The sequence below is a fragment of the Theropithecus gelada genome, chromosome 3 (genome assembly GCF_003255815.1).
Source record: "Theropithecus gelada isolate Dixy chromosome 3, Tgel_1.0, whole genome shotgun sequence".
Lineage (NCBI taxonomy): Eukaryota > Metazoa > Chordata > Mammalia > Primates > Cercopithecidae > Theropithecus > Theropithecus gelada.
Window position 1 is genome coordinate 21559432 of NC_037670.1, and position 133251 is coordinate 21692682.

The 133251-nt window shown below is 46.6% G+C and overlaps 2 protein-coding genes across 4 annotated transcripts; both read right to left on the reverse strand.

The window, feature by feature from the left end:
* Nucleotides 1–8388: 8388 nt before the first annotated feature.
* On the reverse strand, nucleotides 8389–52381 carry MX2 (MX dynamin like GTPase 2). 2 transcript variants are annotated; one of them, XM_025379145.1, is made up of 15 exons: nucleotides 52236–52292; nucleotides 42310–42374; nucleotides 38161–38480; nucleotides 37334–37526; nucleotides 35352–35486; nucleotides 34212–34366; nucleotides 27803–27941; nucleotides 22811–23009; nucleotides 20952–21030; nucleotides 18333–18455; nucleotides 18040–18181; nucleotides 15107–15265; nucleotides 13929–14005; nucleotides 10332–10586; nucleotides 8670–9339 (listed from the first exon to the last, which is right to left on the reverse strand). In XM_025379145.1, exons 3-15 carry the CDS (start codon nucleotides 38407–38409, stop codon nucleotides 9097–9099), a joined length of 2148 nt encoding a protein of 715 aa, XP_025234930.1. In that variant the 5' UTR covers nucleotides 38410–38480; nucleotides 42310–42374; nucleotides 52236–52292; the 3' UTR covers nucleotides 8670–9096. The 2 variants fall into 2 exon arrangements, with proteins under 2 accessions (XP_025234929.1, XP_025234930.1); XM_025379144.1 differs by lacking the exon at nucleotides 42310–42374 and having other exon boundaries at nucleotides 8389–9339; nucleotides 52236–52381.
* Nucleotides 52382–56608: 4227 nt separating this feature from the next.
* On the reverse strand, nucleotides 56609–116512 carry FAM3B (family with sequence similarity 3 member B). Of its 2 annotated transcripts, XM_025379757.1 has the most exons (9): nucleotides 116362–116512; nucleotides 112825–112831; nucleotides 110385–110528; nucleotides 80094–80217; nucleotides 74119–74177; nucleotides 71038–71088; nucleotides 69374–69461; nucleotides 67720–67852; nucleotides 56609–57184 (listed from the first exon to the last, which is right to left on the reverse strand). In XM_025379757.1, the coding sequence occupies exons 1-9, from the start codon at nucleotides 116371–116373 to the stop codon at nucleotides 57095–57097; spliced, it is 708 nt and encodes a 235-aa protein (XP_025235542.1). In that variant the 5' UTR covers nucleotides 116374–116512; the 3' UTR covers nucleotides 56609–57094. The 2 variants fall into 2 exon arrangements, with proteins under 2 accessions (XP_025235542.1, XP_025235544.1); XM_025379759.1 differs by lacking the exon at nucleotides 110385–110528.
* Between the last annotated feature and the right edge of the window lie 16739 nt (nucleotides 116513–133251).

Consider the following 133251-nt stretch of genomic DNA (forward strand, 5'->3'; position numbering starts at 1 on the left):
TACATGTGCAGAACGTGCAAGTTTGCTACATAGGTATACATGTGCCAATCCAGTCTAGTTTTAAAACTAACTCTTGCAGGACTGACATTCACCTTTTCTTAAAGCGTTTTTCCCCCAAACCCCACTAGCATTTAAATTTGTTATGAATAAAAGAGAGAACATCTTGCACTTTAGACCAAATGCACTGCTACCTACCAAAGCCCCTGAGCTGGGTGAGCAGGTGGGCGGCAGGGGCGCCAGGGAGGCAGTGGGAGGCGTGTCCACCGCGACGCTGGGATTCCTGGGCGGCAACTGCGGTCCAAGGCTGAAAGATGACGGAGCCATTTTAGGAGCCCTTTGGGACTGACACCGGGGGTGGAGGTAGACGCGTGGTTAGCATCACTCCACTCTACTTCCCAATAACAAACGTGATTTAAAATTTGACCAAATAACTTGGGCCATCCCAATTGCCCAGCTCGGCAGTCACCCGCTGTTAGTGTTGATAGGGTGGGGGCGCAGGTCTCAGCTGTGCCCGGCTCCTTCTGCCACCCCCGGGACTGTCCTGCCTCCCTTCGTCCACCGCACCCACTCCACGATCCCGGCCAACTACGCTGGACCCCGAGGGTGCGTCCGCCCCACGCGCCGGGGAGGCCCCAGGCATCGCATCCACTGGGGCGGTTGCGGCGGGGGAGCACCGGGCAGCGGTCTTCCAGCGCATGCCCCATCTCGGCCAAGCTCGGAACCCCCTTTATTCAACAGGATAGGCGAGGACTCCTTGAACCTTCCCTTCCCAGCGACCTCCGCACTCTGACTTGGGTTTGCTTTGGCGGGTTCGCAGGAAATAGAGGTCGATCGATGGAAAGCGGTGGTCGGCGTTCGGGTGGGCTCGTGGCCCACGCAGCCGTGGATCTGAAATTTTCCCGGCGCCCTTTCCCGCTTACTAGAGTCCCTCGGAAACCTCCCCCGAGCCCCGTCCCCCACCCCTTCCCAACCTCTCCTGCAAGAAGGCCGCGGGTTAGTGGGGGTGTGTCTGATGATTCATCAGGAGCCGGGGCAGCCTGGTGGGAATCAGAATCAGGCGTGCTCCGAGCCCGCCCATCAGCGCCCTTGCTATTATTATGTTAGTTACTAGCAGCCGAGAAGATGTCCCCGCCGTGCCCGTGCTCCGGAGTGCTGGTCTCCGCCACGAAAGCCGCTCTCCCAATGCCCGTTTCCGTGCTCCTAGCGCGGTTACTGGGCGCTGCCCCCAGAAGCGACACTCACCGGTCCCTGCGCAGTGCAGGAGTGCGGCCTCCCTCTCCGGCTCCGCGGCGTTTACCCCGCGCCCCGCCCCGCCCCGCCCCGCGCCGCGAAGAAATGAAACTCACAGACCCTGTGCTGAGGGCTGCTCCGGGCGCAGAAACGAAACCTAACTCCTGGCCCCGCACTGGCAGCACGTGGCCTCCCGGGAACTCGCGGGAGAGGCAGGTTCTCGGGCCCGAACCCAGGCCTGCTGAATCAGGAGCTCGTTTCATCAGGCCCGTGTGAGGATCCAGGTGCTCCAGAGGCTCGCTAATGGCCGGGAGTCATCCAAGCCTGCACATATCCTTGAACCTAGGCATGCCCTCACCCCCCCGCTCCCCCTCGTCGGTTTTGAAAACAGATGCATTGGTAATTGGGGGTCTTCAGTTCCTGCCCAGGGCTCACTGGGATGATCCCAGCACCAGCAGGGATTCCCAGGCATTGTGTGCTAATGGTTGCAGCGCCCCTATTGTCCTGAACTCCGTCCAGCACTCCCACCCCCACTCACCCCCATCAGGCACACCCATATCATCTTCCTCCTTTCCCATTTCTAGGCCTCCCTGGAGTTTGGCTCATCTGGTCTCTCCAGGGTGGAAACGGGTGTGTGGAAGGAAAATAAAATAAAATAGTAATAATAAAATTTAAAATAATAAACATAGGTAATAGTTAACATTTAGTATAAGCTATTTAGAAGTAAGACATAGGCTAAAATTTTAAGCAGCCTCTCCCAGCACTGCTAACAAGTTGCAGATGCAAGCTTATCTCGAAAGCTTATCACCTGCCTTGGGACTCCAGCCTTATCCAGCTTGGAGGATGACTAGTCAAGATAACTAAATCGCCAATTTCCTCAGAATTGTCACGGGTTAAGTAATTTACTGTCTTTGTCTGAAACCTGTATCCTACCTTGTTTTTCCTGTCTCAAACGACAAATAAGCAAGCTGCTTTCTTTGTTGGGGTCGGCAGTCATTTGGGGCATGAGCCTGCTGTCAGCCCGGGTGCCCGAATTAAAAGTTCTCTTTTGGTCTCCAAAGGTCTCTTTCTCTTCCTTGGATAGAATTTTACTGCAACAAGTGGAAGGGGTTGGGGAGGGCTGAGTCAAGCAGACCCATGGGTGGCCCTCCCTTTGGGAGCTCCCATTCCCGGCTAACTGGCTGTTGAGTGGGAGATGGCATTTCCCTTTGGGAGCAGTTGGCACCCCACTTCCATTCTTCTTTGCTCAGCTCAGAGTCCCTTACAAGCCCCGCTAAAGACTTCCATGATGAGGAAGGGTCACCCCCAACCAACCCCAAGGCCCAGAACCTGCCCCAGCTTTAGGTCCTGGGGTCAGGGGCAACCTGGATGGAATCAAATTCAATACTGCTGCACCTACAAGAGTGGGAGGAGCCCCCCAGCCCGCTCCCTGTGCTGAAGTCTATTTTGCTTTGCAGGATCCACTCCTAGGGCTGGGCAACCCCATCCAAGCGGTTCTTCATCCAAGGGGTTCATCCAAGGGAAACACAAGTTCTCCCAGGAATCAGCAATGACCTCACCTCAACACACACACACACACACTCATCCTCTCTGGCCTGTTACTGCCTAGTCAAGAACCCAGGCAACAGCACATCCTGGGGGGCTGTGAGCAGGCTGGGCTGATGCTTTCTGAAGCAGGAACAGTGCCTTGGGAATGCAGGGTAGGTGTGAGCAGAGCTGGCACTCATGTGAACAAACACTTAGTGATGCTGCTGCTACTTCCAACAGCGGGAAGCTTCCCTAAGGGCCCTTGTTCACAAACAAACTCAGAAAGAGCTGCAGGCAACTGAAAATCAGATAGAGGCACAGCCTCAGCCAGGGCAGGGCGTGGAAGGGCAGTGAGGCACCCTGCCCAGGAAACAGCACACATAGCTCACTCCCAGTTGGTGCAATGCCTCCTTAAGTTTTAACGCCCTAGGCACTTCCCTTGTCCACCCCAGTCCCTCCCTGGCCTTAGATTTTGGTGCTTCATTGCCTCTAATATGCATATGATATGGCAGGGCCCTGGGGAGCACAGGTGATTGTTTTGGGGTGTAATTCAGCAGTCATACAATAATAGCTCGTGTCTACTGAGCAGGTACTATGTGTTAGGTGTCAGAGAGAGACAGGACTAGCTGGATTTCCTAGGCCAACTAAGAATCCCTAAGCCTAGCTGGGAAAGTGACCATGTCCACCTTTAAACACGGGGCTTGCAACTTAGCCCACACCCGACCAATCAGGTAGTAAAGAGAGCTCACTAAAATGCGAATTAGGCAAAAACAGGAGGTAAAGAAAGAGCCAGTCATCTATTGCCTGAGAGCACAGGGGCAGGGACAGTGATCGGGATATAAACCCAGGCATTTGAGCCGGCAATAGCAACCCCCTTTGGGTCTCCTCCCATTTTACGGGAGCTCTGTTTTCACTCTATTAATTAAATCTTGCAACTGCAGTCTTTTAGTCGTGTTTGTTACAGCTCGAGCTGAGCTGAGCTTGCTGTCCACCACTGCTGTCTGCCGCCATTGCAGACCTGCCGCTGACTTCCACCCCTCCGGATCCAGCAGGGTGTCCCCTGTGCTCCTGATCCAGAGAGGCGCCCATTGCTGCTCCCAGTCGGGCTAAAGGCTCGCCATTATTCCTGCATGGCTAAGTGCCCAGGCTGGTCCTAATTGAGAACACTCACCACATGCCCCAAGATTCCATTCCTTGGAATCTGTGAGGCCAAGAACCCCAGGTCAGAGAACAAGAGGCTTGCCGCCATCTTGGAAGCGGCCCGCCATTATCTTGGGAGCTCTAAAAACAAGGACCACCTGGTAATATCAGCTAGAGGGACTCGTGTGCAATCACTCACCTTAACAGCCACCCTCCCAGAGGAGTAGGATTATCATACCATGTTCTCCATGAGAAGACTGAGGCCTAAGGAGCTGGGTTCCATACTGGTAGAGCTATGGTTCCAATCCAGGTGATTATTCTCCAGACCTGCGCTCTTCAGCACCTCCTCGCTATGCTGAAATCAAGAGGCAGCTTCCCTACTTAGGAAGCTCACAACCTCCCACCTAAATTGCAGGGGGTGTGCGCTCTACTAAACACACAGCAGTTACTCTTTTTTTTTTTTTTTTTTCTACCAGATAAGTTTCACACTCTTAAACTTGCAGAATGGCCCTCTGTTCTTCCAGGCAACTTCTGATCCAGTCTCAGTCCTCCCTTGCCATCCCTGAACTCAGCACCCAGGTCACACTCAGAGGCTTTGTTGATGCCCGTCCCTCTGCCAGGCTGCCCTCTGTCCACAGGCTCAAAGGGAAATTTATCTCCCCTGCCTGAAGTAAAGGAGTAAGAGAATGGCTACTCCACAAAGCAACCCTGAAGGCTGCTAGTTGACCATTTTTATGGTTATTCTTGATGATATGCTAAGGAAGGGGTGGATTATTCATGCCTCCCCTTTTTAGACCATATAGGGGAACTTCCTGACGTTGTCATGGCATTGGTAAACTGTCAGGACGCTGGTGGGAGTGTAAAAATGAGGACCACCACCGGTCACTCTTGTGGCCATCTTGGTTGTGGTTTTTGACCAGCTTCTTTATTGCAACCTGTTTTATGAGCAAGGTCTTTATGACCTTTATGACCTTGTGCTGACCTCCTATCTCACCCTGTGACTTAGAATGCCTTACCCGTCTGGGAATGCAGCCCCGTAGGTATCAGCCTCGTTTTACTAGCTCCTATTTAAGATGGAGTTGCTCTGGATGCGCCTCTGACAACAGAGATCTGTTTGGGAAAAAGAATGGCAGGGTTGATGGCTCAGTTCCCAGGCTTGATGTTTCCCTTGGCATAAGGAGTTTGGGGGTCCTGAGATGTTATTTTCTTTGGCACACCTGTCCTCCTCCAGGCCCAGGTGGACTTACATGCCTGACACCACAGGCTCCTGGGCAGGCAGGGCCCAGTGGAGCCTGGCCTTGTGGCACTGGCCTGGCCTCTGCTACGAGGCTGAGGACCGGGTCAACCGGCAGCCCCAGGCCCAAGCTGGGTGCCACTGCACTTGGGATCCGGGCACAGCGTGGTTCGGTGCTCCTGGAATGAATGAATGGGGAATCGGAACGCCGGCCCTGGTCCTGCAAAAGCGGGCCTCAGGGTTCTCCACTGGGCTGGCTTCTCCCTGCGCTCTCTGCCCCCATCGCGAATTTCCTAGACAATTCAGTTTCGGTTTCATTTCTGCTCCCTGGTTTCCAGAAACGAAAAGTCAAACTGCATGACTTCAGGCTTCAGAATCCAGGAGGCGGGGAAGAAGGGGGCGGTGCCACGAGGAGGGGGTGGTGATGCTCACAAACACCACTGGCAGCTCCCCCAGCTTGGATCCTGTTCTGCTGGGCTGGGGAGGGGGGCGGTCGCGGAACGGTGGAGCATCCCATAACCGGCCAACCTGCCCATCCTCCTGGCTGCATTGCCTGCAAGTCTGTCCGCCTGCCAGCGCCTCCGCCCCCGCCTCCGCCCCCACCCCTGCCCGCTTTGTCCTGCCTGGACGCGAGTACAGGGACTGGTTTTCTTTGCCTCGTTTCGTTTCCTCTTCTGTGCGTGTGGTATAGACCCGTGCTTCTCAAAGGGTGGTTCCTGGAACAGCAGCATTGACTTCACCTGGGAAATTATTAGAAATGAAGGGTCCGGGGCCATCCCAAGACCCCTGCATTAGCACTCGTATTTTAAGGGCCTTCCTCAGGTGATCCCTTGGCAACTGGGCATGAGAGCGATGGCGTCTGGCGTGGTTGCTCTTGGCCCTCAAGGTCAAGGCGGGACTTTTCCTTCATGTCTGCCTGGGGCCCACCAGAGAGCCCTGCCGGGAGGAACAGAGGCTGAAATCCTTTTATACTGGTGAGCTTTAGAGAGTCGAGCTGGGGGCTGCAGGACCTGGGTTCAGGCACTGTGTACAGGTGGCCCAGCTACTGAAGGAAAGCAAAATATTTTACCCCAAAATCTTTGTTTTAATTTTTTTTTTTTTTTTTTTTTTAGATGGAGTCTCATTCTGTCATCTAGGCTGGAGTGCGGTGGGGGTGATCTCAGCTCACTGCAACCTTTACGTCCTGGGTTCAAACGATTCTCCTGCCTCAGCCTCCTGAGTAGCTGGGACTACAGGCGCCCACCACCATGCCCAGCTAATTTTTTTTTGTATTTTTAGTAGAGAAGGGGTTTCATGGTGTTAGCCAGGATGGTCTCGATCTCCTGACCTCGTGATCCGCCTGCCTCAGCCTCCCAAAGTGCTGGGATTACAGGCGTGAGCCACTGCACCCGGCCACTTCTACTACTTTTATATTTCACTCAGCTCTCTAAATTTATTTCACCTCTAGGTACTGTTAAATCCTTCCCCCATGATCTGGGATTTTTGGGTTCCCCAGTGAGGATGTGTGTTTGGAGGTGCTTTCCCCTCTTACATCTCGGGCGCTCACAGTTTTTCGGCTGTCTCACAGTGTTTGCAGTGACAAGCCACTTCTTTCAAAGGGTCTGTGAATTATTTTGGTTTTCCTCTGTGTTCCTGAGGTAGTTCTTGGAGAAAAAGCTCACAATGTGTCTCCACATGCTGTTCTGTCCATCCAAGTGGGAAATGTACATGAGTCCTGCCTCTTAACCACCATTTTCCCTCTGAAAAAAAAAAAAAAAAAAAAAAGCCAGCTTCTTCCTTTTAGGTTGACATTCTTAATTTTGGAAATCAGTGCTAATGAAACCCAAGTGTTCCTTTGGAAATGTAGTTTGAAGAGTGAGGCTCCCTTGGACCTCCCAGCCTTGTCTGGCTTCTGTGTGACTGTGATGCATGGGTGAGACAAGCAGAGGAACAACACAGACTTCCCACAGAATCCAGAGAAAGAATACCTCTGCTGTTTTAAGCCACTAAGTTTTGGGGTGATTGTTACACAGCAATAGATAACTGGAACATATCCCCGAATTCCACATTTGGAAGATTGCAAGTAATCGATCAGTGTCAGTCTTTCCACGATCATTTGGTTTGCTTCAGGCCAGATCTGCTGCCTTTTGAATTAGAGATACCGTTTTCCAAGTTTTTGGTCATTGCTCGAGTTTTGTGTTCAGAATGCACATGTCTATTTTCTTACTTGCTGTAAAGGACCAAATTATGCGTCCCCCGCCCGCCCCCCACCCCCTACCACCCGCCACACAAATTCATGTGTTGAGGTCTTAACTCTCAATGTGACTGCATTTGGAAGTAGGGTCTTTAAAGAGGTGATCGAGCTTAAATGAAGCCCTGAGGGTGGGGACCTGATTTAAGAGGACTGGTGTCCTTGTAAGATAAAAGAAAGACGCCAAGCATAGACCTGGTGAGAAGGTGGGCAGTCTGTAAGCCAAGGAGAGAAACCTCAGGAGAAACCAAACCTAGCAACACTTTGATCTCAGACTTCCAGCCTCTGGAGGTGGGAGAAAATAAATTTCTGTAGCTTAAGCCACCCAGCATGTGATATTTGTTATGGCAGCTATAGCAGACTAATACACTAGCATTTGAACACAAATCAAAGAGACCTCTGCAAGAGACCTCTTGGGGATGCTGGTCAAGCTGTGATTTTTGACTTGAACTTTCTTTTCCAATATCTGTTACAGCAAATGAAGAAAGAAATTCATGTAATCTTTCTTGTCTGTGCCCCTGAACAAAGCTGAATGTTTTTGAGGCCCTCTTTTCATCTCAAACTTGGGTTTTAAAACAAATCAGTAATGATATTTATTCTATTGTCTTTTTATTAAGGAATCTATATGTTCATAGTTTGGAACATACAGGAAAACATGAAGAAGAAAATAAAATTACCCGTAATGATGATCACTGGTGTGAAGTTCTCTCTGTGTGTGTGTGTGTGTGTGTGTGTGTTCAGAGACAGTCTTGCTCTCACTCTGTCACCCAGGTTGTAGTGAAGGGTGCAGTCATGGCTCACTGCAGCCTCAAAGTCCTGGGCTCAAGGGATCCTCCTGCTTCAGCCACCTGAGTAGCTGGGACTACAGGTGTGCACCACCATGTCTGGCTACTTACAAACCAATTTTTTTTAGAGACAGGGTCTCACTATGTTGCCCAGTCTGGTCTTGAACTCCTGGGCTCAAGCAATCCTCTTGCTTCAGTCTCCAGAGTCACTGGGATTAGAGGTATGAGTCACTGAACCTGCCTACATTTTTAAAAAGTCTCTTTGCTTTATTAAATTCCTCTTCAAGACTTCACAGAGCAATGGTAGCTCATCATAATCAGGGAAACAAGAAGAAAAGAGAACCACTCAGGCTTCTTTCTGGGAGGCAGTGGAGAATCCGGGAAACACAATGACAGTGAACCATGGGAAGCAGGGGGCATGGCCAGTGGATCTGAAAGGGACCAGCTAATGGTCACTAAATGTCCAAGGCCTGGGCTTCAGCGATAGCCTCAGGTATCTCTGTCACTCCAGGGCACTCATTCGTTCAGTGAGATGTCATTTATTAAGCAGTTATAATGTTGCAGGTGCTGTGCAAAAGACTGGACATACAAAAGAAGAATTTGACCTGGACCTTCCCACTCTGGGGTCTATAATCTTGTAGGGGGAAGGGAACACAAATGCAAATTAGTAAAGAATGAGAGCAGTAGCTTAGGACACTGCAACTGTGTGCTACAGGGCCCAAGGACTGGAGACCCACCCCTTCATGAAGGTCAGGGAAGAGCTGGGTGGTGGAGAGAGCTGAGCCTGTGTGGAGCCCTGATGTATGCTCTGATGCTGAGGGAGCACAGTAGAGATGGACACAGATAGTAACAGAAGAGTGTGGCCCCGAAAGCAGAAGCAGCATCCTGCACCGTCTCCCCTTAGAATGAATGAGTATTTACAAGAAAACAACCACAGGCATCGCCGTCCTTCAATGGATCTCTTTGCTGGAGAATTGACAGAGCGCGTGCCGCGCCTGAGTGAGCCGATAAATTCTCTCCTTAAGCATTCTTCTCTTGGTGGCGGTCTCACTCTGCTCTTGAAGCAGCCAGGAATAGCGATTTTTTTCCTGTAGTATCTGCATCATGGCTTTCTGCAAGGAGTCACCATTCTCTCGGAGCATAAAATACTGAATTATAAATGGGATCTGGTTGGCGAGACGTTTGCTGGTTTCCTGGAAGAGGGAGAAAGAAGGGTTTGCTGGAGTGGTCTCAGCCCAAGGCCTCTGGTTGCAGAGAGAAGGCATGGAGTTCTCGGATGGGCATATGGTTGCCTTGTGAAGCCCTGGTGGGCCCGCCCACCTCCACTCCAGTGGTCAGCATCAAGCCCCATGAAGGTTCTATCTGCACTGACCCCTCTTTACTTCCAGGCATCCCCTCTAGCACTAAGAATCCCCCTGCTAGGCTAGCAAGCCCATACCACCTCTGGGCATCCCCACAGCTCCTCCCTGCTGGAGAGAACCCCCAGCCCAGGACTCCCCTGGCTCCCTTCTGGGTGTGCATCAGGGCCATTTCGAATCCTCCCCTCATTCCATCTTCATAGATGCAGCCAGTGTGTCTGGCAGCCAGGTGCCCATGGCTGGGAAACCACTCTATTCTGATTGAGAAAGGGCTTCGGGAGGTGGGTGTCTTTGCAGTTTAAAAGCTATTTTTCCTTCCTGGGCACAGTGATACTTGCATACTGGATAGAAAGTCAGAGGCCAAAAAGTTCATTGGGTCACAAAATCCAGGGAAAGGAAATTTCATTCCTATCTTGTGGGGCTGGCAAGTGTGGCACGTTAGTGCCTTCTGGACACCAAAGAAAGCTGATTCGTAGCCATTATCATTGATGTTTGTTGTATTTTGCTGTATTCTGATCATAGTAATTTTGTAATTCATGGACTGCATATGAAATATAAAGAATTTTGGGGTTGAATTAATTTTGAGTACATGCTTTGCTCACTTTAAAAACTGATTGTGGGGAAATTAATTAAAAATGCCTTCGCAGGGCTCGTGTAAAATTATAAATGAGAAAATATACAAGTAGTTTATCATAGTACAAAAGGGCTTAATACATTGTAGTGGTCCCTCCCTCCTTCCCTCAGCAAAGCCTCTCTAGGTTAGCATAGTCCCTGCTCAACTCTACAAATGCCAGAGAGTACAGATCCTGCCCCCCCGGGGAACTCACGGAGAAGTAGGCGTTCAGGTGGACGCCTATTTCATTAAAGGAGGAAACTGAAGACTCATTAATGGGAAAATGAGAGTTCAACTTCATATTCTGTGAAGGCTTCCCCAGAGGGTTAAAAATCTCTTCTCGGACTTTCTTCACAACAACACTGTAAATCTGATCTTGACAAAAAACAATCTGCTCCATTCTGAACTGAAGTTGGATCATGTTTTCTGCCTTTTCTGTGTGTCTCACTTTTATGTCTTCAATCTTGCTCTGGTTAGATAAGAAAGACAAGCACATTACTTCTTTTTCTTCTTTCCTGTTGGCTTAAACAAATTTGGAAGTACTATGATGCTGAACTCAGAATTAAAACGAATCTGAGGTCAAAGATGTCCTGAGACTTGAAATGGTGATTTTTAGAAAGTCCCACTTCCCCCTTTCTGTCCTTATGAACCTGGTTTCTTCACTCCCCGCTTGCAACATACCTTCTGTCCTGCCCTTTCTTCCTCTCTGGCCATCCCCAGTCCCTCCCACACCACCAGCTTTCTGCTCCTTCATCAGGAACAGGCTTAGTCCATGCTGTTGGGATGGTGTCAGTCATTCCCGGAGTTCTACTTCTGCTGGAATGGTTCCAGTACTGACACTGGGATAACAGTGTGATATACCTGTTTCCCAGGAATCCCAGGGCTCCTACGTCACCCATGCAGTCAAGGAAGAAAGGTTGACTGGGCACGGTGGCTCATGCCTGTAATCCCAGCACTTTGGGAGGCTGAGGAGGGTGGATCACTTGAGATCAGGAGTTCAAGACCAGCCTGGCCAACATCATGAAACCTCATCTCTACTAAAAATACAAAATTAGCTGGGTGTAGTGGCGAACACATGTAATCCCAGCTACTTGGGAGACTGAGGCAGGAGAATCACTTGAATCTGGGAGGCAGAGGTTGCAGTGAGCTATCACACCATTGCACTCCAGCCTGGACAACAAGAGTGAAACTCTATCTCAAAAAGGCTGGGTGTGGTGGCTCACACCTGTAATCCCAGCACTGGGAGACTGAGGCAGGTGGATCACCTGAGGTCAGGAGTTTGAGACCAGCTTGGCCAACATGACAAAACCCCATCTCTACTAAAAATACAAAAATTAGCTGAGTGTGGTGGCAGGCGCTTGTAATCCCAGCTACTTGGGAGGCTGAGGCAGGAGAATCGCTTGAACCCAGAAGGCAGACGTTGCAGTGAGCTGAGATGGCACCACTGCACTCCAGCCTGAGTGACAGAGTGAGACTTCATCTCAAAAGAAAAAAAAAAAAAAAGGAAAGAGGTGATATAGCAGAGAACGGGGATCACAGAGTCACTGCCACGGACTGAACATTTGTGTCCCCCACCCCCCAATTTACATGTTGAAAACAAAGCAGAAAGGTAATGGTATTGGGAGGTGGGAGGCAATTAATCATGAGGGTAGAGCCTCATGAATGTGACTGAGGCCCTTATAAAGGAACCCCAGAGAGCGCTCTTTCCACCGTGTGAGGGTACACAAGAAGGTGGTGGCCGTCCGCAACCTGAAAGAGAGCCCTCACTGCCACCTGACCATGCCCACACACTGATCTCAGGCTCCCAGCCTCCAGAACCATGAGAAACACATTTTTATTGTTAATAAGACACATCCAGTTTGTGGGACTTTGTGATAGAAGCTTGAACTAAGACTGTTATGTCCTGGCTTTGAGTTTCTTTTTCTTTTTTTTGTTTTTGAGATAGTGTCTCGCCCTGTTGCCCAGGCTACAGTGCAGTGGCACAATCTCGACTCACTGCAACCTCCGCCTCCCAGGTTCAAGTGATTTTCGGCTAATTTTTGTATTTTTAGTAGACACAGGGTTTCACTGGGTTGGCCAGGCTGGTCTCGAACTCCTGACCTCAAGTGATCTGCCCGCCTCGGCCTCCCAAAGTGCTAGGATTACAGGCGTGAGCCACCACGCCCGGCCTAGGCTTTTGAGTTTCAAACAGACTTTTTAAAACTGAAAGCAGAAGCAGTGGCTTGAGAGTAAGAGGGTGAGTTTCAGAGGTGAAGTTTCATGGGTGCTGGTTCTTTCTCTCTCTCTTTCTTTTCTATTTTTTTAAGTATATGTGACAACTGTGAAAGAAAAATAGAATCTTGGGACCACAAACTTACTATACCAAAGGGAAAGTTAACTGTCTTTCTTTTGTTCCCAAACAGAAGCTGTGATTTCACATGCACACTTTATCCAATGTAAAATGTAGATTTACTGAGCGAGAGATGAATGCATGATTGACTTGCCCTCCACGCTTTTCTTTTCACATATAACATGTAGATTCATTGAGTGCTGGTCAGAGTCTTACAAGAGTGTGACCTCTGCCTCACTGCCTACCCTCCTTCATTCTTCCCAGCTTGCTCTTTCCTTTTCAAATACTGAAGTTCCTCTAAACCCTCGTTAGGAAAAGCACAGGTCACAGATCGCACTGGGACTTGTGTTTCTTTTTCCCAGGTACATCCTCGACCTGCGCAAAATAAACCTCGGATCGAGGCAGATCTGCCTCAGTCACTTTTTGGTCTACACAACGATGGATGGTAGACCCTCTGGGAGTAGAAGCGGCCTGTGCTGCACTCCTCAAGATTTGTGACACAGGAGGCAACGCACCCCCCAGGCTCTGATGTGGCTCTGGGGAGTGTGCAGGCCATGGCCTTGGAGAGCCCCGTAGTCCCTGGTATGGAGCTGGGAGCTGTTGCAAGGCTGTGTCTATCCAAGGGCAGCACAAAAGAGGTGAAGAGCCTTGGTGGATGCCAGAGTTCCCATGGCCCAGAGCAGTGAGGCCTGCAGCAGAGTGCTTCATGTGTCCCGGCGGGGGTTAGCAGGAGCTCAGGGACCAAGGGGACCAAGGTCTGGGAAGGACAATGGACATCTTGGTGACTGGGGACCAGGCAGGTCACCCACCCCATGAGCAGGCACCTGGGACGCAGACACAGCCCCTGAGAAAGTGGGCGAGAGTCAGAACTGAGATTTAATTTTTACCAACAGGCCAAAAGGGTGAAAGAAGAAATTAATTTACATGATGGAAAAATGACAGAAATTGTCCTTCTTGCTTGCCTGCACTAAGGAATGAGATTTCAATCCACGAGCCCAGGCCTGGGCAGAAGAGGAATTTTATTTAGAGCCCATGTGGCACATGCCCTCTCTTGCCTTTGCTGAAGGTAACTCAGGGAAAAGTTGCTAAGTAGAAACCCACAGAGCAACATCTTTGAGTCAAACATACAAACTTGGGAGTAGGACTAGTGAACAACGCTGTGCTTTATGCTTGAAAAAGTTTCAGCCTACCAGCTCGTCCTCAGTGGAGCCCCATGTCCTGCGCGAGGTCATGCAAAACAGATGGCAGGGCACAGGCCTCCTTTCATTTCTCCTGGGGAGTGAAGCCTCCTCCTGAGCAGAAGCCAAGCAGGCAGGTACTCCTGGAGTCACCAGCCCCGCCAGCCCCACCAGCCTGCCATTGCATCCCTGGCCTCATGGTTCCAAACGACAGGGTTCCAAATGACAGGGAACATATCCAGCTTCTCTCAAGGTTAAACAGCCAGTGGTCCAGGTGACTAGCAAGTGAACTCTGGGCGCTTACCTGAACAGTATGGTTAAGGTTGAAGAATTCACCAAAATGTTTTTTGGCCATGTTAACGAAAGCTTGCCGGATAATTTCTGACCAAAAAAAAAAAAAAGAAAACATCAGTAAAACACAAGCAGAAATAAAATGGTTAAAGACACAGGGAGGATGACTGATGATACCCTGACCCATTCCAGGAGACTGAGTTTCCTAGGCCTGCAGACCAAGATAGGAGAGAGTGAGATGTCATTCCAGGGACATGCAGTCCAGCCCTCGTGCAGCCTGGGCAGGTCCCATCCGTTTCCTGTGCCTGTGTGCATGTTAACCTCTGACTATTCCTCACATCATCAGGGGTCCGCAACCTCCGGGCTGGACCAATTCCAGTCCACGTCCGGTAGATGTGCAGTGAGCTAGTGAGCATTGCTGCCTGAGCCCCACCTCCTTTCACGTCTGCGGTGGCACCAGATTCTCACAGGTGCACAAACCCTGTTGAGAACTGCGCATGCGAGGGATCTAGGTTGCGTGTTCCTTATGAGAAACTCATGCCTGACGATCTGTCACTGTCTCCCATCACTCCCCCAGTGGGACTGTCTAGTTGCAGGAAGACAAGCTAAGGGCTCCCACCATGATGAGGATTCTACATTATGATGAGCTGTGTAATTATATATTACAATGTAATAATCATAGAAATAAAGTGCACAATAAATGCAATGCAGTTGAATCATCCCAGAGCCATCCCTCTCGCCCCTCACCGGCCTGTGGAAAAATTGTCTTCCATGAAAGCAGGTGCCGTAAAGACTGGGGACCGCTGCCTTACACAGCTGTGTTGGGGGCTGCGTATGTGCACCCTCTGCCTGTCCCCTAAAGACAAGAGAAACCATCTTCCCCACGTCCTCCGTATGTTTGAAGGACAGCGATGGAAAGTGCCTACCGCACTCAGCATGCTTCCCCATCTCCTAGAAACCTCAGTACGAGTTCTCAGGCAGAAGGGCAGAATCTGCAGCTCTGACCGGCTCCCAGGCCTTGCCAGTGCTGCTGGCTCACAGACCACACCAAGTAGCAATCTAGCACACCAGTGAGCCGGTCTGCAGGCAGGCTGTGTTTGGTAACTCCATTCCAATCTCTTCCTCCGAGGCATTGGGGTCTATGGAAGGTACGAGAGTGATGGTTTGGGAGTCCTGCATGAAAGTCCTCACCCACGGCTTTCTGGAGCATGCTAAGGGCGGGCTCCACCAGGTGCTGGATGTACTGGTGCACGATGGTCTCAAATGTCTTGTAGTTGACAAATCCCAGAAGTTCCTTGCCTCGATACTGCTTTTCATATTTTTCAACTTCTTCATGGATAATATTTTTAACTGCAACATCAAACAGACCTCCATGGTGAATTCTAATAATTCTGCAGACGTTGTAAAGCTAGCAACAGTTTTTTAAAGTCTTGCTCCCCACTGCACGCAGAGGCAGTGTTGCAAAGTGGAGTTTTGTTCACAATGAGAAAAATATTCATGGTCTAATAACAGGAGTTTAAGAAATACTGACTTTTGGGAAACAAAAATCTTATTCTATGAAAATGTGTTTCAATTGAAAGTCATCACCCCAAGAGAGAAGTTACTATTTCTAACTGGTAGGAACAACAAAACAAAACAAAAACAAAACAAAACAAAAAAAACCTGATTAGAGGCCAAGTGTGGTGGCTCATGCCTGTAATATCATCACTTTGGGAGGTCGAGGTGGGAGGATCACTTGAGGCCAGGAGTTCGAGACCAGCCTGGGCAACATAACAAGATCCTGTCTCTACAAAAATAAAAACAGATTAGCCAGGCATGGCGGTGTGTGCCTCTAGTCCCAGCTATCTGTGAGTGATTGCACCACTGCACTCCAGCCTGGGTGACAGCAAGAGCCTGTCTCTGAAAAATAAAAACAAAACTAAACATGAAAATCTGATCAGTTAAATGAATATGGAAAATTAATCTTGTACCCCTCACCTCCTAAGCATACAGCTACAGATTACAGTTGGAGGGATCTTACCACGGAGGTAAATAGTGCTGTTTTCTCCAAGTGCCAGAACAAAAACACAACAGCATACACACAATGAGATGGTTTGGCTCTGTGTCCCCACCCAAATCTCATCTCAAATTGTGTTTGGCTTTGTGTCCCCACCCAAATCTCATCCCAAATTATAATCCCCATGTGTCAAGAGAGCAAGTGAAGACACTTTGGGGAGCAGTGACCCCAGGTCCTGCCCTGGTGGATGAGGATGCTGCAACCCCTGGGCAGGGGGAGCTCCCTGGGACTTGGAGGTGGTTTGTGGGTTAGCATGCCAAGGCAAGACAGGTCACGCCAGGAAATCGATAAGGTCTCCTGGTGGGAGGTGATTGGATCATGGGAGTGGTTTTTCTCATGCTGCCCTCATGATCATGAGTTCTCACAGGATCTGATAGTTTAAAAGTGTTCGGGGGCTGAGAGTGGTGGCTCATGCCTGTAATCCCAGCCCTTTGGGAGGCAGAGGAGGGCAGATCACCTGAGGTCAGGAGTTCGAGACCAGCCTGGTCAACGTGGTGAAACCCCATCTCTACTAAAAGTATAAAAATCAACTGGGCATGGTGGCACGCAACTGTAATCACAGCTACTTGGAAGGCTGAGGCAGGAGAATTACTTGAACCTGGGAGGCTGAGGTTGCAGTAAGCTGAGATCACACCACTACACTGCAGCCTGGGCAACAAGAGTGAAACTCCGTCTCAAAATAAATAAATAAATAAAGTGTTTGGCAGCTCTCCCCTTGCTCTCTCTCCTGCCACCTTGTAAAGAAGGTGCTTGCTTCTCCTTTGCTTTCTGCTATAATTGTAAGTTTTCTGAGGCCTCCCCAGCCATGTGGAACTGTGAGTCCATTAAACCTCCTTTCTTTATAAATTATCCAGTCTCAGGTAGTTTTTTATAGCAGTGTGAAAATGAACACACACACACACACACACACACACACACACGCCCTACTGGCACCTGGGCTGGAGCACATGGGAATCGAAACTTTGCCAGGTGAAGCCAGCAGGCTCTTGTCAAACCAGGGATCTCCCTGGTCTTGAATTAGGGGCAAAGAGAAGGAGGATTGGGATGAGTGGAATTGTTTGGGTGACCTGAGCACATTTTAGCACTTAAAATACTGCTACTTCATCTAGTCTTTACTTATTGTTGAAACTAGATCATCATACCCTAGACCTTCCAGAGGGGGAGATGGTAAACGATTTCATGTGGACTCCCCCCTCCCGTGGTCCCCTGGCACCCATGCTGAGCTCTGTCTTAATACCACCAAAATAAATAAGTATCCCAGGTCACTTTTTCTACCAGGCTGAGGTTTAGCTGCTACTAACGAAGGCTTTGTGTCTGGTGTGTCCACAACAGGCACTACGGCCAGCCAGCAGCTGTGCACTCAACTCAGTGGCTGGAGAGCCTTCATGTGGGGCTGGCCCCCAGAGTCATCTGGACCTCTGCTTTGGGCACAGGCTTCCCTCCAGGCACTCAGAATAGCGGCCCTGAGGTACCCTGGGCTGCTCTGCGAATTCCTCAGGTGGGCATGGAATGCCATTTAGCCTCAAAACCAAGAAGCAAGGCCAGGCACAGAGGCTGACATCTATAATCCCAGCACTTTGGGAAGCTGAGGCAGGTGGATTGCTCGAGCCCACGAGTTCAAGAGCAGCCTGAGCAATGGTGGTGAAAACCTGTCTCTACAAAAAAGTACAAAAATTAGCTGGGTATGGTGGTTCACACCTGTGGTCCCAACTACTCAGGAGGCTGAGGTGGGAGGATCACTTGAACCCGGGAGGTTGAGGCTGCAGTGAGCCATGATTGCGCCACTACACTGCAGCCTAGGCAACAGAGGGAGACCCTGTCTCAACAAAACAAAACAAAACCAAGACGCAAGAGGACGTCAGAGGCAGTGGAATTGCCCTGTGTTGAGTTGCTGAGGTCAATGCCCCATATTTCTGGGTCTTGGTCCTTGAGGGACAGTTGCTGATTACCAAGCATTTCAGAGTCTTGGATGGGTGTGTTCTGCTCTGGGCACACTTATGTGCTGGACATAGCCTCCAGTCTAGGTAAATACCACCCTGTTTTGCGGGCAGCCCTGCCCAGAACTTACCTTTTTGGGTATTAGTTGCAAGTATGCCTATCCAGTTTTTAAAATCCTCTCTGATTTTGTTGTATAAACGGGTCTCGTTCTCCCTTACAACTTCTTCTCCTTCTATTAACTTTTCGATGTCCTGATTAAACATCTTGATTTTCTGAAAATGATATAAAGTCAACAGTCTGTGCTGAAATCATATGAAAGAACTGGGACCGGTGTTGTAAGGAGATGTCCATCCACATGCCTCATCTCATGGGTGAGGAGGGGGAAGGACACAGTGTCACGTGGAGGCCCGCGGAAATCCTCACCTCAATCAGAAAGAACATCTTGTCGGCATCCTGGCTGGGGATGTCAGCACCGCAACGCCGCAGCTCCTCGGTCGCCTTCTGGTGGCTCTCCCTTATTTGTTCTTCTAACAACGGGAGCGATTTCTAAAGAAAACAATTGCAAACAATCAAACTATGGCTTAAGAGATTGGCCAACATATTTCTTTGGTATATGGGTAGGAACCCTTTAAAGCATGCAGGAAGATCTGGAATTTTTGTTATTTTGTGAATCTCAGTGAGATGGAAACCAGTCAAGGAGCCCAAAGAGAGTTTTGCATGCAACAGGCACGTCCCACAGCTTGGACGGCTTGGCTCGGAATTTTGCATTCTGCTGTGCAATTGGAGTGGTGAGGAATCGGGTGGTGGACAGTTTTTACTTTTGTTTTGTGGTGGTTGTTTGATTTGGCTTGGTGCCTTGTAATTCCAGAATAAGAACACTTGAATATAATGTGCAATGTCTTAGTAAAATGGGATTTTTGGTGACAATGTGAGTGTTATAAACTGATAAACACTGTGTCTTGGGGTTGGCGACACACTCCACACCTCATTTAATCCCCACACTGTCGTCTGCTGCCAGTTTTTTGTCAGAGAAGAAACTAAGGCTCAGAGAATCCAATTACTTGCTATCTTCACAGACCTAGTGAGCAGGTGGCCAATCGCACCCTGCCTACCAACTCCCCAACCCTGCTCATAAACACTGCAGGTGAAGACACCGTGGGGAGCAGTGACCCCAGGTCCTGCCCTGGTGGACGAGGATGCTACAGCCCCTGGGCAGGGGGAGCTCCCTGGGACTTGGAGGTGGTTTGTGGGTTAGCATGCCAAGGCAAAACAGGTTATGCCAGGAAATTGATAAGGTCTCCTAGGCTCTTTTTTGGGAGACAGTTTGTATCTGTAGGCAAAGTGTATTACCTTCTGATATTTCAAATTGTCATTGTTATAATTCAGTCGATTTAACATTTAAAAATTAATTTAAAATATTATACATTTTAAATTAAAATATTTGTGTTGAAAAAAGTTATAAAAATACAACATTTTTATTTTTGCAAAAACCAGATGTTTTTCTCAATTAGACAGGGATATAGCTTTCAGAAACCTCTTCTGCAAACTTAGTGAATTCCACTGGAATCAGTGATTCTCAAAGTTTGTTCCCAGGAAGACCTGGGAACGTAGAAATGCAAATCCACAGGTCTTACATCTAAGTCAGAAACTCTGGGTCTGGGACCCAGGAATCTAAATTTTTTTTTTTTTTTTTTTTTTTGAGACGGAGCCTCACTTTGTCGCCTAGGCTGGAGTGCAGTGGCGTGATCTCAGATCACTGCAACCTCCACCTTCTGGGCTCAAGCCATTCTCCTGCCTCAGCCTCCCAAGTAGCTGGGACTACAGGTGCACAACACCACACTGGCTAATTTTTGTATTTTTAGTAGAGACCGGGTTTCACCATGTTGGCCAGGCTGGCCTCGAACTCCTGACTTCAGGTGACCCACCCGCCTCAGCCTCCCAAAGTGCTGGGATTACATATGTAAGCCACCATGCCCGGTGTGCCCAGCAGAATCTAAATTGTAACAAACTTTCCAGGTAATTCTTGTGTACCTTAAAGTTGGAGAACCACTGGCTCCTTCTAACCAAATTTTCTTTGAGTATGTGCTTCCTGGCTCAAGTAAGTCATTGCTTTTGTTTAATACACAATTTAGCATGGGCCAAGTCCTAGGATCTGGAATAATCTTTGCTCAAAGGGTAAACTTAAATCTTCCCATGTTGCTTGGCCTCATTTGTGAAGGTTTAGGCAAGCATTAAAAATATTCAATTTCTCAATAACCACCAAACTGAAGTTTTTCTATAATTGATGATGTCATGAGGCCCTTGTCTGTAGTTGTCTGCTTTTGAGAATCCATAAAAATGGATTTATTTCTTACAAACCAATTATTTCTTAGAAGTTTGAGGCTAGAAGAATTTTTTTTTTTTTTTTAAAGACAGAATTTCGCTCTTGTTGCCCAGGCTGGAGTGCAATGGCACGATCTCGGCTCACTGCAACCTCCACCTTCCGGGTTCAAGTGATTCTCCTGCCTCAGCCACCTGAGTAGCTGGGATTACAGGCATGTGCCGCCATGCCCAGCTAATTTTGTATTTTTAGTAGAGATGGAGTTTCTCCATGTTGGTCAGGCTGGTCTTGAACTCCTGACCTCAGGTGATCCACCGGCCTCAGCCTCCCAAAGTGCTGGGATTACAGGCATGAGCCACCATGTCTGGCAATAAAAATTTTTTTTTACCAGGAAGTATTAACAACATATTGAAAAAAGACAACTTGCTCGCTCAGTGGTCAGTCCTTTTTATATTGCTAAACTGGTATTACAATTTGTTTCCTTCTCTTCCCCCTCCCCACCTCTGTTGACCAATTCAACCCTTTGTTTTAACACTATGTACTTGTTGCTTCCCAGTTTGGAAGTTCTTCCTGTGAGCCTATGACGGTGAGTGAGACAGTTTTCAGAGGGTACTTGTTTGCTTGTTTGGACAGAACAGTGGGGCATCTTAGCCAATTCCAGAGCAAGAGAGTGACTTGGGCATGCTGTATTCATCACTTGTCACCCAACCCACGTGGCTCACTTGGATGTGCATGATGAGTTCAGCGGTAAGTCTTTCTGCCAGTCGGGGAACCGTGGCTGACCCCTCCTCCAGGAGAACTCTGAAACGAGACAGACACTCAGGCATTCAGGAAGACTTGTGTACCATCTTGCTAGTACTGGGCTTTGTATGTGGTAGGTGAGCCCAGCTCCCTGGGGCAACACTTGCCATCAGAAAAGCCAGGTGGTGCATGAGCAAGACACTTGCCACCAGCCTGTACCCAAGCAAGTGTGGGCCAGGAAGCTTCCTTCCCTTCTCCCTTTCTATCATCCCCACAGACTCATGAGGTAGGTCATCTTAGCTACAGGAAAACAAACCCAGCCTCATGGAGATTAACTGAGTTGCCCAGATTAGTATTTTATTTCTCATCACAAAAGTACGGTGCTTACTAAGTGCCGGGCACCAGTCTAAGGGCTTTATAAATATTAACACATTTAGTCATTTAACAACCCACTTTAGAGCAAAAAAGACTGAGACACAGAAAGGTTAAGCAGCTTGCTGCATTTGCTTGCTGCAGCCACACAGCAGGCAGCGTGGCTGCAGCGTGTTTGCCAATAGCAGGAATTTAGGATGAAGCACACAGGATTATTCCCTAGCACTGCCAGTGCCTCTCACTGCAAGGGCCGGCTCTCAATGCAAGGATTTCAGATTTCCCAAAGACCTTGAGAAGCGGTTCACAAAGGGAGGTCCCTGAACTGGCAACATTAGCCTCAACCAGGAGGAACCTGTTAGAAGCAAAAGTCTTGGGCCCCTCCCCAGACCTCAGGGCAGGGCAGAGCTAGCGCTATTTTAAGGAACTCTCCAGAGAGTCTGCTGCTCACTCAGCATGGAGAACCATGGGCCTGATTATTTTGAAATCTCCCAGCTCGAGGAGGAGAGTTTACTTCTCCTCATGTCCTCTAGTGCTATTGAAAACAGCATGTTTAATCCACTCAGAGCAGGAGCAGAGAGGAAGAAAGAAGGAACCGGGTGGTATTTACTGAGTGCTGGCTGCTGGCGCTCAAGACCTTTGTGTATGTCGTGTTATTTAATCCTAACCACATCTTGGAGAAGATGGAAAAGACAAAATTCAGAGAAGGTGGCCCATATTGTAAGATCACATAGTTAGCAAGCAGCAGACCTGCTCCGCCCAAATTCACTGTGTTCCCATTAGCTCTCCTTCAAGCAGGAGTGACCTGTGTGCTACTGCATCATTCAGGAATAACAAGTTCCAGAATGAAGGGGAAAAGAGCTCCATTCAACGGGGAAAATCCCAGTGTCCTACAAACTACAGAGTCTCTATAGGATAATTTCTATTTAATAAAACCAGTTATTATTAAATTTCTATGTAATAAAAACAAGTGATGTGCTGGCGAATGACTGTGGGCACTGGAGGCTCTAAAAACGTGGAGAGTTCCATAGAGCAGGTTTTCCTGTGTGCTGCTTACAGTGGTAAACACGGGTTTCTGGAAGTTAGGAGCTCTGTGTTCAGTCCTGCTCCCATTCACTGTTTGACCTCATTATTCTTATCTATGAACATGGGGGAAACTTCACCTGCCTTATGTATCTCTTAATAAAAGGACTCAAATCAGAAAGCAAGTGAAAACATTTTGGAAAACCAAAGTGTTCTATGCTTTACTTCATGACACATTCCAGTTTTTAATCAGCACCATCATTAGAATCTAAAAAAAACAATGATGTGTCTAAATAAGCCAAGAAATTTAACACCAAAATAAGGTGAGGCTAGGTTATACTACCTTGTGTAATTTGTGCACATACTTTGGTCATCATCCGGGCCAACTCTGGCAGATGGGCTGGCTTTTCATGGAGTCTAATTCCAGGGCTTTCCTGAAGAGTCTCACCTGAAACATGGATGTGTTTGAAAGAATGTAATCTCTTTCTTGGTTGCCTCTGCCAAACTCAGTCTGTTCATGATCTCCTGCTGGCCCCGGCACTTCACGATCATGTAGCCCTTCTTGAGGGGGTATGTGAGGTTCCGTACCACATTAATGATGCTTTTCTCGGTGCCCCTGTCCATTAGATCTGGTTTGGTCAGGATCCCTGTGAGATGGTTAAAGAAGGGAAATGGAAAGGTCATTGATCCCCTCAAATAGATTTGACTCCTACTGGGCTATGGGCTCCTTTTTTGGCCAGCAAGGTCTTCTGCAGTCTTGATCCTCCAGTGCCTCATTCCCTCCTCATTCCCTCATCGCCCCTCTTCTTTGCATTTCTTTTGGTTCAGTATCTCACCCTCTCACTCAGTTCATTCGTCCTGGATAGTTGACTTAACAAATAGTTCTTGGATGCCTACTGGGTGCCCAGCACTAAGGCAGCATGCGTGGTTAGAATGAACTGGCTCCATGTACCATGTTTCCAAGAACGCCTCATTCCCTACTGACGGGAGTCCCTCTCTAGTGTCTCCTGAACCGACTCACTCGGCTCCCTCTTGTGGGTACCTCCTCTAATCTCCTCCTCCCCACTTTCCTCTCCCCCTCCTCTGTCCCCACTCCTTCCTGCTTGCACTGGATTGAAAACTTTGAATTCCAAGTGCTTTTTTTTTTTGTTTATGTTGCTTGAGTGTCAAATAGCCACTGCATTTCTTGTTTGTGTGTGTTGAAAAGGCCTTCCTTTCTTCCTTCCTTCCTGTCTTTCTTTCTTTCCTTCTTTCTTTCTTTCTTTCTGACAGAGTCTTGCTCTGTCACCCAGGCTGGAGTGCAGTGGCTCGCTTCAACCTCCACCTCCCCAGTTCAAGCGATTCCCCTGCCTCAGCCTCCTGAGTAGCTGGGACCACAGGCGTGTGCCACCACGCCCAGCTAATTTTTGTATTTTTAGTAGAGATGAGGTTTCACCATGTTGGCCAGGCTGGTCTCAAACTCCTGACCTCATGATCCACCGACTTCAGCCCCCCAAAATGCTGGGATTACAGCCATGAGCCACCGTGCCCAGCCTTATTTTCTGCTATTTTATCCTTCGTTTTAATTTGTGGATAAGTCTGGCTATCTGGTCTACTATTCCTGAATCTCTCTCTCCAGATAAATTAATCTAGTAATATACAAGAAATAAAGAAGAGTGGATATTGATAAGGGCCACACAGAGAGTTAACATAAAGTGATGTGCTGGCAAATGACTGTGGGCAGAGATACGTGGTGTAGTCTCCGGTTGGGTGGACAGGGAGGGCCTCTCTCAGAAGGCAACATTTGGACTGAGATCTGAATGAAGGAAGGAGTCAGCCTAGTGAGGATGGAGAAGGAGCACTCCAGACCCTGGGTGAGAGGGAGCAGGGATGGCAGAGCCATATTGAAGCGTCATGAGCAAGGCAGAGAGCGTGGGAACTGAGATCAGAGAGGCAGGCAGGACCAGGTCACCTGGGGCTCTGCTTTCTAAATAAAGGAGTCCGGGGTTTATATGCATGTGAAACGGCAGCAGGAGAGAATGTAAACAGGGAAGGGCATGACTTGATTGACATGTTTGAAAGCCAGTGGAGAGGGCACTGCCATGGGCAAGGTGATTGCTAGAACAGCAGGAGAATGTTTGAGCAGTACAGGCAGGAGACCATGGTGGCTTGGTCTAGGCAGTGACAGTGGGGATGGAGAGGAGTGGATGGATTTGGCACCCGTTTTGGAGGCAGAGTCACCAGGACTTCAGATACATTGGACTTGGAGGCAAGGGGAGGGAGGACTCAAATGGGACTCTTTGATTTGGCTTTAGAACTGGGTGGGCGGATGGGTTCTGTGAATGAGGTGGGGAAGCCTTGGGGAGGAGGAGAATCAGGATGGAGTATGAAACCAAGAGTTCTGTTTTGGTCATGTTTAACTGGAGACATCGACCAGACAGCCAAATGGAGTTGTCCAGTTAAGCAAGGTCAAGGTCACAGATACAGATTTGGGAGTCACTGGCATGTAGATGGGATTACAAACCACAGCCAGATGACGATGTGTTGATAGAAGGAGAGCCCAGAACCAAGTTTTCCATATTTAGAGGCCTGAGAATTGAAGAGACATGAAAACAAGGAGTCTGAGAATGTGACTTCCAGCTGGCCAGCGATGGAAGCGACCTGAGAGAGAGAATGGTGAAGGAAGGAGGGAGGTTCAGGAAGGAGGGAGTGGGCAACTGGGGTGACTGCTGCTGAGAAAGGAAAGGCGAGGACAGAGATGTGACCATGTGCTCCTCAGTGCAGAGGGTGTGGGTGACCTCGACAGGAGCAGTCTCTGTCTCAAGAGGGGGCAGGAGCTCAGCTGAAGCCGAGGGAGTAGACAGCGTCCATTTAGCAATGGATGGGTGGGGAACCAGCTTAGTGAGGGCCTGAAAATATTGACCCACTGTTCTTTTTGAAACTTATTCTCTAAGCCACTGTTATATTATCATCAAACTTGCTCTATTCTCATCCTTTGGGAGTATTGTGTAGATAATCATTCAATTTTCTTTTTTTTCTTTTTCTTTTTTTTTTTTTTTTGAGACAGAGTCTCGCTCTTTCACCAGGCTGGAGTGCAGTGGCATGATCTTGGCTCACTGCAACCTCCGTTTCTCAGGTTCAAGTGATTCTCGTGCCTCAGCCTCCCGAGTAGCTAGGATTACAGGCATGTGCTACCACAACCGGCTAATTTTTTGTATTTTTAGTAGAGACGGGGTTTCACTGTGTTGGCCAGGGTGGTCTCGAACTCCTGACCTCAGTTGATCCACCCGCCTTGGCCCCCCAAAGTGCTGGGATTACAGACATGAGCCACCGCTCCCGGCCTCAATTTCCTTTTTAAAAGAATTGTAAAATACACGTAACTCAAGTCTGCAAGGGAATAATTCAACTAATAAAAATAGGATGTTCCCCCCTACTCTGTCTTTAGCTACCTTGTTTTTTTTAAAAAAAAGTTCTTTAAAAAATGGTAATAAAATCTACATAAAGTGAATTTTCTTATTTTAGCCAGTTTATAGTTAGGTATAATTAAGTACATTTACATTGTTGTGTAACCATCACCACCGTCCATCTCCAGAACTTTTCCATCTTCCCAAACTGAAGCTCTTCACCCATTAAACAACAATTTCCCACTTCCCCTCCTTCCAGTCTTGGGCAACCACCATGCTACTTTGTCTGTATAAGTCCAACTACTCTAGGGACCTCAAATAAGGTAGAATCATCCAGTGTTTGTTCTTTTCTGAGTGGAATTTCACTTAGCATAATGTCCTTGAAGTTCACTCATGTTGTTGTGTGTTTCAGAATTTCCCTCCTTTTTAAGGCTAAATAATACTGTTTTACACGTATGCCACGCTTTATTGATCCATCCATCCATCTGTAAACACTTGGGTTGCTCCCACCTTTGGGCTATTGTGAATAATGCTGCTATGAACATGAGTCTCTTTCTCTTTTAAGCCTAGCACACTTTTCTCTATTTCTATACTTGAGCTAGAATGCATAGAAAATTTGCATTTCTGTGGGATGGAGCTGGAGGCCATTATCCTTAGTAAACTAACCCAGGAACAGAAAACCAAATGCCACAAGTTCTCACTTATAAGTGGGAGCTAAATGATGAGAACACATGAACACGTAGAGGGGAGCAACAGACACTAGGGCCTGTCAGAAGGTGGAGGAGGGAGAGGATCAGGAAAAATAACTAATGGGTACTAGGCTTAATACCTGGGTGATGAAATCATCTGTACAACAAACCCCCATGACACAAGTTTCCCTGTGTAACAAACCTGCACATCCTGCACATGTACCCCTGAACCTAAACCAAAAGTTAACAATAAAATAAAATACCCCAAGTTGAAAAAAAAAAAAAGAAAATGTGCATTTATTTCACAATATTGTTTTGGGCTATACTAAGAGCAGATCATGTATATCCCATGACTATAGTGATTGACTGAATTTATAATCATAATAGCTGGCTGGGGGCTGTGTTTCACACCTGTAATCCCAGCACTTTGGGAGGCTGAGGCAGGTGGATCACCTGAGATTGGGAATTTGACACCTGCCTGGCCAAGACAGTGAAACTCCATCTCTACTAAAAATACAAAAATTAGCCAGGCGTGATGGCATGTGCGTGTAGTCCCAGCTACTTGGGAGTCTGAGGCAGGAGAATCGAACCCGGGAGGCAGAGGTTACAGTGAACCTAGATCATGTCACTGCACTCCAGCCTGGGGGACAGAGCGACACTCTGTCTCAAAATAATAATAATAGCTAATATTTATTGATAACTATTGATTATCTGAGTTTGTGGCAATGAGAGGACCAGAAAACTGACTATTAAAAAGTAGTACTAAGTTTCCTTGGAGATGTTAATATTCAAATAGATCCTTTTTTTTTCTTTTAACTTTTTTTCTTTTCTTTCTTTTCTTCAACGTTAACTTTGTTGACATGCTCAGGTTCATCTGCTGAGTAGATGATATTACCTACTTCAGCCCTCAATAAGCCATTCCTAAGGAACAAGCACAGTAGCACTTGTATTCAGCACAGGACACACGGCATATGATACGTTCCAGGATCTTCCAAAGACATGCAGCAACCCTCCCTCCCTTCCCATCCATGCCCTGGAAGCTTGGTTCTTTTTTTTTTTTTTTTTTGAGATAGAGTCTTGCTCTGTCACCCAGGCTGGAGTGCAGAGGCACGATCTTGGCTCACTGCAAGCTCCGCCTCCCGGGTTCACGCCATTCTCTGCCTCAGCCTCCCGAGTAGCTGGGACTACAGGTGCTCACCACCACGCCTGGCTAATTTTTCTTGTATTTTTAGTAGAGACGGGGTTTCACCATGTTAGCCAGGATGGTCTCGATCTCCTGACCTCATGATCCACCCACCTCGGCCTCCCAGAGTGCTGGGATTACAGGCTTGAGCCACCGCGCCCGGCCGCTTGGTTCTTTTCTCTTACCGATGGTCCTGTCCCCTTCCGGGTCCACCTCGTGAGCCATGCTCAGTGCCTCCGTGGTGGCAATGTCCACGTTACAGGGAACCACCACCAAGTTGATCGTCTGCTGCCTCTGGATGTATCTCTTGATGAGAGCCTTGATCTGATGCCAAAGAATCACACAAAAAAAGAGCACACGTCTCACTTCTGGTCACCCAGCCACACAGCCAGGCAGACAGGCATGATGGCGCAAAGGCAACACCGTCCCACAGCGTGACTCTGGGCTTTGCTGGGCCGAACCCTGTCCTGGGAACGCCTGCCCCAGCGGCCCTGCCCTGGTCTCTGATGATCTCCCACTTGTCCTTCAAAGCCCATGGCTGGCGTATCTTCTTTCCCGAAGACCCCCTGCATTGAGCATACGCCCCCAGAGCCTTACAGCCCAGGAGGTGAGACAAGCCATAAACACAATGGAGACATATCAGGGAGGGCAAGTGGAACGGAAAGGGCCAGGCACTCCTGGTAGGGCAGCCCTGCAGCAGAAACCTGGGAGGAGTGAGGGATGCCCTCTTCAGAGAGCCAGGCGCACAGAGCCCTGGGCAGTGGGAAGCGTGTGTGCACACGCAAGAGTCCAGGCAAAAGTGGGCCAGAGGGACCAAGGGCCGCAGAACCCAGATGTGGTGGGGTGGAGCGAGGGGCCATGGTGCAGTGACAGGAAATGTGGTCCATGAAGTAGGGGGGTTGGATCCCATGGGACCTTGGAATTTTTACACTGATTGACATGGGAGCCGCTGGGGAACTTTAAGGAGTGACAGCATCGGACTTGAGCCTTAAAACACAAGAGCTATGTGGGGAACACTCTTGGGAAGGGTGCTGCCCAGAAGGGCAGAGGCAGAGAAACCCAGCAGGAGGCCAGCAGAGGCAATAACCCAGGTCTGAGATGGCAGCAGCTTGGGTGAGGGTGCTGGTGGAAGTGGGAGGAGACGTGGGCCTGGGCGTGTTATTTGAAGCAGAGCCAGCAGGCTTTGGACTGGACATGTCGTGTGAGAGGAGGAGAGAAGGGAGGGCTGACCCTAGTGGTCGTGGCCTGAGCCACTGTGAGGGTGGAGGTGCCACTGTCGGAGATGGGGATGTCTATGGGTCAGGCAGATGTCGGGGGGAAGATTGGGTGTTGCTTGGACCTACTGAGTTTGTGTACCGATTAGATGCTCAAAGGGTGATAGTGAATCAGCAGCTGGAGATAGGAGCCTGGATTTCAGGGAAGAGAGCTGGGCTTGAAATAATGATTTAGGAATCGCTGAAGTGGTATTTACAGTCATGAGACTGGACTGTAGCCCAGGAACATAGCAGGGAGAGTTTTCAATGGGAAGAAGGGATCTCTAGGGCATTGCACCATTTAGAGGTCAGGGAAGTGAGGAAGAATTCACTTAAGGAGAGACCAACAGGAGGGAGGGAAAGAACCAGGGTCAATGTGCCCGGATGCCAGCGAAGAAGACTTTCAAGAAGGAGGGAGTGATCAATTGAGTTTGAAAACTAACACATTTGGTGGGTGAACACTGCCAAGCGCTTGTTGCCGGGAAAGTGGAGCTGTACGATAAGGCCATGAACACAGAAAGACCTTTCACAGGGAGAGTCTAGGGAGACAAATCAGGCCAAGAATAGAACCCGCCCCCTTCATTATGAGCATTAATCAGCTTTCACACAGAAGAGAGGCATGAATCTTTCAAATGAAAGACACATGTGTTCTTGCTGGAGGAGCTAAGATTTCCATGAGTTCTCAGGAAGACGGGAAGGGGAGGAAGACAGGGCACACATGACCAGCAGTCTGACCTTGGCAGTGCCTCCGGAAATCAAAGACGATGAAGAATCTGAGAAGAGACACAACAATATGATGGGAAAGGGTGGTGGGACTCCAGAAAGGCCCATGATTGTGTGCAGGAAGCTTTGACTATATGACTAAGCTTGTCCAACCTGCCTTATTTTGTTGTTGTTGTTGTTCTGTTTTGTTTTAGGTTTTTAGCAGCCTGAAGCCATAGTTTTTGGTTTCTGTCTTTAGTAATACGTGGCAAAGAGGGATGAGGAAGGGGCTTTACTGGCCCAACCAGAAACAGAAACTAAGAACCCGTGACTGTATTCTCTCCTTCTGACACCCCTGGACATCCTGAGGAGTTAAGACTCTTGAGCCAAGTAAGGGCTGAAGTTCCAGGAACGTGGAGGAGGGTGTTCCTTCACAAGCCCAGGAACATGGAGGACGATGTCAAAGAATCGAGGAATTCCCAACTTCCTGGTGCTCAGACAGGCCACCTGGAGGCCTCAGCCAGGTTGGGTAGGGCAGGGCCTTGGGGATCCATGGAGTTTGTGGGACCTGGAGGCTCCGATCTGCAGGAGAGAGGTCTAAGACAGACTAGAGGGGGCCAAGGAGGGTGGGAAGGTGGTGGAGAAGGAGATGTTTGGGGATGGATTTCCAGGCTGGTCTTGATCCAAATTCTCCCTCTGCCATTAACAGTTCTTACCCCCTACTCCTTCACACTACCAGCCTCTCACAGCCACAATGACAATTTTCATTGCTCCCTCTAAACTCCTGTGACCCTGTTCTCTCATGCAATTTGCTCTAAGAAAACAATTTTTTTTCTCTCATGAAGGCAGCACTTATACCTGAGAAGGCTCAGATGTAGAGGGACTGTGCACGGGCAAACCTTCTTTTCTTGTGCTTTGCTGATTTTATTTATTTTATTTATTTGTTTATTTATTTATTTATTTATTTATTTATTTTTGAGACGGAGTCTCACTCTGTCGCCCAGGCTGTATTGCAGTGGCGTGATCTCAGCTCACTGCAAGCTCTGCCTCCCAGGATTGAGTGATTCTCCTGCCTCAGCCTCCTGGGATTACAGGCACAAACTCCCGACCTCAGGTGATCTACGTGCCTCGGCCTCTCAAAGTGCTGGGATTACAGGCACTGTGAGCCACTGTGACCAGCTTGTTTTTTTTTTTTTTTAAACAAATCAAAGGTTTGTGGGAGTTGACCAAGCCTGTTGGTGCCACTTTTCTCAATAGCATATATTCACTTTCTGCCTCTGTGTCTGGTAATTTTTGTGCTATTTCCAACTTTTTCATTATTATTCTATCTGTTATGGTGATGTGTGATCATCGATTTTGGATGTTTTCATTATAATTGTTTTGGGGTGCTATGGACCAGACCATATAAGATAGAGAACTTAATAAATGTTGCCTGTGTTATGACGGCTCCCCAATCTCTCTCCCTCTCTCTATTCCCTGAGCACCACAATATTGAAATTAGGCCAATTACTAGCTCTATAGTGGCCTCTAAGTAGAGTGGCTGCATTAGTCTGTTCTCACACTGCTCATAAAGACATATCAGAGACAGCGAAATTTATACAGAAGAAGAGGTCAAATGAACTCATGGTTCCACATGACTGGGGAGGCCTCAGAAGCATGATGGAAGGGAGGAGCAAAGGCACATCTTACATAGCAGCAGGCAAGAGAGTGTGTGCAGGGAAACTGCCCTTCATAAAACCATCAGATGTCATGAGACGTATTCATTAGTACGAGAACAGCACGGGAAAGACCTGCCCCCATGATTCAATTACCTCCCACCAGGTCCCTCCCACGACACGTGGGGTTATGGGAGCTACAATTCAAGATGAGATTTGGGTGGGGATCCAGCGAAACCATCAGTGGCTTTCCTTCAACTAAAAGGAAAAGTTGCATGACTCTTACTTTAAATCAAAAGCTAGAAATGATGAAGTTTAGTGAGGAAGGCATGTTAAGGCGAAAAGCTAAGCCTCTTATGCCAACCCATTAGCTAAGTGTTGAGTACAAAGGAAAAATTCTTGAAAGAAATTAGAAGTGCTACTCCAGTAAACACATGGATGATAACACAGTGAGACAGGGAAGGAGACACACATACACACACTCACACTCACAGAACGCCACTTATAGGTTTATATACTCCATTATAACAGGGAGTTAACAGGGATGGGGCATAAAATAACATTTATTCCTCCTGTTCTATCTTGACAGTTTCAATAACAAAATCCCTTCCCTTTGTAATGATTTAAGCAAGAATTAAAGAAACAAACTTAAGGTAGGACATTTTTATTCCTAATTAGTTTTTTAAATTCTTTTTTTTTTTTTTTTTTTTGGAGACAGAGACTCTCTGGCCCAGGCTAGAGTCCAGTGGCATGATCTCAGCTTACTGCAACCTCTGCCTCCCAGGTTCAAGCCTCAGCCTCCCAAGTAGCTAGGACCTAATTAATTTTTATAAAACACTTCTCTTGTTCACTTGGCAGTGTTTTCATATACTGCCACCTTTTCAGATAGAATTCTTTTTGGTCACCAGGTCAAGGCTTGGTAACTGATACGACGTGCATCATAACTTACTGTTAGGGACTAACCAGTCCCATAGGGCACATGGCTGTAATTATGAGCTGATAATTAGAAGTAAAAGAATGTAGAGAAACAAAGCCTTTTAGAAATCTGAAACACAAATGAACAGCTTAGAGACACTGCACACATTTTTCCCCCAATGTTTAGAAAAATGGAAAAATTTTGCCATCTCAACCAACTTGCTTTTGATGAAATTGTTTGAGATCAAACTGTCTCAGACCAAATCACGTGTATCCTCCATAGAGGAGAGCAGAGGACGGAGTGGAAGGAAGAAGCTGTGTGTCCTGACCCCACCTGTATTAGTCCATTCTCACACTGCTATAAAGAACAATACCTGAGACTAAGTAATTATAAAGGAAGGAGGTTTAACTGACTCGCAGTTCCACAGGCTTAACAGGAAGCACAGCAAGGAGGCCTCAGGAAACTTACAATCATGGGGGAGGGCAAAAGGGGAGCAGGCACCTTCTTTACAAGGCGGCAGGAGGGAATGTGTGTGAGAACAAGGAAATGCCACACTTTAAAGCCATCAGCTCTCATGAGAACTCCCTCAGTCACAAGAACGGCATGGGGGAAAATGCCCCCATGATCCTATCACCTCCCACCTGGTCCCTCCCTTGACTCGTGGGGATTACAATTTGAGATGAGATTTGGGTGGGGACACAGAGGCAAACCATATCACCACCCAAGGGTCTTTTGCAGTTTCTAGGAAATCCCATAACTTGATGGATGAATCAGACACCCTCTTAGGAGGGCTAAGAAATAGGGAATTCATCACTTAACTCAGCAAGGGATACGAGCTAATTTCCCTGCTCTTAGAGAGACAGAGAATGGTCATTTGGATGTTGAGGAAGATCATTAACCAAGATTTTGCCCCAAACAGCAGTGCTAGTGAAGACTCTACCCAGGAGGCTCTTGGGGCTGCCACCCCTTAATTTGGTTGTGGTTGGGTTCTCAACACTGCCAGTGTCTCCCACAAAATGGAAGAAGCCAGGAAAGTGGCCTGAGTTCTAGTAGAGGAGGGCCTCATCTCCCCAGCCTTCTCCTGCCCTGGCGTCCACTCTGTCTCCTTCATTTTCACATGAGCTGGCTTGCCAAAGCATGACAGGGCTGGTCTAGGGACTGGCCTAACCCAAACAGGGTGTGCACAAGTCTTCCTGGACCACATTTGGTTCAGGTACTTGAGCCAGGACTATGTTTTCAGGCAACCTCAGGTTTATTTGTTTATTTATTTATTTTTGAGATAGAGTCTCTCTCTGTCACTGAGGCTGGAGTACAGTGGCACAACCATGGCTCACTGCAGCCTTGACTTCCTGGGCTCGGGTGATCCTAGCACCTCAGCCTCCCAAGTAGCTGGAACCCCAGGCATGCACCACCACACCTGGGTAATTGTGTTTATATTTTGCAGAGACAGGGTCTTACTATGTTGCCCAGGCTGGTCTAGAACTTCTGGCCTCAAGTGATCCTCCTGCCTTGGCCTCCCAAAGTGTTGGGATTACAGGCGTGTGTCACCGTGCCTGGCCTTATGTTTAGATGGGTAGGTTGTTGGCAGGGAAGCCACAGCCCTGCTGTTGGCTGACATGTGTCCTTGTTGCCTGGTCGCCCTCCCTCTCCCCTGTGCCTCTCCTGCCCTGACCAGGACCACAGTCCACGTTCTGACTTATGTAACATTCATTTTTTAAAATATTGGCAAAATGCACAGATTTCATGTAAAAATCCAAATTTCTGCCCTCTTTTGACTGTCAGCACAGCTGGTCACACTGGGCTCACAGCCCTGAATGACTGGGCAGGGCGTGCACTGTCCCATATGCCTGCCAGTCCCGCAGAGTCCACCTCTTTTTTTTCTGTGACTTGTCAAGCCCAAGTCAGAACCTGGGCATGAGGCCCCCACCTGGGCCAGTCTTACCTGAGACTCCATCCTCATCCCTCAGTGTAAAGGCTCCAGGAGGTGCACCAGGACTCTGGACTCTGGGGACCTCTGACCCTTCCCCCACTTCAGCTGAACTCAATCCCAAATTCCAGAAGGGCTCACCTGCAGTCCGATGTCCCGGGGCTGGTTGCCCACAGCCACCCTGGCGATGCCGGGAAGGTCAATGATGGTCAGGTCTGGAACCTCAGGGGAGGTGATCTCCAGGCTGATGAGCTCATGGCTGATGCCCAGGCCATTCCCGGCCATGACGTTCTGGGCTATGGGTGAAATTGGGGTGAAGACTTCTCTATTTGGGAAGGGAGCCCTCCAGAAAGTCATTTGATCCAGGCAGACAGGGGTTCTCTGGGAAAGGGCTGAGCCCATGAGGTCATCTAAAGGGCTCCTGCTCAGGCACTGAGTTTGCTATCCAGTAGTGCAAAAGGCCTTCCTTGGACTTAGTTCCTCACTGCAGGGAGTCTTAGTACATTCAGGGTTGTTTTTCCATCTATCCTGGCTGAGTCCAGGATGGGCCGTGCAAGTAGGATAGGGGAGAAGCCTTTAGGGAGAGTGAGAGGCTCCAGTGCCTGGGGCAGGCAGGGCTGTGCGCTCCAAGGGACATAACCACCAGGGCCCATCGGGGTACAAGGCTGTGGACTGCAGGAGCATCTGAGCATTTTTTTGATCAGCCATGGCCAAGAACAAGCATTGGGAAACTTGTCCCACAGCTGGGTGAGCGGGGTCTGCGTTTGGAGGGGGTGCTGGGAGGAAAGGTGGCCACAAGGTGGCTGGCCAGGGTTAGAGCTGAGCTTCAGGAAGACAAGCCATGGTTGTGACAGCTGGGGTGGGACCAGGGGTCCTGCAGCGGCACTTCCAAAGGGGGCGCAGGTGACCTGAGAGCCAAAGAGCGAGTAGGGATTGGGCAGGTGAAGAGGAGAAGCCTGGAAGGAAGAGAGGGCGAGTACCCTGTGGAGTGGAGAAAGCCTGGGCTGGGGGAGGAGAGGATGGGCAAGGTCAGCCACGTGGGCTGCAGGCTGCTAAGGGAAGCCACCAGAGGGTCCTCAGCATGGGATGGCTCGATGAGCGGGGACCTGGACAAGGACCTGGAGGGATGGTGGAGGTGACAGCAATGGGGGCAGCCCCATGTGGGAGCACATGGAGCTAGGAGGTAAGTGGTCACTGTGGGGGTGATTTGAGGAAGAGAAGGAATCAAGGAAGTGAGAGGAGCAGCTGTCAGATCTGAACCTTGGAATGACGTGGGCCCACCTTTGTGTATCTCCTTCTCCACCTGGCCAGGGTCCTGCAGCTCTATCTCGGTGTTCTGGTAGCTGATCCTTCCAGCCCACGCCTTGTAGGGCTGCTTTTTCAATTTTAGCACCAGCGGACACCTGGTTACGATTCCTGAGTGAGAGATTCCCCAAACATCCTCAGTTTCCTTTAAAAGAAGTGGCGCTGGGCCCTTTGCTCCCGGGACCTGCCCTGCTGTCCTCAAAGTCCTCGTCTGAGCTTTCTGACTCTCCCTGGGGCCTGGTAGTAGGTGAGGGGTTCCGGATTGAGCAGGTGCAAAGGGGCACAGGTCCCCGGGAGGTGCTACTGTCCTTGGGAAGTGTTCGCTACCAGACTAAGCACCCTGAGCTCTGATGGACATGAGCAAACGGCTGTAGCCACAGTCCCCACCACAGCTGCAGCCCCCACCACACTGCCCTGGAAGTGATGGAGGCGGACGCTGGGGCTCTGGCACATGTCCAGGCTCTCCGTCTTCCTGCAACTGGAGTTAGCATGTCGGGTGTCTGCCCCAGGCTCTGTAATTGTCCCAGTGGGCAGCCCTGGTTAGGGTGGGGGGTGGGGGACAGCAGGAATGTGGAGCAGTGAGACCCATCCAGGAGCCATGGAACCCTTCTCAAGGAGTGGGAAGAAGGTGGTGAGAGCCTGGAGGAGAAGCCAGATATCCCGAAGGAGGGGCAAGGAGAATCCTGACAGTGCCCTTTGAGGCAGGATCCTCCGATGCCGCTGAAGCCAGGAAAGGTGGGAGCGGTGCTGAGTTCCTTGGGGTGGGGGCCCTCACGCTCCTGCCATGAAGCCCTGAGAACCCGTGTCCTTTGTCCCGTGCCTATAGGGAGGTATTGTCCCACCTTCCAACTAGGGGACTCGCCCAGGGGCCTATGCTTGCCGTCTGGCATTCAGGCTCTCCACTCTGGAGTCTCGCTGCCCCAAATGCTGAACCAAGAGCACGGAGGAGGACTGGCCGTCCCACACCCTTACTCTCTCCTGCCTTGTGCCCAGGCTGATGGGCATCTTACGGGACACGCTGGGTAAAGGACCAGGCTGCAGGTGGCAGCGATGCCAGGGGAGGGGCACTCTCCCAGGCTCACTGAGGCTTTGCGGTTGCTGCAGAGGGGTGTGGAGGATCCAGGCAGCCCTCCAGCAGCCCCACCTTGCTCTGGGCAGCCCTGGAGAAACCGGCAGATGCCTCCCGCCTGCCCCAGGGTTCTGGTTGGGTTGAGAAGTAAGCAGCAGCGGCAGGAGAGCGGAGCCAGGGAGGAGAAAGAGCTGGGTGCTCTCTGCTGCCGCCGCACCTGCCAGGGCCCCTGCACACTGCTCCTTCTCGGGTTCTGGAAGCTGCTCCCCTTCCTGTCCCACCCCCTTCTTGCTGGCTTCCCCACGCCCTGCTTACCCCATTGTAAAAACTCCTTTCTAAACACTCTCCAGTACCCACTCTGAGGGTAGCGCCTTTATAATTCTCCTTTATAATTATTTTATTAAATTATAAATGTACAACAGCTTCTTCACTGTACACAGATTTAAAAATTTTTGTCCAAGGAAAAGGTGTCTTATATCACGATCCTAAATAAGAGATTTTCAAAACATTGAGAAAATTCTTTAAGAAGGCTTCACCTGTCACCCAAAGCATCAATTTAACCCTATCAAAGAAATGTTTCTACATTCTTACAAAGACCACTAGGAAGAAGTGGCAAGGTCCCTGGACCTGACTGACACACAGGCAGTGAGAGCTATTTAAACATGTATGGGGAATCCGGCCCCCTGCCACCAAGCCTGAGAGGCTGCCCTCCTAGGGCCCTCCCAGTGGCCTGTCTCTCCCAGTTTCCTGTCTCTCCCAGAGGCATGTCTCTTCCAGAGGCTGTGTCTCCCAGCAGCCTGTCTCTGAAACCTCTTGGTGCCTGGGGAAGCTTTGTGGCTTACAGGCGGCGCTGCTTGCTGCGGAGGGAAGGTGGTCCATTGGAACTTACCGCTGCCTCTGGGAAGGGCAACTCCTGACAATGCCTCCAGCACGGAGCTCTTGCCCGAGCTCTGGTCCCCAATGACGGCGATGGCTGGCAGGGCCAGGTCCTGCTCCACACCCAGAGCCCGCAGGGAGTCAATGAGGTCAATGTAGGGGCGCACCTTCTGCTCGTACTGGTTGTGCAGGTTGTTCTCGGGCCCCTGGAGAAGGCAGAACAGACGCCACTGCCTTGATCCCTGGTAGGGTCCCTGGTGTCATGGGGATGTGTGGCAGAGTTTGTGCAGCTATGATGTTAGGTGGGGTTGCAGACAGGAGGTGAGAAGGTGGATGGAGGGGTGCCGCTGCATGCAGGGGCCCTTCTGTTCTGTTCCTATTGAGGCCTCACTGGGGCAGATGCTGGGAGGATTTGGCTGCAGGTGTGCAGGGTGTGCCTGCCGGGAAAGGGCTGGGAACCCTGAGCCAGGAAGACGTTCCAAGAGGCAGAGGCTCCAGTCAGAGGAAGAAGAGGTTCTGGACCAGGGCACTGCAGAGCTGGGAAGGGTGGCAAGTGGGTAGGGTGGCAATGTGATGGTTGTAGGGGAAGCTGGAAGAAAAGCTCCAGGAAGGGGTCCCCCACACACAGAAGCCCCCAGACCCACGTCACAGCAGCCCATTGCTGCAGGACAGTCTGTGTACATTCCTGGTACTTGATGGACATGACCAGGAGAGCTGGAGACACCAGCTGTGCTGGAGGAGCAGACTGGCTGGTTCTATTATCGTGGTGGGCTTACCTGACAGCCCTCTGCACCAGCAGCCAGAATGCACCCTTTCCAAACGTCCCTCCACCGGGCTTACCTTTGCCCTTGGTTGGCTCGTGTTTCCTGGTAGTGGCTGATTGTTCAAAGTGAGCAAGTTGAAGTCCTTGGTGAGGAAAGCAGGGTCCTTCTCTACCCCCTGCCAGTTTGGGGGAAACGTCATTTGTGGTGGCACTGTGCCGAATGGCGGTGGCTGTTGCTGGAAGAAATTCATTTCTTTTTTCAGGGAGCGTTGGGAAGAAAATTGATTTCTTCTCCGGTGGGGCCAAGACTTGTGGGCCTTAGACATGTGCTGTCTCCCCGTCAGAGCTGGGGGATGCTTTCTCTGCTACTTGGCACCTCCAATCTTCCTGACAAGCTCTGCAAAGACACAAGAGGGGAAGCGGCCCACAGGTCACCAGAAGTCCTCCCCAAGGTGGCACTTTTGCCAACCCCTCCTCACCCCACCCTACAACCTACCCTCTACACACAGAAGCAGAGACCAGGGGTCCGGTGCAGGTCCCCTGTCTGCCGAAGGGGCTCTTGGCAACCAGAGAGCACAAGTGGATTTCTACCGGCCCGGGCTTGGGGAACAGGGGGCAGTGGACTCCACATTCCCAGTAGAGAGTCTCAATGTTCCTTTGTTACTTGTTGTTGTCATTGTCGTCGTTGTTTTTGAGACAGGGTCTCACTCTGTCACCCAGTGGGGACTATAGTGGTGCCATCAGGGCTCACTGCAGCCTCAACCTCCCTGGACTCAAGCAATCCCCCTGCCTCAGCTTACCGAGTAGTTGGGACTAGAGGCATGCACCAGCATGCCCAACAACTTTTATTGATTGATTGATTGATTGATTGATTTTTGTATTTTTTATAGAGATGGGTTTTTGCCATGTTACTCAGGCTGGTCTCAAACTCCTGAGTTCAAGCAATCTGTCCACCCCAGCATCCCAAAGGGCTGGAAATACAGCAGTGAGCCACCACACCCAGTCTCCTTTGTCACCTCTGATGGTCTGTGCCATCTATGGCATCAGGCCCCTGTGGCCAGGATCAGGCAGGAGAACCATTAGGTGTGCAGAGATGACAGGCAACACCTCCTGGGCCTGCTGGAAGCCAGACCTGGCCTCACACCCAGGCTTGGCCAGGCACTGGGGGAGTGTGGGAGAAGCAGGTGTTCAGCCCCAGTTCTCAGGCTGTGGCCTGCACTCAGATGAGGGCAGCATCGTGCTGAGACATACATTTAAGTTTCACAACAAGTCTATGTATTTGGCCCTTATCTGGTTTTTCAGGGTCAAGAAACTGACATCTGGGAGGGCCAGTGACATCTAAGCCAGGACTCAGAACTGGGCCTGTGCTCCGGGGAGGAGCCCCCCACACTCTGGCTTGCACTGTATCCCCCTTTCCTCTAGTAGTAAGGTGGATCCAGGAGGCTGAATGGTGTCCCCACAGTCCCCCCAAAATTTATGTTCAACTGGAACCCGGGAACATGACTTTTTTTGGAAAAAGACTCTTTGCAGATATAATTAAGGTGAAGATTTTGAGATGAGATAATCCTGGATTTAGAATGGGCCCTAAATCTCATCATAGGTGTCCTTATCAGAGACAGGCAGAGGGAGATTTGGGACACAGAGACCTCTACACAGGGAGAAGAACCTGTGAAGACAGAGGCAGAGATTGCAGGGCTGCAGCCCAGGCCAGGGAATGCCAAGGCCTCTGCCATAGCCACCAGGAGCTGGAAGGAGAGCACAGATTCCCCCGGGGCCTCCAGAAGGAACCAGCTCTGCCGACACGACACCTTGATCTGGGACATCCAGCCTCCAGGGCTGTGAGAGAACCAATGCGTGTTGTCTAAGCCACTGCGTCTGTGGTCTTTTGCCATGGCAGCCTGAGCAGACTCATACAAGGGTACGAGTCTGAATGTGCCAGGCACTTTCCACCACGTGAATATCATGGTGACCAAGTCAGACCAAGCCCTCACTCCAGGCACACCATCCTAGCAGGGACATGCCAAAACAAATACACCAACCAACAAGGGACTCCAGGTGATGATGGAGTGTCTGGAGAAAGACAGGTGGTAGGTTTGAGATTCTGGGGTGAGGGTAACTTGGGTGCCCACTGGAGGGTGTGCTGGGAATGGGCAGAGGAGCAAGGCTTGGAGGAACTGGGGACCAGTCTCCCCAACAGAGGAAATGCACATGCAAAGGCCCTGAGGTTGGAATGAACTCAGTGAATAGGAAGATGGTCAGTGTGACTGGGGAAAAAGAGGGAGGACCAAGGCTTGCAAGATGTGGGCAGAGGCCTTGCATTGCACGTGGGTGTGAGGGAGGCCTTTGGAGGGTTCTGAGCTGGAAAGTGGCGTGATGGGCATCCTTGAGGATAAGGAGACCAAGTACAATAAAGGACACAACCCTGGATCGGGGAGGGCATGAAGAAGAGATAAGGTTTACACATGGTCACAGTCCTGGGGCTTTGGGACAGTTGGGCCAGGCCACAGGACTCAGGCTCTGTACTACTGGATCTCATGCTTCCAGAGCAACCTGCCACATCCGCTACCTGAGACACCCGCTGGCTTTCAGCATGGCAGCCTGGAGGAGTGGGAAGCTAGCCCCGGGGCAACCCCCGACCCGGAGGGACCTGCAGACAGCTCCCTCCTTCTCCCACCTCTCAGATGGATGTGCTTCCATGTGGCTCATTACAAGGTGCACGTAGGATGGAGCCCAGTCATCCTCGTGGGGTCTGCTGTCGGGGCCTTCGCCGTCCCTGCTCAGCAGCCCAGACCTGACTCCTACTGCCCGGAATCCCAAAGCCATGCACGAGCCTCTAAGGAGGCTCCACCCAGCGAGGGGCAGGGCGGGGCTAGACCGAGGCAGACTGTCCTCCACAGGCAGGGTACAGCACCATCTCCCTAAGACAAGGCCTGCAACCTGGATTTAGGATAAAGAATTAGAAAGCAGGGTTGGGGCCGTCCAGCACAAGGGCTGTGCATGGGACCCGGAGCATGTGCTGAAATCTCTCTGGGTGTCAGTTTCCACATCTAGAAAATGGGGCTGACCATTCCTCCTGAGGATGTGGGAGGGTTCCATACAATTACTTATATAAAGGCTCAGCAGCGTGCCAGACACTTGTGGCTCAAAGACTGGGTGCTGGTACCAACACTGTCATGTGTGGCGCTGGTCTCTCCGGAGGGGATGCTAAGCTTCTCACCACCCCCTTTCTTGGGAAGGCAGGGCTGCTGGGCCTGCTCAAGCTGAGAGCAGGGACTGGGCTGTGCAGGAGGTGGTGCTTAGTGAGTGTGTAGAGCCTGTCCCAGGGCTGGCTCCTGCCTGGTGTTGAGGAGGGGCTGCGGCACAGCCACCGAGGCCCGGCTGGGAGGATGCCTGCCTGTCTCTGTCTGGTTTTTTTGTTTGTTTGTTTGTTTGTTTTAAGTTCGAGAGTCTGGGAAAGCAAGGCCTGCTTGAGGTTTGGTGCCTAGCTCTCTTTCTGTCTTTAAAGTCCTCTTTTCTCCCGGGGGGTGCTAAAAGACAAGCCTAGGGATAACACCCTTTGGGAAACAATGGCAGTGGGGGTGGTGAGAGCCGACTGGATTCTGGATGCTTTGAAGTCCTGGTCAACAAGTCAGCTAATGGCCGGCTGTGGGGTTGAGGGGCAGAGGGGAGCTGGGGAGAGCAGGAAGATCTGTGGCCAGAGCAGCTAGAGGGGAAGCCGCAGAATTCCAAAGGGCCTCAGGCTGCCTGGAGCCTGGAAGGCCATGGCCCGTATGGGCTTCAGCTTCCGGGACACTGTCATCCTAATGACCACTCCCACCACTGCCAACAAGGCACAGAGAGGGTGTGGCTCACCCAAAGTCACATCGTGCATTGGTGACAGCCAGGGCTCCTGGGCCTGGCAGACACCCCTCTTGCCACACCCAATTTATCTGCCTAAGCTCCATGGCTCCCCTGGTTGGGTCCCTTGCCCTCTCTGAGCCACAGTTCCTGAGTCAGTGTAAGTCTTCCTCCACTCTGTAAACATTCACTGAGTGCCTGCTGTGTGCTGGGCTCTAGATACCCAGCCGGGAGACATTGCCACCATTTGTAGAGCTGAGGATCTGATGGGGGAGGCAATAGTCAAAAGTTGCATTCCCAACATCTGCACGATACCTTTCCTGATGGATTCTGCCTATTTCGTCTCTCTCCAGCTGCAATAAGGCCCCCAGGGAGGCAGGGATTTTTACCTGTTTTTTTCATAGCTGTACCTGCAGCTCAAAGTACCTGGCATACAGTAGGAGCTTAATAAAGGCTGTGGAGGAAAAAACAATAAAAATGGCAAAAGCATTTATTGTATAGGAAACTGTCATTCACCCATCAAAATGTTCTGTCTCCTAATGTGAGATATAACCCAGTGGATAAGCTGTAGTCCTGACTCCAAGTCACATTATTTTAAGAGATAAAAAAATAAACATTTATACCGAGAATAGATGAGATGGGCATTTGGAGCTGCTTATGATTTGGGGATGCTATGGAAGCATGTGATTGTCCACATCAAAGTAAGGGATCAGTAACTTATTAGAAGCTACCCAGTATCCAGAGGAGGTACCAGATACTAAAGTAGAAGCTTTTAGTTGAGAAGCCATCCCAGAAGTCAAGGGCAATGTCCTTATTGACTTCATGTTAAAAAGTAGCTTTAAATACTATATTATAGTTCTAAAGTAGTAATTGATATCTACCCATCAAACTTTCAGAAAAAAAATTGGATCCATTTATAATTGACTCATAATAATCAATGCAAACTTCTGGCAAGTAATGTTGGCAATCTCAAAAATGCTTTCTCGATAAAGGTGGAATCTGGTCATCTCAGGACACCTGCCCGTGAGTGCCATAAGCCTTCCTAGCTAAATTACTCCATAATTGTTTGCATCATGGAAAAGGTAAATTAAATGTTACATGCAATGCATATTGGTCAGGAAATTTTCTGGAATTGGCCTAGGAAGTGGTAGAGTCATATCTCATCTGCAACCAATATAACCCAGGCAAGACTGTGAAGGTGAGACAGGATTCAGGGCCATGGGTTCATGATTGCAAGTCTACCTCTTGCTAGACTTTCTGTTCTCAGCATGGATAATACCTATCTTCCTGTCAAAAGATTGTGGAATTACTGTCCCGGAGGGTCCTTCTTCCAACACAGACACTTCACTGTGTCTGAATCGCCCTCGGTGTTCACAAAATACAAAATCAATCACAAAACGAAACTGAAATTCCCTAACTATAAAAAGCCCTCCATCTCTCTGGGCCTTGAGTTTTGCCACCAGCTTTATTGGCCATGCAGTCTTCGCCTCTATCTGTAAGCAGAAGATTACTCCTTAACTCCTAGGTCGAGGATATAATAGGCCATTGGCGTGACCATCTCTGAGTGCTTAGTCCAGCGCCCCATGAGATCATAACGGGATGCTGTACATGACCAGAAGTAACTTCAGCAAGGCCTGGCTCTGCTCCATTTCATGTACACAGTAAAGCATTGTCAAGGATTAGCCTCACACATGAAGTCTTGTGCCCAAAGGAAATGGCAGTCAGAGGAAATGCCAGCCAAACTTTTTCTGAACTCCAGCTTGGTCTGGGTCCGCTGGAAGAGACCTCAAGGCAAAAACTCTTCAGACCTCTTTGGAAGGAGCCATTTCAGGTCCTCCGAACAAATGCCAGGGCGGTCAAGATCCAAGGTGTGGACCCAAGTGCTCACGAGTCAGTAGAAACAGGCAACAAACCCAGACCAACGGGACGGCTCCAATGACCTCAAACCAGGACTAACCACAAAACCTCCAGATGCAAAAACTAAGAGCTGTGGACCAAGCAGACGGCTTTTAGAGTGGGCAGCTTCCACTCCCGATGATGAGACCAGATAATGATTGAACTTCTTGTGACTTCCACCACAGTGGTTTTCTTTGTGTGCATTTTAAAACATTATATTCATGGCTGTTCTCTCTTTTTCAGGATCAGATTTCAATCCTGCAACCACGTTTTATAATTTACTTGTTCTTGACTTCTTCCTCCCTCCTTTAGACCAAAGCACATTTTCTCCTAACCCACCCTAAGAATGACTCAGCAGTCTGTTTGGAAATCTTGCCTCTTGCTGGATCTGCCACCCATTTCTAACTCCAGGAACCATACAAACCATGGGCATTCCCTTACTGAATTCCATGCCATATATTTTCCAACACATAATTCCAACACATAGTTACCTTAAGATCCATAAAATAAGTATTCTTATGCCCACACACACATAGGCTGCCATAATCACTCCTACCATAAAGCACAACCGGCATGGCCGGGTCTGGGGGAACGATCCTGCCTCCTATATGACCATCCTGATGCTTTTCACATCCCTTTAGATCTGCTCTTGATTTCACTAAAGGCAGTATTACCACAGACTTATATTTCTCATGAACAGTCATGATTTTTGCTTCCAACTCTTCTCCACTCACGAAATACAATTATACAAACAATGGAACCATTTGCAAGAGGTACATGCATGAAGAAGAATGTCCACGTGCAGGAAGGCAAGATTGTGAAGTTGCCAAAGTGGTCACCACTGTTTGCTGAAACAGAGCTCACGGGAAACTTTTATCTCAACATCCCCACACTGCCCCATCCCAACTGCGCCATGTGAGGGCCCCTTTCCTTACATGGTGCCAATGCACCCCCATGCTGGCCTGAGGACCATCATCGTGCTTTGGGGGCTCCTAGTGATACAATTGCAGGATTCAGCTCCTGTCCTGTCCCATTTCATCTGCTCTTCACAGCTTTCACAGAAGTAGCTTTGCTGGAAGAGTTAGAGCCGCAGGTTCCAACAATTCACTTGAGGGGCTTTGACTTTGGTAGTGGTTCCTGACTCACGGCTATCACAGGCTTATCCCTTGCTCTGGCTGGAATGATACAGTCCAGGAAAAGAACCTTTATCCACCTGCCACAGTGGGATGGACGACCACCCAGCTTTGAGCCACGCAAGTCGGCGCCCGAGCTCTGGGGAACACTTCCTGTTGCTTTGTTACCCTTGTCGAGTCTAGCAACACAATCTCCAAATACAAACATTGGCTTTCCAAATTAGAGAGCAGAGCTTGGAATATTTTCCGGCTAAAGGCAGGCTGAGGGGGATGGGGGCTCCCTGGAAGTTCCCAGACTTTGCTGATGGTACTGTCCCCTGCTAGATGCACAGCCATGGCGGGAGCGGGGGCGGGGTGGGGGTGGCAGGCAGGGAGGTACTTGCAGTTGTGGAGAGAGGAGAGTGACTGACTACAAGGCTCCGTGCTGGGTGCAGCATCATCCCCCATGCAGGGTGATCCTGGCTTCTACCAAAGGTGGCTGCTGAGAGTGCCCTGCAGGGAAGGCCCCTGGGGCACCACAGTCCCAGAGCAGCACCTCACTTCTCGGGAATACCCCTTCCAGAAGCCCTGAGGCCAGCCCCACACGCCCATCTGCTGGCCCAGCAGCTCTCAGCAGCTTTCCTCCCTTGGGACAGAGACTGCTTACACTGCTGGGCTCAAAAACCTGCCCCATGCCCCGGCCAGCCTCATCCCCACATGTCACCCTGTGCTGACCTGGACTGCTCCCTCTGCAGCGGAATCTTCACTCAGACCCTCTGTCTCAGCCTTTCCTAATGAGCTTCTGCCCTGTCTTGCATCCTCCCCCCGCAGCCTCAGACGGGCGAATCTTCCAGCAGAGCCAGCTGTTCCTGGGCTCAGCAGCCCCACCCAGGGCCCCCACTCACTCGCAGGAAAGACCATGGTTGTGTGAATGGCCCCGCGGCCACTCAGCCTTCAGCCCCTGTTCTCCAGCCTGGCTCCCAGAGGTCCAGCTCCACAGGCCTCCTGCACCCCCCTCCTCCCACGGGGGCTGAAAGCACTTCCTGTTTTCAGAACTAGCCCTGGGTTCATAAAAAGTTTTCTGATGTGAAATCTGTGAAACCAGAAGGGCTAGGCAGCAATTTTATGGGATCACTGAGAGATGGCACAAACAGCTCCCAGCCCTGTGGAGACTTTCTCAGGGGGTACAGGAGGGCCTGGCCAGGACCCAGCAGCTCAGTGTGCCTGCTGGCACCCACCCTAGCAGCTGAGATCTCAGGTGGCCTCACTCCACCTGTCTGTGTGGGAGGGAGCCTGGGACTCTGAATCCCCAGTCACAATATCCTTCAAAGGCTGAGAGCTGGAGCCAGCTGCCTTTGGTGACGAAGTCAGGAACAAAAGTGAGTACTGATGGGAGGTGATAACTCAGCCTCAACTTCTTCCTCTCCATGGGAAGAAAGAACAAGGGAAAGGAGGGTCCTTTTGTGAAGTCCAATATTCTTCAATAAGTCCAATATTGAAGTCCAATATTCTTCATCTCATGTTCTTTTTAAAACATGTTTAAAACTGTTGCCACCCTCACCCTTATTTCCATGAAGGGCAGGTCTTGCTAAGCATATCATGAGCTGATTATTACGTTTGAGAGGACAGGAGCTGGACACAGATTGCTCTGCAAAATAAAGGGGTGAAAAGTTGCAGGAGTGACCATGTGTGAAGGTCGGAGGCAGAAGTGAGCAGTGGGGTGACAAGTAGGGGATGAGAAGTGCCTCAGTCCCCCTCCCCATTGCAGTTTAGGGAGGATTTTCTGACACAGGCCTGTAGAATAAGGAATGTAGGTTTCAGGTTGTGTGGTGTGTGCCTGGTGAACCATCTGTCTCCCCTACGCAATCTTCAGAAATGGCTACAGTGTGTCTGCGCGAGTGGACTGTCTCGGGAGCCCGTGGGCTAGCTGGGTGCCCCTGCAAGCTCACGGAGAAGACACAGAAGAGCCAGGTGACACACGGACAGGCGGGACTCGGACTATGCACACAGGCAGGAGAGAATGGAAGTGGGGGGCTTAGGAGGCTTGGGGATGCAGGCCTCTGCTTTCAGCAGCCACTGCACTGTGGTTTCCTCTCCAGGGCTCGGTCCCCACGTGGGAGCTTCCGGAGCCTGGTACAAATGCAGACCACGGGCGCCATGGACTTTGACTTGAAGAGAAAGTGCAGGTCTTGAGAGAGAGGAACTGAAAAACCAAGAAGACAGCTGGTGAGAGAAGAGAAGGGAGAAGACGATGTGGCTGTCAGGGTGCAGGGGACACCCAAGTTAAGAGTTAAGACAAAGATGAGGAACAAGGTGAGGCCAGAATCCAGGAAGGAGCTACCGAGGGCCAGGTGGGGGGTGACGGATCCAAGGAAGGAGAGCAAGGCCTTGATAAGATGCGGTGGACCCAGAGGAGAGGCGAGGTCAGGTGAGCTGGAATGGTCAGCTCTTCGTGGAACGAATGACTCTGTACTGCTGAGCCGCAAGATTTGGAGTTGCTGTCAACTTCGAGGCAACTGTTAAACCAGGGAGCTGCCAAATATTTTCAAGGGGTGACCAGGCCAGGAGTCTGAAGACTGAGAAGTATGCATTCTGGATAAATTGAACATTGGTAAGAAAATAGGAGGGGATCCGTTTTTCTTAGAGGATCAAGCTTGGAAAGTCCCTCCTTCTGATTGAGAATAAAAGAAGGGATTTGGTTTATTGCAGCTCCCACACTAGCAGGCTGCTTTGCGTCTTCCAGTTTTAGTCATTGACAGGTTCTGCATCAGACACTTTCCTACAACATTACCATCTTATTCGGGTTTCCCCATAGAATCATTCACTGCAAAACAGCCACTTAACATGGTCCTGCCTGCCTCCTAGGAGTGTCAAAAGAAAATATGATCCCATGGAAAAGGTCTCCGTTTTTTTTTTTTTTAAATAAAATTTCACTCAAGAACATATCCATGGATTTATTTAATCTCCTTAATATAAATAAATTATGTTAAGATTGTATTAGTCTCGTGAATATGCAATCACAACAAATTACCTTGCAGAAGTCCAAGCTAGTCAAATTTGCTCTCCTGGTGAATCCAGGAGCTCTCTCTTGTTCAAGAGTGAGAGAGACAATTGTCCTGTCCTCCCTTAGCCTTGGCCTTGGCCTTGGGAGGCTGAGACTCTGGCCAGCTTGAGTGATGCGGATCCTGAGAGCACTCCCGGGTAGGCATTTGCCCCGGTGGAACGCCTCGTCAGAGCAGTGCACAGCAGACACCCGCGGAGGATCCACACAGGGGCTGAACACCGGGAAGGAGCTGGCGCTTTAAGTCCGGACATCTGAAACTTGGTAAGACTGGTCTTTGGAACTCACCCACTCCATTTGAGTGGAAGCGTGGCCTGATCACCCACGGCGTGCCTGTACCGGCATTTTGGTTTTTTTTTTTTTGACTTGACTTGAATTAATTGCTTGATATTTTGGTTTAGTTTTGTTTTTGACTTGAATTGCTTGATAAACAGGCATGCCTTTATTGGCACTTTGGTTTTGGTTCTGCTTTTGACTTGGCTTAAATTGCTTGACGAATAGGTGTGCCTCTAACAACACTTTGGTTTTAGTTTTGATTTTGATTTAGTGTGAATTAGATGAGTGAATGATCTTTTAACCTTTCCTTCTTGTAGTGTGAATGTTGTTTTGTCTCAAGAGAAAAATAGGTCAGACACAAAGTAAGCCCACTCCGCTAGGAACTCTGTTAAAACATTTCAAAAAGAAAAAAGGTAAGTCATCAAATCATCAAAACTTACTCTATTAAAATGCATGTTACAGAACCTTAAGAAAGGTTTTGCAGGAGATTATAGAGTTAAGTTAACCCCTTAGAGGTTAAGATCTCTGTGTGAATTAGAACTGCCCTCTTTTGGTGTTGGATGGCCCACCGAAGGAACTATAGACAGAGAACAATTGGCCATGTATTTAAGGTGGTGACGGGTCGGAGGACAGCCAGTGTACCTAGATCAATTCCTTTATATTGACTCACGGTTAAATACAATATAGACAAAACCAGCATAAGTTTAGCCCTGTTTAACAGCTTATTGCAAAAAAAGCCAAAAGTAAAAGTAAGAGCAGCTTCGCCAGCAGACACAGAGTTAGAAAAGGGAGTCCCAGAAACAGCAAGAGAAGCCAGTTTCACAGGAGCTGCCAGAGATAATAGAAATTCTTTCTCCATATGTCCTAGCCTACCCCACTTTACTGAGGCCAACAACCCCCTCAGAAATGAGATTCAGGAGCTAACACGCCCCAGGTCTCCCCTCGAAGGGGAGGATCAGAGCCTCAAGAGGCCAAGGAAGGAAGTCAAGATAGTCAAGTGGGCCGTCTCAGATCTGGTCTTGCTCCAGCTATGCAAATGCCTCTCAGGGAGACGCAAGGACCTGTCTATTATAATGACGAGGCCCACATCCGGTGGGGCAACAGACTTTTATCTATCAGCCCTTTTCAACCATTGATCTACTAAACTGGAAACACCCTGAACCCGCCACCTTGCTTCCGGCAGCTAAAGCCCTGTCGAGCATGACTGTGTAGAGGTGTTGGACTCAAGTTTACTCTAGCAGACCTCATCTCTGGGACCAACCTTGGGCATCAGTAGACTAGGAGCTATACGTGGACGGGAACAGCTTCATCAACCCACAAGGAGAGAGATGTGCAGAATATGCGGACATCTGTCGTTAAGCTGAGCTCATTGCTTTAATTCGGGCCTTAGAACTCAGTGAAGGTAGGACTGTAAACATTTACACTGACTCTCAGTATAATGCCTGTTTAACCCTCCAAGTGCATGGAGAATTATATAAAGAAAAGAGCCTGTTAAACTCTAGGAAAAAGGGAAAAAACACCCAGAGACTGCAACTCAGCTTCAGTGTTTGCAGAGGTACTGAGAAGCACTTCTGCAGAAGCTAAGAGTTGGTAGAAAAAAGCGAGTAATATAAGAAAAGATTTCGGGAATGCTTCAAGGAGCTGACAAAAGCCTAAGTCAGTTTTAAAAGAGCTTCTATAAAGCATTCTGGTTTTACACCCCTTTTAACCCTGAGGCTGCTGAAAATCAGTATATAGTGAATACTTCATTTGTAGAGCAAGCCCAGGGTAACATCAAGCAGAAGCTGCAGGTATGAATACCACCTAGTCTATAAAAGTGGCCACCAAGGTGTATGTTAACTGCAACCAAGGAACAAAACTGGGAAAGAGCAAAAGAGAAAGAAAGACTAAGTTTAAAAAAAAAAAAAATTAGCAATGCACGGGTTTAACACAGGTTTGATCCTAGGTCTTCATTTAGAAAATAGTTTCCAGCTAAAAAAATTTAAAGCCCTCATTATAAATATATTACTAGTAATAGAAACTTGCTTGCTGTTCCCCTGTGTATTACACTTGCTCCTTCAAATGATAAAAGGTTTTGTAGCTATCATGGTTCATCAGAAAACTTCAGCATGAGTGTATTACATAAAACACTATCACACTGTCTTGCAAAGAGACTCAAAAAGTAAAAACAAAAGTAGAACTCCCACTAATCAGTGAAAATTCTCAAAGCGGGGGATAAGGAAGGAGACCACTACTACTCCTGCTGCCCTCCTCCCCCCACCTTGCCTAGTTCACAAGACAGGAGGAAAGAGAGAAAGAAACAAAAGTAAGATAAATAGCCAACAACCTTGACACCATCACCTGGCCCTAGGAGTTAAAAAAAAGTAGTAATAATAACATCAACCCCTTACCTAAACTACTTGTGTTATCTGCATATTCCAGACACTATATTGAAAAAGCATTGTAAAACTTTTTGTTCTGTAGCTGATGCATGTAGCCCCCAGTCACGTTTCCCATGCTTGCTCGATTTATCACGACCCTTTCATGTGGACCCCTTAAAGTTGTAAGCCTTTAAAAAGGCCAAGTATTTCTTTTTCAGGGAGTTCGGCTCTTAATATGCGAGTCTGCCGACGCTCCCGGCCGAATAAAAAACCTCTTCCTTCTTTAATCCTGTCTGAGGAGTTTTGTCTGCGGCTCGTCCTGCTACAGTACCATTGCACTCCAGCCTGGGAAACAGAGCAGGAAGACCCTGTCTCAAAAAAAAAAAGAAAAAGAAAAAGAAAAAAAGAAAGAAAAAAAATTGCACATCCAAAGGGAGTCAAAAGTGCTTCAGAGGGTAGGATGGGGGTGGGAAGTAGAGCAGAGTAAAAGGAGGAGAGGGTGCGAGGAAAGATAGCTTGGAACGCTGATCTTTTTAAACTGCTGCAGACAACATTCTAAACACAAAATAAGAAAGAACAGTGTTCAAAAGGTGTCATCAAAGCTGAATGGGGTGGCTCACGCCTATAATCCTAGTGCTTTGGGAGGTTGAGGCGTAAGGACTTCTTGAGCAAGCGAGTTTGAGACCAGCCTGGGCAACATAGAGAGCCCTTGTCTCTACAAAAATAAAAAATAAAATAAAATGAACCAGGTGTGGTGGTGCACACCTGTAGTCCCAGCTACTTGGGAGGCTGAGGTGGGAGGATCCTTTGAGTCCGGGAGCTTGAGACTGCAGTGAGCCATGATCGCACCACTGCACTCCAGCCTGGGGAACAGAGCGAGACCTTGTCTCAAAAAAAAAAAAAAAAAAAAAAAGGCATCATTGATACCACCATGTCTCCTTTCCACTCTGTATCAATTATAAAATGGACTTCAGCCCCCAGAGTGCAGGCGATCCAGGGTGCAGTGGTCCAGAGTGCTGGAGTTGGCCCCCACTGGCCGGGAACTGGCCACGGTGGGAACATTCACACCATGAGAACAGAAGAGAATCTGCAAAGGCTAGAAATCAGGCACCACCCCCCGCCCCACCCCGCCCTGCCCCATGACAGCCAATTTCCCAGCATATGACCATCACCAAGGTCACGTCAGAGCATCACAAATACCACAAAAGAAGGAACACTTGAAGCCCTCCGAGACAGCTTTTGGGGCACAATGCTCCTTATTTAACCCCCAGACTTTGTAGAACGCTGAGCAAAGTTGTCCTAAAAACCACCCTTTTGTGTTCACCCAACTTTTAGCCAGATCAGGATGGAGGCCACCCTGTCCCCAGGGCCAGCCACTTCCCCTCCAGAGTTTCTCTGTGCACAGGGCTACTGGGGGCTGGAGGCAACATGGGCTCTTTCTGAGCCTCACACCAGAGGCAGCATCAGAATCTTATCTTTACGGCTCCTGACTCCCAGCACATGCCACGTTCACCAAGCAGATGTCATGTCACTAGGGAAATATTTTTTAAACGTGCATCTGCTGTGCATCAGACACAAAGCAGCCCTCCCTGCACTGGCCCCGTTCTTACCGCTGCACGTCCAGGATGGAGAAATCGTCTCTTCCCTTTCCTCCACTTCACTTTTATGTGGTGTGTGAACCACTCCCTCCCCTGCTCCGTCACCAACAAACAGGGAGAGAAATGAAACTACTTGATCTGGCCACAGAAATGAAACTGACTTATCAGCATGCTCTCCAGATGACTCAGAGAGTGGTCCTCAAACTCGAGCTGCATCCAAATCCTGGGAGAGCTGTGGAGACGGGGTGGCAGTTCCCCCGCCTCCGCCGGAGAGTCTGATCTATCAGGTCTGGGCTGGGCCTGAGAATCAGCATTGCTAACAGATTCCAGGGGAGGCTGGCACAGGGGCAGCTCCAGAGTGGCTCGGTCACCGGAAGGCTCTGCCATGACAGTGCCATCCAGTACCACCTGTGTGGCTCTGAAATGTGATTACCGTGACCAAGGGACTGGACTTTGAACTCCATGTAATTTGAATTAATAGCCATGTGTGGTTCGGGTATTGGACCTCACAGATGCACTGCTGGTACAGCCCGGGGACATGCTCTCAGGTACATGATCTGAACACTCTGAGCTCTCCTGCTTAGCTTCATGCCTGAGCCGCACCTGACAAATGTCACGTCTCCCCTCGTTAGGTGTGGAAAACCCAAAGAAGGAAGGTCAACAGCTTTCTGCAAGCACCTGTGCCTCAGATCCTCGACTCATAGCCAAGATGGTTTTCCTCTTTTCCTCCCATTGGAGATAAGGAGGCCCCAGGACAAACCCCAGGCTCCGGAACTCAGCTCCACACTGGCTGCATGTCATCTTTCTGGTCCTCAGTTACTTTTCACTGCAAAAGTGAAGGTGCACAACCGCGTGCTCCCTAAGGCTTCCTGCTCTGTGACCAAAGTCAAGGAAGGCCAGGCATTCCCATCACCGGAGCCAAGAGGTCTGGGAACCTCCAGGAAGAGCCTTCCAGACACTGGGGAGGGGACCAAGCCTCTTGAGGACTGGCAGTGATGGCTGGGAGGGAGGAAGTAGGCTCTCAGCTCTCCTTTCCACCCGTGATCCTCTCCCAAACAAAAATCGACTTTACACATTTAAAAAAAAAAAAATCCTGAGCACCTCTTTGCTAAGTCATTGTAATGACTTCCCTTGAGCGCAGGCTTAGCTTTACAGAAGATATTTAGAAACTTAAAAATGTTTTTCAAAACCTTGGCATTAGAAATATTAATGCCAGGAGATCATCGTCAGGATCACCTATCCCTGAACCACTTTTCTTCCCGAGAGCCCGGGGACAGATGCTGAGGAGTGAGGGGAGGAATTTGAATCTCAGACTTGGCAGCGTGATATGACATTTGGTTTCACTAGGAATGTCTTTCACAACAGGGCCTGGACCGGCCTACTGCTTCAAGGAAGGCACAAAGAAAGGCCTCAGAGAAGCCAGACAGAGGGACATGAGCAGTTTGGGCCAACTCAGGGGACCCTCCACCCTCCATCAAAGCAGTATCTCCCTCCTGCACGCCCCTCACCAGCCACCCTGGGAAGGACCAGAGGTGCCTGCGCATGCAAACTTCAAGGACAGGGTTCTTGCGTTCTGAGCGCTAAGCCCTGAGGGTGAATGAATGTCCCACGCAGCATCCAAGCACAGGGGCCGGGGCCAGGGCCAGGGCTGGAAAAGATGCTGCTGCTCGGGCCTCGGTCACAGCCGCCGGGTGGAGCTCTTTCCTCAGCTGCGCATCAGGGAGCGTTAGAGTGTGCAGCTTGGTAAAGAGGTGAAGTCCAGAAGCCCCAGTGCCCGCCTCCTGCTCTGGCACACTGACTCTATGGAAAGCACCAGCGCCTCTGTGTGCTGATGAAGTTTCTGGCCACCTGGAAGCACCTGCAGCACCTGGAGCCATCTAGAGCCAGCATGCATCCACTCTCCCATGGCGTCTCCAGTCACAGTAGGAGAGATCAAGCATTTAAATGCTTCCCTGGATTAACAGGACAAAGGCAATGGTGAAATGCTGTAGACAAGCAGGGTTCTTACCTGGGGTGTGTCCCTCCCAGCAGAGCACAGGAGCAGCAGATGCACCTTGGAGTGGAACTCCACCCTCTCATTGTCCGTGTGACCTGGCTCTTTGTTTCTTTTTTGTTTGTTTGAGATGGAGTCTCACTCTGTTGCCCAGGCTGGAGTGCTGTGGTGAGATATCTGCTCACTGCAACCTCGGCCTCCCAGGTTCAAGTGATCCTCCCACCTCAGCCTCCCAAATAGCTGCGATTACAGCAAGTCCCACCATGCCCAGCTAATTTGTTTTGTATTTTTAGTAGAGATGGAGTTTTACCATGTTGGCCAGGTTGGTCATGAACTCCTGACCTCAAGCGATCTGCCCATCTTGGCCCCCCAAAGTGCTGGGAATTTGGTTGTGAGCCACTGCACCCAGCCTGGCTCTTTGGTCCTTAGCCTCTCTATGCCTCACCAGTTCCACTGGGTTAAATCATCATGATCCTGTCACAGGGCGGGTGTGAGCAGTGACCAGCAGGGTCCATATCGGGCAGGGAATGTGACTCTGACGTGGCCAGCCCCCTTGCATGGTGTCCGCTGGTGGGGCACTGGGCTGGGGGCTGGCAGTGCCTAGCGCCTTTAGAGATGGAATGACAGTCTCCACATTGAAGACCACATTGTAGGGAAACATCAACAGGATGTGGAAATGAATGGCAATTCACAGTCCTGTGCCCCGGGCGCAGACACAGCAGTGATCTGCAGGGATAGCAGAAGTCCAAGGGGCCATCACTGGGTAGGAGGGGCCGTGGTCACAAGAACTTCACAGCCCAAAGCTGGATCCCTGGGCAATGCCTGGCCAGGAGTGCCCCTGAGGCCTATTCCATGACAGTGAACTAAGATCAACGATGCTACAAAAATATAGCAATTTTGGCCAGAATAAAAACGTACTGCCCTCCTTTTTTCATACACAAAAATGTCTATGCATACCAAGAGCTTAGCACTTACCAGGGCCTATATTAGTTTTGTGGGGCTGCCATCACGAAGAACCACACCTGAGTAGCCTAAACAGCAGAGGTCTCTGGTCTCACAACTCTGGAGGCCAGAAGTTCCAAACTGAGGTGTCAGGACTGTGCTCCCTCGGAAGTCTCTAGGGGAGACCCTGTTCCAGGCCTCTCTCCAGCTTCCCATGGTTTGCTGGTGATTTGGGGTGTTGCTCGGCATACAGGTGCATCATCCCAGTCTCTGGGTGGGTGTGTCCAAATTTCTCCTTTTTATAAGAACACCAGTCGTGATAGGTGGGGGCCCGCGCACCCTACTCTAGGACCACTTGATCCTTACTGACGGCATCTGCAGTTAACCTGTTTTCAAATAAGGTTGCATTCTGAGATCCTGGGGGTTAGAACTTCAGCGGATGAAATTTTGGGGGATACAGTTCAGCCCCTACTGGGATCTGAGCCATGACCCCATCCAATGGTTTGCAGCCTCCCTTGCAGACACCAGGCTCCCTGAGGGGCCTCTGCCCAGGGCAGGGCTCACAGGCTGGGTGATGCTCCTCCCTGAGCTAGAGCACTGCTTGGCTCTCAGCAGTCATCAGGTCATTGCATCTCCACTCACAGTGGCCACCCCCTTCCCTGGAAGAGGGCCGTCATGCAGCCCACAGCCACACTGCCCATGGTTTGCTGGGGCCCCTGAGGGAGGGGTTGACATCCTCTGGCCTCACTGACCTGGCACCTCCCATGTTTGGGGCCTTGGTATGTGAGCAGGTGGGGCTGACACATCAGGCCACAAGCTTGGTGAGGCTTGGAGGCTGGATTTCTGTTCCCTCCCTGGCTTTCATACCTGACGGGGGACACCCCTTCAGCCTGGCTTTTCACACCTAGGGCTCAGCCGTGGCTGGCCTGTGGCCACACTAACACAAACAAGAAATCAATGCTCTTATAAGCCACTGAGACTTGGGGCAGTTTGTTACTGTGAGAATGCTGGAATTCAGGGTGCCGTATAGCACCATGTTTTAAAAAGGAGTCCTGCCAACAAAAATGCTTGGAAACCATTCATCTATATCTCAACTCTTTTATTTTACAGATGAGATATAGAGGCTCAGAGAAGCAGTATTAACCTGGTACCAAAGTCTCCTAGCTCTTCTGGGGCCAGGCCCGGGAAAGAGATGAGAATGGACACCTGGCACCGACTGCTAGCCCCAGTGACTCTATTTTCTTAGCCCCGAATCACACACATCATCGGACCCACCGTTTCAGCAAGTGTGGAACATCCTGGACTCTTGGATGTACTGCTGCATCTTCTAGAGAGTGAGGTGTTCGGTTGCCCTCCTGAGAGCTCAACAGCCTGGCATGAAGGCAGGGACTGTGTACTGTGCCGCTGGTACCAGAGTTGTGGAATGAATGAATACATTCACAGGCCCACAGGAAGACTGCAAGAGCTCAACTTGAGTTGAACAAGGAGGTTACCTAAGCCCTCAGAACTGCTGCTAATTCTCCCGGCAGAAGGAGACGACTGTCGGAAACGAGGAGGTGCTTGGTGATCATGGGATAAAGGTTTTCTCTCTGCAGAGCTGTCTGGACCACACAGGGGTCACACTTAGATCTGATCATAACATAGCTCCACCTGGACAAGCTGTTTCACCCAACCCTCTTCCAGCTTGAATCACATCATTACCTGTAAGAATTTCCATTCGTTTTAGCTTCCCGCTAACTGACATCTTCACTATATACAATACTGGTATAAAAATACTGTGTACCAAGATTTGATACAACTAGCAAATGTTCATTGGTTTACAACAAACCCAAAATACTCATCAACTATGGACTGTTGGATCTAGAAAAATAAGATTGTTGAGCGATTCCAGCTGCATTTGTTTATACAGAACACATTTATTAAGGACCCTGCAGTGTCAGCTTGGTTCTTTGGGTATGCAGCCTTCTATCTGGATCTCTGCAGGCCAGCCAGAGTATCTGTTGTTCTTAGTATCAGAGTGGTTGATCTGTGTAGAGAAAAGAAGAGTTTTATTTATTAATTAATCTAATAAACAAGTATTTAATCAGTGTCAGCTGTGAGCAGACACAGCCACTTCCTAGATGTGAATTTGCTCCAACCAAAGCTGGGTGTTTGATTTCCAATACATTTCTTAATAATATATTTTTAAATTTAAATTAATATATAATAGATGTACCTATTTTTGGGGTATATGTGATAATGTGATATATCCATATCATGTGTAAAGATCAAATCAGGGTAACTGGGATATCCATCACCTTAAATTACTTTTTCTTTATGAGAGGTACATTCAAATTATTCTCCTCTATTTTGAAATGTACGATAGATGATTTTAAACTACAGGTGCTCTAACGATCTATTGAACACTATGTCTTATTTCTTCTAACTGTATATTTATATCCTGTTTTTTAACAATATTTGAAGCAGTTGTTAATACGGCTGTAGAACTTTCTGCAATGATGAAAATGTTCTATAATCTACCTATTTGGTGGAGTAGCCCATAGCCACAGTAGGTTATGGAGTACAGATGGTCCCCAACTCATGGTGGTTTGACTTTACAATGGTGCAAAGGAGGTAATGCATTCAGTAGAAACTATACTCCGAGGACCCACACAACCATTCTGTGTTTCACTTCCAGTACAGTGTTCAATAATTCCATGAGACACTCAACACTTTATTGTAAAATAGGCTTTGTGTTAGGTGATTTTGCCAACGGCAGTCTACTGTTAAGTGTTTTGAGCATGTTTAATGTAAGCTAAGCTAAGCTATCATCTTTGATAGGTTAGGTATGCTAAATGCATTTTCAATTTACAATATTTTCAAATACGATGCTTTTATTGGGATGTAAGCTGAAGAGCATCTGTACTTTAAACGTGAATAGTGCAACTGATAAACCAAAATTTGAATTCTATTTAATTTTAATGAATTTAAGTATAAAATGTAAATTTAGCTAGTAGGTATCATATTGGACAGTGTAGCTCTAATGTTTAGTTTTCAACTCTGGGGGGAAAACTACATGTTTATATATGTATGTGTGTGTGTGTGTGTGTGTGTGTGTGTGTCTGTGTGTGTGTGTGTGTATGTATTTTTTTTTCCCAGAGTTCTTGCAGAGTTCCTTGCTCAGCAAATGTGTATTCATCCTGAAGTGGGTTTAGTCCTCTATATCTTCAACTCTTTCACAGATAATAGAGCACCTTAACTTGATGCTTAAATAAAGTAAGGTGCATTTTATTAATAACCTTGGAATTCTGGTAATATTATCCCTTTTTATATAACAGCTTTACTGGGATATAATTCACATAGTATAAAATCCACCAATGTAAAGTGTGTAATTCAATGGTTTTAGTATGGTCACAGAGCTGTGCAACCATCACCATGGTCAATTTTAAAACATTTTCATCACCCAAACAAGAAGCCATGTACCCATTAGCAGCCAAGAATCTCCTTTCCCCCCACCCTAGGCAGCCACGAATCTCCTTTCTGACTCTGTGGATCCTCTCATTCTGGAAATTTCATATAAATGGAATCACACAATATGTGACCTTTTGTGTGTATTTGTTTGTTTCACTTAGCCTGTTTTCAAGGTTTATCCATATTGTAGCATGTATCAGAACTTTATTTCTTTATGTATTTCAATATATTCCATTGTATGGCTATACCATATTTTATATATACATTTCTTAGCCATTAATCAGACATTTGGGTTGATTCCATTTTTTGGCTATTATAAATAATGTTATGTGTGCACAAGTTTCTGTGTGGACCTATGTTTTCATTCTCTTGGGTATATACAAACAAGCGTAATTGTTGGGTCATAGGGTCACTGTATGTTTAACTTTTTGAGGAACTGCCAGAATGTTTCCCAAAGCAGCTGTACCATTTTACATTTCCTCCACTAGTGCATGAGGGTTCTAATTTCTCCATATTCTCACCAGCACTTCATATTATGTCTTTTTAAAAATCATAGCCAACCTAGTAAGTGTTAGGGGGTATCTCATTATGGTTTTGATTTGTGTTTTTCTGAAAACGAATGATGTTGAGTTTCTTTTCATGTGCTTATTGATCATTTGTATATCTTCTTTGAAGTAACATCTATTCAGATCTTTGTCCATTTTTAAATTGGGTTGTCTTTTTTTTATTGAGCTGTAAGAGTTCTTTATGTATTCTAGATTCAGGTCCCTTATTTGCAAATATTTTCTCCCATTCTGTGGTTTCTCTTTCACTTTCTAGAAGGTGTCCTTTGAAGCACAAAAGTGTTTTTTTTTTTAACCTTTAAGTTCAGGGGTACATGTGCAGGATGTGCAGGTTTGTTCATAGGTAAACATGCATCATGGGGGTTTGTTGTACAGATTATTTCATCATCCAGGTATTAAGCCTAGTATCCATTAGTTATTTTTCCTGATTCTCTCCCTCCTCCCACCTTCCAGCCTCTGATAGGCCCCTCTGTTGTGTGTTGTTCCGCTCTATGTGATAGTGTGTTTTCATCATTTAGCTCCTACTTATCAGTGGGATCATGTGACACTTGATTTTCTGTTCCTGCATTAGTTTGTTAAAGATAATGGCCTCCAGCTCCATACATGTCCCTGCAAAGAACATTATCTCATTCTTTTTTATGGTTGCATATTATTTCATGATGTACATGTATCACATTTTCTTTATCCAGTCTATCTTCAATGGGCATTTGGGTTGACTCCATGTCTTTGCTATTGTGGATAGTTTTGTAATGAACATACGTGTTCATGTGTCTTTATGATATAACAGTTTACATTCCTTTGTTTTTTGAATATTAAATTTTACTTATAACAAATATAATTTGTTAGGAATATTCCCAGTAAGGGGATTGCTGGTCGAATAGTATTTCTGTCTTTAGGTCTCTGAGGAATTGCCACGTCTTCCACAATGGTTGAACTAATTTACACTTCCACCAACAGTGTAAAAGCATTCCTTTTTCTCTACAACCTTGCCAGCATCTGTTATTTTTTGACTTTTTAATAACAGCCATTCTGACTGGTGTGAGATGGCATTCCATTGTGGTTTTGATGTGCATTTCTCTAATGATCAGTGATGCTGAGCTTTTTTTCATACGCTTGATGGCCACATGAATGTCTTCTTTTGAGAAACGTCTGTTCATGCCCTTTGTCTTATTAATGGGATTTTTTTGGGTAAATTTGTTTAAGTTCCTTATAGATGCTGGATATTAGACCTTTGTTAGATGCATAATTTGCAAAAATTTTCTCCCATTCTAAAGGTTGTCTGTTTATTCAGTTGATAGATTATTTTGCTGGAAGGACAAAAGTTTTAATTTGCTGAAGGGCAACTTACTTTTCTTTTTTTTTTTTAATTATTATACTTTAAGTTCTAGGGTACATGTGCACAACATGCAAGTTTGTTACATATGTATACATGTGCCATGTTGGTGTGCTGCACCCATTAACTCATCATTTACATTAGGTATATCTCCTAATGCTATCCCTCCCCCCTCCCCCCACCCCACGACAGGCCCTGGTGTGTGATGTTCCCCTTCCTGTGTCCAAGTGTTCTCATTGTTTAATTCCCACCTATGAGTGAGAACATGCAGTGTTTGGTTTTCTGTTCTTGTGATAGTTTGCTGAGAATGATGGTTTCCAGCTTCATCCATGTCCCTACAAAGGACATGCACTCATCCTTTTTTATGGCTGCATAGTATTCCATGGTGTATATGTGCCACATTTTCTTAATCCAGTCTATCATTGATAGACATTTGGGTTGGTTCCAAGTCTTTGCTATTGTGAATAGTGCCACAATAAACATACGTGTGCATGTGTCTTTATAGCAGCATGATTTATAATCCTTTGGGTATATCCCCAGTAATGGGATGGCTGGGTCAAATGGTATTTCTAGTTCTAGATCCTTGAGGAATCACCACACTGTCTTCCACAATAGTTGAACTAGTTTACAGTCCCACCAACAGTGTAAAAGTGTTCCTATTTCTCCACATCCTCTCCAGCACCTGTTGTTTCCTAACTTTTTAATGATTGCCATTCTAATTGGTGTGAGATGGTATATCATTGTGGTTTTGATTTGCATTTCTCCGGTGACCAGTGATAACGAGCATTTTTTCATGTGTCTGTTGGCTGCATAAATGTCTTCTTTTGAGAAGGGTCTGTTCATATCCTTCGCCCACTTTTTGATGGGGTCATTTTTTTCTTGTAAATTTGTTTGAGTTCTTTGTAGATTCTGGATATTAGCCCTTTGTCAGATGAATAGATTGCAAAAATTTTCTCCCATTCTGTAGGTTGCCTGCTCACTCTGATGGTAGTTTCTTTTGCTGTGCAGAAGTTCTTTAGTTTAATTAAATCCCATTTGTCAATTTTGGCTTTTGTTGCCATTGCTTTTGGTGTTTTAAACATGAAGTCCTTGCCCATGCCTATGTCCTGAATGGTAATGCCTAGGTTTTCTTCTAGGGTTTTTATGGCTTTAGGTCCAACATTTAAGTCTTTAATCCATCTTGAATTAATTTTTGTATAAGGTGTAAGGAAGGGATCCAGTTTTAGCTTTCTACATATGACTAGCCAGTTTTCCCAGCACCATTTATTAAATAGGGAATCCTTTCCCCATTTCTTGTTTTTGTCAGGTTTGTCAAAGATCAGATGGTTGTAGATGTGTGGTATTATTTCTGAGGGCTCTGTTCTGTTCCATTGGTCTATATGTCTGTTTTGGTACCAGTACCATGCTGTTTTGGTTACTGTAGCCTTGTAGTATAGTTTGAAGTCAGGTAGTGTGATGCCTCCAGCTTTGTTCTTTTGGCTAAGGATTGTCTTGGCAATGCGGGCTCCTTTTTGGTTCCATATTAACTTTAAAGTAGTTTTTTCCAATTCTGTGAAGAAAGTCATTGGTAGCTTAATGGGGATGTCATTGAATCTATAAATGACCTTGGGCAGTATGGCCATTTTCACGTTATTGATTCTTCCTATCCATGAGCATGGAATGTTCTTCCATTTGTTTGTGTCCTCTTTTATTTCGTTGAGCAGTGGTTTGTAGTTCTCCTTGAAGAGGTCTTTCACATCCCTTTAAGTTGGATTCCTAGGTATTTTATTCTCTTTGAAGTATTTTATTCTCCTTCTTTTGTTGTTAGTGGTGTCATAACTAAGAAACCATTGCTTAAACCAAAGTCACAAAAATTTATGCCTCTGTTTTCCTCTAAGAGTTTAATAGTGTTAGCACTTCAATTTCCATATTCGGTTTACTGTTACTTAATTTTTGTATATAGTGTGAGGTAGGGTCCAAATCTATTCTTTTCCATGTGAATATCCAGCTTTCCCAATACCATTTGTTGCAGAGATGATTCATTCCCCATTAAATAATCTTGGCACTCTTGTCTAAAGTGAATTGATCAAAAATGTGAGAACATGCACATCTGCTGGAGTCTAAATTCTATTTAATTTCTCTGTATGCCTATCTTTATGCCAGAGTGACAGTATCTCAATCACAGCAGCTTTGTGTTACGTTTTGAAATTGGGACATGTGAGCCCTGCAACTTTATTCTTTTTCAAGAACATTAAAAAGATGTTTTTGTTGTTTGGGTCTCTTGAATTTCCATATGAATTTTCAATTTCTACAAAAGATATCAACTTGGATTCTAGTAGGAATTGTGTTAAATCTGTAGATCAATTAATACAGTATTGAGATCTTAACAATATTAAAATTTCTGACCCATGAACATGGAATATCTTTTTTTTAGGTCCTCAATTTCTTTCAACGTGTTTTACTGTTTTCAGTGTACTAGTATTGCATCTCCTATGTTAAGTTTATTCCTAGGTATTTTATTTTTTTGATACTGTTATAATTGCTTTCTGAATTTCATTTTCAGGTTGTTCATTGCAAGTAAAGAGAAGTATAATTGAGTTTTTACATTGATTTTTGTGTCCTGCAACTTCGCTAAACTTGATATAAGTTCAAATAGTATTTTAGTGGACTTCTTAGGATTTCTATTAAGTTGGTGCAATTACTTTTTGCATCAGCCTAATATATATAAAAATCATGTCATCTGCAAACAGAAATAGTTTTATTTATTTATTTATTTATTTTTGAGATGGAGTTTCACTCACGTTGCCCAGCCTGGAGTGCAGTGGCACTATCTTGGCTCTGCAACCTCTGCCTTCTGGTTTCAAGCGATTCTCCTGCCTCAGCTTCCTGAGTAGCTGGGATTACAGGCACCTGCCACCATGCCTGGCCAATTTTTTGTATTTTTAGTAGAGATGAGATTTCACCATGTTGGCCAGGCTGGTCTTGAACTCCTGACCTCATGATCTGCCTGCCTTGGCCTCCCAAAGTGCTAGATAGATTACAGGCGTGAGCCACTGCACCCGGTCTACTTCTTCCTTTCTAATGTGACAACAGATCTTTCTTCTCTTTCTTCTCTCCCTTTCCTTCCTTCCTTCTTTCCTTCCTTCCTTCCTTCTTTCCTTCCTTTCTTTTTCTTTCTTTCTTTCTTTCTCTTTCCTTCTCCTTCCTTTCTTTTCTCTTTTTTTTCTTTCTTTTTCTCCCTACCCTTCCCTTCCCTTCCTTCCTTCTCACCCCTTCCTTCCTTCCTCCCTTCCTCCCTTCCCTTCCTTCTGTCTCCCTCTCTTTCCCCTCCCTTCCTTCTTAGAATCTCCACTACAATGTTGAAAAAATGTATCAATGATGAATATCCTTGCCTCATTGCTGATCTTAGAGAAAAAACATTCTGGTTTTCACCATCAAGTATGCTATTAGCTAGGAGTAAATTCCCTTTTACGTTTAGTTTGTTGAATGTTCTTTATCGTAAAGGGGTGTTGAATTTGTCAAATTTTTTTTTCTGTGTCTGTTAAGATAGTCATGTCGTTTTGCTTTTCATTCTATTAATGTTGTACACATTACATTGACTGATTTTTGGATGTTAAGCCAACTTTGTATGTCTGGGATAAATCCCACTTGTCTTATATATCCCTTCTTAAAAGCACCCTTCAGATTAATGTATTCATTGTTGAGACTCTGGAAATCTTAAAAGGTGGCTCCTGCCTTTAAAAGCTAGCAATCCAAGCATGAAAAGGCAAATAACAACAATGCAAAGTACTGCATGCCCTCTCAGGGAAGGTACAAAATGCCAAGGGCATTACGGGCAGTGGTGGCAGGGCCAGAGAGACTTCTCAGAAGAAACAGCCTTGAGGTGGATCTTTAAGGCGGCTTTGAGAAGGCACCGCCTGCACGGAGGGAGGCAGGCGCAGAGGTCCACACGTGGAAAGTTACTGCAGGAGTATAAAGACGAGACCTGAACAGAACAAGCATATGTGCTGCAGGGTGTGGGAAGAGCAGCCACTCATGAGGCTTTGCTGGGGTGCTGAGCACACAAAGCATGGGAGGGGCTGAGTGGGGCTCAAGACAAGGGTCTGGGCTCCAGTTAGGATCACCAGGGACAAGACTCAGACCATGCTGGAGATGATGAGAATGACGGCTCCTCCTGCTGTGTCGTGCTTGTCATGGAGCAAGGCAGGCTCCGCTACCCACAGTTCAGGGTGCAGAAGAGGCTCAGGCCTATGAAGTGCCAACCTCCGGTCATGCAGTCAGGGTGGCCAAGTCCAGATCTGAACCAGGTTATTCTCACTTCCAAGACTCCTGTCCTTATTTATTTCTCAGTTTCCTTCCTCCTATAAAACCAAGAGGTTGGATGGAATAATCTTTGAAGTTCTTTGTACTTTAAAATTCAATTCAGCAGGTAGTGGGGTCATTAAAAGCTCTGCATGAGAGTGGCCCAGGCACTGTGCCTAGAAAGCCGACTCCTGGAACAGCAGGTGGAGTGGGAGTGAACAGGGGGCTGGGGAGACCCCTGAGGACTCAGGAGGCCCTCCCAACATGGGTACACCATCCTTAGGGAAATATATCACCTGCAAGTCTGAATAGCCAAAGTAACACAGACACAAATGATTCCTTCAATGGCACTTGTCTCAAGCTCGTGGTAAGACCTGTCTTGAAGCCCTGGCTACCAGTCCAGGCCTCGCCAACATTTAAGCAAACATCCTTTAGCGCCCCTGAACCAGAGCAACTCTAGTAACTCTCCAGCACTGACTGCTTGCTATGTTCAGGTCTCGTCTTTATACTCCTGTAGTAACTTGGATAACTTTTAGCTGACACAAGTGGGCAAAACAGGCATTTTCCTGAAATTCACTTGGAGCCGCCATTTCCAAACACATTCCTTTTCTAAATTCAGTCCTGTGACATCCAGTCTTTCTCTTGATTTCTCCCATTCCAGAAACTCTTTCATATGAAGGAAATCATAAGGAAGGACCACCACTATCTCTGTGCAATTCCAATGAGGTTTTTGTTTTCTATTACTTAGCTAAACATTAATGAAGAACCTGTTTGATGAGATGTTAACATCTGAAAAGAATTTCAGCCTCACACCCCAGCCTTTCTGATACAGTCTGGACACTCTCATAAATAAGCTGGAGAACTGCAGCATTGGTAGTAATAATAACCACGGATGCTCGCGTGCATGGGCCGATCCCTGTGTGGCACAACGCCCCGGCTGCCAGGAGTACCTGCTCACTGTCACCCTTGCTGGCTAAATAAGCTGGGGTGGTTAGATAAGGTAGGACAAGGCCCCTGGAGATGCTGAAGGGGACTGTGGAGCTGGGAAGGAGGGAAAGAGGAGGAGGAGGAACAGGGTAAAAGTGGGGAAGGAGCAGAGAAGTCGGAGGACGCTGTTAAGGGGAAGTGTGGGTATGTATGTGGAACCAGGGCCTCCATTATCTAACCACCCCAGCCGGGGAGCTCCAGGAAGGCCCAGCTGTTCTGGGTTACAGGACTCCACTCTGAGCTTCATGTGTTTATCTTCTTTCATCTTCAGGAGTCCTTCTGTGACAGGAACTATCTTTATTCACCTCTCACAGGTGATGATTCTGAGCACAAAGGGGTAGATAACCTTCCAAGACCACACAGCCAGGTGGATAAAGCCTGGACGTTCTGAAGATGCCAGCCTGTGGCACGATCACACAAGGGATCGGAGAGAAGAGGGCCGAGTATTCGCTCCCCAGGGTCGGCCTGAGGAAATCCCGGGGAGAATGGGGTGCACACCGCAGCACAGCTGCTGGCCCTGGAGGAGGCAGGAAAGCTGGAGCCCAGAGAGGTGATGTGACTTAAGATCACATGAAGTCCCCTCGCAAAACTAACACAGGACCCCAAGCCCCTGCTTCCCTGTTGTGTGGCTGGTTCAGCTTGCCCTCAATGTGGGTCCAGGCAGTGGTGGGGCCCAAGAAGCCCCACCAATCAGAGCTCAGAGAGTGCCTCTCTTGTTAGGGCAGACCCATGACAGCTCACTGTATAAGCAAGTGCCCAGGCACAATCATAAGCAAGGAGGGGTCGAGGCCAGGGCCCTGGGAAACATTCCCTATATGTTCTGCAGGGCTGACTTCCTGGCTCTAGAGGAACATGAAGTCACAGGGGCAAAACATGCTTGTTTAGATGCATGCTAAAATAACCATGGTTTCCAGCCTCCAGAACATGAGACTAGAGGGGGTCACAGAAGGTCTAGGGTTTCCTGGGAACTAGTCACAAGTTATCTGGTTGTGTGGCCTGCACTGAAGTCACACCTTATACAGGCCCCTTCTCCTCCACCTCAGGTGGTCATGGCAACAAGAAGATGCTGAGCTGCTTCTGTTGCTTGTCTTTCTTCCCAGAACTGTATCCACACCAGACAGCACAAGGAGGCAGACTAGGACCAAATGTCAGAGCCTGAAATCAGAAGCAGCCTACTGCACACCCTGGAGACGTAGAAATCTCTGCTTTCTTGGAATTTCTAGCTAAGTGGAAAGGAGGCCCTTATCCTCAGAAGGTATAGTGGGGAGCGCTTGCTCCTTGGCCATGCAGCACAATTTCCTCCTCTTCTGCACCGGTTACCGCAGCATCATTTCCTGGAGAGGAGAACTCTCTGACATTCTCCAGGACGTCATGATTGTCATCGGATGCTCAGCTTGTTACTCCCACACATTTTGCAAACCCTCAGTTGGAATTTTCACAGGAGACTTAGTGGTTAGTAAGTGAGAACGTCATTTTTTGCTCTTTACTTCTCTTTGATAAATAAAGGTCATAAAGGGAGGGACTTAGAATCAATCGTGCACATGTGTGCAGCATTGATTTGGTGTCCAGCCTCTTCTGCATGTTTGGCGTTCACCGTGTCTGTTCATGCTCTCAGCCATCTAAAGAGGTGAGCTCTCTCACTTTCCCCGTAGCAGGGGCTTGGGGAGGTAAACCTCCTGCCCAAGGAAGAAGAGGCCCAGGACAGACCACGTTGGCTGCAGCATGGTGAAAAATCAATACCAACAGCCCATTCAGAATTTTCTACTTTGAAAGAGATTGGAGAAGTTTGAAACTTCTGTCCGGATCTAATGCTGATCTCATGGAAACAGTTGACAAAACTCTTATGTTTGGAGACAGGGAGTTATAACATTACCACCAGAACGTTTTCAAGTCACAGCACTTACTATACTCACCACTGGTGGGAAGGGACATTTAAAAACCACTCACCTTTTCTCTCTGAATTTCAGAAGGGAGTTCAAAGCCTTTTGCTGCAAGAAATACCCAGCTAGACCTGAATTTCATGTTCCTGATTTCTTTACTTCCAAGTTCTTCTATGGCATTCTTTGCATCATTATTCAGTCTGCGGGACAAAGGTAAAAGCATGTGAGCATCTCAGGGAGATGTGGAGGGGAGTGGAGCCCTGCTCTGGGTGTATTACACTGTGCGTCCTTGGACGGAGGTTTCTAAACACATTTATCTCCTGCTGCAGTGCATGACACACAGTGGCAGCTAAGAGGCACACGTGCTTCTTGAGGATGTCACATTTCTAGTTAACCATTGGACATCCAGAGCCATTTTAGACCCCAATTTGGGACACAGAATTCTACTTCTCAATTCTGGAAAGCCCTTGTGCTTTGGGGTTCAATCACAGGCCCACTCTCAGCCAACACAATTTTCGGCTATTGCTCTGCCCCTTGTTTACTGACCACAAAATAAGGTGGAGAGAAGTTGCTGAAAGATGAAAGCAAATGTCAAAACAACCCCCTTTTCATAATCAGAAAAGTCCGCATCAAAAAGGAAAAAGAAATGTAAACAATACTGCCACTGCAAACAGTAAGATTTAGAGGAAGTGACAGGAGGGTAGACAGGAAAGTAAACAGTTACGTTTAGATTGTTCTAAGTGAGTGAAATCAGAGTTTTTCAAAGTATGTGCTAAGGAACTTCGGTTTGGTAAGATGCTCCATGAAAAAAGGAATCTGAGGTCAGATACATTTGGGAAACGCTGTGGTCAGTAGCCCTATCTGGGAAATTCACAATGCAAATAAGCACTTTGAAGGTTCTTAGACATTCTGCAGCAAAGACAAAGGTTTGGTTTACTTAGTAAGATACACTCTGAGAAGCACTGACCTACATCCACTTCTAGTACAGTATTGAATGTGTATGTTCGTATTTCTTTATTCTCTTCTTCTGTGTGTTTTTAAATTTTTTTATTTATTTTTAATTTTTTTTTTTGACAGAGTCTCACTCTGTCACCAGGCTGGAGTGCAGTGGTGCGATCTCGGCTCACTGCCACCTGCGCCTCCCGGGTTCAAGTGATTCTCCTGCCTCAGCCTCCCAAGTACCTGGGACTACAGGTGCGTGCCACCATGCCCGGCTAATTTTATTTATTTTTAGTAGAGATGAGGTTTCACCATGTTGGCCAGGATGGTCTCGAACACTTGACCTCGTGATCTGCCCACCTCGGCCTCCCAAAGTGCTGGGATTACAGGTGTAAGCCACTGCGCCCAGCCTCTTTTCCTATTTCTATAGGGAAATTATCTCAATTTCCTTTCACATTGCTGTAAGTATTAATGCCACCCTGGGTTTAGGCTTTCTGTCCAGAGATTAGTTTTTCTGTCCTAATTATGGTCAACAGCGGCTTTGTCTTGATTCCTTGAAATACTCCTTTGATTTAGATTCTAGTACTTCTGTGGTTAGTGATGTAATTTTTTTAAAGAAATGCCATCTATTTTGTCATGATCTTTCATTCTTTTTCCTTAGAGAAGTACTTTGCTCCTGGACTTTCTACTTCTCCCCAGAGGATGTCACTAAGAGGCCCTGGCAGTCTCTGCCCCAGCTGGCTTCTCTTGCCCACCGCTGTGACACATCTACACCCACTCACCTTGTGCTTCCGTCGTCATAGGTCACCATGAAGAGCAGGGATTTTGGAGGAGCACTCTGAATAAACTTTATCATCGGTCCAGAGTTATCTATTGGGGGATGCAAGTCAGTTTTAGGGTCTTTGCTATTCACTGAGGCTCTGCCTTGGGTGCTGGGCTTCCTCCTGCACCTGCGTTCTGTGTCCACTCTGAATCCTTGGGGTTCTTCTCGCTGCTCAACTCTGCAGATGGTGTGCTAGCTCTGGATATGTGAACATTCACTGGGTACCATGGGGACTATCTGAGGTGAGTGGCACAGTGTAGAAGGAAAAGAACTAGGCAGAACACTTGCAATAGGTGTTCAGGGTGGTAGTGAAAGGGGGTCAAGATAAGGAGCTTTTTTTTGACCAACAAACAAGAGAAGTAGAGCCTCTGGTAGAAAAAGAAAAAAAAACCCTCCTTAGAAATGAGATCATAAAGATTATATTAACCAAACTCTTAACAAGCAGCAGCCTGTGTGGCACAGGTGGAGTGTTCTCTGCGGTCACTGATAAAGCGCCACACCCACACCATGACCACTGAGCAGAGTAGCCTCGCAATCATACCTCCCTGTGCAGAAGACAGACTCACACAGAACTCAAACATGAGACGTGTGGAACATGGGCAAGTCTGTGCCAAGAGACTTATCTATGCCTTATAAAATAAAGATAAACCACAAACCCTGTTACTCACCACTGTGGCTCATTATTTACTGTTTTGCTTAGGTTAACTGCAGAGTACAACTGTGTCCTTCTCATTGGGTGCAGGCGTTTTCTATTCTTTGCCTTCACTATCTTTATAAAAGCTTGTTTTTGACAGTCTCAGTGATATATAAATATAAGAAGGGATAGTATATCCTGGCCAGCAACTGTAGTCAAGAGTCAGTGCCCAGAAAGGAGAGACCATCGAGAGAGACTGGGCACCCGTGGGTTCCGGGAATTCTTGTGCTGCGCCCAGCAGAGCACTGTGAGTCACCAGGAGTAATTGTGACAGCTTTCAAAGGATGATGGTATTTAGGGTTGGATGCTGGTGACTGTATTTGTTTTTGTTTTTGTTTTTGTTTTGAGATGGAGCCTCACTCTGTCACCCAGGCTGGAGTGCAGTGGTGCGATCTCGGCTCACTGCAAGCTCCGCCTCCCGGGTTCATGTCATTCTCCTGCCTCAGCCTCCCAAGTAGCTGGGACTACAGGTGCACGCCACCACGCCTGGCCAATTTTTTGTATTTTTAGTAGAGACGGGGTTTCACCCTGTTGGCCAGGATGGTCTCAATCTCCTAACCTCGTGATCCGCTTGCCTCAGCCTCCCAAAGTGCTGAAATTACAGGCGTGAGCCACAGCGCCTGACTGGCTTTTTTTTTTTTTTTTTTTTAAGGCTTTTTTTCTTTCTTATTATATCATGAGAGCTAAAAAGAGAAAGACTGAAGAAAACTAACAGAAGAAAAGACATTTCTAGATGATGCCTTCAAATATTCTATGAATTCAATTAGAGTTTAAGAGGATCTACATAAGACCACACTAGATTACTCAGGAGAGCTGCTGGCATTTTTCTAGTAGACAAAATAAAAATGGTTGACATTTTTCTTTGTGCTTTGTAATCTTAATTTTATGTTTAAAATTCATTTGAATTTTAACAGAAAAAATTTTCTTACCGCCTTCATACATATCAAAATGTTGTGTTGCTGTCACATTCCCAGTTACATCTGAAAATGAAAGAAATAGTATTTTAAAGGAAAGTTCACAGAACTAGGGCACACTTGTGACACCAGGGCCTGGGGAAGGAAATATTTCTTCCCTGTCTATCTCAAGGAAACCCCACTGATGTAATGATCTGGCCTGCAGAGACACGGCTGGCCCTTTGAGGAGAGTCCCCAAAACAAGATGACAGGAAAGTGCTGGAAGATGTGCTAGAACTTTCTACCAGTTTGCTTCACGTTACAATTGATGGAACACTAATAACTCCCCCACCCACCTCATCCCACAGAAACACCAGAGACACCTCACACAGGCCCACCCACCTCTTCTCAGAGAAACACCAGACACCCTTCTCAAACAGACACCGCCTCATCCCACAGAAACACCAGAGCCCCCTCAGCCAGGCCCAACCGCCTCAGCCCACAGAAACACCAGAGCCCCCTCAGCCAGGCCCAACCGCCTCAGCCCACAGAAACACCAGAGTCCCCTCAGCCAGGCCCAACGGCCTCATCCCACAGAAACACCAGAGTCCCCTCAGCCAGGTCCAACCAGCTGAGCCCCCACAGAAACACCAGAGTCCCTTCAGCCAGGCCCACACGCCTTATCCCACAGAAACACCACAATCCCCTTAGCCAGGCCCAATCACCTTAGTCCACAGAAACACTGGAGCCCCCTCATTCACACCCAACCGCCTCATCCCACAGAAACAGCACAGCCCCCTCAGACAGGCGCAACTGCCTCAGCCCACAGAAACATCAGACAGCCCTCAGCCAGACCACCTGCCTCAGCCCACAGAAACACCAGAGCCCCCTCAGCCAGGCCCAACCAGTTCAGCCCACAGAAACACCAGAGTCCCCTCAGCCAGACCACCTGCCTCAGCCCACAGAAACACCAGAGTTCTCTCAGCGAGGCGCAAACAGCTCAGCGCACAGAAACACCAGAGTCCCCTCAGCCACGCCCAACCACGTCAGCCCACAGAAACACCAGAGCGCCCTCAGCCAGGCCAAACCACCTCAGCCAACAGAAACACCACAGCCCCCTCAGAAAGACCCACACGCCTCATCCGACAGAAACACGAGAGTCCCCTCAGCCAGGCCCAACAAGCTCAGCCCACAGAAACACCACAGTCCCCTCAGCCAGGCCCAACAAGCTCAGCCCACAGAAACACCAGAGCCCCCTCAGCCAGGCCCAATCACTTCAGCCCACAGAAACACCAAAGCCCCATCAGCCACGCCCACCTACTACACCACACAGAAACACCAGAGCCCCCTCAGCCAGGCCCAACCAGCTCAACCCAGAGAAATACCAGAGTCCGCTCAGCCAGGTCCACCTGCCTCATCCCACAGAAACACCAGAGTCCCCTCAGCCAGGCCCACCTGCCTCATCCCACAGAAACACCAGAGTCCCCTCAGCCCGGCCCATCTGCCTTGGCCCACAGAAATACGAGTCCCCTCAGCCAGGCCTACCCGCCTCAGCCCACAGAAACACTGGAGTTCCTTCAGCCAGGCCCAACCAGCTGAGCCCAAAGAAACACCAGAGTCCCTTCAGCCAGGCCCACCCGCCTCATCCCACAGAGACACCAAAGCCCCCTCAGCCAGACCTACCCATCTCCTCCCACAGAAACACCACAGTCCCCTCAGCCAGACCTACCCATCTCCTCCCACAGAAACACCACAGTCCCTTCAGCCAGGCCCAACCAGCTCAGCCCACAGAAACACCAGAGTCCTTTCAGCCAGGCCTACCCGCCTTATCCCACAGAAACACCACAGTCCCCTTAGCCAGGCTAAACCAGTTCAGCTCACAGAAACAACAGAGCCCCCTCCGCCACGCCCACCCGCCTCAGCCCACAGAAACACCACAGCACCCTCAGCCAGGCCCACTCGCCTCATCCCTCAGAAACGCCACAGCCCCCTCAGTGAGGCCCAACCACCTCAGCCCACAGAAACACTAGACTTCCCTCAGCCAGGCCCACCTGCCTCAGCCCCCAGAAACACTAGAGTCCCTTCAGCCAGGCCCAACGAGCTCAGCCCACAGAAACACCAGAGTCCCCTCAGCCAGGCCCACCCGCCTCATCCCACAGATACACCAGAGTCCCCTCAGCCGGACGCAATCAGCTCAGCCCACAGAAACACCACAGCCCCCTCAGCCAGGCCCAATCAGCTGAGCCCACAGACACACCAGAGTCCCCTCAGCCAGGCCCACCTGCCTCATCCCACAGAAATACCAGGGTCCACTCAGCCAGGCCTACCCGCCTCAGCCCACAGAAACACCAGATTTCCCTCAGCCAGGCCCAACGAGCTGAGCCCACAGAAACACCAGTCCCCTCAGCAGTCCCAACCGCCTCAGCCCACAAAAACACAAAAGCCCCCTCAACCAGGCCCACCTGCCTCAACCCACAGGAACACCAGAGCCCACTCAGCCTGTTCACTTCCTACTTTACAGTCTCCTTCAGGGCTGTCAGACTAGGAACATTTTATCTCCACTTCCACAGCCCTCGCGTCTCGGGGCTATATGTCCACTCACTCATAGGGACGTTGTGGGAAACCCTTTCCTTCTCCTCCGGGCCCCTCAATGGCAACTGTGAGAGAACTTTTTTCCAGACCTAAGAGAAAGGCCAGGTTTTGTTTCCCATGAGGCTGCAGTGGCTTTTATCACACAGAAGTATGAGATGGTCTGTGGTCTCAGCCCCTAAGCAGACACTGGGACTCTGGGAGCAAATGAGAGGCTCAGTCCAGGACCATGGGCTGCACCCCTTTGGCGGCCCTTCTGGTTTTAACCCTACCTTTGGCCTATCCCTCTGTTTTTTCCTTTTTTTAAAATAAAATCTATATTTGGTTTTCAGTTGTTTATTTGTTGTTAGAACCACAAATAATCTGTGAAGTGAGACATGTAAAAATAATTGAATATATAATTTTAAAATTCATTAAAATATAAACCTAGCCTAAATCATGTGCAAAAGTCTTGAAAACCCAAGGTACCTTTGCAAATCTGACCAGAGAGCTTTTAGAGAAGTTTAAAGAAAATATTTAATAACTTACAGTTGACAATGGCAATGTTTATTCCTCTGGCAACATTTCCCAGCTTTTCTCCCATGAGCCTGAAATGGAGCTAAGCATTAGTCAAGTACCAAGAGGCATGCAACTCTCCCCGCTCCACGAAGTCTTCGCCTGACCAAATGTCAGTCTCATCTGCTGTCCCCCACCTTTTCCTTGAAGGTCTGCACTGGCCTTGGTGCAGCTCCTGAGAACACCACCCCCATGCTTACCCACACACATCTACTCCCAATGTCTACAGACTCAGTCCCTCAGGGGACCTGGAATCTCAGGGCACCTGGACACTGCATTTAATCTTATAATTTAGACAAATGGCTAGGGTGAAGAAAAACCAACATTTATTTAGCTCAGACTCTTCACAGATGTACTTTTTTGTTAATTTATTATCTATTTATTGATTGAGGCAGGGTCTCACTCTGTCATCCAGACTGGAGTGCAGTTGTGCAATCTTGGCTCACTGCAACCTCTGTCTCTCAGGCTCAAACAATCCTTCCATCTCAGTCTCCCAAGTAGCTGGAACTACAAGCGTGCACCACTATAACTGGCTACTTTAAAAAATTTTTTTTGTAGAGATGGAGTTTTGCCATGCAGCTAAGGGCGGGTCTTGAACTCTTGGGCTCAAGTGATCTGCCCGCTTCAGCCTCCCAAAGCACTGGGATTATAGACATGAGCCACTGTGCCCCGCCATGTCACTTAATTTTTAACCTTTAAATTGGAGAATATGAAATGCCAAATTCAAGAGGATTGTGCCCTAAAATCAGGAAGACTAAATGACTTTCCTGGAGATGGTAATTATTGCTGAAGATCACAGAAATTGTGTGTGTGCATGTTGTACATGTGCATGTTCCCATTGTCAAGTGTCAAAATCAATGACGTTAGCTTTATGAAAAGAATTTGGAAGCCTTCCTCCTTTCTCCATGCTTTGGAATAGTGAACACAAAACTTTAATATTCTGTTTTGACACCTTTACCTAAACTCCCCTATGAGTTTTCTAGGCTTAGTGCTTTTTGACAATTTTAGAGAATATTCCATAATAACTTGAAGCAGAAAGAACTTTCTGATAATAGAAAATTGGCTAATCTAAACCAACTCTCTAATAGAGAAAAATAGAAAACATGAGGCAAGTTTTATTGTTGCTGTTGTTGTTAAAGATCTGGTTGTATACATTAGAGACCAAATAAGGTAGTAAAGAATTTCCCAGGCCAAGATCTGGGAGAAGACTAAATTTCATGTTGGTAAGTCCAGCATTTAAAACTACTTTTAACCAAGGAGAATTTTCTGATTCCAGAAAAGGTGTGTAAGGATGTGAACAGCTCTTCTGACAACCATGTGAGCCAAGGGAACAGAAGTTGGAAGCCAAGGTCAGGGCCATGTTAAATCTCCCACATCTTATTTGGGCTGAGGTCACAAAGGGTTGAATCCTGAAAGTGAGAGCAAACCAGAAATAAATCAGAACTTGTATAAACTTCAGCCTAGTTTTTAGTCAACTAGGTGGACCAGAAAATCTTTAACACTTATTCAGGTCATCCTGTTCTGCTAAAGGTTCCAGGTCCCTGGGAGAAGCAAAGACAATTCCTCAGAAGAAGATATCATCCCATGCCTCAATTTTTCTAAAAAAACAGGTGCAAGATCATATGAAACCTGACATGTGAGGAAAGAAGCCAATGCACACAAGAGCCAATGGAACCAGCAGAAAACAGTAGATAACAGTGACAGACTCACAGGCACTCTAAATGGTTGTATACATTAGAGACCAAATAAGGTCTAAATGCTTAAATTAGAGACGAAATGCTAGAGTTATCCAACTCAGACTTTAACTATAATGTATTCAAAAACATGGTTGATAAAATTAAAAATTTCAGAACTGAAAAGTACCAAAACTGACATGCTGATTTAAAAAAGAACCAGAATAAATTTCTAAAACTAAGATAATATAGTAACCTAAAATCAGTAGTGAATGAATGGGTTTGACAGCAGATTAGGCACAGTGGAAGAGAGAATCAGTGACTGGAAAACATCTCTGACCATGATAAAGAGAAGAGAGATAAACAAATGGAAAATACAAAATAGATTGTAGGCTATAGAGAATATAGTAGTGATAAGGTCTAACATATGTTTCATTAAGAATCTCAGAAGAAGAGGAGAAAGTGAATGGGCAGAAGATACAAGAGCAGATAATTTGTTAAATTTGATGAAGGACTTCAATAACTACATATTTAAGAAACTCAAAAAAACTCTAAAGAAGATAAAACAACAAAAGACACACTGGGGTACAAATGTTGAAAACCAAAGACAAGGAATCTCAAAGGTTACAGGGATGAGGGGAATAGGCAGTTACTTTCACAGTAGCAACAATAAGACTGTCAGCTGACTTCTCAAAAGGAAAATATAGAACCTAGAAGACAGTGGAATAGTACCTTGAATGTGCTGAAATAAAATAATGGCCAACACAGCCTGCAAAAGTATTTTTCAGGAACAAAGATGAAATAAAGATATTTCAAAGAAACATAAACTGGAAGAATTCACCATCAGCAGAACATGCAGCAGCGTTTGCTCTGTGTCTTTTGCTGTAATAAATCTTACCTATAAGTGTAACATGTTATTGGGTCTTAGGAGTTTTTCTAGAGTATCACCGAATTTGAGGCTAGTTGTGAGAATCCTTCTGCAAAAAAACACTCAACAGAAATGTAGGTACATGTGCACCAAGAGACATAAACAGTACTGGGCATAATAACCCCAAACTGGGGAAGACTCAAATGTCATTTAACCATAGAGTGGATAACTGTAACATATTTACGCAATGCAATACGAGACAGCAATGAACATCTAAGAACAATAGCTACATCCAACAAGAAGGATAAATCTCAGACACAAAAGAGTATTTGGTTTACGATTCCATTTATACAAAGTCCAAAACAGACAACATTAAACAAATGTTTAATTAAATAACAGTATTTTGTAATGCATGTTTAGGCAGTAAAACTACCAAGCGAAGTGAGGAAATTAATCGACATAAAAAAAATCCAGGTTACCATTGGGCAGGAAGGAAAGAGGAAGTTGCATTTGGGAAGGGGTACACAGAGGGCTTATGGAGAGATAAGTGATAGTCTACTTCTTAGCCAGGATGGTGGTTACACAAGTGTTCACATTATCATAATTTATTACAAAATGATATATTCATCATGTTATTCATTGCAGCATTATTGGTAATACCAAAATATATCAAACATCAGAAATGCCTATCAGTGCAGAACTAGTTGAATAAACTATGACACATCCATGCTATGGAATACCACATATCAATAAAGGAAATGAGGAAAAGCCTTATGTACTGATATGGAATAATCTCTTAACTGTTAAGTGAAGAAAGCCAAAGTCAAAACTGTGTATAGAGTTTACCACCTTTTATGTAAGAAAGGATATATATGTGTGTGTACATATGAGTGTATATGTATATACATGTGTATATACACATATATGTGCACATATTCATACACACATATACATATATTCACAGGTATACATGCACATATATACATGTATACAAAACATACATAGATATGTATTAATTATATATATATATAGCTTATTTTTTTCCATTAAAAAATACTGGAAGAATAAATCAAAAACGAATTTAAAAATTAATGGAGATGGGAACAGGAGGTGGGGAGAAAAGGTGGAGAATACAGGGAAGATTTCTCTGAGCCTCCTTTTTTGGAACTGTAATGTTCAAACATAATGCTGATTTCTGAACAACATAAATATATATACAAAAATTAAATGAAACCCAAAGAAAAAGAGAAAAACCTAGCATTGAAAGCAAATGGAAATTAATCCAATGTAAAATAACTACAGGGAAAGTAATTATTTCATATGACTGTGGCCATTGCTATGAGTTGAATGTTTGTCACCTCTCAAAGTCATGTGGAAATTTCATTGCTATTGCAACAATATTAAGAGGTGGGACATTTAGGAAGTGATTAGGCCATGACAACTCTGCCCTCCTGAATGGATTAATGCTGTTATCACAGGAGTGGGTGGGTTCCTTATAAAAGGACAACTTTGGCTGGGCATGGTGGCTCACACCTGTAATCCCAGCACTTTGGGAGGTTGAGGCAGGCGGATCACAAGGTCAAGAGATCAAGACCATCCTGGCCAACATGGTGAAACTCTGTCTCTACTAAAAATACAAAAATTAGCTGGGCATGGTGGTGCACGCCTGTAGTCCCAGCTACTCGGGAGGCTGAAGCAGGAGAACTGCTTGAACCCGGGAGGCAGAGGTTGCAGTGAGCCGAGATGGCGCCACTGTACTCCAGCCTGGTGACAGAGAGAGACTCTGTTTCAAAAAAAAAAAAAAAGACAACTTCAATCCCCTTTTGTCTCTCTCTCTCTGTCTGCTGGAGCTGGGACACCCTTCTACTTCTCCTACTTTGAACATGAGAACTCCAGGCTCTCCAGCCTTTAGACTCCAAGACTGACACCAGCAGACCCCCCATCTCCTATTGATTTTCAAACTGAGAATTACACCATCTGCCTCTCTGGTTCTGAGGCTTTGGTACTTGGACTCAGCCATGTTACCAGCATCCCAGGGTCTCCAACTTGCAGATGGCCTGTCATGGGACCTCTTGGCCTCCATAATTGCATAAGCCAATTTCCCTAATAAATAAATCCACTCTTTCCTTTCTCTTCCTACCTCCCACCGCCATTGGCTCTGTGTCTCTGGAGAGCCTTGATTAATATAGACATCTGACTTTTTATACCCTTAATAAAATATTTTTAAACCTGTAAGGAACTGCAAACAACATTTTTTAACTTCGCTCAGTAGTTGTATTGTTAGTAGTCCTGGTATTGTAATTTGAAGGCAAAGGTTAATAGTACTAGGAACCAAGATTCTCAGTGTAAAGGAAGAGTTAAAATGTAAAATCAAAGAACTTAAGGGGGTAAGACTCCTGCACTGTTGAATTTGAATTGTAAATGCTAATGTAAATTTATGATTTAGAAACAAATGCATTGCTTGGTTCTGTCCACTAAAAGTGGCCATGGGTGTCTAGGTCTCAGTTTCTAAATACCATGTCCCATTAAGGAACTGTCCTTTTAGAGAAATGGCTGATTTCAGTCTGAACAAAGACAGACTCGGCTGTGCTATAAATCAAGGAAGCACAAAAAAAAAAAAAAAAAAAAAAGGGCCACTCAAGAAGAAACAGATAACTTAAGTAGTGCTGTACTTATTACATCAATTAAATTTGCAGTTAAAAACCTCAAAATAAACCCTTCCAGGCCAGGATGACTTTGTTGGGAAATCACACCAAATATTTAACGAAGAAATAGTATCAATCCTATATGGATTTTCCCAAAATATTGAAGAAGTGTGAAATATGGACTGCAAACAGAAACAACACCTGCTTTAATCCAGGAGGGTGAGGATCATAAAATAAAACTAAGAAACTATCAGCTGAATTTTCATATTCCCATGACTTTGAAGGACTTTGCCACATATTCAAAGTAAAGTAGTCTAACTTTGCTTTTTAAAGTAGTCTAACTTTGTTCAGAGCCCACCTGGCCCTGAACACCCCTGAGGCTCCCATGCCCCTACGTCCCCCACACGCCTTTCACTGCATCACTACTGATCCCTACTCAGATCCCAGAGTAGTTGTCTACCATCACCCACAGAACCCTCAGGGCTGTGCTCACTTCAGATTTAAATCCTAAGTATAACTGCAGTCAAATGAAACAGTAAAACCATTCAACACCGGACACATACAGCCATTAGAGACAATCAGCTCCTTCCCTGGTGAATACAGCAGAGCTTTCTCATTTCCACTTGGATGCTCTCAGCCTTTTGCCCGAGACCAACGACATATGGTTCTCTCCTATGGGCAGAACTGCTGCTTGGTCAGCCTCAGGGAAGGTGGAAGAATCAGTAGGATAGCTTTATTTTCCTTCTAAACACTGGTACTTACAGGTCATCCTCAAAGCAGATTTTGGCGTACTTGTTTATGCCACCTCCACTGAGTAACCTGTAGGCATAGGTGTCAGATGGGCAGGGAGTCCAGTGGTCACATTTTTGCCTTTTGGGGACTGGGGCTGTAATGAATAAGAAAGTATATAGCCGTTAACATCCCACAGTAATTTGCAGATGCACCTGCTGCTTGGTGGAGAGCACCAGCACTTCATACCAGAAACTCCAAGCAGCAGTGGGAAAACCTGAGGGGAAGGGTTTCCAGACTTCACTGAGAATTCCCCTAAAGACACAAAGCTCAATGAATCTGATTTTATTTTAAAGTGACAAATAAGCAAAGAGAGAGAGGGATACTGAGTAGCGTAAAAATTTCAAAAGGGCTGGGAATCACTGCCCATGGCTGCCCATTGTGACGTTCTTGGTGGGCAATGTAATTTGCAGTACAATAAAAGAAAGATTACAGGGGTCTAAGAGAGCTGCTGAGCAAAGACAGCCCTCTGTAGAGCATCTATAAAGCGTCCGCATCTACACAGCCTTAGACACCTTAAACACACACACATCACACAACATGCCACAGACACTATAAACACACACACCATACATAGCATACAACACATCACATACTCAACACACTGACACACACACCACACATGCATACACACACACCACATGATGTATCACACACACACACACCCCACACCATACACAGCACACATTCACACACATCATGCAACATACTGCACATCTCACACACACACCATGTACTCACCACACACATATGCACACCATACCATATAGATACACACACACTGTACATGTACACACACACATCACACCACTCCCACACACATTCCCCCCAACACACACATCACACACAGACACACACACACTCTATACCACATACACCTGACCACCACAGCTGACCCACTCTCTTTCACTTGAGTGTGAGGAACTGAGCCTTTTGCCCAGGATGCTATGATGTCAGATCCTGGCATCAGCATCCTTATTTCACAGTTGTCAGCAATTTGGGAGGATTGAGGGACCTGAGGCTGGAATGCGAGGAGTCCACCTGGCCCCGAACACCCTTGAGGCTCCCATGTCCCAACAGCCCCCACACATCTTTCACTGCGTCACTACTGATCCCACTCAGATCCCAGAGTAGTTGTCTATCATCACCCACAGAACCCACAGGGCTGTGCTCACTTCAGATTTAAATCCTAAGTCTGCAGAAAGGAATTCAGAAAGCACTCTCTCACCTTAAGTTTGAGTAGAGACGTGGCTCTATTTTATGAATTACTGTACTCTTAGCACCTTAAACTAAGAAGTATAGTCAGCAAAATGGTAGATTATACATAAAAGATCACAAGTAAAGAATCAAAGTATACCACTATAGAAAACCATATAATCAGAAACAAAGACAGTAAGACAGGAAGAAAGGAAAAAAGGATCTACAAAACAACCAGGAAACAATGAACAAAATGGAAGCAGTAAAGCCTTATCTATCAATAATTACCTCAAATGTAAATGAATTAAATTCTCAAAAGATATAGATTAGCTTGATGGATTTAAACACAAACACAAAAACAAGACCCAACTATATGTTGCCTATAGGAGACTCACTTCACCTTTAAAAAATGTATAGATTGAAAATGAAAGGATGGAAAAAATATTTCATGCAAATGGAAACCAAAAGAGAGCAGGGATAGCTATATTTACATCAGTTTAAACAGACTTTAAGTCAAACTTTGAAAAAAGGCAAAGATGGTAATTATATGATAATAAAGGAGTGAATTCATCAAGAAGACATAATTGTGTGTGTGTGTGTGTGTGTGTATATATATATATATATATATATATGCACCAAACATCAGAGCACCTAAATGCAAAAATTAAGAGATCTGAAGGCAGAGATAAACTGTAATACAATAATAGTAGTGGATGTCAATATCCCATTTTCAACAATAGGCCAGGCAGAAAATTATTTAAAAATTAAATTTTGTCTTAGTCTGTTCAGGCTGTTTTAAAAAAAATACCTTAGGCTAGGTAATTTGTAAATAATACAAATTTATTTCTTAAACTTCTTGTTGTTTTTGAGATGGAGTCTCACTCTGTTGCCTAGGCTGGAGTGTGGTGGCATGATCTTGGCTCACTGCAACCTCTGCCTCTCAGGTTCAAGTGATTCTCCTGCCTCACCCTCCCAAGTAGCTGGGACTACAGGCATGCACCACCACATCTGGCTAATTTTTGTCTTTTTAGTAGAGATGGGGTTTTGCCATGTTGGCCAGGCTGGTCTTGAACTCCTGACCTCAGGTGATCTACCCACCTCAGCCTCCCAAAGTGCTGGGATTACAGATGTGAGCCACCATGCCTGGCCTATTTCTTAAACTTCTAGAGGCCGGGAAATCCAAGGTCAGGGTGCTAGCAGATACAATGTCTGATGAGGGCCCATTTTTCATAGATTGCACCTTGTTGCTGTGTCCTGACATGGTGGAAAGGGGCAAACATGCCCCCTTCAATCTCTTTTATAAGGGTGTTAATACCATTCATAGGGGCTCTAATCCCATTCATAAGTCTTCATGTCTTACTTTCCACAAGACCCTACCTCTTAATACTATCAGATGAGTGATGAGGTTTCAACATATAAATACTGATGGGACATCAACACTCAGCATAGGAGACTTGAATTGCTCTTTACACCAAATGCATCTAATAGACATATACAGAGCATTCCATTCAGCAGCAACAAAATATCCATTATTCTCAAGCACACATGGAATGCCTTCCAGGACAGACCATATATTAGGTCACAAAACAAAGCTTAACAAACATAAGAAGATTGAAATAGCATCAAGTATCTTTTCCTACTACCATGGCATGAAACTAGAAATCAATAATAGGAGTACATTAGGCCGTTAGCCCATTGCTATAAAGAAATACCTGAGACTGAGTAATTTATAAAGAAAAGAGATTTAGGGGGGGCGGAGCAAGATGGCCGAATAGGAGCAGCTCCAGTCTCCAACTCCCAGCGCAAGCGACACAGAAGACCGGTGATTTCTGCATTTTCAACTGAGGTACTGGGTTCATCTCACTGGGGAGTGCCGGACGATCGGTGCTGGTCAGCTGCTGCAGCCCGACCAGCGAGAGCTGAAGCAGGGCAAGGCATTGCCTCACCTGGGAAGCGCAAGGGGGAAGGGAGTCCCTTTTCCTAGCCAGGGGAACTGAGACACACAACACCTGGAAAATCGGGTAACTCCCACCCCAATACTGCGCTTTAAGCAAACAGGCACACCAGGAGATCATATCCCACACCTGGCCGGGAGGGTCCCACACCCAGGGAGCCTCCCTCATTGCTAGCGCAGCAGTCTGTGATCTACCGGCAACGCAGCAGCGAGGCTGGGGGAGGGGCGCCCGCCATTGCTGAGGCTTAAGTAGGTAAACAAAGCTGCTGGGAAGCTCGAACTGGGTGGAGCTCACAGCAGCTCAAGGAAACCTGCCTGTCTCTGTAGACTCCACCTCTGGGGACAGGGCACAGTAAACTAAACAAACGCAGCAGACACCTCTGCAGACGCAAACGACTCTGTCTGACAGCTTTGAAGAGAGCAGTGGATCTCCCAACACGGAGGTTGAGATCTGAGAAGGGACAGACTCCCTGCTCAAGTGGGTCCCTGACCCCTGAGTAGCCTAACTGGGAGACATCCCCCACTAGGGGCAGTCTGACACCCCACACCTCACAGGGAGGAGTACACCCCTGAGAGGAAGCTTCCAAAGCAAGAATCAGACAGGTACACTCGCTGTTCAGAAATATTCTATCTTCTGCAGCCTCTGCTGCTGATACCCAGGCAAACAGGGTCTGGAGTGGACCTCAAGCAATCTCCAACAGACCTACAGCTGAGGGTCCTGACTGTTAGAAGGAAAACTATCAAACAGGAAGGACACCTACACCAAAACCCCATCAGTACATCACCATCATCAAAGACCAGAGGCAGATAAAACCACAAAGATGGGGAAAAAGCAGGGCAGAAAAGCTGGAAATTCAAAAAATAAGAGCACATCTCCCCCGGCAAAGGAGCGCAGCTCATCGCCAGCAACGGATCAAAGCTGGACGGAGAATGACTTTGACGAGATGAGAGAAGAAGGCTTCAGTCCATCAAATTTCTCAGAGCTAAAGGAGGAATTACGTACCCAGCGCAAAGAAACTAAAAATCTTGAAAAAAAAGTGGAAGAATTGATGGCTAGAGTAATTAATGCAGAGAAGGTCCTAAACGAAATGAAAGAGATGAAAACCATGACACGAGAAATACGTGACAAATGCACAAGCTTCAGTAACCGACTCGATCAACTGGAAGAAAGAGTATCAGCGATGGAGGATCAAATGAATGAAATGAAGCGAGAAGAGAAACCAAAAGAAAAAAGAAGAAAAAGAAATGAACAAAGCCTGCAAGAAGTATGGGATTATGTAAAAAGACCAAATCTACGTCTGATTGGGGTGCCTGAAAGTGAGGGGGAAAATGGAACCAACTTGGAAAACACTCTTCAGGATATCATCCAGGAGAACTTCCCCAACCTAGTAGGGCAGGCCAACATTCAAATCCAGGAAATACAGAGAACGCCACAAAGATACTCCTCGAGAAGAGCAACTCCAAGACACATAATTGCCAGATTCACCAAAGTTGAAATGAAGGAAAAAATCTTAAGGGCAGCCAGAGAGAAAGGTCGGGTTACCCACAAAGGGAAGCCCATCAGACTCACAGCAGATCTCTCGGCAGAAACTCTACAAGCCAGAAGAGAGTGGGGGCCAATATTCAACATTCTTAAAGAAAAGAATTTTAAACCCAGAATTTCATATCCAGCCAAACTAAGTTTCATAAGTGAAGGAGAAAATAAAATCCTTTACAGATAAGCAAATGCTTAAAGATTTTGTCACCACTAGGCCTGCCTTACAAGAGACCCTGAAGGAAGCACTCAACATGGAAAGGAACAACCGGTACCAGCCATTGCAAAAACATGCCAAAATGTAAAGACCATCGAGGCTAGGAAGAAACTGCATCAACTAACGAGCAAAATAACCAGTTAATATCATAATGGCAGGATCAAGTTCACACATAACAATCTTAACCTTAAATGTAAATGGACTAAATGCTCCAATTAAAAGACACAGACTGGCAAACTGGATAGAGTCAAGACCCATCAGTCTGCTGTATTCAGGAGACCCATCTCACACGCAGAGACATACATAGGCTCAAAATAAAGGGATGGAGGAAGATTTACCAAGCAAATGGAGAACAAAAAAAAGCAGGGGTTGCAATACTAGTCTCTGATAAAACAGACTTTAAACCATCAAAGATCAAAAGAGACAAAGAAGGCCATTACATAATGGTAAAGGGATCAATTCAACAGGAAGAGCTAACTATCCTAAATATATATGCACCCAATACAGGAGCACCCAGATTCATAAAGCAAGTCCTTAGAGACTTACAAAGAGACTTAGACTCCCACACAATAATAATGGGAGACTTCAACACTCCACTGTCAACATTAGACAGATCAACGAGACAGAAAGTTAACAAGGATATCCAGGAATTGAACTCATCTCTGCAGGAAGCAGACCTAATAGACATCTATAGAACTCTCCACCCCAAATCAACAGAATATACATTCTTCTCAGCACCACATCATACTTACTCCAAAATTGACCACGTAATTGGAAGTAAAGCACTCCTCAGCAAATGTACAAGAACAGAAATTATAACAAACTGTCTCTCAGACCACAGTGCAATCAAACTAGAACTCAGGACTAAGAAACTCAATCAAAACCGCTCAACTACATGGAAACTGAACAACCTGCTCCTGAATGACTACTGGGTACATAACGAAATGAAGGCAGAAATAAAGATGTTCTTTGAAACCAACGAGAACAAAGATACAACATACCAGAATCTCTGGGACACATTTAAAGCAGTGTGTAGAGGGAAATTTATAGCACTAAATGCCCACAAGAGAAAGCAGGAAAGATCTAAAATTGACACTCTAACATCGCAATTAAAAGAACTAGAGAAGCAAGAGCAAACACATTCGAAAGCTAGCAGAAGGCAAGAAATAACTAAGATCAGAGCAGAACTGAAGGAGATAGAGACACAAAAAACTCTCCAAAAAATCAATGAATACAGGAGTTGGTTTTTTGAAAAGATCAACAAAATTGACAGACCACTAGCCAGACTAATAAAGAAGAAAACAGAGAAGAATCAAATCGACGCAATTAAAAATGATAAAGGGGATATCACCACCGACCCCACAGAAATACAAACTACCATCAGAGAATACTATAAACACCTCTACGCAAATAAACTGGAAAATCTAGAAGAAATGGATAATTTCCTGGACACTTACACTCTTCCAAGACTAAACCAGGAAGAAGTTGAATCCCTGAATAGACCAATAGCAGGCTCTGAAATTGAGGCAATAATTAATAGCCTACCAACCAAAAAAAGTCCAGGACCAGATGGATTCACAGCTGAATTCTACCAGAGGTACAAGGAGGAGTTGGTACCATTCCTTCTGAAACTATTCCAATCAATAGAAAAAGAGGGAATCCTCCCTAACTCATTTTATGAGGCCAACATCATCCTGATACCAAAGCCTGGCAGAGACACAACAAAAAAAGAGAATTTTAGACCAATATCCCTGATGAACATCGATGCAAAAATCCTCAATAAAATACTGGCAAACCGGATTCAGCAACACATCAAAAAGCTTATCCACCATGATCAAGTGGGCTTCATCCCTGGGATGCAAGGCTGGTTCAACATTCGCAAATCAATAAACATAATCCAGCATATAAACAGAACCAAAGACAAGAACCACATGATTATCTCAATTGATGCAGAAAAGGCTTTTGGCAAAATTCAACAGCCCTTCATGCTAAAAACGCTCAATAAATTCGGTATTGATGGAACGTACCTCAAAATAAAAAGAGCTATTTATCACAAACCCACAGCCAATATCATACTGAATGGGCAAAAACTGGAAAAATTCCCTTTGAAAACTGGCACAAGACAGGGATGCCCTCTCTCACCACTCCTATTCAACATAGTATTGGAAGTTCTGGCTAGGGCAATCAGGCAAGAGAAAGAAATCAAGGGTATTCAGTTAGGAAAAGAAGAAGTCAAATTGTCCCTCTTTGCAGATGACATGATTGTATATTTAGAAAACCCCATTGTCTCAGCCCAAAATCTCCTTAAGCTGATAAGCAACTTCAGCAAAGTCTCAGGATACAAAATTAATGTGCAAAAATCACAAGCATTCTTATACACTAGTAACAGACAAACAGAGAGCCAAATCATGAATGAACTTCCATTCACAATTGCTTCAAAGAGAATCAAATACCTAGGAATCCAACTTACAAGGGATGTAAAGGACCTCTTCAAGGAGAACTACAAACCACTGCTCAGTGAAATAAAAGAGGACACAAACAAATGGAAGAACATACCATGCTCATGGATAGGAAGAATCAATATCGTGAAAATGGCCATACTGCCCAAGGTAATTTATAGATTCAATGCCATCCCCATCAAGCTACCAATGAGTTTCTTCACAGAATTGGAAAAAACTGCTTTAAAGTTCATATGGAACCAAAAAAGAGCCCGCATCTCCAAGACAATCCTAAGTCAAAAGAACAAAGCTGGAGGCATCACGCTACCTGACTTCAAACTATACTACAAGGCTACAGTAACCAAAACAGCATGGTACTGGTACCAAAACAGAGATATAGACCAATGGAACAGAACAGAGTCCTCAGAAATAATACCACACATCTACAGCCATTTGATCTTTGACAAACCTGAGAGAAACAAGAAATGGGGAAAGGATTCCCTATTTAATAAATGGTGCTGGGAAAATTGGCTAGCCATAAGTAGAAAGCTGAAATTGGATCCTTTCCTTACTCCTTATACGAAAATTAATTCAAGATGGATTAGAGACTTAAATGTTAGACCTAATACCATAAAAATCCTAGAGGAAAATCTAGGTAGTACCATTCAGGACATAGGCATGGGCAAAGACTTCATGTCTAAAACACCAAAAGCAACGGCAGCAAAAGCCAAAATTGACAAATGGGATCTCATTAAACTAAAGAGCTTCTGCACAGCAAAAGAAACTACCATCAGAGTGAACAGGCAACCTACAGAATGGGAGAAAATTTTTGCAATCTACTCATCTGACAAAGGGCTAATATCCAGAACCTACAAAGAACTCCAACAAATTTACAAGAAAAAAACAAACAACCCCATCAAAAAGTGGGCAAAGGATATGAATAGACATTTCTCAAAAGAAGACATTCATACAGCCAACAAACACATGAAAAAATGCTCATCATCACTGGCCATCAGAGAAATGCAAATCAAAACCACAATGAGATACCATCTCACACCAGTTAGAATGGCGATCATTCAAAAGTCAGGAAACAACAGGTGCTGGAGAGGATGTGGAGAAATAGGAACACTTTTACACTGTTGGTGGGATTGTAAACTAGTTCAACCATTATGGAAAACAGTATGGCGATTCCTCAAGGATCTAGAACTAGATGTACCATATGACCCAGCCATCCCATTACTGGGTATATACCCAAAGGATTATAAATTATGCTGCTATAAAGACACATGCACACGTATGTTTATTGCAGCACTATTCACAATAGCAAAGACTTGGAATCAACCCAAATGTCCATCAGTGACAGATTGGATTAAGAAAATGTGGCACATATACACCATGGAATACTATGCAGCCATAAAAAAGGATGAGTTTGAGTCCTTTGTAGGGACTTGGATGCAGCTGGAATCCATCATTCTTAGCAAACTATCACAAGAACAGAAAACCAAACACCGCATGTTCTCACTCATAGGTGGGAACTGAACAATGAGATCACTCGGACTCAGGAAGGGGAACATCACACACCGGGGCCTATCATGGGGAGGGGGGGGGGAGGGATTGCATTGGGAGTTATACCTGATGTAAATGACGAGTTGATGGGTGCAGCACAGCAACATGGCACAAGTATACATATGTAACAAACCTGCACGTTATGCACATGTACCCTACAACTTAAAGTATAATAATAATAAATAAATTTAAAAAAAAAAAAAAAGAAAAGAGATTTAATTGGCTCATGGTTCTGCAGGTTGTACAGGAAGCATGGTGCTAGTATCTGCTTAGCTTCTGAGGAGGCCTCAGGAAACTTAAATCATGGTGGAAGGCAAAGTGGGAGCATGGCCAGAGCAGGAGCAATAGAGAATGAGGGTGGGAAGGAGGTGCCACACACTTTTAAACAACCGAATCCCATGAAAATTCACTATCATGAGCACTGCATCAAGGGGATGGTGCTAAACCATTCATGAGGCATCCACTCTTATGATCCAAACACCTCCCACCATGCCCCACCTCCAACAACAGGGATTAAAATTTGACATGAGATTTGTTGGGGACATAAATCCAAATCATATCATTTTGCCCCTGGTCCCCCAAACATCTTATCCTTCTCACATTGCAAAATACAATTATGCCTTCTCAATAGTCCCCCAAAGTCCAAAATCATTCCAGCATTAACTCAAAAGTCCAAAATCCCAAGTCTCATCTGAGATAAGGCAAATCTCTTCCACCTACAAGCCTGTAAAAATCAAAAATAAGTTATTTACTTCCAAGACACAATGGAGGTACAAGCATTGGGTAAAATATTCCCATCTTAAAAGGGAAAAATCAGCCAAAAGAAAGAGGCTACAGGCCCCACACGAGTCCAAAACCCAGCAGGGCAGTTATTAAATCTTAAAGCTCCAAAACAATCTCCTTTTACTCCATGTCTCACATCCAGGGTACACTGGTGTGACGGGTGGACTCTCAAGGCCTTGGGCAACTAGTCCCACCCCAGTGGCTTTGCAAGGCTCAGTCCCTGAGGCTGCTCTCACAAACTGGCATTAGGTTTCTGTGGCTTTTCCATGCTGAGGGTGCAAGCTGCCAGGATCTGCCACTCTGGGGTCTGGAGGGCGGTGGCCCTCTTCCCACAGCTCCACTAGGCAGTGCTCCAGTGGGAACTAGTGTGGGGGCTCAAACCCCACATTTCTCCTTTGCACCGTTCTAGTAGAGGTTCTGCCCCTGCAGCGGCTTCTGCTTGAGCACTCAGGATTTCCCATATATTCTCTGAAATCTAGGTGGAGGCTCCCAAGGATTAACTCTTGCATTCTGTGCACCTGCAGCCTTAATATCATGTGAACGCCCCCCAGGCTTATTGCCTGAACCCTCTGAAGCAGCCGCTTCAGCCGTACCTGGGCCCCTTTGAGCTATGGCTGAAACAAGAGCTGCTGAGATGCAGGGAACAGCAGGTTAGTGGGGCCCTGGGGCTGACCCATGAAACCATGCTGTATTCTTTTTTTTTTTTTTTGAGACGGAGTCTCGCTCTGTCGCCCAGGCTGGAGTGCAGTGGCCGGATCTCAGCTCACTGCAAGCTCCGCCTCCCGGGTTCACGCCATTCTCCTGCCTCAGCCTCCCGAGTAGCTGGGACTACAGGCGCCCGTCACAGCGCCCGGCTAGTTTTTTGTATTTTTTAGTAGAGACGGGGTTTCACCGGGTTAGCCAGGATGGTCTCGATCTCCTGACCTCGTGATCCACACGTCTCGGCCTCCCAAAGTGCTGGGATTACAGGCTTGAGCCACCGCGCCCGGCCCATGCTGTATTCTTAAACTTCTGGGCCTGTGTGAAAAGAGAGGCTGCTGCAAAGGTCTTTGAAATGCCTTTGGGGCCTTTTTCCCATTGTCTTGGCTAATAGCACTAGGTTTCTTTTTACTTATGCAAATTTCTGCAGCCTGCTTGAATTCCTCCTGTGAAAATAGGCTTTTCTCTTTTGCCACATGGCCAGGCTGCACATTTTCTGAACTTTTATGCTCTGCTTCCCCTTTAAATATAAGTTCCAACTTTAGGTCACTTCTTTGCTTACACTTATGAGCACAGGTTACTAGAAGCAGCCAGGCCATATCTTAAATGATTTGCTGCTTAGAAATTTATTCCATCAGATACCCTAAATCATCAGTCTCAAGTTCAGAGTTCCACAGATCCCTAGGTCAGGGGCACAATGCAGCCAAGCTCTTTGCTAAGGCATAATAAAAGTGACCTTTGCTCCATTTCCCAATAAGTTCCTCATTTCCATCTGAGACTTCTTCAACCTGGCCTTCACCATCCACCTCATTATCAGCATTTTGGTCACAACCATTCAACTAGTCTCTAGGAAGTTCCAAACTTTCGCTCATCTTCTTGTCTTCTGAGCCTCCAAAGTTTTCCAATCTCTGCCTGTTTCCCAGTTCCAAAGTTGCTTCCTCATTTTCATATATCTTTATAGCAATGCTCCACTCCTATGTACCAATGTTCTGTATTAGTCCATTCTTGCACTGCTATAAAGAAATATCTGAGACTGGGTAATTTAGAAAGAAAAGGGTTTTAATTGGCTCACAGTTCCACAGGCTGTACAGGAAGTATAATGCTAGCATCTTCTCAGCTTCTGGGGAGACCCCAGGAAACTTATAATCATGGCAGAAGCAAAAGGGGTAGCAGGCATATCACATGGCCAGAGCAGAAGCAAGAGAGAGAAGAGGGAGGTACCACACATTTTTGAACAACCAGATCTCGTGAGAACTCACTCATTATCATGAGAACAGTACCAAGAAGATGGTGCTAAACCATTCATAAGAAATCCACTCCCAGGAGCCAATCACATTTCACCAGGCCCCATTTCCAACACTGAGGATTACAATTCAACATGAGATTTGGTGAGGACATGGATTCAAGCTAGATCAGAAAGTAATTTCAGAAAAATTCACAAATATATAGAAATCAAACAACATTGGCTTCTGAACAGCCAATGGATCAAAGAAGAAATTAAAAGGGAGATTAAAAACTATCTTGAGACAAAAAATAAAAAAAAAACCAGAAACACATCAAATCAAAACTTATGAGATACAGCAAAACAGTTCTAAGAGGAGTTTATAGTAATAAATGCGTACATTAAAAAAAGGTCTCACTTGCAGTGAACTGAGATCCGGCCACTGCACTCCAGCCTGGGCGACAGAGCGAGACTCCGTCTCCAAAAAAAAAAAAAAAAAAAAAAAAAAAGGTCTCACATAAACAACCTAAGGTTATACATCAAGAAACTAGAATATGAAGAACAAACTAAGCCCAAAGTTAGAAGGAAAAAAATGACAACAATCATAACAGAAGTACATGAAATGGAGCCTAGAAAAACAATAGAAAAGGTCATAAAAACAGACCTGGTTTTTTGAAAAGAGATAAAATTGACAAACCTTTAGCTAGACTAAGAAAAAAAGAAAGAGAAGACTCAAAATAAAATCAGTAATGAAAGAGCAGACATTGCCACTGATACCACAGAAACACTGAAGTATCATAAGAGACTATTGTGAACAATTATACACCAAAAAAAGGAATAGACCAATAAATGTAAGGAGACTAAGTCAGTAAAAAAAAGTCTTCATTAAAAAAAAAAAAAAAAAAAAATCCCAGGACCAGATGGCTTCATGGCTGAATTTTACCAACCAATTAAAGAACTAATACCAACCAATTTCAAACTCTTCCAAAAAACTGAAGAGGAGGGAATGCTTCCAAACTCACTTTATGAGGCCAGTATTACCCTGATACCAAAGCCAGACAAGGGCACTACAGGAAAATAAAAGTGTAGGTCAATATCCCGGATAACGTAGATGCCAAATTCCTCAACAAAATATGTATACTAGCAAATTGAATTCGACAAGACATTAAAAAAATCATTCACCATGTGTATTAGTCCATTCTTGCATTGCTATAAAGAAATGTCTAAGATTGTGTAATTTATAAAGAGGTTTAATTGGCTCATGGTCCTGCAAGCTTTACAGAAAGCTTGGTGCTGGCATCTGCTTAGCTTCTAGGGAGGCATCAGGAAGCTTACAATCACAATCATGGTGGAAGGTGAAGGGGAGCAGGCATGTCACATGGTGAAAGTAGGAGCAAGTGAGATAGAGTGGCAGGGGGAGGTGCCACACACTTTTAAATTACCAGATCTCACAAGAACTCACTATCACAAAGGCAGCACCAAGCTGTAAAGGATGCACCCTCATGATCCAAATACCTCCCCCTCCAGGCTCCACCTCCAGCATTGGGAATTACAATTCCAAATGAGATTTGGGCAGGGCCAAATATCCAAACTAAATCACCATGACCAAGAGGGACCTATCCTTGCAAGGACAGATGCAAGGATGATTCAACATACACAAATCAATAATGTGATATACCACATCAACAGAATGGACAAAAGCTGTATGATAATGTCATATGGTTTAGACAGAAAGTAGAAGAAAAGAATTTGACAAAATTGAAATCCTTTCATGATAATGTTCCTTAACACAATAAAGACCACATATGAAAAGCCCACAGTTAACATCATAATATCAACTCAAGTTAATGGAGAAAGGACAGTCCCTTCAATAAATGGTATTGGGAAAACTGGATCTCCATATGCAGAAGAATGAAATTAGATCCTCATCTCACACCACATAAAAAAGTCAACTCAAAATAAATTAACGACTTAAACATAAGACCTGAAAATATGAAATTACTAGATAAAATATAAGGGAAAAGCTCCATGATGTTGGTTTGGGCAATGATTTGAGGAATATGCCCTAAAAATACAGGCAACACAAGCAAAAATTGGCAACGGGAATTACATCAAACCAAAAAGTTTCTGCACAGCAAAGGAAACAATCAACGGAGTGAAGAGACAACCTACAAAATGGGGGAGAATATTTGCAAAGTGTAAATCTGGTAAGTGATTAATATTCAAAACATACAAGGAACCCAAAAAACCAATAACAAGAAAACAAATAAAAAACCTGATTGAAAAATGGGTAAAGAACTTGAATAAAGATTTTTCCAAATAAGACATACAAATAACTAAAATGTATATGAAAACATGTTCAATATTACTGACAATCAGGGCAATGCAAATGCATGATGAGATACCAGCTCACACCTGTTAGAATGGCTATTACTAATAACAGGAAAGATAATGAGTGTTGGTGAAGATGTGGAGCAAAGAAAACCCTATACGCTACTGGTGGGAACATAGGTTAGTATAACCATTATGGAAAAACAGTATGGAGATTCCTCAAATAATTAAAAGTAGAATATATGATTCAGCAATCTCACATCTGAGCATACATCCAAAGGATATGAAATCAGTATGTCAAACAGAGATCTGCACTCCCAGGTTCACTGTAGCATTATTCACAAGAGCCAAATACGGAATCAACCTACGTGCCCATCGATGAATGAATGAATAAGGAAAATGTGGTATAATAGAGTGCACGATAGAATACTATTCAGCCTAAAAGAGAAGGAAATCCTGCCATTTGTGACAACGTAGATGAATGTGGAGGACATTATGCTAAGAGAAACAACACACCCACAGAAAGACAAACACCACGTGTTCTCACCTACATGTGGAATCTAAACAAGTTGAACTCATAGAAGCAGAGAGTAGGATGGTGAGAGGAGGATGGTCTTACCAGAGGCCAGAGGTTCAGGGTTTGGGAAGATGTTGGTGGAAATGTACAAAGTTTCAGCTACACAGGAGGAATAAGTTCAACAGATCTATTGCACATCATAGTGACTACAGTTAATAACAATATACAGTGGTCTTCCTGTCATTCACAAAGGGTACATTCCAAGATACCAGGTGGATGCATGAAGCCACAAATAGTACAGAACCCTATATATACCAGTTGGGTGTCCCTTCTCCAAAATGCTTGGGACCAGCAGTGTTTCAAATTTTTTTGGATCTTGGAATGTTTGCATTATGCTTACCAGTTGAACATCCCAAATCTGAAAATCCCAAATCCAAAAACCTCCGATGAATATTTCCTTGGAGTATCATGTTGCTGCTCAAAAAGTTTTAGATTTTGAAGCATTTCAGGTTGTGTGTTTTCAGATTTGGGATGCTCTACCTATATTATTATTATTTTTTTCCTATACAGACATACCTGTGATAAAGTTTAATTTACAAATTAGGCAAAGTAAGAGATTAACAATAATTAACAATACAGTTTAATTTATAAATTAGTTGGAGCAAGAGATTAACAACTAACTCTAATAAAGTTACATGAATGTGGTCTCTCGCAAAATATCTTACTGTATTTATTGAAGTTCTTAGCAAATTCAGCAAATGATTTTTTTCTTTCCTTATGAAATTGAGAGCTTTCACCTTTTCACTTAAAGAAAGTACTTTCCAGCTGGGCGTGGTGGTTCATGCCTGTAATCCCACACTTTGGGAGGCTGAGATGGGCAGATCACCTGAGCTCAGGAGTTGACCAGCCTGGCCAATATGGCAACACCCTGTCTCTGCTAAAAATACAATGAGCCACGCATGGTGGTGAGCACCTGTAATCCCAGCTACTTGGGAGGCTGAGGCAGGAGAATCACTCGAACTTGGGAGGCGGAGGTTGCAGTGAGCCAAGATGGCGCGACTGCACTCCAGCTTGGGTGACGGAGCATGACTTCATCTCAAAAAAAAAAAAAAAAAGGAAGCAAGCAAGCAAGCAAGCACTTTCCGGCTTCTCTTTGGCATATCCAAGTTGCCAGCACCTCTACTCTTGCTCTGTGGAGCCATTATTCAGTAAAATAAAGGTGACTTGAACACAGATACTGTCACAGTCAATCTGATGACCAGGCTGGCTCCTAAGTGACTAACAGGCAGGGAGTGCGTACAGCACCGAGATGCTGGACAAAGGGAAGATTCACGTCCCCCATGGGATAAGGCAGGACAAGACGAGAAGGTGTGAGATTACATCACACTAATCAAAATGGCACACAATTTAAAACATATAAATTGCTTTTTTCTGGGGTTTTCCGTTTAGTATATTTGCACTGTGAATGGCCAAAGGTAAGTGAAATCACAGAAAGCAAAACCACAGCTAAGTAGGGGGAACTACTGCATTGTATACACGAAAATCACCATTAGAGTACATTTTAAGTGTTTTCATCACATAAAAACGTTAAATATGTGAGGTGATGCACGTTAAGTGGCTTGATTGGGCCATTCCACAATGTATACGTATATCAACACATGCTGTCAATGAATTAATTAAAGATAAAAGCTATCATGACCAGGGCAAACAGCACTGGTGCTGGAAGGGCCCGCTGGAGAAAACTGGGCACAGAGAGGTGCTGTGACATCAGAGCAAGCTGTCAGGGCCGAGCTGGATGTGGTCTGGGTTTCTTGGTGACCACAGTCCTCCATCCCCATAGGTGAAAACACAGAGCTCTCCCGTGAGTGCTCACACCAATCCTGAAGGCTGGCTCCCTCCTTCAGATCTTTCTCCTTGCCGACCCCATCTCATCTCAACACTCCAGCCCACCTCAGTACCACCCAGCCCCACTTCCTGTTTTATTTTATTCTTCTTAGCAGTTAACACTCAAATAGCCTACAGTTTCTTTTCCCTTTTTAAAAATACTCAGCCGGGCACGGTGGCTCAGGCCTGTAATTCCAGCACTTTGTGAGGCCAAAGCGGGTGGATCTCCTGAGATCAGGAGTTTGAGACCAGCCTGGCCAATGTGGTGAAACTTTTCAAACAATTAACTTAATGTTTTTGTTTTGTTTTGTTTTGTTTTTTGTCAATTTCCAGATACCTAAATTTAAAGCAAGTGTCCAATTGCTCACATGAAAACGTGCTACAAATAGACTATTTTTTCCACTGTTTCTAGATTTTTGGACACTCTGCATTTTGTTCCTTTTTTTCAATTTAATAATTATACTCATTACTTAGGTATTCGCCTGAAAACACATTGAATATAGCATTTGAAAATGTAACTGACAGTTTAAAAGTAGGTGTGTCCTGGTTCCCAACTTTGCAGACACCCTGTGTATGCAAATTCGTGTATTCTCTCAATTCAGAGAATACACGAATTCAGAGAGAATACACGAATGGGAATACTCAGGAATCCTCCCTGGAGCCCGTGCTCCCCTTTAGCGTCGGCGACCTGTTCCCTTCACAAGCGCACAGACCTGTCCGCTTTCCCGTGGGCAGTGCTGTTCTCAGCACGGCAGCTCCATGGTTCGTTTAACCAGGACCTGCTCTCAGAGACTTATGAACTGTCTCGGAAACACTTCCAGGTCTTTTTGTCATCATCAGGATGCTGCAGGGAGTAAACTGGATACAGAATCCTCTCAGCTGGAGGACGAAGAGGACGTGCGCCTCTACACAGACACGCTGTGCATGCTGACAGGTGTGGTATGCTTACTCACAGAGGTGGATGGCATGCCACATCCATGGCCCTGATGGTTCCTAAAAGATAAAACCACCTCTGCATCCTGGAGGGTATGGTCATTAGGACAACAGTATGGCAGCAGCTTAGCACAAGAGGTAGCAAGGGAAGATGGAAAAGGTAGTTTTCCTTTGTGGTGAAGCCAGCTGAACCATTACAAATGGGCAAACAGGATCTGAAGACACCACAAAGGAGGCAAAGAGAAGATCCCCACCATGAGGGTATGAAACGAGAAATTAATCACAGGAGTAATTTCAGGAAATCTACAAATATGTAGACACTTAACAACATGTTCCTGAACAACCAATGGATCAGAGAAGAAATTAAAATGGATCAGAGAAGAAATTAAAAGGGAAATTAAAAAATATCTTAAGACAAACAGAAATGGGAACACAAGATGAATAAGGCAGTGTCTCTTTGCAACTAAACTGGTATAAATATCTGGTCCTCATATTTCTCCAGTCTCTACTAACCTTTGGGATGATTCTGGCTCCTGTGCAAGTCACATGTTCTGGTCAATAAACCTCAAAAGCAATAGAGGAAGCAGAGAGAAGTTAAGCCTAAATTCAAAGTTAAACCTTTAACTAACGAGGGAGGAGAGGATAACAAAGCCAAGGAGTACTTCTTTCCAGAAATGGTGGAAAGATTTATAAAATAATCCGTGTTTTGTGATTTAGCTAAGGGTTGTGCCTGCAAACATATCGAATAACAGTTTTGACCTAAAAATACATTTTTCATTCTGAAACTAGCAGTAAATGCTTTCCAGGTAAAGTTTATTTCAGATGCATTAAATATTTCTTTTATAAGCACCCTGGGAGGCTGAAGGGCCACAGGGTACCTGGGCCTTCCTCCCACCTGACATCTGCATTCTTTGTTTCCTGGCTTTCCATGGTTCTGGCACCAACAGGCACTGGGAACCTTTGCAATGATCAAAGGGCACCAGGCCTGGCCTCAATCCCATGACAGGTTCCCAAGGCAGGAGCAGCAGCTTCTAAACTTAGGTGGATGGAAAGGAGGAGCTTGGGTGAGAAGAGCCCCAACTGGAGAACAGTGGGCTGAGTTCTAGCCTAACTTGTTCCTGTCCCTCCTCCTGCCTCAGGGGCTGGGGCTTAGGGTGCACAGGCCTACACAGGCCTGCCCAGCACTCCCACCCTTGGACCCAGGACACTCACCCAAAGGGCTGGTGCTGGAGTTTCCAGCGGGGCCATTGTGGGGGTCCCATAGGGATGCTCTCCCCAGGGACTCCTCCTACGGGGTCAGCAGCAGAACGAGCAGGTCCCCACTACAGGGCCTGGCAGCCCGTCAGCCAGAAGCATGGCCTCCTCCCCAGCTTCCAGACTTGCAGCCCCTGGAGCTCTGCAAAGTGAGAGTCCTGTTTCGTGTGGACATGTGCAGGCGGGCTTTCCAGAAGGGAGGCGTTTGATGTGCCTCATATGCTCCAGGGAGTATGCGGCTTTAGTGACTAAGGATGACACCCAGATGGGCCTTTGTGTTTCCTCACAGGCCCTGGGAGTGGGCAGGGAACCCATGTGTCATTAAAAAAAAGAGTCAGTAGGCTTTCCGAGTCCTCCATCCATTTCCCAGAAGCACAAAGTATCATCACGTGAATGAAGAAAGAAGACCATGTTCCTAACTCAGTGTGGGGTTGGAGGGTGGACACAGCTCCTGGGAAAACACAGTTCTTTCCAAACCCTGCCTAGAGAACCACATCAAGGTCTTCAGTGTTTTTCCTGGAATTCCTTCCCCCAAACAATCAAAAGGTAAAGTTCCTGTGGCTTACGTAGAAGCCAGTGTCCCAGCCAGGGAGAACAGTGGGCCTTCTATTTAGTCTCCTGTTTTTTATGCCTCATGAAAAGTTGGCATCTTTAAGACTGAAAGCCTCCAGCAGCGACACCATTCCCTAAGATGCAGTCGGCCTTCTGCTGTCAGTTTCAGTCTAAGAAATTATTCTCTTGTTGAGGAAAATCCAGCTGATTCCTCGTCCTTATGGGCAACTCCTGGTTTATAATACGATAGCTACTTTACCCGGCTCTGAAAGTAGCGACAGCAATGAGAACCTAGCTATGGAGCTCGTGCAGCCTTGCGTCTGGACTCTCCTGGTGGCTTTCCCCAGATGTGCTGTAACCACAGGAATGTGTAGACTGGGACTTGGAAGAGTGGAGAGGAGGTTTTATGAAATTCAGATACAAATCACAAAGAACCTTAGATTTAAAAGAAACCATAACGACTGCTTAGATCCAGGACGATCAAATTTGGCTCTGTATGAAGCCAAGTTTAAAACATTAAAATAAATACAGGTTCTTAGCTTCCACCCTGGACCTAGGGAGCTTTGAATTTCCCAGAGTGGGGTCCAGGAATCTGTCTTTTAAAAATACTTCCTGATTTGGGAACAATGATCTCATTTTAACTCCTATAAACAAGGAAGATTATTCCAGAGGGTAGGCGATCCATGCAAAGTCACTAGAAATATCGAGTCATGAAATAAGATCCTGTCAATATAACCAGGCAAACAAAGGAGGTGGCTGTTTGCATATGGCATTTTGACCATTTCAATTACCTCGTTGTTCTATAGGAGATTAAAAGTCCAGTCTGCAAAAACCAAAGACCAGAAGCCATCAAAAAGTGTTTGTTTCTCTGCTAATCAATGCTAATTATTTATTAGGTGCTTCTGAGTCCAGTGAAGGTAGTATGGCTGGGTGTGCATTTGGCTAAGGGAAGCCACTGTCAAAAGTTGCTGAACTCCCCCCGCCCCGGGTTGGTGGCCATTCCCAGCACTGTGTCACCTTTATTAAGCCTTAAGCTTTTGCCACCAAGTGAGAGTAGCATTGCTCCTATATGACTTTAGCCAGAGGGCACTGCAGTGAATCCTACACAATGTGCTTCCGGGGTAATCCTGGGTTTTACTAAGGACAGCGATATTTCAGAGGACATGGCACCATTGGAGGTAGATGTCATCTCAAGACTGGAATGAGCCTTAGTATACGTATAGGTGGCATCTGCTATGCACCCTCACTGACAGATAAGGAACAACTCCAAGATGTTAACAGCAAGTTAGTGGCAAGATTAGCATTACATGTTAGTTTTCATGACTTGAATTTCAGTGTTACCTCAACTATGGCCATTTAAGAGTTGTCAGTTCATTTTGTTTTGGTTGAGAGTCCAGGGAGGTGACTGAATACAGCTGATGTGTTTGGTTTAGTTCTGTTTTACAAGACTTTCTGAGAAAATGATGGCCCTCCCTAAGATCTGACTACATGCAAGACAAAGTCAACAGGGTGCTGTTTCTAGTGACTCTCCCCTGAAGCTCACCTGTACAGCCTGGGGCTGTGAGCTGTGTGTGGGCTACACATGGCTCTAAACTAGATTCACTCCTTTACTCACTTACAAACATTTATTAAACACCAGAAACTGGCCTAGATTCTACAGGTATAGCATGAATAGAATAGCTCACACACAAATAGAAGAGGCAGAAAGTAAAGTCAAAGAAAATATATATATATTTTATATATATATATATATATATTTTTTTTTTTTTTTTTTTGAGACAGTCTCACTTTGTCACCCAGGCTGGAGTACAGTGGTGCCATCTCAGCTCACTGCAACCTCCACCTCCTGGTGTTCAAGTGATTCTCTTGCCTCAGCCTCCCAAGTAGCTGGGACTACAGATGCCCACCACCATGCCTGGTTAATTTTTGTATTTTTAGTAGAGACAGAGTTTCACCATGTTGGCCAGGCTGGTCTTGAACAACTGACCTCAAGTGATCCACCCACCTTGGCCTCCCAAAGTGCTGGGATTACAGGCGTGAGCCACGACACTTGGCCAAAGAAGATCTTTTCAGATGATGATATGCGCTATGTACAAAGTAGGCATTAATCTAATCGCTCAATATAGATAAGAAACTCCCTGCAAATAAAGTAGGAAAAGAGAACAGCCCAATAGAAAAGCCAGCGAAGTGGGAATTTGTGATTTACAGAATGGGGCGACGGGGACAAAGGCTTCATAAACGTGCCGCGTGGTCACAGCCTGCCCGGAGCAGCCCTTGGCTCTGGCTGCCATGGGAAGAGCTCAGCACCCTCTTGCATGGGCCCTCCGGCATCGGCACTCTGCATCCGGTGTGCACCCACTGAGGTTCTAGTGAGCTCGGGTTTTTCTCCTAAGCTGTTTCTCATTCCTCCTCCTGTCTGTCAGAAAGAAATAGCAGCCTCAGGCTCAACTTGGTGTTCATAAACTCATTAGTAACCTAAGAGCTGCCTGTTGGTGCAGTGAGGTCCCCGGAGCACCTCTCAGGATGGGCCAACTCAGGAAGCTGGTCCCTGAAGCCTGCAGGTGAATATGGGGAGGAGGGAGCCCCATGAACCACATGTTAGAAGAAGGCCTCTAGCTTGGCTCAGTCAAATTAAGGGCATCATAGGCATAATGTCTCCAGCTTCCCTATGGCCAAATAGTTCCACTCCTAGGTAGATATATCCCAAAGGAAATTTCACCCAAGTCTATCCCTGCAGCAGAACAGCAAGGAGGTGAGGAGCTGGAGGCCAGTCCGGGCCTGACCTCAAGTGCACAGAGTGGGAAATGGGCCTAGGCGGGATGGTGTGAAGCATGGCCCTCCGAGAGACCTCCGTGAAGATGCGCCCTCAAGGCTTGGTCCTGAAGGACAAAGGAGAACTAGAATGGGGTCTACAAAATGACACTGAAGGACATGCCCGCCAAACACAGTGGCCCATTCTGCAGTCAGATATTCAAACAAAAAGGCATCCCTAAACACCTCAGGGGTGTGGGGAACTGGAGACGGAAGTGGGAATAAAAGGGAATCAGTATATAAAACCAAGGAGGCCCTGCACAGAGTGATAAAAACTTTAACTCGATCCTTGGTTCAGTGGTTAAGAGGAAAATGAGGGGTGGGGGTAGGGGGGTGGGGTAGAGACAGAGAGATGGGGAGGAAGGGAGGAGGGCGATCCAGGCAACTGGGCTTCACAGGATGAGAAGGAGCCAGGTAAGAGCCAGGGTTCTGTGCCTTGCTGGGTGAGCACAGTCTTTCACACCGCAGATGAACCCAGTGTGAGCCTCAATCTTTCCAGTAATAAAAGGACTAAAGAAACACCGAGAGAGGCCCTAGCATGAGCAGCTGGTGCTCAAACAGATTTCCAGCAACCACAGGGATCACATGAGGAGCAGAAGAGGCCGTGTCTAGAAAGGAAATTCAGCGAGACACACTGATGAGCTCAGATTCAGCGTATGTAGAAATGACGGGGAGGCAATCTCCATGGCATGAACACAAGGAGAGTGCAGACCTGCAAGGTTAAGGAGGATGGGATCCAAGACCAGAACCAAAGGCCCTCTGCAGCTGCACTTAGGAAAGGATAGGTAAGCAGGTGGACAAAGCAGGGTGCACACGGATAAAGGAAAGCCTGAAAGCCACCAGGGGCGAGACGCTACAGCTGCGGCGTGGCAGTAAGGCCTCGAGACTCAGGGGTCTCACTCCCCATAATCTTGGCCATGAAGCTGGTGAAGTGCTCGGTGCCTCAGTTTCCTCAGGAGGCAAGCACTGATGTTCAGGGCTACAGTGATTGTCCAGTGACACAATAAAGGTGCTCAGAGCAACAAGTGGATACCAGGAGCTCTCTCCTGGTCCTTGCTGTTGAAAAGAAAGTCTGCAAGTTCTTATTTTTCAGGTGGCGGTACCTTGGCATCAAATGAGCTCCTACATGGGCCCGAGGACTCTCGATCCTTCATCTCTGGGGAATGATGGAGGCCAAGGGCATCATGGGAATGACAACAAATGTCTCCAGCTTGCCAGAAAGCTGGATTCTAGAACCCAAAGGTCAATGAGCTCAACATCAATGCCAGTCCTAGAACAGGTGGCTGGGGGCTCCAATATGAATGAAAGTGAGCAGAGACCAGCAGTGCCACTCCAAGAACCAGTTGCACGGACTGAATCTCACTGTTCCTGTCCTTAAAACAGGGTCACTGTATTGCAAAGCCCCTTCCTTAACTAATGAAACCACTCAGTCAACGTATACTTATTGAGGGACTGCTTTGTTTTTGGTAGGCAGTTCGGGGATGGAGCTGTTTAAAATCTCTCCAGCCAGCTGCAGTGAGCCAGGATCCTGTCAGTGCACTCCAGCCTGGGCAACAGAGCAAGACCCAGTCTGTATCAGTTCATTCTCATGCTGCTATGAAGAAATACCCAAGACTGGGTAATTTATAAAGGAATGAAGTTTAATTGACTAGCAGTTGTCCAGGGCTGGGGAGGCCTCAGGAAACTTACAATCATGGCGGAAGAGGAAGGAAACATGTCCCTCTTCACATGGTGGCAGCAAGGAGAAGAATGAGAATTGAGCAAAGGGGGAGCGCCTTACGAAACCATCAAATCTTGTGAGAACTCACTCACTATCATGAGAACAGCAGCATGGGGGTAACTGCCCCCATGATTCAATTACTTCCCACTGGGTCCCTCCCATGAAACGTGCAGATTATGAGAACTACAATTCAAAATGAGATTTGGGTGGGAACACAGTCAAACCATATCACTGTCTCAATAAAAAATGTAAATAAATAAAAAATAAAATCTCACCAGCCTTAGGCTACACAGATCAGGAAACTGAGGGCAGGAAGGAGTTGGTTACTGGGTCTTCTGGGCCCTGGGTATGAAGAAAACATGATGCAGGGGCTGGAGTTTGGCCAGCCTGAGCGGGCAAGCTGGAAGAGGAGGAGGAGGAGGGACAGGAGAAGGAGGACGATGGAGGCGGGGAGGGGATGGAGGATGAGGTAGAAGAGAAGATGAGGAGGAGCAGGGAGAGAAGGAAAGAAGGTGGGGATATGAGGGAGGAGGAGAGAAATAACAAGAGGAAGAGAAGGGAGGAAGGGAGAGGAGGAGGAGAAAGAGGGGCAAGAGGAGGAAAAGGGGAAGAAGGGGGAAGAGGGGGAGGAGGATAGAGGGAGGAGGATGGGGAGGAGGAGGATGGGGAGGAGGAGAAGGGAAAGGAGGATGAGGAAGAGGACAAAGAAGAGGAGGAGGAGGGAGATGAGGGGAGATCTAAGAAGAGGAGGAGAGAAGGGGAGGCGGGGAAGGAGTAGCAGCAGCAACAGCCCGTGGGGGCCTGGGCAGGAACAGCACAAAGATGCCACCCTGAGGATAATATGGGGAAAAGGTGGTGGGAAAGCTGGGGCTGCCAGCATCTGAGTCCCCCCCAGTTCTAGCAGCTCTGGGTTTGGTGATGTGGTAGTCTGGAAAGCAGTTCCAGAACACTGGTGCTGACAGACTGAATGACCAAGGGTTGAGGGTGAGAGGAAGTACAGAAAGTGGCGTGTAGTAGGTCAGTCCTCTCAGGGTCTGAATCGTTTGCCCTCGAGCCATCTCGCTGTGCACTAGTGCCGTGCTGCAGCCGTTAGAGGGTCTTGATTCCAGACATTTCTTTTCAGACACTGTGTCTACCTAATCTCCAGAGGTGAAATTTATAAAAGGTAGTTTGGGACAAAGATTATATGCTTTCTTGCTTTTAGATTTATAAAGCACTGTAAATACATATATTTTATTATTCTTTGAGATACAAGAAGTTACAGTTCAGAATTTCCTAACACAGAAGACTCCTTGGTTATGTCCTAATAGGATCCAAATCAGAAAACTTGGATTTGCCCACAGATGTGTATGGCATGCTTCGTGCTGCATATGTCTAAGAAACTCCTGTGTATCACTGTGTTGATGACCACATAGCATACTATAATTAAAAGATCGATTTTGAGAAAAAAGACTCAAATGTGGTATTGAGAAGCACCTCAGGGTCACTTTCCTTGGAACTCTGGGCATAGGATGAGGGGTGGGCAAGGGGTGACTTCGAGCTCCCAAGTTTCCTGGGCAGCTGGATCTGCTCTTCAAAATCCTAATTACTAAAAATTCTGGCTCCCAATCTGTGCCCTGCAGCTTTGTCCTCTAGCTAGCTGTGGAAGCTGGTGGGCTCAGCGCTGTCTTCTTAGAACAAGGAGGAAAACATGGTTCATTCACTTCTGCAGTGATGCCCATTCAGACATGGAAAGGCCGTGTTAGCCATCCTTCCGTGTTCTCATTCTCTGCCAAGTGTGTCTTGTTTCTGCCTCGCTGGGCAGTCCCCTCGAACAGCAATGCTTGAATTAATGTGCTAACTGACACTCGAGAGGTGACAGGGTGTCAAAGCTCAGCAGCAGCCTTCCCATCAGCCTGAGAGATGACCCTCCCCTGCTCCCCCCACACCACTTACACAGCAAGCCTGGGGCAGGCTGGGCCGTCTTTATTCCTTTGTATCTGCTCACATTCACCTAAACGGGTGGCCATTACATCTACAAATGGGTCCAGTGGTGCGAACCCCTGCAATGCCTGCTTAGCACTCCTGTACAAAATCACCATCCACAGGCACCTCTCTGCCTTGGTCAGCAGAGCACCTTTTTTTCAATCTAAAGTAGCATTGCACTGAGACGCTTCTAGCCTTCTTCCACATGCACTTGTAGTGACAACATGTCTGAGAGAGAGACAGGAGTAGCTGGAACTGGGGTGAGGCCAGTGAGGTGCTGGCTTCAGGTGTGAAGCTTAAGGGGGTACCCAAAAGCTCAAGAATCAAAATAAGTAACAGTTGAATGCAATAATTGTTAAAAAAAAACAACATGACGCGGTGGCTCACACCTGTAATCCCAGCACTTTGGGAGGCCGAGACGGCCGGATCACGAGGTCAGGACATCGAGACCATCCTGGCTAACACGGTGAAACCTCGTCTCTACTAAAAAATACAAAAAACTAGCCGGGCGAGGTGGCGGGCGCCTATAGTCCCAGCTACTCGGGAGGCTGAGCCAGGAGAATGGCGTGAACCCGGAAGGCGGAGCTTGCAGTGAGCTGAGATCCGGCCACTGCACTCCAGCCTGGGTGACAGAGCGAGACTCCGTCTCAAAAAAAAAAAACAAAAAACAAAAAACAAACAACATGAATGCAAAATAACCCACGATGAACAGATATCAAAATGTTAAAGGAAGACAGGATTAAATGAATTTAAATTAAGTATAGGTGCTGGGCCCTACACTTGTGTGACTCGAGAATGCCTCTCTGGCTTGCCCAGACCTAGCCTGGCTGGAAAGAGCTCCTGACCAGAACAGCAAGGTCTGTGCTTTGCAAACACGCAGGAAAGGCAGTTCCCTTGATGCTTCTGGTTTATAGACCAAGCCCCGGCCCAACCTAACCATAAGGCTGAACACCCAATCTTTAAAGGCAAGAAATGAATGCACCATCCTTCATTGCCCTACGGTCTTTAACATGCTGATGGCCACACATGGAAGTCACTCAGATCCCAGGAGCCCTCCTCCCAGGGTCTTCTCCTTCCCACTTAGCTTGTAGGTCCTATCAGCCCAGCCCAAAGCACCTCTCTGCCTTGGTAGTTAGCCCAGTGCAGAGCCACCAGGCCTTGCTCTAGTTAAGGAACACCAATGTCTTCCACCAGACCATAGGCTCAAGGAACACAGGGTCCTCATCTGTGTTGGAGGAACTCCATGAGTCCTTTCAAGGATGGATAATCATCCATGTGCTCCTGGATTCCTAGTTTCCATCCATTTCTAGCAACTGTGTTGAGTTCTTCGTTTTCTAGCTTCTCAGTGGCTTCTCTCAGTACCCAGTACCAATCTCAAGTCTGAATGTGTCTGTTCCTGTGCTTCAGATTCGGATGCAGCATGTTGGTCGCTAGGTAAATGCATGGGCGCACCTGTGGACATCTAAGATGAACATCCTGCAGGACAGTGCCCTGCATGAGCAAAGTATAACTGAGAAATCCCAGAACCTGCACTGATACCAGGACCTGAGCCTTAATCCTTGAAGTTGCTCTGAAGCTGGGGAAAACACCATCTTTCCTAACAATTCAGCAACATCAACCTAGAAGGAGCTTGAGGGAGCAGCCCTAAGAGGCTGTACATGCAGCATGTGGACAGGAAGGCACCTGTGTTTTGGGTGAGGCTGTTCCTTGAAAGCATCGCACCAGCCATGCCGGTGCTGCCAACACCAAATAAGCCTTGCTGCAAAGCAGCATTCCCCACCTGGATCTCTCAGCAGGGTTAGCCCCAAAACGCTGAGCCCAGCAGGCCCCAAGCAGTCCCATATCCCTCCAAAGTGGAGCTTTCAAGTCACAGGAGCCAGGACATGAACATCACGGCCACTTGCCACCCCTCTCCCACCACCTTTGGGAGCTCAGCCCTCCTTCAGTCATAAGAAGAAGGTGGGGACGTCCCTGGCCCACCCCGTTAATGAGCCCTTCTAAAAAGACTGGTTTCAGAGGCACCACTGTCTGGACAAACTTTAAATTGTGTGTAAAAATGCACGTGTATGTTTACTGCAGCACAATTCACAATTGCAAACATATGGAACCAATCTAAGTGCTTATCAACTGAAGAGTAGATGTGATATATATACGCCATGGAATACCACTCAGCTATAAAAAAGAACAAGATAATGTCTTTTGCAGCAACTTGGATGGAACTGGAGGCCATTATTCTAAGTGAAGTAATTCAGGAGTGGAAAGCTAGATATTGCATGTTCTTACTTGTAAGTGGGAGCCAAGCCACAGGCATGCAAAGGCATAAGAATGATATCAGGGACACTAGAGACTCAGGAGTTGGGGTAAGAGGGGGGTGAGGGATAACAAACTACATATTGGGTATGACGTATACCACTCAGTAATGGGTACACTAAAATCATAGCCTTCACGTATACAATTCATCCATGTAACCAAAAACCACTGGTACCCCTAAAGCTATTAAAATAAAAATGCATGAATGAATGATACGTAAAAAATTACTCAAAGAGAAAGTAATCCCTTTGAGGGCGTCTTCCATGTCCTCGACACACATATCCTTCACCCATAGCCTAGATGTAATAAGGAAGTGTGATGACAGGCAAGTTCAAGGCAAAAATCTTTGGAAAAATAAAAACACCCAGTCATAGTCAATTCCTATGAAGTTATTTTTTCTCCCTTTTTTTTTGGTCATAAAAGGTAATTAATCTGAAAAGAAATGGTTTTTACAGAAGTATTTTACCATTACCCAGTTTTTTGTATTTGTGCAAATTGATTTTTATACTTTATTTTTGTATTAAAAATATACCAGCATATCTATTTGCAGTGAAATTTTGAAAAGGGAGCAGTCTACTATCAGAGTGTTCCACAGTTTTCCAACATAATTTTTAATAAATCCTTTGAAATTTCACCCCTTCCCAACAGCTAACATTATGATTTGGCTTTTAAGTTCTTCTCTAGTAGACTCTGAGGTTCTTAGAAGTAAAGGATGAACCTTAAAACACGTGCACTCAGACCATGGCCCAGAGAGGGAGGCTGTTACTAAGTATACCTGCTGAATTAATAAATAAATGGACTTTGACAGTAGGCATTTCCTTTGGCAATAATTCAGTCTTTCCCAGAATGTGTATTGTAAAATAAGATTGAAACCAGGGCAAAGAACATAGTAATCAGCGCTACTTGTAGGTACTCTTTCTATGTATAAAGCACAAGGACCTCATTTTCCTTGTTCCTTCCCTGTTCCTGTGACTTTACACCTGGGCCACTGGATGAATGCCTTTGGTCCTGGCCAGAATCTGGCCCTTGTGTAACCACAGCCTGCCCATCTGTGGCTGATTGTGGCCTTGCAGGAATGAGGGCCTGGGGTACAAGAGCTTCTACTGTTTCAAGAGATGCTATAAACATGGAGTTTTATGGGAAATCTCTTGATTTTAAAATATTTGTCCATATTTCATTTGTTTTGCTTTTAGACAAATTTTGTCTCAGGTCTGTCTCTGGGCCCCCAATTTGCAATTTATGTGCTATGGACTGAATAGGTCCCCCCAAAATTCATATGTTGGAACCTAACCCCCAGTGTGCTGGCGTTAGGAGGTGGGGCCTTTGGCAGGTGAAGCCTTCAGGAATGGGAGTAGTGCCCTTATGAAAGGGGCCTCAGAGACCTCGTTTGGCAAAAAGAGCCGTCTTAGAAGCAGAATGCAGGTACCCCCCCAGACAAGAGGAAATCTGCAGGTACCTTGATCTTGAACTTCCCAGCCTCCAACACTGTGAGAAATAAATGTGTTGTTTATAAAGTCCCCAGTCTATGGTATTCTCTTACAGTAACCTGCGTGGACTAAGCCACGATGCTTCCAACCAAACTGGCACACAGCCCTCAGAACCAAGCACAGTCTACTCCCTTGCTTCACTGAGATGGCTTCTCAATTTTCACCTCCTTCTCAGAGGCTTTCCCCGCCCATCCTCCAAATGTGATTGAACAAATGCTCAAATCACATTTGTTCATGTGTTAAGCTGTCACCTCCCCTCACTAGGGTCTCAGTGCCAAAGGGACAGGGACCTCATGTGCTTGTCCTCTGTCTCTCCTTAGCTCCTGGACATGCCCAGCACACAGCAGGCTCTCAGAAAAACCCACCTGGATTGCGGGGAAGGACAGAAAGCAGCCACCCTACAGAGAGCTGGGCCTTTCCTAGGCTGATGGTTGAGGGCCTCTGTTCACCGACATACAATGTCTGACCTTTCTTTCACATCTACTCAATTATTCGCTTTTGCTTCCCAAGACATTACAGAAGACTTTCCAACAGCTATTCAGTCTGATAGAAACCTTAAAATGATTCTGGAGCGCAGAACCTGGACCCTCCTGTGCTTCCCATGGGAGGAAGCCAAGATCTGGGCTGAAAGAACACAGTTCAAGGTCAGGCTGCAGGTTTGTGCTGGTAACCAGAAGCCACACTGTTCTAGTCTCACATGGGGTCAGCAGCGGCACATGCCTTAGAATGGTGTAGGACCTAAATGAGTAACTGCAAAATACTTCTCTCCTCCTCCTTCCTGATATAAAGCCATCAGGGCCCCCCAAGCCCCAAGCTGGGGCAGAAACCACCACTCCTCCCTCTGCACACAAGCCATGAAGGCAGCCGTCCACCCCAAGCACGGCACTCACCTTTGAGGACAGGCCTCTCCCCGATGCTGTGGATGCTATAGGCAGCACTGGACAGGGGTGCATCTGGAATGAGCTCTGCGAGTAGGTATCCCGAATACCAGGCACACAAGGAGGCAAGGACCAGGAACACCACCTTGAGCGGGCCTGCAGAGAGGATACCAAGCAGCTGCTGTGAAGGACTTGGTGGTGGCCCCGGCCCTTGGCTCTCCCCATCCCTCTGTGGCTTTTCATCCTGGCCCAGTGTCAGGGGACTGAGCTATAGGCAAGGTGGGAGGCGGTGTCAGGGCCTTCGTAGTAGACAGTATCAGAGAATACAAACAAGACAGGAATGCTTTCAAGGGCAAGTTGTATTTGCTGTTGGTTTGGGTCTTAAGTGCTTCCTTGAATGTTAATGTCAAAACAGCTAATCAAGCACCTTGTGAACCAGCATGCCCAACGTGAACCTGAAAAAACAAAAGTGGCTCATTCCCCCTGTGAGATACAACTGGATTTGAGCACGCTCCTGCAATTACACTGAAACTTCAGGGGTAAAGCTCTGTCCCTTTGGTTTATTTCCATATCACCAGCACTGGGAATAGTAGCTGACGCCAGCAAGCATGCAACAGATTCCTGCTGGATCAAGGCCTGGTCACGTAACACTGGGGAAAAGTCCCCAAACCTGTTCTATCATCGCGGATGTGCCTGCTGGGCCAGTCAAGGTTCCCAATGACAGAAAGTCCCTGGAGATATATTTCTGGTTGATTGGCAACAATATCTTCTCTTGTTTGATGTGAGCAGCACAATTTCCAAGGAAAAGACATTGATCTCCTCCTGGGTCACCAGAGGCCTGGGGGGCAGCTCTCTGTCTTTTCATAGGCAACCCATGGCCTAGGCTTTTAGAATTTGCTCCCTAAATACAGCATAGATCAGAACTCATTCAGCAGTTCGCTTACCCAGATTGCTACCATGCAGGGATGACCACAGGCCCTGAGTAGGATGGGTCATGGTGTATGTGCCTAATGCATTTAAGTATGTGCTAATAGGTACAGTCCTAAGAATTAAGAGAAGGAAAGAAGAAGGGAGAGAGACAGGGAGGAAAGAAGAAAGTAAGTGAAGGGGAAATGAGGAAAGGAGGAAAAAGGAAAGGAAGATAAGGGAATGTCGAGTCTGAAGGATCCAACAATGGGCCCCACCCCTCCACCCACCCAGGGTGCAGCTCTGGACCTCAGCTGGACTTCCAGCACCTAGGGATCGTCCTTCCCTTCTCAGGAACCCAGCTGTCCCCAGCTCATGCACTGGCTGTACTGCACCAAGGCAGCGTGTGCTTGTGCTTGGAGGCCCAGCGCTTTGGCAGAGGGAGCCATGGGGATGGAAGGAGATGTTTCTGGTTAGCCTGGGGGTTTTGCTTTGTTTTGCTTTTTCGAGTGCATAGTTCAACACCATTTTTAAATTCTGAATTTCCAAACTGCTAAGATTGTTAGACTAGTAAGCATAGGTGGTTTCCTCTGGGGAGAGGCCCAAGGCAGTGTGATCAGTGCAGTTTCTAGGACTGGAGGGGCATCTCAAAGTAGTTAAACCAGACACAGAAAACAAAATGAGACAGGTGTGAGCTTGCAGGTCCCTCTCCTGCAGCAGCACCAACGGCTGTGCTCAGCCACCTGTGGGCGCTACACTCCCGGGCTCACTCCTCTGCAACAGTGGTCTCTGCCTAGAGGGTGCTCTTCCCTATGCAGCCCAGCCACAGCGCCCACACAGATGCCACAGAAGCCTCCCTCCAGGGCCACGCAGCATGCCTGGGACACTGTGTGGGTCACTGATGTTCCAGAAAATTCTGTTGGATGAACACAGAGTGCAGAGTGGGCTATGACAACAGCTGTGACAAAGGCAAGGACCGCCCCCTGTATCCTGTGCATGTGGGTCACAGCTGGACTATTTCATCCAAGTGTTGTATTTGAAGAAGGAAACTGGCTAACCAGACAATGTTCAGAGGCTCTTCTAGACAACACGCCACACCTGAGATCCTGAGCAACAAGCTGCTGTTTAGCTTGGAGCAGGTTGAAAAGGAACATTATCTACCTTTTGAATGTGTAACAAGACGCTACACGAAGGAAGAGGTAACTATGGCCTCAGCTGAACAAAAACAAATAGGTGGACATGACAGGGAAGAAAATGGAGAATAAATAAGCCAAGTGTCCTCACAAGAAGAAGGGTAGGTAGCTAGCCCATGGCGGGTCCTGGTGTGGCAGGGAGCTCTCTTCTGGGACACTTTTCAGGACTCCCAGGAAGACTAGAGAGTATCTGTGCTTTGGGTGAGGGGCGCATCCAATGGCCTCTAGGCTGGGGACAGTCTAGATTACAACATGCACCTGGCTGGGAGAAGCCATGACCTAGAGTCCGGAGGCAGATCCAGCCGCCGGCACTGGGGTCGGCCCATCATCAGAAGATGGGTGGTAAGCTGGACCAGCAGCCTGTGCTCAGGTCTAGCACAAAGTCACAGCAGTATCCTAGCCACGAGAGAGAGGGCAGGACATAGTAGCCAGGACGTGACAGACAAAATCCAGGCAGGCAGCATCATTTCCTCAGGCTGCTGTAACAAACTAACACAAACTGGGAGGCTTCAACAATAGACATTTAGGCTGGGCTCAATAGCTCATGCCTGTAATCCCAGCACTTTGGGAGGCCAAGGTGGGGGGATGGCTTGATCTCAGGAGTTTGAGACCATCCTGGGCAACATAATGAGACCCCATGTCTACAGAAAAATTTTAAAAGAATAGTCAGGTGTGGCGATGCAGACCTGTAGTCCCAATTACTCAGGAGGCTGAGGCAGGATTGCCTGAGCCCAGAACTTTGAGGTTGCAGGGAGCTACAACTGCAATGTTGCACTCCAGCCTGGGTGACAGCAAGACATCATCTTTTACAAAAAAAAAATTGAAATTGAAATTTATTTTCTCAAGATTCTGGAGGCTGGAAGTCCAAGATCAAGGTTCCTCTGAGCCTCTCTCCTTGGATTGTGGCTGGTGTCTTCTCCCTGTGTCCTCACAGGCCTCTGTGTGTGTCTTCATCTCCTCCTTAAAGGTCACCAATCAGACTGGATCAGGGCTCACCCTGATGACCTCACTACACCTGAAATACCTCTTTAACAACCCTATCTCCAGATCCAGTCGCATTCTGAGATACTGGGCAGGGATTAGGATGACAACATGTAAAGGGGGTTGGGGAGTTGTGCGGGGAGGCACAATTCAGCCCCAACATAGCACCGGGTGAGCTGTGGCACAGCCTCTCTGTGGGTTGAACACCAGCAATCAGAGCTCAGTCCTGGGAGTGAAAGCAGGATGGGCAGGAGCCAAGGCAGCCTGTCAAGACAGAGGCTCAGACACCGGGCAGCAGGGAAGAATCAGCCCCTAAGCTGGGACACACTTGGGAAGAAGAAAGCTTGGGAGCCCAGGGCCTCCACTAAGACAACTCCCGGAGCCCCGGTGGGCCTGCCCCAAGGGGAGGAGACCCAGCAGCTTCAGAGGCGGGGCAGGAAGTACAGAGTCCAGGAACACTTCTGTGATTTTGTAACCAGGATCCTGCCTTTCCCCGTAAGGTAATAAAGTCATCATCGGCTCATGGAAATGTCTTCCACTGTGCTTGCTGAGCAGCAGACAGGATGAGTGTTAGAGCAAAGGCTGTTCTTAGCACAGGAGGAAAGCCAGTGAACTTTCTCCTAAGAGACTCACCTCTAGTGTGTCTGCCTCTGTGTGAATGTGTGTGGGTCCACGTGCACGTGTCCCAGCCAATCCCCACTCTGAGATCCACAGGGGTCTCAGGAGCGCCCTGGCTGCTTCACTTAAGAGCCAGAAACTGGGGGCAGTGGCTCACACCTGTTACCTCAGCATTTTGGAAAGCCAAGGAGCCCAGGAGTTCAACTTGAGGCCAGGAGTTCAAGACCAGCCTAGGCAACACAGCAAGACCCCATCTCTACAAAAAGTTTAAAAAAATTAGCTGGGCATGGTGGCATGTGTCTGTACTCTCAGCTACTCAGGAGGCTGAGGCAGGAGGATTACTTGAACCTACGAGTTCAAGGCTGCAGTGAGCTATAATCACTCCATTGCACTTCAGTCTGGGCTACAGAGCAAGACCCTGTCTGTAAACAATAAACATCTAAAAAGTGCCAGAAAGAAAGTAATCCTGAAACCAAATGGATATGACACCGGGTTACAGCTAGGAGGATTTTAGGGCTCTCTCCCTCCCTCCAATCCAAGGGCCACCTAAAAAGGGCAATCTCAGGCCCTAGGATCCACTTCTATTGATGGGATTTCCTTCAACCTGAATGAGGACAGGGAAGCTGCTGTCACTGCTGCCTTGCCAACATGTATTCAGATCACCTCACCATGAAGGCCACACCCACACCTTTTGTACTTGAGAGGCCAGGATTGCTGAGGGTGGATGGTCCGTATTTTGGGACTCACTGTCTTTGGGATCCTAGGCTTTGCTGGCCTCAGTGTCCACTGTCATCACTGTCCTGGGCACTGGGCAGGAGGGCTTTTTGGCAGAAGTGCTAGGAAGGGCCACTCTGAAACACCACAGCAGGTGTGCAGCATAACCCGCCTTGACTGTCCATACGCCAATGCCCATTTCAAGGCATTAAGATACCCACTACCAGGCCCTGCAGGTGAAGTCATGGTGGCGGCTCAACTTGCTCCTTCCATTCAGTCTGAATGTCCCTCCTGGGAACGTCTGCCTGGAGCAAACCCAGCACTGGACAGAAGCGTCCAGGACAACGCCCACTCCAAGAATGTCTCCTGATCTTTAGTTCATAAAATCAAAAGTGAGGGAAAGCAATGTAATCATATTCAGTATTGTCCATAAGTCACCAGGAAATAATAATTATACAATACAGAAATAATGGAAAACACTCTTCCAGAATAGCTATAATGAAAGTTGGTGCCCTAAGGAAGGAGATACATACCTCTCCTACAATCCACACAAGTTATCAAAAACAGTGTCATTCATAGTTTTTAAGGAAAATATGAATATTTTACACAAAGCAAAAATCTGAAAATGCGGCTTTCCTACATTTGGGAATGGTGCAGAAAAGACAGCATTTAGAACTTGCTGGAGTGTGATCACCACCAGAATGCTGGTGCTGGCAGGAATGGCGATGGTTTAGTCCAACACCCTCACCACAGAGGACCTGAGATCCCAGACCAGGAAGTGATCTACCGAAGAGGCCCAGAGAACTTCCCACTTCTGAACCTTCCATTTCACACAGCCAGGCTGCGTCGCTCCAGGAGGAATCCACATTCTTCAGATTATAGGAGGAGACCCGCAAAACCAATTAGAAAGGGCATGTGTGACAGAGGCCAGGGCAGTGGACACCAGGACCCGAGATGGCCTGTGACAGGAAAGTGACAGAGGACTGAGGCACAGCTAAGACAGACTGCAAGAAACGGCGATGACTGGTGAAAATAATGGGTTTCTTCTTTCCTTTTTCCTATTTTTCCAAATTGTCTAGTGTCAAGTCGTTTGAAAAATGGGGGAAAAAAACAGCCTTATCAACTGGCAGAGGCCAGCCCCTACCTGGCGTGCGAGGTCAGGGGCGCGGGCAGGCATGTACCCTCTCCAGGAAGGAGAAGCGTGGGGAGCCCGGGAGGGGTGCGGGGCTGTGCCTGGGCTCCCCTCCAACCTACTTTCCAAGTAAAATGTTACAATGTTACATTCCAGGTTCCTCTCCTACCCCATGCACCCCGGCTGGGGCGGCAGGAATAGGTCCGGCGAGCGCGAGACACAAGGTCGGGGAACCCTGCTAGAAACCACCACTGTTCGCCCCCTCTGGAATCGCTTCCCAAGTGCCTGATCCCAGGTCTAAGACTAGCCTCGGCGCCAAGCGCCAGCTCTCACCCTTTTGCTCAGTTTGGAGGGTTCCAGGCAGGGCCAGGAAGCGACCCTCCCCCCGGTGTCCTCCTTCCCGCCCCTACCGCTGCCCCGAAGCGGGGGCGCACTCACCGCTGACCAACGGGCGCATCTTCCAGGTGCCGCTCCACTCCTGGCCCTGGCGGCAGCTCCCAGGCGACAGCAGCCACTGGAGCCCCGGGTCAGGAAGGCAAGGGGCGGGCAGCGGTCGTGTCGGGCAGGGGCGGGCCAGCTGGGTGCGCGGCCAGTCAGGCAAATGGCAGGTGCAGGTGCGGACCCGGCAGGCGCGCGGGGCGAGCGTGGGAGGGGCAGGTGCGCGGGGCAGGTGCGCGGGGCTGTGCCCGAGAGCTCTGAGGTCGCCAGCGGAGGGGGGCTGCTTTCCCCGCCGGGCTGACCCCGGGCCAGGGCTGATCTGACCTGAGAAGCCCAGCAGGGTTGGCTCTGAAGGGAGGAAACGGCGCCACTTGATGCTTCCGCCCCCTAGGCTCCCATTTAATGTCTCCCAAGAGGAAAGGAAAGCATGACCCAAACGACAAAGCAGAGGCCCAGCCAAGTTCGCAGTCCATGTCCATCGTCTGAGGCCACCGGTCTTCTTCCCTTCCTCCAGAACAGTCGCAGCCTAGCCCAGCCCAGCCCAGCAGGCGCCCCACCTCTTTTCTCTTTTACTGCCAGGATGATGAATTCATTCTGGGAAAGTGAAGCAAGGGCCATGCCCAGCCCCTCTGGCCATAGCACAGGTCTGCAAGTCCTCCTTTATATGATATGATGACCAAGGAGCTTCAGGAGTGGGGGTCAGGCAAGTGTGTGAAGACATCAGGATCCCCGAACAGGAATAGCTCCTCTCTTCCCATCTATGGGTACACCTTCAATCCAAACACTCATCAGGTTTTTATAGCACTTCTGGCCCATGACAGTCACAGTGGCCTCAGGCTACCAAGGGCAAGTTAAAACTCTGAGCCCAGTTGGTCACTTTTACAGAAGAGAGCTCCATGGAAGCAGGGTCTGCGAAAGACCCAGTCCCCACCCCAGGGTCCGGCTGGTTCTTGGTATTCTACTCTGCTCCTGCCTCTCCTCTCTCAAGAAGCCCAAGGTGCCCTGCCTTCCCAGGGACATCATCCACCCTGTGGGTCACCCTGGCGGGCTTGGCCCTGAGTCTCCCTCCACCATTGTCTTTGCTTCTGGGAAGTTCTAGGGACACATGTCCCATGGACAACGTGGCTTTATTCCTCCAGTTCATCCCCACCTGCAAACCAGAGGGACCAGAAGACAGGGGTCTCCATAGTGAGGAATCCTTCCTAATGACTCAAGAATCATGCCAGCGTTGGGCCTGAGCATGGCCCATTCGAATCTGGATGCCACTCGGATGTGCTTTGCAAGAATACTAAGAAGCCACTCTCCAGCTAGTTCGAACAATTCCCTTAAACATATGAACTGATCACCAATCTTACCTTCATCGTTAGCTCACTTGATTTCAGAGGTAAGGCTTTTATCTCTAGGTTTGTTTTCAATTTTTTAAAAATGTGGTTTAAAAATGTCATCTTGTAAAACTAAAATTCCGTACCCATTGCACAACTCACCATTTACCCCTGCCCCAGTCCCTGGAAACCACCATTCCACTTTTTCTATGAATTTGAGTACTCTAGATACTTCATATAAGCAGAATCATACAGTATTTGTCTTTTACATTCATCCCTCCATGGACACTTGGGTTTCTTCTAACTCTTAACTACTGTGAATAATACTGCTATGAACACGGGTGTGCAAATATCTCTTCTGGATCCTGCTTTCAATTCTTTTGGATACATACTCAGAAGTGGAATTGCTGGATCATATGGCAATTCTATTTTTAATTTTTTCAGGAACCACCATACTGTTTTCCATAGCTGCACAATTTTACAATCCCACTCACAGTGCACAGGGGATCAAATTTCTCTATATCTTCACCAACGCATGTTGTTTTCTCATTTTTTTTCCCTTAATAATAGCCTTCCTAATGGGTATGAAGTGATATCTCATTGTGGTTTTGGTTTGCATTGCCCTAATGGCTAGCAGTGTTGAGTGTCTTTTCACACTTTTGTTGGCTATTTGTACATCATCTTTGGAGAAATGTCCACTTAAGTCCTTTGCCCAGTGGACCGTTGTGCATCACATTTCCTTAAATTACTTAAATTGCATATTTCCTTTTAAAATAAAACATCATCAATAACAAGGAGTACTGTTTTAAAAAATATTTTCATTGTACATTTTTCCCTCTAGATTGTCATTTGATGTTGACATTGCCTTTGAAATACAGATCAAATAAAATCAAATTAACAAATATTTGTTATATATAACACCAAGGCACCTGCCATGTGTCTTAGTCTCCTTAGTCAAGACTTAGTCTGTTTGCTGTAACGAACACCATACACTGGGGACTTTACAGCAGACATTTATTTCTCACAGTTCTGGAGGCTGGAAAGTCTAAGGTCAAGGTACTGGCTGATTCAGCTCCTGGTGAGTGTCTTTCCCTGGCTTGCAGACTTCTCACTGTCTTCTCACTGTGTCCTCACATGGCGAAGAAACAGAGAGGAAGTGAGGGCTTTGGTGTTTCTTCTTAGAAGGGCACTAATCCTATTATGAGGGCCCACACTCATGACCTCATCTGAGCCTAATTACCTCCCAAAGGCCCTATCTCCAACCACCCCAAAGCGATCTAATTGGAAGATTAGGGCTTCAACTTATGAATGTTTTCATTTTTGTTTTGGTGGGGGTGGATGCAATTCAGCTATGGCAGTTAGATCCTAGAGAAAAAAATGCATATCCTCTGTCCATAGTATCTACATGTGATTATAGCAGCAAACCATATACAACCCAACATTCCATCTACAGGAAAATGGAGGAACAAATTTTTGTCTATTCATGTGGAGTACAACTTAGCAAACAAACAAAAAACCATGCCCCACTGACAAGGGCAACAACATGATGACTCTCAAATGTGACATGCATACATACTGTATGACGAGGTTGAAGAATGGATCAAATTCATCTGTGGTGACAGAAGTCAGAACAGTGGTTTCCCCCGAGTGCAGGGGCAGAGTGGTGTTGAGTAAGGTGGAGCAAGGGAAACTTTCTGGAGCAACAGAAAGTTGTCTTTGTCTTGGTGAATATTCAAGAATCCTATATTAAAAAGTTATAGAGCTATATACATCAAGGATTTGTGTATTTTACTGCATATAAATTACACTTCAATAAAACATGTTATCTAAAAAAGAAAAAACAAATGGTTCAAGATGACAGAGCCAATCAGGGGAGTGGACCTTTGCACGTCATTGTCACTTGAAGGTACATTCTCAGCTCTGTCTGGTCAACATGGTCAAGTGCCATTTCAGGCCTAGAGTGGCCTCGGGAAGCCTGCTTTCAGCTCTGATTTGCTGAGCATACTTCAGGCTGTCCCCATCTCCTTCAGAAGGACTAGGATGAACAATCTGTGGTCCCAACAGTGTGGGGTCTGCACTTCCCCACTACATTCTGTCCTGCCTTTCCTTAAAGGCCTCCTCTAAGCCTTGCTTCTTCTCTGCCCCACTCCCATTGGCCATCACAGGCCTCTGATCATTCCAAACTCTCCAGCCACACCTCAGCTCCTGAGAGGCTGGCACAATGTGCCTCTGTGGCTTGGGAACATCGAGTCATCACAATGTAGATGCAGCACAGTTAGATGCAGACATCATACACACACATGCACACTCTCACACACACAGTGAGACCCAGAATGGCTTTTTCTGCTTCATAACTTATATGTTCAGGTCTTCATTTGCCTCTCCTCAGACTCACATACCGAATTGCACGTGCCTTTCTTTTTAAATGTTAAGATATTGGGCTTAATGTTTTATTTCTTTTGTATCCTCTCATAGGGTTTTGCATTCAGTGATCATTCAATTTATACTACAGCCCAGCAGGTCTCAAGGTGCAGCTCAGGGACTCCTGGGATCCATGAGACCCTGGAGAGAGTTTGAAAGGTCAAAACTTAATACGAAGACCCCAGCTGCGCTTTTTGTTCTCATCTTTTCAGAATTCTACAGTGGAGCTTTCAGTTGTGCACGGGGAAGGTCTGTGTGACTCAGTGAACCAGCACTTTCCAAATGATGGATGTATAATAATCATTATACAAAAGTATATACATATATACAATCATTAGAGCGGGAAAGATTGATTCAAGTGCCAGATAGAGCAATTAATTTTAACATAACAGTGTAAACTACCATGCATCAAGTTTTGGTGCAGTATCAAATAATAATATCTACAATGACATGGTTTGGCTGTGTCCCCACCCAAATCTCACCTTGTAGCTCCCATAATTCCCACATGTTGCGGGAGGGACTCGGTGAAAGATGATTGAATCGTGGGGGCGGGTCTTCCCTGTGCTGTTCTCATGCTAGTGAATGGGTCTCAAGAGATCTGACGGTTTTAAAAATAGGAGTTTCTCTGCACAAGCCCTCTCTTTGCCTGCTGCCACCTACATAAGATGTGACTTGCTCCTCCTTGTCTTCCACCATGATTGTGAGGCCTCCCCAGCCATGTGAAACTGCAAATCCAATAAACCTCTTTCTTTTGTAAATTGCCCAGTCTCAGGTTGTCTTTATCAGCAGTGTGAAAATGGACTAATACACACAATTATCTGAAAAGAGTATTAAGATACTCCTCACTGTTTCAACTATGTATCTGTGTGAAACTAGGTTTTTCTCCACACCTACAACGAAAACAACATATTGCAACAGACTGAATGCAAAAGGAGCCCTGGGAATCCAGCTGTCTTCTCTTAAGGACATTAAAGAGATTTGCAAAAATGTAAAACAATGTCATTCTTCTCACTAGATATTTTGTTTTGGAAAATAAAACTGTTCTTCATAAAACTATTAACGTTAACAGGCAATGGTTGTATTGTTTTTATTTCTAAGTGAATTAATAAATTAAAAATTTGTCACTTTTTTTTTTTAATACAGGGTCTCACTCTGTCATCCAGGCTGGAGTAAGGTGACATGATCATAGTTCACTGCAGCTTCAATCTCCCAGGCTCAATGCGATCCTCCCACCTCAGCCTCCTGAGTAGCTGGAATCACAGGTGTGTGCCACCACACCCAACTACTTTTTTTTTTGTGCGCGTGTGTGTGTATATATATATATTTATTATATATATTATATATAATAATTATATATATAATATATATATAATATATATATATATTTGTAGAGACAGGGTTTTGTCATGTTGCTCCTCACTTTTAACTTTGAATGCAGTAAATATCAATAGCAGAACCTTCATAAACAAAAGCTCTTTGGGCTCCTCTGTCACTTTTAAGTGTATAAAGGGGTCCTGAGAAAAAAATGTTTGAGAACCACTGCTTTAGACTGCCTGGCTGAAACACTGAGCAGATCCATTAGAAACTAAAGGGACAAATAACCTAGGTTTAGAGTCAGACTTGGGTGTCAATCAAGGTTCCTCACCAAACTAGCAGATTTGGAACAACTTATTTAATACTTTTTAAACTCAGATTTTTAAAAAAATATGTGAAATGGGGAAAACAATATCCTTTTAGGACTGTTGAGATTAAATGGGATAACACATGAAACATGCCAGCAGGCACTTATGCAGCCACCATTACTTATGCAGCTGCCCTTCACCCTGCAGGGCTGGGAGCAGCCAGGCTTGCTGAGCCGGGGTGACATTATCCAGAATCAGAGCCAGCTGACCAACTACGTGGAAAGCAAGCAGCTCTCTGTGTCCCAGCATGCACCCTGGGAGAGCCAGAGGATGGTGCAGGGCTGATTCTTCAGAGCTCTTCCAACCTGGGAGAAGGGCGTGCTCATTTTGGAAGGGCCAGAAACCCAGACAGAGCACCTTAGTGGAAGTACAGGTCCTAGTTCAACTCAATTCAATCAGCCAGATGTGGATGAAGCACCTACTAGATCTCAGGCAATGTGTAAGCTTCAGAGATGCATCAGTGCGCAAAAGTGACACAGATGTGGAACTTGTGCCACTCACATTCTAGTACAAAGATCCAGAAAATGAGGCAGCAGCTCACAGGGTCCCTAGGGAGGACTGACCTGAGGATGGGAGCACTAAGAGTGGAAAACCCACAAAGGGCAGAGGACAGACAGTGACCCTACAGGCTCTTGTGCGTGACCAAAAGAGTGTGCATGGTCATGTGGTGCCACCAAGAGGAACTGGTGATGTAGGGCTGGGGTGGGGTGAGGCTCATTGTGAACACAGCCATGGAGAGCCAGGATCATGACTGTCAGGACAGTGGAGAGACCACAGGCTTCTCCTGGAGCAAGAGGACCAAGAGACAAGGAAGATGCTGAGGCTGAACAAGGCTGACTTTGGGTAGAAACTCTCACCCACCTTTCTGAATCATAGCTCTGCTGGTCGCTTCCCTGCAGCACCAAGCTGGGAGGATGAGAAACCCAGAGACCTGTGAACTCTGGCTTGGCAGAAGGCTTAGCCTAGATAAAAATTTCTGAGTCTGAACGGGGTCAGAGGAGGCAGGCAAAGGTAAACTGAGCTCTCCTGAAAGAGGGAAAGCCATCATTTTGGGTTGCTCCCCTTTTGTTCTGCAAAACAAAAGAAAGAGGGAGGGCCACCATTTGGGGTTGCTCCCCTGTTGTTCTTGGAAACAATCTGGGTGGACCCGGCGGTGATGCAAAGGTCCAGTTCCCAAGCCTGATTGTAGCTGGCACTGGGGCGTGACTATTGCCCTCAGGAAGGACAGCCATTCAGGGCAATGTGTCCAAGCTTCTAAACTGTTTTTGTTGGTTCTGCCGGTAAAACTGCTACTTACAGACTGTTTCCCCTGTGAATCTCCTGAAGGTGCCAGATGTGTCTGTGCAGAAAATCCATGGCTCTCATTTGGAAAGGTGTGAGTTCACACTTTTAGCTGCAGCAATGCAGCCTGAAACATACACTGCAGGTTTTGGGAAGAATCCAAAGTTTTAGATGGTTTGATCTGCAACTGTGACTGGGAATGTGTATATCCTACAGTTCCATGTGTCCCTTAGTTTCAAGTGTCCCTTACGGGTTTTCTGCATCATTGTGTTGCTCGTAGCCAGCATGGGAGGACAGGAAGAAGCAGAAGCAGAACTCAAGCCTAGCAAGGAAGAGACCCCGGCACATGGGTGACCCACTGTGGGAAGGAAAGGCAACCAACTCTCATGAACTTGAGTGACACGGAAGTAAGAAAACAGCTCCAAGGGGAGGCTGAAGCTATTATTGTCCGTTTCTCAGAAAAGGAGACTCCAGTTAAGAGTCCAGTTGGAAAACAGGTTTTGACCAAAATAAGAATATAAATCAGTACTATAGCTTACAGGATCATCTAAGTAGCTAATCCTGAGGGCGGATGATGTTGTGTGCTCACTTGAGCAGTATGGAAATCCCTGGTCACCCTGTCTTTTACCCATTAGGCTACTGAAGTGCACACAGTCTGTGAGTAGCCCAACGCCACTCAGCTAGAGCCTGGGTCTCCAAAGTTAAGACCCTGCATCAGAGTCTTCTTGGTCCCAGTAACACATCCCATGCTTCCTCTTGTGAAGATGAATCCAAACTGAGAGGTCACCAGGTCAAGGGCAAGGGAAGATCCACACGCTTGTGCTGACCTCCCAGAGTCTGTGTGATCCTGCCACCACTTCTCTTCCTCCTTGTCCCAATCCTACGCCTGTGACCTGATGACCATTTCACTGTTTATTTATACCTTGTCTGGACTGCAAGATATGTGAAAAACCGAGGCGGGAGGATCACCTAAGGTCAGGAGTTTAAGAGCAGCCTGACCAGCATGGAGAAACCCCGTCTCTACTAAAAATACAAAATTAGCAAGGCTTGGGGGTACATGCCTGTAATCCCAGCTACTCGGGAGGCTGGGGCAGGAGAATTGCTTGAACCCAGGAGGTGGAGGTTGCAGTGAGCCAAGATCGCGCCATTGCACTCCAGTCTGGGCAACAAGAGCGAAACTCCATCTCAAAAAAAAAAAAAAAAAAAAAAGAAAGAAAAGAAAACAAAAACCAACACTCAAAAGACCGGCAAAACTTGTTGCCTTTGTTCCTGCTTTTCACTCTTGATGAAGCCATTTCTGCTGGTGGCAGCTGCACAGATTGTTTGGAGGAAGAGCATGGAAATTGGATGAGCCCAACCCAGAACCTCTACTTCTGCCCTCAGTGGCTGGGTGGTTTGGGGCATGCCATTTAACCTCTCTGCGCCTGGCTTCTTCATCTACACAACAGGGACAGTGACACCCATCTCATAGGGTGGTTATGGGGATTCAGTGAGAAAATGGAGAGAAGGTGACTTGAATAATCCTGGATGCAAGTGAAGCATCCCGTAAGTGGTCACTGTGGTTGTTATATTAATAGATTCTTTTATCTCTCACTGTCATAAGACATCAAGAGAGAAACTGGCTAAACTTCAGTGTTGATTTAGAAACAACTTATGTAAGGGATTACAAAAAAATTAAAAAAGAACTATATGACACGCATCCTGAAATACAGGCAGACCTCACTTTATTGTGCTTCACTTCATATGCAGATACTGCATCTTTTACAAAATGAGGGTTCCTGGCAAACCTGCCTCCAGTAAGTCTACTAGCGCCATTTTTTTCCAACAGCATGTGCTTACTCCCTGTCTCTGTGGAACGTTTTGGTAATTCTGGCAATATTTCAAACGTTCTCAGCATTATCAGATATGGTATGGGGATCTGTGATCAGCCATCTTTGAGGTTACTATTGTGACTATTTTTGGGGTGCCATGATCAGTGTCCACAGAAGACAGTGAACTTCATTTATGCATGTGTGTGCGCTTTGGTTGCTCCACTAACCAGCTGTTCCCTATCTCTCTCCCTCTCCTTGAGCCTCTCTGTTCCCTGAGATACAACAATATTGAATTAGATCAATTAATAACACTACAATGGCCTCTAATCATTCAAGTGAAAGTCGCACATATTTCTCTTTAAATCAAAAGTTAGAAATGATTAAGCTTAGTGAGGAAGGCATATTAAAAGCCAATAGAGGCCACAAGCCAGGCCTCTTGTGCCAAACAGTTAGCAAAGTTATAACCACAAAGGAAAGTTTTTAAAGGATATGATAGTGCCACCCCAGTGAAAAAAGAAATCATAAGAAAGTGAAATAGCCCTATTGATATGGATAAAGTTTTATTGCTCTGGGTAAAATATCAAACAAACTACAATATTCTCTCAAGACAAAGCTTAATCCAGAGCAGGGTCCTAACTTTCTTCAATTCTGTGAAGGCTGAAAGGTGCAGAAGCTGCAGAAGAAAAGTTGCGGAGCTGGGAGAGGCTGGTTCATGAGGTTGAAGAAAATAAGCCATCTCCCTAACATAAAAGTGAAAGGTAAGGCAGCAAGTGCCAATGCAGAAGGTGCAGAATGTCTTCCAGAAGATCTAGCTAAGATCACTGATAAAGGCGGTTACACTAACAAACTTTCAGTGTAGACAAACAGTCTTATATTGGAAGAAGGTGCCTTCTGGGACTTTCATAGTTAGAGAAAAGTCCATGACTGGTTCGAAGCTTCAAAGACAGGCTAACTCTTTTGTTAGGGGCTAATGTAGCTGGTGACTTTAAGCTTACTTTAATGCTAACACCAATGCTTACTTTTCCAAAAAGCTTAGGGCTCTTAACAAGTATGTCAAATGGGAAGGAGGAAGGGGGTGAGGGACGAAATACTACCTATTGCATACAATGTACACTATTCAGATGATGAATACACTAAAATCCCAGACTTCCCCACTATGCAATATAACATCCAGGTAACACAATTGCACTTGTACCCCCTAAATCTATAAAAATTACAAAAGAAGTATGTTAAATCTATTGTCTGTGTCCAGAAATGGAAAAACAAAGCCTGGATGACAGCACATCTGTTTACAGCATGGTTTACTGAATATCTCAAGTCCACTGTTGAGATCTACTGCTTAGAAAAAAAATTTCTTTGAAAACATTAGTTCATTAATACAATGCATCTGGTCACCCAAGAGCTCTGATGGAGACATACCAGGAAATTAATGTCATTTCTGCATCTGCTAACACAACACTCATTCTGCAGCCCTTGGATCAAAGAGTAATTTTGACTTTCAAGTCTTATATTTTAAGAAATACATTTGTAAGAATACAGCCACCATAAAGGGTGATTCCTCTCATGGATCTGGGCAAAGTCAATTGAAAACCTTCTGGAAGGGATTCTGCATTTAAGACGCCATTAAAAACATTTGTGATTCATTGGAGGAGGTCAAAATAAAACATTAAGAGGAGTTTGGAAGAAATTGATTCCAACCCTCATGGGTAAGTTTGATGGCTTCAAGACTTCAGTGTAACTTCAGTTAGAGCAGATGTGATGGAAATAAGAGAACTAGCATTAGAAATGGAGCCTGAAGATGTGACTGAATTGCTCCAATCTCATGAGAAAATCTGAACAGATGAGGAGTTGCTTCTTATGATTGAGTGAAATGGGTGGTTTCTTGAGATGGAATCTACTCTTGTGAAGATACTCTGAATATTGTTGAAATGGCAACAAAGGATTGAGAATACTACATAAACTTCGTTGATAGAGTAGTGGCAGAGTTTGGGAGGATTGACTTCAATTCTGAAAGAATTTACACTATGGGTCAAACATTATCAAACAACATTATATGCTACAGAGAAACCTTTTGTCAATTGATGTGGCAAGCTTCATTGTTGTCTTCTTTTAAGAAATTGCCACAGGTGCTCTAATCTTCAGCAACCACCACCCTGATCAGTCAGCAGCCATCCACACTGAGGTAAGGCCCTCCACCAGCAAAAAGATTATGATTCTTTGAAGTCTCAGATGAATGTTGGCATTTTTAGCAATTAAGTATTTTAAAATTAAGGTACACATACTGTTTTTTAGACATAATACTATTGCACACTTAATGGAGAAGACATTACTTTTATGTGCACTGGGAAACCAGAATGTTTGTATGGCACACTTTATTGTGATATTGGCTTTATTGCAATGGTCTAGAACCAAATCTGCAATATCTCCAAATATGCCTGTATTCCAAGGAAAAAAGTTTTTTCTTTTGTTTTTGTTGTTGTTGTTGTTGTTTTGCACAAATCCTTTGAGAAAGAAGGCAAAACAAAACAAAAACTCATAGCAGTATATGTATGTGACAGAATGTATTTCTGAAATCCATGTGATTCCTAAGTGGGACTGAGTGGCCACGTGTTGGTAGTTTGGCTGGCATGGGACTGCTCCTTACCCTTTACTGATTCCCATGTCCTCATTCCTCAAGCCAAGGGCATATTGCCTACACCTCTGCATGGAACCCGCAACAACCCCATTTCTTTCTACCTCCCTGTAAAGTGCTTGAAAACGTCACTCCTCTCTCACTCAGCCTGCAGACCTCTACCCACCCGGAGTGTGGTTACAGGAGATGAAGAGGCTCAAGCCGGGAAACTCATAATTTTGCACACATTTCCTTTCTGCATTGTTGTAGCAATGAAAATATACATGGTCAAATAAAGGAGGAAAACATGTTGTGGAGGTCACGAAGTTCCGCATGTCATCCCTTCAGTTCCAATCTCTCCCTGGGCGCTTCCTTGTTTTGATCCTACTTCCTTCTTGAATCTCAAATCGTCCTCCTTCACTCCAGCAGCTCCTGCCCTTACCTTCCTGACCATAGCATCCACCTAGCTAGTCTCCCTACCCACAGTCACTTCTTTCCAGATGTCTTCCAGCGGCCTCCAGGGAACGTTCCCACTGGCCCCAGATGAAACCCTCCAGGGCTCCCAAAGTTTCCAGGGACAAGCAGAAGAATCCCATCTCCAGGCGTCACCCTCCCCCTGACGTAGGTTCTGGAATACTCTGCTAAGAACGCCGTTCCTGGTCACCCGTGTGGGGTCGGGGGCTCCTCAGTGCCCAGCCTGCTGCCCACAGGCGGGGACAAGCCAGGAGGCCCTGGCCCAGGGTCTGGGGTCCATGCCCAGCCAGCCCCATTTCCTGCCTGGGGATGGGTACAGATGGGCGCCACGCTCGGGTCTCCCAGGAGCTGATAATTAGAGGGAGTTGGAGGAGTGTCTGCCACTGCCCGCGCAGCCCCAACGGGAGGTGTATGGGCACGTGGGAAACCGCCAGCACAGGCAACCTGGGGCCCTTCAAAGGCGACTCCCTCGGGCCGCTCAGGGTCCCAGCTGTGGGCGGCCGCGTCCGGGGTCCCGCCCAGCCGTCCCCTCCCCACGTCAGCCCCGCGTCCTCTCACCCAGTCTCCGGCTCCTGCCTTCGCGCGCCGGGGGAAGATGGCGCCACGGCGCCCCCGCCATGCCAGCCGAACCTACCTAGGCGCCTACGCAAGCGCGGTGCGTCACGGGAGCAGCGCAGTCGCGCATGGAGTCTACGCGGAAGTTCCCGCCAGTAGACCCGAGGAAGCGGATTCTGTCTACACGGCCTGCCTCTCCTGCCTTCAGACCCCAGTGTGGCTGTTGGGTGCATCTCCCTTTTCCCACCGCGCCTTTCCCCTGTGGTGTGCCCCCCTCGCGTCTAATTCCTCTTTTCCACCGCGCCCTTCCTTCCCCTGCGGTGTTCCCCCCCTGGTGTCCATCTTCACTTTCCAGCTGTGTGTTCCTGCCACCCCTCCCCCCGTCCCCCCACGCGCCCGCCCCGCCTGCCCCCGCTGGCCCCCCCCCCCCCGCCCCCCCCCCCCCCGCCCCCCCGCCCCCCCCCCCCCGTCAGTGCTCCCCTGCCCGCGTCCACGCCCCCGCCTCCTGGGTCCACACGTCTCCCCGGCCTGCTTGCTCGCCTCCCTCCCACCCCCACTGGTGACTTTTCCAGCTGTTCTGGTCCCTGGTGCAGCTCCCGGGTCTTCCCTGCTGGGATCCTGGGAGCATTACATGGGGTCTGAGGGTGTCTCCTGAAGTCCTGTGAAATGAATTTCCACGTTAAAATGTTTCTGTGAAAACGCTTCTGGCGTTGCCTCCCATCCATGACCCCCACAGTACTTTCACGTACTCCTTGCAAAGTTGGCTTGAGGACTCCTTTGGGTGCCAGCTGCATCTGTTAGCCTGTAGGTTCCTGGAAATGAGGATCTGTGTTTATTTCTGTACATCCACACTCGGGAATTAAATTCTGACATACCTTTTTTTATTTCTCTTCCATTTACTGTGCTTTACAGATGTAGTTTTTACAAACTGAAGGTTTGTGACAACCCTGTGTGAACAAGTTCTCTGAAAAAAATATGTGGAGAAAAGACACTATTCCACTGAAAAATTTCCAAACTGCGTAGATATAAAAATTAAGGTGCACTCCAGAGAACAGAGAGAAGGTCCAGGTTTTATAGCAAAAGTGCCTGCCCAAGTTCCCAATCAGGTCTGTTTATGCAAATAAAGGCTTGAAACTTACTTAGTTCTGATTGGTTGACACAGCTGAACCCTGATTGGTCAATATTGCTGAGCTCTGATTGGTTAATACAACTCACCCCTGATTGGCCAATAAGGTGAGCTCTGATTGGTTGATTCAGGTGAGAGCTAACTGTCCAACAGATAAAAATGTGCCAGTATTCCAGGAACTCAGAGTACATGTGTGGCTCTTAGTCAGCAAATGGCTAGTTGGCTCTGTTCTAAATTTAGGCCCGGTTGGTCCCGTGGGAGCCATTTTGAAGGACTGGCTCTTTGCAATTCACATTTGTTCAAGCCTGCTTATAGCAAGTCTATGGGTGCCATTTTTCCAGCACCACGTGCTCAGTCACTGTCTCTTGTGCCATCATTTTGGTAATTCACTTACCATTTCACACTTTTCATTATGAGTCTATCTGTTATGGCAATCTGTGATCAATGATCTTTGACATTACTGTTTTGGGGTGCCATGAAACCACCACACCTATATAAGGTGGCAAACCTGATCAATAAATATTGCCTGTGTTCTGACTCCTCCACCATCTCTCTCCCTCTCCCTCTCTTTGGGCCTCCCTATTCCTTGAGACACAATACTATTGTAATCAGGCAAATCAATAACCCTGCAGTGCCCTCTAAGTGTTCAAGTGAAAGAAAGAGTTGCACATCTTTCACTTTAAATCGAAAGCTAAAAATGATTAAGCTTAGTGAAGAAGGGGTGTCAAGATGGGCCAAAAGCTAGGCCTCTTGTGCCAAATAGTTGGCCAGCTGTGAATGCAAAGGAAAAATTCTTGGAGGAAATAAAAAGTGCCACTCCAATAAACACAGGAATAAGAAAATGAAACAGCATTATTGTTGACATAGGGAAAGTTTGAGTGGTCTGGTTAGATCAAACCAGCCACAACGTTCCCTTAAAAAACAAAGCCTAATCCAGAGAAATGTCCTAACTCTTCAATTTTATTAAGATTTGAGAGAGGTGAGGAAGCTGCAGAAGAAAAGTCAGAAGTTAGCAGAGGTTGGTTCATGAGGGTTAAGGAAAGAAGCCATTTCTATAACATAAAAGTGCAAGATAAAGCAGCAAGTGCTGATGGAGAGACTGCAGCAAGTTATCCAGAAGATCTAGCTAAGATCATTGATGAAGATGGCTACACTAAACAACGGATTTTCGTCATAAATGAAATGGCTTTATATTAGAAGAACATGCCATTCAGGACTTTCATAGCTAGAGAGGAGAAGTCTATGACTGTCTTTAAAGTTTCAAAGACAGGCTGACTTTCTTCTTAGGGGCTAATGCAGCTGGTGACCTTAAGGCCAATAATTATCCTTAAGAATTATGCCAAATCTATTCTGCCTGTGCTCTATAAATGGAACAATAAAGCCTGAGTGACAGCATATCTGTTTACAGCATATGGTTTACTGAATATTTCAAGCCCACTGTTGAGACCTACTGCTCTGAAAAAAAATTCCTTTCAAAGTATTACTACTCACTGACAATGCACTTGGTCACCCTAAAGCTCTGAAGGAGATGTAGAAGGAGATTAATATTTTCATACCTGCTAACATAACATCCACTCTGCAGCCCATGGATGAAAGAGTAATTTTGACTTTCAAGTCTTATATTTTAAGAAATACATCTCATAAGGCCATACTTGCCACAGAGAGTGATTCCTCTGATGGATCTTGGGATAAGTCAATTGAAAATCTTCTGAAAAGGATTCACCATTCAAGATGCCATTAAGAACACCCATGATTCACGAAAGGTGGTTAAAATATCAACATTAAGAGGAATTTGGGAGAAGTTCATTCCAATCCTCCTGGATGAATTTGAGGGGATTAAGACCCCAGTGTAGGAAGTTACAGCAGATGTGGTGGAAACAGCAAGAGAACTAGAATTAGAAATGGAGGCTGAAGATGTGACTTAATTGCTACAACCTCATGAGAAAATTTGAACAGACGAGGAGTTTTTTCTTCTGGATGAGCAAAGGAAGTAGTTTCTTGAGATGGAATTTACTCCTTGTGAAGATGCTGTGAACATCGTTGAAATGACAACAAAGGATTAAGAATACTATATAAATTTAGTTGGTATGGCAGTGGCAGGGTTTGAGAGGATAGTCTCCAATTTTGAAAGATTTTGCCCTGGGGGCCAAATGCTGTCAAACAACATTGCATACTACAGAGAAATATTTTTCTGAAAGGGTCAAACATCATTGTTGTCTGTTTTTAGAAATTGTGAAACCCACCACAACCTTCAACAACCTGAATTAGTCAGCAGCCATCCATATTGAGGCAAGACCTTGCAGCAGCAAAATTATGATGACTGGCTGAAGACACATGATTGTTAGCATTTCCAGCAATATTTTCAAATTAAGGTGTGTACATTGCTTTTCCAGATATAATGCTATTGTACATTTAATGAACTACAGTAGAGTGTAAATATAACACAAACAACTTGTTTGTTTATCTTATTTGCTTTACTGCAGCAGTCTGAAATTTAAACTCCATTTTAAAAAAATGGGCAGAAGACATGAACAGACACTTCTCTAAGGAAGACATACAAATGACCAACAAATATATGAAAAAATACTCCATATCAGGCATATCTCCTGGATATCTCAGGATATCAGGAATATCTCCCAGGCATGCCTGTATGTGTTCAATAAATGCCTGCTAAAATGCAGAGCTGGTAAAATGCCTAGGCTTGCCTTAGGTCAATTCCTTTGAGGCATTATTTTTCCTCCATTACAGTGATAATGGAAATCTAGAACAACATAACCTTCCCATGCTGGAAGGAGGCCCTATGTGCTGTTTGCTCTTCAAGCCCTTGTTTGGCAGTGAGGAAACAGAATCTCAAGTGGAATGACTTGCTGCAATGGCTACTCAGAGTGGATGCTTCCATACCTATGTGTTGTCTATAAATGTTCTCTTTTTGAAGGTCGATCTTCAAGGACCTCAAACTGTATTCAACTGGGAGTAATAATAAGCTAACATTTTTTTTGAAGATTTGTCACATACAACAATGCTCTTGGCTCCTACCAATAATTGTAATTCAAGTTCAGATCACAACAATCCAAAAGAGTGGTTGAAGCCAAACCTCGAATCATCCTGGCCATCAACATTGACAGGTAAAGTATGTGGGTATTTAATCAGCACAGGATTTGGCTGGAAAAAAGTAGTTTTCTGAGAGTAGTAAAAACACTAAACTCGTTCCCTTCTCATAGTTTGTTCTCCATCTTGTTTGCAGAACACAACACTGAATGCAAATCCAAACTCCTTGCTTGCATCACCTTACAATTGCGCCAATGAACTTGGCTTATTTTGTTCTTTCAATGTAAATACCCCTTTTAGAAGGGAGCCAAAAGCTTCCTTTTTCTTTCTGAAGCCAAGCAAGGAGCAGTAGACTGTACACACACACACACACACACACACACACACATTTTAAAAAGAGGACAAGAAAAGTTCTAAAATCCACTCAATAAAAATGTCTGCCATCTTTCTAAACAGGAAACAAAAGAAGATTTCAAGTTTTTTTTCAACCTTTATAGGATCAGCCGGTACATGTGCAGTCTTTTTTTTTTTTTTTTTTTTTTTTTTTTTTTGGTGGTTTTTCTCTT

Bases quoted from the DNA above. Each gene is read 5' to 3' on its own strand.
- MX2 (XM_025379144.1), bottom strand. From the start codon at position 38,409: ATGTCTAAGGCCCACAAGTCTTGGCCCCACCGGAGAAGAAATCAATTT. The intron at 37,527-38,160 runs GTAAGCCCGGTG...TGCCTTCTCCAG, and splicing joins CGAGCCAACCAAGGGCAAAG to GGGCCCGAGAACAACCTGCA. The intron at 14,006-15,106 runs GTGAGGACTTTC...TTTTTTGGTCAG, and splicing joins CATGCTCCAGAAAGCCGTGG to AAATTATCCGGCAAGCTTTC.
- FAM3B (XM_025379757.1), bottom strand. The intron at 80,218-110,384 runs GTGAGTGCCGTG...TATTCATTACAG, and splicing joins GGAGAGGCCTGTCCTCAAAG to CCCCAGTCCCCAAAAGGCAA. The intron at 74,178-80,093 runs GTAAGTACCAGT...GCTCCATTTCAG, and splicing joins ATCTGCTTTGAGGATGACCT to GCTCATGGGAGAAAAGCTGG.